The sequence below is a fragment of the Musa acuminata genome, chromosome BXJ2-4 (genome assembly GCF_036884655.1).
Source record: "Musa acuminata AAA Group cultivar baxijiao chromosome BXJ2-4, Cavendish_Baxijiao_AAA, whole genome shotgun sequence".
Lineage (NCBI taxonomy): Eukaryota > Viridiplantae > Streptophyta > Magnoliopsida > Zingiberales > Musaceae > Musa > Musa acuminata.
Window position 1 is genome coordinate 40207455 of NC_088341.1, and position 141143 is coordinate 40348597.

The following is a 141143-nucleotide window of genomic DNA, read 5'->3' on the forward strand; positions in this document are numbered from 1 at the left end:
CGCCCAGCTAACTTCCCGGCCGCCTTCTCTTTGGTTGGACTCGGACGACTTCAAAGCGTCGGTTTCGTATCGAAGCCTTCCGCTTGGGTACAACCACCAAACGAGCCACATATGTCATGTCTGGTCTTTGTTTTCCATGATCAACGGAGTTGGTAGCAGAGTTGTTCTTGTTTTCCTTTTAGCTATCAACATTTTTTGAATATATGTATTATAATTTAGTTGATTTTTTTTTCTAAGATGTTAACTATCTTTCTCATAAATACTTTGTGAGTTTGCTGAATCTAATATGGGGATGACACGATGTGAAGAACTATCGACACCTCGTAATTGATCGATACCTTATCATCATATGAATGACGTTTCATTGTCATTCAAAGACACGACGACTATAACTATACAAAGTCGATTACATGCGAAGTTGATCTAATCAAACGTAATCTTTTAGTCATGACCTTAAATGATACGTTGAAGACTCGTAGAACTTAGTTTTGGCGGAATGTGCAAGAAATTCAACGCCAGCCAATCTGATGAGAGAATTTTCTTAGAACTTGTGATTAGTTATGAGTAAATGTTCACATCATTAATGTACAATCTGGATCAATCATTGCGAATACAATAAAATAGACTCATCTTGATCGGCTGTTTCCACCCAAACCATGGTGTTCTGGTCCAATTAAATATGACCAGATAGCTATTTAGGCTTCACTTGATGAGTTAAGAAATCTTTAGGTAGGATTAGGTTTGTGTCGATCTTGATGAGTTAAGGAGCTAATGAGCTAATGTAGGAAGGCATTTAGGGAACACCATTGTCAAACTATTTGGGCAGGTTGGACTACAAAGCATGTGTTGGAGCAGAATTGGGGTCTTATTGTTGACTGGAATTCGAGTCTAAGAGAGAATTAGGATCAAATTTTAGGCATTTGTCGGACTCGAGTGTGAATTGGACTCGTATTTTCTTTGCTTGTAATATATAGATGTTGAAATGTGGAAGTGATATGTTAGGCCAACGTAGACTTACCACATAACAGGCTTGATAGGGAAATATGTTGATGATTGACTTAGAATACTTAATCAGTTGGATTTGGTTTCGGTCTGATTGTGTTAGGAACCTACAAATTCATTTAAAGTGTTTTGTGGTGTTCGATGTGATACCAACCTATATTAAAACTAACGTTGAGCAAAGTTGATCTTTCTAGGTGGGCTCCTAATGATAAGAAGGATATAGAGATGTCGATTGTGTCTACAAGTATTAGGATATGTATCTAATGGGGTGGGAATAAGGGAAATAAATGGATATACGTTAGAAGATGAAGCTTGTATGAATATGGGATAGGGACGGATAGAGCGCTCTTCACCTCGTCGTCCCTGTACTAAGACATTAGACCTGAACGCCTAGCCAACCTAATCAAAATTAGATTGGCTTGAGCCTAAGTTGAGTTGATTGTAAGATAATTATAAGTTATTTAATTCGATTGAACTAAATTAAATAATATCAATATTCAGTAATACCCTCCTCCCTCACAAACTACATATCGGGGGAATTGATTCAATATTTAACCATTGTTATTATTTATAAATTTTGATAGTATTTTTTTTTTCTAAAATTGAATAGATTGATTAGGAGAGTACGGAGAACTCACAAGTTTTCCTCTTTTGGTTTGTATATATATGAGGAATAAGGTAAGAATAAGAGATGACATGGAGACGGAAATGGAGGAAGCACTCTATATCTTGTTGGCATCCGTGGGAGGATCAGACTTTAATAGTTACTAGGAAAAATATTTCGTATAGTAGATATATTATCTAAATAGTTTTTTATTTGACAAACGCTAATGTGATTGGATCGACGATTGAAGACCTTTTTCTTAGTGAATATTATCAATACTATATTGAGTGGAATCACAGCCAAAAAGAATTATCGACTAACTCATTGGATTCCTTAAGATTCATCCCTTTCATATCATTTTTTTTATAGTTTAGCTTCATTAAGGAGCAAAAAAGTCCCTTTTTGGCATAAGAACAAAATGAAATATGAGTGATCGTGATTATCATTAAAGTGACAACGATCCGATGAAACAAGGTAGGGGTGCTACTTAGCAGCCTTAGGATCCTCCTACATGAAATGAGAAAGTAAGATAAGAAATTGACCTTTAAAGATGTCCCCTTTAGAGAAGAATGCTTCCATCCAAGTTGTTGGATAGATTATGTATTTGTTATTTTATTTTATTAGAGTTGGATTCTAATCATCTCATATATCAAGCCCACCTACGTCCATTTGTTAAAATGTCATAAGTGGAGTATCGAATTTGGGAGGAATTTTAAATATATATTCTCAATAACTATATCGATGATGACGTACTCAATAAAAGTTCCTCCGATACTTAAGTGAATATCCAAAGAAAACATATTCAAACGATAAAAGAGTCAAATGTAAGAAAAATGAGTTATGTATATAGTAGCATACATGAGTATTTTTATAGTGAATTTTTGAAACTCATAAGAGGATATATGGTGAGTTAACGAGAAAAAGTCATATAAAATAATTGTTGAACATATATTAAGTTCGACTAATCATGCATCCGAGTAATTATTGAGCTAGACATGACCTAGTCATCATTGTATTAATGGTAGTATGGCTCACTTTCGAGTTTTATCGATATGTTATTTTTATTTTTATTACAGCAACAATTAAGCTGATGTCAAATCAGATGGAGTACAAACAAATTTTGTAATTTTATCCATACTATGAAATATGTCATATATTGGATTAGTTTTGAGCTAAGCTATAGCAATTATTTGATCCAACAATCGTAGATGACTTTGACATGTTCTAAGCACATAAAAGGCTACAATGCTATCTACGATTGTAGATGATAAATATAAGGTCATCTTTGATGGTGTAACGAAGTGTTATAATCGATCATTAAAGGTTCCACATGTTCAGCTGTTAGTGAAGATGGTTTGTGATTTGCTTGTGCCTTCAAGTCAACATTTACGTGTTGCATATGGGGTCACAGAGTTAGGCTTTGAATCATCTCATCCATCAAAAGAGGAAGAAGAATGCAAGTTGATTACTGTAAGAGGCAAAGTGATCCTCATGTCAATTGGCTATTATGTCGCTTAGTATGTTGCTGAGGACATTGTCGAAAATGGTCCCTCGTAAATAATATCTAATATATTATTTTTATTTTAGCATACGAAAGAGAACAACAAAATTGTAGTCAATGATGTTTACCCAACTCTATCAAAAGAATAAAAGACAGAGAGAGAGAGAGAGAGAGAGAGGATTTAAATCGAATACTATATAGAATTTCAATTAATAGTCGGATGATAGTAAGATGACAGAGATTAATCACAAACGACATATATGAGTTGTCCGATTTTAGAGGGCTTTTTAGAGGGATAAATAACTTGTTTTGCATTAAGTGCAGGCTATCGATTAATGGCATGTCTCAAAGCCCAATTGGCCCAATTATCTAATCGATTTATTTTGCTCCCAAATGAGTAAGGATCAATTTTGCAGAGACTTGATCAGTGTTGAATGCAATTTAGTCTTCTCAATAGGTTTGAGAGAGATATAAGCATCAACAGTAGAAAAATTTCCATACACAAGTGCCCATACGACATAAGACTACAAAGCATGCGACGAACAAACCCTAGACACTTTGTCGTGATGAAAGTTTGTATGATATTTGCTCGTCACCGATCAATATTCTTTCTATACAAGTCGAAACTATGAAAAGATTGACCATTTGTGAACATGTCCGTGACATTTGGTATGTTCATGTTTTGCATAATATGTAGAGGGATGGTCAAAGGTTTAATAGTCCTATTCTACTGGGGTTTGATGGTCGCTTTAGGCTTGTAAATAAAGATAGTGTCACGTGAACACTTGTGAGAGATTTTCGGTCTGTAGTAAATCATTTTAACTTTTTTTTGTATAACTGTTTAGAATTTGTACAGTCTGTTTGTAATTTGCATTGTCTATGAAGTGTTTTCGAAAATATTTGTTTGTGGATCCTGAGTTAGGCATTTCTCTAACTCGTTTTCTCTTTTGTAGATCCTAATGAATTATGGGAGGTTGACCTTTGAAGACGAACACGCAAGGGTGCCGCACGACTTAGCCTAAATCAGCTAAGTCCATGACAATCGCAAGGATATTTTAGTAGATATTATAGTTAAACTAATAACTGTCACTCACTCCATCCTTCTCTCTCATCATTGGTGTCGTTAAATAAATTGTTTCAGCTCATGGCTTGCATGTCACTTAATATAATCCACAAACGCATCGCCACTGATCTCCCTGTCTGCTTGTCTTCCTCCATGGCTTCCCTCGAGCAAATCATTCACCTCATCCATGTGATACCGCAACGTATAATAATGGTACGATTCCTGCATTCAACTTCACACGACTGATCCGATGGAGGAATGTGCTGCTGCTTCTGTGTCTACGTATCTTCATCCATGTAGCAATACTAAAGGTAATGGGATCAGGAAACCCTAGATCGATTTGAAGAAGATGAAGGAAGAAGAAACCAGTAGAGTCTCGCATGGCATGGCTTCCCTTCCCCACGAAGCAAACTACGAGACCTGTATCCCTACTTTCTCAGTAAAACGATGAACCACGATGTATCACCCGTCCGACGAAATGCTGCTAAGGAGGTGGGTTTCCACATGGTAGACTCGTGCATCAAAACCATGCTTCCGGTGGTCAAACTGGATCCGGCAAAGCTTGTGGTTGAAGGCAAGACGCTCTCTCTCTCTCTCACACACATATACATGTATATATTAGTTTCTTCAAGAAGGATCTGCAACGCCATGTGGGAGATGTCTGCAGGTTGATTTCTCATGTGCGTCGCCCAAGTGTTGGACGAGACCATGTTCGCTCAAGTGCGTGCTGCCTGCCGGTAATTAAAGCTTGATGAGTTTGACTCACAGTAGAGATTCTGTCGGCGCCACTCGCATGTGACGACCTACGTACGGTGTTCATGAACTGAGATGAGACGTACCAGTCGTTCTTCCCTGGACTGAGTTCTTGTGATTGAATGAACTCTCTCTCACAAAAAGAAAGAAGAAGAAGAAGAAGAAGAAGAAGAAGAAATATGTCTATGCCTTTTCTTAGTTTCGAAAATTTGCTCATATGATGACGATCTCTAACTCTTCCATATAATTCCCAGCCATATCTGTCTTTTATCGTGTCGCTCTCTTTGTTGTCTTCGGAGTGCAATCAATCACTGCAATTGGATTGCAAACCGACTTTGCTATTACGTGGATTTCCGACGACCGGTTGTTGTCGGAGACAAGACTTGCCCATATAATTAATTTCTGTCATGTTCCTCGTTTCTTTATTTCCTTTTCCCATCAATTTCAATGTGGAAAAGAAAGTGTCGAATTGATGCTCACTTCGAAATTGACATGAGTTATTTTTTATATTGTTTTCATGTTTCCCATATGTATGAAAAATAATCGTAAATGATCGTAGGATCTCGAACATCCGATTGATTTTTAAGAAACAAAAAATTAAATAAAATAATAACTAACCTTAATTATTATAATTTGATATTTTTTATAAATAATTTAATAAAAAAAATTCTAAGTTATAAACAAAATATTTGAATAAAATTTTATATTTGATCGATATCTATATGATTCAATCATTGATCGGATCCCTGACTAGATTACCACATGTCCAACCTTAATTTACTGAATATTTTTCTATCACAAATCAATCATATTATATGAGCTGTTCCCTATCATAATATTTTGTTATATTTTTTGGAAAAAAAAAATAATCACTGTTTATGACAAGACAAATGTGGTGTAAGATAGGAGAGATATTGACACGTCATCTTCCGACCTGAGGACAAGTAAACACTTGTGTGGTGAGAATGTGATTCATATATGTTTTGTTTTCCGTGAAGACGACTTGCACTGCCATTTCAGCCAAACGCACGTCATCGTTACTGTTACGTTACAGATCACATCATCGTCATCATCATCGAGCCACGTATTAATCGACCCATACTGCACGCTTTCCGATGTGACTTAGAGAGGGAGGGATGTCAAACCAGCAGTCTGATGAAGGCATATTCCGATGACTGCATCAAGTGATGCTTTAGGCGATAATAGCAATACTAATACTAATAATAATGACGATAGTTCAGGGGAACGTGGCAGCCGGGTGGCTCGCCTCCAAAGGCAGCCGCGTGTCCACAGTGGCGCAATGGCGACGAGAGAGAGAGAGAGAGAGAGGAACGTTTGGGCACATCAACTGCGGCATCCCACGTCGACTTCCACCTGTCCTTGGAGATTCGGGTTCCGCACACCGCCACCGATTCGTAAGTGGGAGTATCTTTTCGTCTCGGCATGCCGACGGAAGTGACCGCTCCGCGGTAGCGTGTGGGACCCGAGCGCGTCACGAGCGAGGCTTAGGCCACCGTGCCCCGGGTCCCGCACGGGGGCCCACGTATGCGACAAATGACGAAGCTCGGTTGGCAATAGGTTTTTCCGCGCGTCTCCTTTCGATTTTTACGTTGACCGTCGAAATTTTGACCGTGGAAGCCCCCTCTCTCGCTCTCTCTCCCCGACGGTGATTAAATGCTGCTGTGCTGCAATTAGCAGCGGCAGACCTGCTCGAGTCCTTCCATTGGACGAGTGCGGGCGGTGTTAATGGTGGGGGTGTGCGTCAGACTGAGAAGACCTTATTTTTGGTTCTACTCCCAAAAGAGACCTGGACAGGGCGTCGTCGCACGGAAAGGACGAAGAAGTCCATTAAAGTAGCAAAGCTATGAAGAGGAATGGAGCGGTTGGACGGCGAGCAGAGAGGAGACAGAAAAGAACGGTTGCCTTTCTTTCTTCCTTTTTTCTTTATTTTATTTTATTTTTTCAAGTACAAAAGATCAATTATATTAATTTGTAAAGTTTTATGCATGTATCCGTATAGTTTTATTCTTTGAAAGTTTATGAACTCGAAAAAAAATTATTTAAGAATAAAAATAATCTTATAGGCTTATGAGTCCTTGACTAAATATTTTTATCAGCGCTCTTTCCCATATAAGAGCTAAGGGCTCAAGGCCCTTCTTTTAACGCTAATATGATAAATTTATTTGGCCGATTCGTCGTTAGTGATAGAAATGAAATAGAAAGAAGAAGATTGTATTGACGAAGCTTTATTGAAGAAAAAGAAACTTTAGTATCACTACTGCTACAGCTGCTGCGACGGAGAGGGTTGCTACGGTAAAGACGGCGACAACGACACTTCTCACTCGAGCGAGATGCGAAAACGAGGAGAAGAGATCGTTGGTCGGGGAGCAGTTGTGAGGTTGCGTCGGCTCTGCCTTTACATGAAGAGACAGAGGAAGGGCGACAATAAAGAATGACGCCGACGCAGGGAAGAGAAGAAAGCGCGATGTGATGGCCCTTGTTCAGCTTCGAAGGAGGCCAACGCAACTATCCTGAAGGACGTCCGTGAAAAACACTACACTACTTTGAGATGGAGTCACGGTCCACGAGGCAGTAGGAGAAGGAGCCGAGATTCGATGGAGTCCAGTAGGGAGATGGGTCGAGATGTTTAGAAGTGGCTTTTACGACGAGAGCGTGAGAGCTCATGAAAATTTATTCACTTTGAGTAATAGGCATACCCGTATGATTTTATCCTATTAAAACTAAAGAACTTCAAAATGTATCTTTCAAAATAAGAATGACCCAACCATTGATTCTCCTATTTCTTAATCAATATTGACTAAATATCTTATCGATTAAAAAACTATCAACTAAACTGAATTGCCACCCAGCACATTGGGATATTAGTGAATCATGATCAAATTTTACAAAATCAATCGGTAAATCTTTTACTTTATCAAGAATTAAACGACGAGATAAGTGATTCGAAAGAATTCCAAAAGAGAAGAGAGTTAGATATTACTTGTGCCAGGGGAAATAGTCATGGGAGAAGGCTTTCCTTGCGGATCAAATGGACGAGAAGCAGGGGGTATTTGTTCTCACCATCAATGCTAATGCTAGCAGGAGTCGTCGAAGGATCGAAGGGACTCGCCTTTGCTATTGGAACATGGGCGGGCAACTAGAGCAACGGGGGCCATCGACGAGCGTCCGTCAACCTTCGCCCCGTTATTCACCTCCGTTTATAGTGAAATCGATGTAGGAGAAGGATGTTCGATCGCCGGTCAGAAGATAAAAAAAGTTATTAACAAATAGAAGAACAGCGAGATTATCCTAATCGTTCGATTTTCTCCGACCGTCGCCCTCCTCACTCGTCCGTGTCTTTACGGCCCAATTATATGTGGGGGAATTGGAGTTGATCTACGAAGAAGAAGGGTTGCTTAAGGACAGATTGGAGAGGGAAAGTTTGCGGGGGGCGAGGTGGCGTCTGATAGATAGATGCACTGTTGACTTTGAGATCCAAACTCGTCTCGATGCAGGAGCAATTGTTACCGTCCGCAGTGATGCCGAGCGCTTTTCTTATCGTTCTTTTGGGGAGCTGTGTTTGACGCAGCAGATACAAGTAGCTTTCCGGGATCCAGTAACGCCTACTGCCTTTTTTACTCTGCAACGACAGTGCCTTCCTTAAGTGCAAATCTTCGTAGGTCCCTCAGCTACCATCTCCAGGTCTTGTCAGTCGAGGAAAGGAAAGAGATTGGAGTGGTTTGGCTCCGGAGGGTGAGACGGGTGGCGGTGTGGTGATTGAGATCGTTGGTGTTGATACCGGGAACTTTGTTTTATTTGATCTCCCGTTGCTTCTACTGCTGCTGTTTCTTTCTCATGGAGAACGGCAGTCGATGACGACGGTGATGATGAGGTGCTTGTGAGTGATAAATAGGCTTCGGAGAGAGGAAGCAAGGAAGCTGTGAGCGGAGGAAGGAAGCGATGGGAACAGGAGGGTGGAGGAGAGCCTTCTGCACGTCGGTCCGTCGAGATACGGATGCTGCTGCGACGGGGACGAGGGTGGAAGCGGGGGAGAAGCATCAGCGCAGCCCCAGGAGCTGCGCAAAGCTGAGCTTCTTCTCCGGCGGCGGCGGCAGCAACCCCTCGACGCCGAGGCTGGCGCTGGCGGAGGCGGCCCCGGGCCTCCGGTGCCGCACCAAGTCGAAGACTCCAGACAACAAGACGGTGCAATGCGACGCGGCCACATCTTCCGTCCCCACCGCCACCACTCCGAGGAGTCGGAGCCCCGCTCTGTTTCATCGGCAGGCCTTCTCCGCGCCTTCGTCTCCGAGAACAGCCTCCAGATTCGCCCTCTTCAAGCACCTCTCCCGGGTATGGAAAAGCTTGCACCTTTACCTTTGATTCCCGTTATTTCGTTTCTTTTCATCTCTTTCTTTTTAATTTGGTCAATGTTTCCTCCTCTCGATGGCTGGATCTCGTGAGAGAGTCGTAGCTTTTGGCCGTGGTGCGGCGCTTTGATTGCAGAATGATGGAGGAATGGACCGAACTCCCTCTCCATCTTTTCCAATCATTTCAGCTGCTTTTTTTGTCTTTTTTTTCTCAGCCTTTTGTTATGATCGAAGCATGTGAAGTACTCTTATTGTTGTCGTCGTCGTCGAAGGCTACTGTTTGTTCTCATTCTGGTGGTGGTGGAACTGCAGAGCCGGTGCAGGATATGTTCGCTGTGCCTGAAGGCGAGCCAGGAGACGCCAGTCTTCACGGCGGAGTGTTCCCACGCCTTCCACTTTTCCTGTATTGCCGCCCACGTCAGGAGCCACGCCAGCCTCGCCTGCCCCGTCTGCTCCGCCTCCTGGCGCCACGCGCCCTTTCTCTCCGCGCTCCGCCGCCGAGAAGACGATGCACCCGAGCCAGGGGCGGCGGGAGAGACGGAGAACTGGAACCCGAATAGGAGAACTACCAACGGCGGCAGCCGGAACACCAGCAAAGGCGGGGAACGACAGCTGGGGGAGAACAGATTGGCTGCCGCCGCCGCCGCCGCCGTTGTTGCTGCTAAGGTCTATGACGACGACGAGCCGCTGCTGATTGTGTCGAAGCCCAACCAGGGAGGGGTGATGCGATTCAATCCTATACCAGAAGCAGCCAACGAGGACAAGGATGACGAAGACGGCGAGGACGAGGAGACGGAGGACGTGGAACGAGACGACGAGTTTTATGGGCTCCTAGCGACCCCTCGCGCCCGATCTGCCAGCCGCACTGACGGAGGAGTCCGTCGTCGGCCGACATCGAGGTCCAGGGCTGGTGGCGGCCTTGTGAGCGTGATGCCGCAGGCGGCCCTGCTCTCGGAAGGGCGGAGGCACCGAAGCTACGTGGTGGTTCTTAAGGTAAAAGCGCCACCGATAGGATCCTTCGCCCCTCTCCGCGCCCCGATTGATCTGGTGACAGTGCTGAACGTGAGCCAAGGCATGACAGGGGAGAAGCTCCGGATGCTGAAGCGCGCAATGCGGCTGGTGGTTTTCTCTTTGGGCCCCGGGGACCGGCTCTCCATAGTGGCCTTCTCGGCAGCCGCAGGTGCTAAGAGGCTCCTCCCTCTACGACGGATGTCGAGGCAAGGCCAGCGGGCTGCCCGCCAGGTGGTGGAAAGGCTCGTCGTGGTGGGCGGTGGCGCCGCCGCGAGAGGCGCCAGCGTCAGCGACGCCCTCCGGAAGGCCACCAAAGTCCTCGAAGACCGCAGGGAGCGCAACCCGGTGGGCACCATCATGCTCCTATCCGACTCCAGGCAGCAGCAACCGGAACAAGAGAAGAAGGGGAGCAACCATCATGATTACAAACCCCTTCGCTCGCCGCGTGGTACCGGCGGTGGCCATATCGGGCTTCATCCTCTAGCAACGACGACCGCCGCCACTCGCTTCGCGCATCTGGAGATCCCCATCCAAGATGCTGGATTTGGAGACGGTGGAGCAGAACGACCGCCACAGAAACAGGGTCAGGTGCCATCAGAAGACGCGTTCATCAAGTGCGTGGGCGGCCTCGTGTCCGTGGTCATGCAGGACGTCCGCCTCCAACTTGTCTTCCCGTCCGGCGAATTTTCTGCCGTGCACCCGTGTGGAGGCGGCGGTGGTGGCTGCGACGTGGCCCTCCGAGGAGGGAATTCTGTCATCCGGTTGGGTGACCTCTATGCAGAGGAGGAGAGGGAGCTGCTTGTGGAGCTGAGGTTGCCGGTGGCGCCGCTCGGCGGACACGGCGGGCACCACCGCTTGTCAGTGAAGTGCAACTACAAGGATCCAGCCACCCAAGATCTCGCGTTCAGCGCGGAGCAGATCCTTCTCTTGCCGCCCCTCCTCCAGCACCACTCCGAGCTCGGCCGTTCTGCCTCGTCCTCCGCCAGCCCGACCACTTCCCTGCGCCTCCGGAACATCTTCGTCTCGACCCGCGCGGTGGCGGAGTCGCGGCGCCTCGCCGACCTCTCGGATTACGCCACGGCCCGACACCTCCTCTCCTCCGCTCGCGCGTTGATTCTGCAGTCCGCTTCCGATAGCCGCCAGGACCACCACCTCGTCCAGAACCTTGACGCGGAGCTCGCCGCCCTCCAGCGGCGGCGGTACCAGGCGCAACACCGGCTTCATCATGATCAGCTGCAGGAAGAGGTCCTCTCGCCATCCGGGATGAGACGCCGGCGGCGGGAAGCTCCGGCGGAGGTGCGAGGGGAGCCTCTGACGCCCACTTCGGCTTGGCGCGCCGCCGAGCAGCTGGCCAAGGTGGCCAGCACGCGGAAAAGCCTGAACCGGGGCGGCGATCTACATGGGTTCGAGAACGCCCGGTTCTAAGTGAAGACCGACCCAAACCCTATAAATAATCCATTCTCCTTTCTTTTATTGTAGACATTATTATTCTCAAAACAATGAACATTCTCATCATACATACATACATCCACCAATTGAGTTAGGCGACATTAAATCATCCAAAAATTATAGCTTGCGATTTTGTCCAATTTGTGCAATATTAAGGATCCTATCAAAGCCATTCATCCCACCTAAACTTTTAATCTCAACCACCAATTTGCTTTATAAAATCAACTTTATAATATACATATGTATAGTATATATACATATGGAAGCAGCATATAGGTTTGAGAACAATCATAAGCTCAAATGCTACATAACCAGTAATAAAAACAAACTCACAAGAGAGTGGCTTATTAATTTGTTTTACCAAAGTATTAAATGTGTAAGTGCTAAATATGGTTTTACACATGTTATTAATGGTGGTATTTCCATCAATGTTTAGTAAACTTGCATTAATGTTCTAAAGGACAATTGGCTTTGATAGTCATATTCAGTTGAAATATATATATATATATATATATATATATATATATATATATATATATATATAATTTGAGAAAACATGAAAAGGTATAATCTATGGATTGAAAGTGATCAAATGACGAATTAAACCTTTTACTCTGTGTGGACGGGAGGGACATGATATGGTATTTGTCATATAGGCAGGGATATATACGTAAAGAAGTCCCATTTCGACTTCAAGTCCGCCGTCGCTTCCCTCTTCCCCTCTCACACGACAAATCCCTCATCCGCTGTTGCCGCCTCTGCTTCGATGCCGAATCCTCCCCTCCCTCTGCTTCGCTCTTTTGCGCCGGTCTCCTACCACCACCTCGATGGCGGAGCAGATGAGAGGAGGAGGAGGAGTTACTGCCGCCTCGATGATGTCCTCTTCTGCTGATGGCTGCGACTAGAACGACCTCTGGTTCGTCTTCTCTTTTGGCCATGCGGCATTGGTGGTTGGAGTAAAGGACTCGCCAGCCATGGCGGCTAGGCCTACGATCCTACGTGTGGCCCATGGGAGTGGACTCCTGTCCGCCCTCTCCAAGTGCAATCCCGCCATGGGCAGCAGAGCAGATCACACTACCTCCCTTATGTTAGAAGAGGAGGAGGAGGCGTAAAGCACAAACCTGTAAGGCCTGGAATGTCGGTATCCAATTCTCTTATACTTCAAGTCAGAAAGAGACCACCACCATTGCCGCCACCTTCTCTTCTACTCTTGGAAGCCAAGCCAGGTTCTTGCTCTTGGGAACACACAGGAACCCCTCTCGATGGATTTTTCCTGCAAAGCAACCTCCTGCCTCCTCTCTTGGTTTATATTGGATCGCTAAGCTCCCATGGTTTAACACATAGCTTGTAGCTTGATTCGCAGATCAAATTTCTTGCTGAGGTGAATGGGGAGAACATTGGGCTTCTTCTCGATTTTGGTGCTGCTCATCTTGATAATAAGTGCCAGTTCCAGTGATGACCAGAGATTCACGACTGACAAGATTCACTCCTGGTTTAATGGAGATGGAGAACAAGAGCAAGAAAGAGCCGGAGGGCTCAGCGACGAAGCAGATTCGATTCTGATGCTGGAAAGGGGAGGGGTGGCGCGCGTCCCTGTGAATGTCCATAGCTTTGGTGCAGTTGGCGATGGTGTAGCAGACGACACCATGGTACAGCTACAGCTGCCAGTTCTCCACATTTTTATTTTAGATTTCCTTCTTTCATTAATATCTTTCACTTGAAAGTCCAATCTGATGATTACATATGGAAATCTTGGACTTATAATATGTTAGGGATAGAATTGAGCCTATGCCAAGCTTACTCATATCTAGCAATATTTCTTAGTTTACATCACTTTTGCGCATCCTTTTTTGTCATTAATGTAATATGATATTTATCCTCCTTATTAGAAGCTCTCACCAATTCGGGATCTTTTACTATCTAAATTGATTCTTTAAATTGTTTATCCTCTTTTTTCACATAAATTTGGCACAATTATTTCTGATACATGATCCAGGTGAACACTGTGATGGAAAACTGTGAAAATCCCTTGAATTTTCTAGATATTTGTAGTACATACACTAGTTTGGAGATTGATCTGTAATGCAAAGTACTAGATTCTTGTAGATATACCTCTGATATGATATGTCACAGATCAGCCAAAGTCTGATAGATTTGGTCCACCCAGTTTGCATCTCTATGTGATTATGGTTTTCATTATGTTAAAAATTGGTAGTGACAATGGTGATCCCCCTTGATAGAAAGCTTAGCTCCATCCTTCGGAAAACCAACTAGGAGGGCCCCCATACGGCTCCAGTATCACATTTATTTGGTGCTTATGTTAGTTCTGATACCTTGTAGCTAATTTCTTATTTACATCCAAAATGTCTTGTAGGCGTTCCGAAATGCTTGGTATAAGGCATGCTCTTTGAAGAATGCAGTTCTTCTAGTGCCTGAGCGGCATCGTTATAAGGTTAATGCCACTAACTTCAGAGGGCCCTGTCAACGGCACCTAATTGTCCAGGTACTATTTCTGTTTCTTGGCATCTTATGTAATGCATTATACAGTGCTATAACAAGTATGAATTAACAAGGCCTAGAAATTGTAGGAATCCTCAAAAGCACCTGTGTATGCTGCTTCTTTCCTTACAATTATAGTACAAATGTATAAATACAGTTATGAAGCTCAATTGCCTTAAAACATTCATGAATTACAAGGATACCCTTCCATTTTGGAATTGGTCAGGTGAAAGGGACAATAGTAGCACCGGATGACCCAAAGGATTGGGATCCCAAGTACCCAAGTATGTGGCTATCTTTCTCAAACCTAAACGGGGTCAGGTTCCAGGGTGGTGGGGTAATTGATGGTTCCGGTAGCAAATGGTGGGCTGCTTCCTGCAAGATCGATAGAACCAATGTAAGAAATAACTCACATCTTTTTTTGCCTTTTGTTAGCTATGCTTTATGCTCCAATCTCACATTTTTGTTTCACTTATATGCAGCCATGCAAAGAGGCACCAACGGTAAGATTCTTATGCACTGCTTTTTCTAGTGCTATCATCTGGATTGGATGTTAGGTGGACATGTGGAACATTTTCTGTCATTTTAGCCTTTCTTATGGTCCAAGGTCTCATGGATTGAGAGTTTTTGAGTAGAGACTTGTCAGATATTTTGGTCTTTTAATTTATAACTTAATCTGGTACATAATGCACTGCTATCTTTAAGTTAGATCCCTTCTGGGGATATATCATTGTTTTACTGAGGCAACCAAGAATAAGGAGGATTCCAAAAATAAACAGCTGGGCATGGCTAATTCATGATTTCGTTTTTGTAGAATAGGTGAGAAAAAATGTTGGGCATATCAATTTTCTGTGTCATGTTATGATCCAATATATGTCGAAAAATAAGGGGAAGAACAATTTGAGATGGATTGAATGAAAAACTATCTCTATGTATATATCACATATCTGAATATATGAAGATTAGTAGACATGTGGATATAAATCAGGTGCATGATGATCTTGTCAGTGTTTAGGATGGATATTGTATATAGTCGAGTGTAATGTTAATTTCAACACTTCCTTCTAAACAATAAATTCAAAGAATAAAATCATATTCTTAATCAGGTGCTTGTACCAACAAAAGTCTTAAACTTGCAGATTCTAATTGGAAAATTAATTTCTGAATGTTACTAAATAAAAAAATTTATCTAGAACCTCCTAATTTAGCAATACAAATTTATAACATTAGCACAAGAACCTGTTGGTTACACTGACTTATGTTTCAGGCACTTACAATTGATTCAAGCACCAAGATAAGAGTGAAAGGCCTCACTATCCAGTTCGCTCAGCAGATGCATTTCGTGATATATCGTTCAGATGTTGTACGAGTATCTGGAGTGCGCATATTGGCCCCAAAAGATAGCCCAAACACAGATGGCATTCACATTGGTGAGTCAACCGATGTTGCCATCCAGAATTGCCACATTGGAACAGGTACATCTGCTATCTGATACTTCTTTAAATGCTTGTCTGTGATGATTGTGTCATTTCAAAGTAGGAGGCATGCATGTGTTATGCAAGTACAACAATAATGGATATTAGTAGGAGTTACTCTTTATTCTTTTTAAAATCTTTGCATCATGATTGTGTAGGATTAACTAAAGAAATAAATTCTTGTTTAAATTTTACAAACAATTTGTATCACTCTTATGTGTCCTTATGCATAAGGCATGACAGCTTCAACCTAAGCTTAATCTCCCCAGTTGTCAATATCTACTGTATGAACATTGTTGAACTAAATGGGAAATCTAATTTTGGACATGAAAATTTGTCTTTCTTTCCCCAATTGCATATGCCTTTTTTGATGTATTTCTTGATATTAGATCTCAGATCATGGGTATAAGTGAAAACACTTTAACAATAAAGAAGTCATTTTTGTTGATTAAACAGGGGATGATTGTGTTTCAATTGTGAATGCTAGCTCAAATATCAAGATGAAGAAAATTATGTGTGGGCCAGGGCATGGAATCAGGTACCACCTAGTATTGTGTTCGAATTGTCTTGAAAAAAACCTTGAATGAAGATTGACCTGCTGATTAAGAGTGATGATGTGATTTCTCTCTGTGGTAATTTGGATGGTTAGTATAGGGAGCCTAGGAAAGGATAAGTCAACAGGCATTGTTACAGGTGTTGTCTTGGACACTGCAACAATCTCTGGCACTAAAAATGGTTTAAGAATCAAAACCTGGCAAGTAAGTATCCTGCAGTCATATGCTTGATATCTTATATGGCTTTGGTCTACGGAGAAAAGAAATGTCTTGCCTCATACTATCTACATGGATGATTGCCTAAAGTCTCAAATTGCTGAACAGGGTGGATCAGGATATGTTAAGTCAGTGCGCTTTGAGAATGTGAAGATGAATGATGTTGAGAACCCGATCATCATAGACCAGTTTTACTGTGATTCCCCAGCCACTTGCAAGAACCAAGTAAGGTCACTTAAGCTTAGTTCCTTTGTTCACATAATAAAAATGGTATAAAGATAAAAACATTGATGTTTAATGACATACCTGTCTTCCTCTGCTTTCTGCTTCAGTTCTCCAACCGAAGTTCAAATTTTCTAGCAGTTGTACCTTGCCATATAATCTGGAACTATATCTGTAACAACTAAGATCTAGCTGCAAGTAATGCTAGTAAACATGATTAGAATGCTTGGTTTCAAATTTGTAATTTTCCATTACAAAATAGTCATCCAATTATGTTATAGATGTACCTACACGGCATACAAAACTTTTGGTTTAGTGATATGGTCAATTTTGGTGATCAATCCAACTCGGTGAAATTTATTCTGACCCAACTTGTTTTTCGAGTTGTTGTATCACGACTCAAGGAAAATTGGACCAATTGTATCATGTATGACATATCTGCACCAAGGGTGCATTCAACCAAACTTCTTCGATGTTCGAGGTATTGCATGTAAGTTCGTTTCAAACATCAAAAACCCATAAGGAGTTCATAATTCATCTACTCATTTTGAAGAAAAAACCTTTAAAAAGATTATTTTGTATAGTGTCTGTTTTTCCACTGTCATGGCAATTTAGTATGAAATATTTTCTCTAGGTGTTATGTTGATATAACATGTCCACTGGATTCTTTGTCATCTTTGAAAGTTGACATGACATGTCCAGCAGACATTGACTGGAACTCTACGTGCCGAGTCCTGATTTATCGAAAATAATGAGGATATCACAACCTGGATGTCTTGGTAATCCCTAACTTGCCTTTGTAGTGTTGATAAACCAATTCGATTAGTAAGATTTTCAAGTGGTAACATCCTTATCATGGAATAGATTTTGTTTCTCTTTTTGTGAAAAATTCAACAAGAATATCTAGTAGAGATGACTACTTTGTTGAAAATGTCCTAGAAATTTGCTACCTTCTTGAAATTGTTAATATCACTAGCAAGCGGTTTTTCTTTTCCTTTTTCTTTTCAGACATCAGCAGTGAAGATAAGCCAAGTCATCTTCAGGAATATAAATGGCACCTCAAGAACTCCTCACGCAATGAAATTTGCATGCAGTGACACTGTACCATGCAGCAACATTGTCCTGAACAACATTAACCTCGAGACGGAAAACGGCACAGCTAAAACCTTCTGCAATTGTGCCATGGGATTCCACTACGGAATTGTGCAGCCTACGGCGGATTGCCTCAAGTCCTCCAGCTGTGGCGGAATCCAGGAAGATGCCCAAAGGCAAACTCATGATCCTACCCACACAGAGCTATGATTCCTCTCCTTAAAGAAGCCATCACAAACAAGTGATGGCAAAGTGCCAGAAGATAAGGCGAGTGCTCCTGGGGTTATTGAAGATGTGTTCATGTCTACTTTTCTAAGATGGATAATTTACTCGCATGGCTAAACTTGAATTGTTGAAAGTGAATACTATGTAGCTTTGTACCTATAGAACACTAAAAAATATTCTTTATGATCTTACAATAATCAATTTCTCTTGCTTTCAAATTGAAAGTTGATAAAAAAAAAAAAATCTATGTATAATGTTGATGACAGTATACCAACAAGAATGAAGCTTGATTTTTTATTTGTAATGGTTCGATAACAAGGACGAGATGAGATTTGATTCCCTGATATGATAATAGTTATAGTACCATCAAAGTTATTTTTTATTTCTAATCTTGTTCTAATATGATAACCTATTTGATTAAGATAAACTAGAAAATTTTGATTGTATGGTAAGGTAATGTCACAACTCTGAATCTTCAAATAACACCGACTCAGTTTACATGTAATGATCACAGTTGGCGACATTCTTTAATGCATCACAACAGATCATATCATCCTAAATACGTCCACATCTATTGTTCAACGCGATGATTAAACATCCAAATTATTGTCTTATTCGACGAATATTAGCGTGTGATTCCAGAAATATCTCCTCGCCCACTTGTCGAATTGTGGCCTAGAAGAAGACATCTGTGGTGGACACAGTCAACACTGCACAGTCATCATCCCATCAGCCACGTTTAGTTCCTTAACATAAGCGTCAGAACATGATTCCTACGAGACGGCAAGTCTTGCAGCTTACATTACCTGCACTTGTGCGGTTGTCGTAGAGCTTTCGGCATGGGCTGCGCTCCGACGAGCGCAGGCCCACCACCTGCCCGCAAACCTTCAGCTGCAAACCACGAGAAAATCGTCGTCCCAACCCACCAATCGATCACGTATTGACTCATCTCTGAGTCGGAGGTGGAAGGCAGAGAAAGCAATGGCGTGAACGTCTTCAACCTCTGCGCCTGCGTTAAGCAAATCGCACGTGTACAGCTCTCGTGACGTGACGAAGCCGTGCAGCCGCTGTTTCTTCTGGTGCCTTCGCAAGGTAGGGCGCTACAAAAATCTGCCGGGGAACACGGCCACGCGTCGCCAGATGTGCGGCAGCGGCTGGAGCTCCCTCGGCGCGGGTAGGGAATATAAAGCGGTCCCCCGGGCTTCCCACCTTCCCTCCCGTCCATGAGAGCGCATCGAGCGTGTTGGTCTGGTGCAAAGAGTGCTCTTCCATCAAGAAGAAGCAGTCCTCGGCTTTAAGATGACGGTGACTCCCGGGATCACGATCAGCGACGGGAATCTGGTGGTCTATGGGAAGACCATCCTTACCGACGTCCCGGACAACATCGTCCTCACTAGCGGCACCGGGGCCGGCCTCATGGCTGGGGCCTTCATCGGCGCCGCCACCTCCGACAGCAAGAGCCTCCACGTCTTCCCCATGGGCACCCTCCGGTAAGTCCCCGCTCCTCGGTTCCGCCTTTGTGTGTATTGTGATCGGTCGGAGATTAACGGCCGGCGTGGTGCGTCGACCGCCAGGGGGCTACGGTTCATGTGCTGCTTCCGTTTCAAGTTATGGTGGATGACGCAGCGGATGGGAACGTGCGGGCGGGACGTGCCGCTGGAGACGCAGTTCCTGCTGGTGGAGGGCAAGGAGGCGGAGGCGTCCACCGTCTACACCGTCTTCCTCCCGCTCCTGGACGGCTCGTTCCGTGCCGTCTTGCAGGGCAACGACAAGGACGAGATCGAGATATGCCTGGAGAGCGGTAAGCAAACAATCAAGAGACCGGCCAACTGTAGAAAGTGCAGATGCGGCGTTTGATGTTATTGCTGGCTCGTTTCCTGGTGCAGGAGACGAGGCGGTCGAAACAAAGCAGGGGATGCACATGGTCTACATGCACGCCGGCGCCAATCCCTTCGAGGTCATCAGCCAGGCGGTGAAGTACGTCGCACCTGTTAACTTCGTAGCTCAATAGGCTTCCTGATTCCTTTCTACTAACCAATTCGCTGTGGTAAATCCGCCGAACAGGGCGGTGGAGAAGCACCTGGAGACGTTCCACCACCGCGAGAAGAAAAAGGTAAACACCCTCGTTCACGTGACGGGAACCCTCTCTCGCGCGCTGTCTATGTCCGGAGATTTCTGCAAGCTTCTTCGCACTGATAGATGACGGTGATTGACGCAGTTGCCTTCCTTCGTGGACTGGTTCGGGTGGTGCACGTGGGACGCCTTCTACACAGACGTCACCGCCGAGGGTGTGGACCAAGGCTTGCGAAGGTGAAGACCTCTCTTTCTCCGCCGTAACTGCGGTGGCTCGTGAGAGCATCCGTCGATAACCTCTCGTCCCCCGTGATTTCGCAGCTTGTCCGCGGGCGGTGCTCCGCCGCGTTTCCTCATCGTAGACGACGGGTGGCAGCAGATCGGCAGCGAGGTCAGGGATCAGACGGCTGCCGTTGTCCAGGAAGGAGCACAGTACGCATCACGACCCTCAGTCCTCCTCGTTCGCGATGACCCCCGCGAGTGGTCCCTTCTTCCCGTCTCGTCAAGCTGCCTTGTGACTGGCAGCAGCGGCGGCGCCGCCAATCACAAGGCAGATGAGCGAGACGAGGAAGGCCATGAATTGAACTCTTGGTAGGATCTCCGTTTGGTGGTGGCGTGTTTAATGTGCGGTACTGTTGACCAGGTTCGCCAGCAGGCTGACGGGGATAAAGGAGAACGCCAAATTCCACCGCAAGCAGGGAGAGGGCGAGCGGCGCAGTGGGCTTAAGCTGGTAGTGGAGGAGGTCAAGAAACGCCGCGACGTGAAGTGAGTCTTTTACGCTCAAGCAAGTTGTTAAGAGAAACTAGTCAGTATTAATATATATATATTAACTCAAAATTATTGATAGATTATAAGTTAGACTATATATATATATATAATTCTATTTTTAGATATTTATTGATGATTATTTTTCTTCAATCTCTTTTCACACTTTAATATCTTTTAATATATTTTTTTATTTATGTATGATTATTTATCTCTCTCTTACTCGTAAAAATAGATGGTGTGATCAATTTTATTCGCTTGACTCTTATTATCTTTATGTTTTCTTTCATAATAAAATAATTATTTTAAAATTTTAACTAATACTTATTATTTTTCTAAATATCTCTAATGTTTTCTAAAATATTAATATATTATTATTTTTTTTCTCTATTCTTGTGTGACTTAATTGTAAGCCAAGCGAGTGACTGTTCTGATCCGAGCCAAGCTGTTGTTGCAGGTATGTGTACGTGTGGCATGCAATGGCCGGATACTGGGGCGGGGTGAAGCCGGCGGTGCAGGGGATGGAGCACTACGAGAGCGCGCTGGCGTACCCGGTGCAGTCGCCGGGGGTGATGGGCAACCAGCCGGACATTGTCATGGACAGCCTCTCCATCCATGGCCTCGGCCTCGTCCACCCCAAGAAGGTGTACAGCTTCTACAACGAGCTGCACGCCTACTTGGCCTCCTGCGGCATCGACGGCGTTAAGGTGGACGTGCAGAACATCATCGAGACGCTGGGCGCTGGCCACGGCGGCCGCGTCTCCCTCACCCGCGCCTACCACCAGGCCCTCGAGGCCTCAGTCGCCCGCAACTTCCCCGACAACGGCTGCATCTCCTGCATGTGCCATAACACCGACGGCCTCTACAGGCAATGAAGCCTCACCCTCTCCTCCTCTCCATCGACGATTCATGCTTTGCATACTAATCTGATGGTTTGACTGCGTCGGTGCAGCGCGAAGCAGACGGCGGTGGTGAGGGCGTCGGACGACTTCTACCCGAGAGACCCGGCGTCGCACACCATCCACATCTCCTTTGTGGCCTACAACACCCTGTTCCTGGGGGAGTTCATGCTGCCGGACTGGGATATGTTCCATGTAAGTGAGTACTCATTTCTCCCCTTAATCAAATCCTTACTTGAGCAACACAAGTTTGATGTGGCAACCTCCTCCTCTGAGCAGAGTCTCCATCCAGCAGCAGAGTACCACGCTGCTGCTCGAGCAATTGGTGGCTGTCCCATCTACGTTAGGTGAGCGACCGCGTTCACAGCTAAGTGGAACCTCACCGTACGATCCTTTCTTCTAAGCTTTGCTTGCACGTTGGCGCAGTGACAAACCGGGCCACCATAACTTCGAGCTACTGCGGAAGCTAGTGCTGCCGGATGGCTCCATCCTGCGCGCGCAGCTCCCGGGTCGCCCGACGCGCGACTGCCTCTTCTGCGACCCAGCTCGTGACGGCACCAGGTCGCCCATCGTCTGCCTTCCTTTACTCTGCGTTGTGATGCCGAGTTATAGAGCTAAGCCTCGGGATTCATGTCGTCCTTTCAGCTTGCTCAAGATATGGAACGTCAATAAGTGCTCCGGCGTGGTGGGGGTCTTCAACTGCCAAGGCGCCGGCTGGTGCAGGCATACCAAGAAGACTCGCGTGCACGACGCCGCCCTGGGTACACTCACGGGCACAGTCATTGCCACCGACGTCGACGCCATCGCCCAACTCGCCGGCCCGGATTGGAGCGGCCAAGCTGTCATCTATGCCTTCAAATCAGGTTTAATTACATAACTTGTTGATCGCTCTCTTCACCTGATACGTCGTCATAGATATGCTCATCATAATCTCTCTTCAGGAGAGCTGATTCGGCTACCCAAGGGAGCAACGCTGCCGGTGACTCTCAAAGTTCTCGAGTACGAGGTCTTCCATGTCTGCCCTGTCAAGGTATATAACTACTTTTCCTGACAATTCCTCGTTAGATCGGTGCATATCATGCGCAGAACATCACCCCGAGCATATCATTTGCGCCGATTGGCCTGCTAGATATGTTCAACACCGGCGGCGCGGTGGAGCAATTCGACGTGAGCGTGACGTCAAACCACGCCGCCGCTGGACAAGACGACGGCCACGTCCTCAGCGATCCGACGGCGACCCTGAGCACCAACAGACGGAGCACGGCCACTGTGGCACTTCGGGTGCGCGGCCGCGGGCGTTTCGGGGCGTACTCGTCACAGCGGCCACTCAGATGCACGCTTGATTCGTCGAACGTGGAGTTCAGCTACGACGAGGGGACTGGGCTTGTGACCATCAACTTCCCGGTGCCGGAGAAGGAGATGTACAAGTGGAGTCTGCAGATCCAAGTTTAGAGGCAAAGCAGCAAGATTTGAGGGTTGGGGAGTTGAAATGTGATGATGCGTAGATGACTACTAATGAGATGATTTGAGGTGGATGCAGCAACCTTCTAATAAACAGCTATCATCGCACGAAACGAGCTCTCTGCCATTGCTGACACATTTGAAGCTTCTTCTTCTCAATCAAATGATATCATGCTGAGGAGTTGACCTGTTGCTTTCAAACCGATTGCCTGAGATCAAATCTACAGACATTAAATTCTGTGCGACAAATAAAACAACAAACAGGATTACAAGCATCTTGAATTCACTTCCAACTGACAGAAAAATAACTTCTTTATACTTAAATTCATTTGCTTTATTTGCATTATAGAAATATTAAGTCATGCCTTTGTCATTTGTTTTAATAATTGAGGAATTGCTTGACAAAAGCCCAGAAGATCTACAAATAGTAACTCTATTGAAGTGCTAATCCCATAGAGCTAGGTTGATTGAAGTCGATCCAAGTCTCATGACACTATATATATATATATACATATATATATATATATATAGCACTATTACGGTCATGTCATGGTAATGTGGTACACATCTGGGGTGAGAAAGGACTATGATAAGTAAACTGGATACGGCTTATTTATGATGCTCTCTAAAATGAGACACTAAATGATTGCTACATAGTGTTTTGGACTTATTAATTGTCCATTACTCCTTGTATGCTCATAATGGATAGGATGAGAAAATTGGGAAGTAAATACTGCCGGACGGTGAATTGATTCATATTTAGAATAAAGTAAATAATAATTGTTGAGTGTATGTATGAATGTGGGGCCACCGCATCGTAATCCCATCACACCAAGCTCGAATCTCGACGCAAGGCGACGGTCTTATTTTCAAATCTGATTCGAACACCAACAGCCTCGTCATTCGTGCCACGGTTGATACCTGCTCTGATTCTTTACTGCTGACTCAGTCCCTTCACCGAGCTGCACACCCGATTCGAATAGCCGAATGCCCATAAGCTCATCAGGGCCGTCCATTTAATCCATCGCCTATCGAACCCTCCCGTGACATAGGATTCCCGTCACCGCCGAGTGACAAGGTTCGTTCACCTCTCTTGCTGTTCTTCGCACGTGAGTACAGTGGAAAGATTTCGAATCCAACGCGTCCTCCCACGCGTGGGGCGTACGCACGAGTATGGGCATTTTGGGATGTCCACCATGTGGTGAGCGCGTACGCGACGCTGTAGGAACTGCCAAAAGAAGAAAATAGTATGACAGTCACCCCCTCGAAGTTACTCGAGTCTCTTACGAGTCGTTGATTGGAGAAGATGGTAGTATGGATGCGGGACCCACCTGATGGCCCCGAAAGCCGTATGTAAAGGAAGTATCCTGTGGCGGCACAGAAGCGTCGGTGATTGCGGTCAATCCGCTTCCATCATATATAACGTCCGACATGTCTTGTTTCGTTTCGAGATGCACGTAATACGAAGACAAATCAGTGGTATATAACGGAGATAGGTATGTTTTATTATTTATAACGTATCACAGGAGATATCGGCTTGTGACACGTTACATCCATGCATCACACTTTACCCATTCTGCCCTTCCAACGGATACATCCACGGAGGAGACGAAGTGAGCGAGGTGATGCAGAGAGGGATCGGACGAAAGAGAAAGGAGAGGAGAGAGAGAGTGAGAGAGCGAAGAAGAGGAGTGTGGGTTCCTTTCGGGAGAGAGAGAAACAGGCGGAGGAGGAGGAGCGATAGGAGCAGATGGCGGCTCACGTTAGCGTGTGCCGCTGCCTGGTGGTGGTGCTGGCGCTTGTTGCCTGGTTATCGTGCGCCGCCGCGGAGGGAGGTGGCGGCTACAGGGCGGTGAGGCAGCGCCTGGAGGTGCGACGGCACCTGAAGCGGCTCAACAAGAAGCCGGTCAAGAGTATCAGGGTCTCTTTCTCGATTTAACGTCACATAATGCTTCCTTCTCGCTGGATTTTGCTTTCTGGTGTTCGGTGTGGTGACAACTGAAACATCATTTTCTTTCGTCCTTTCCCTAAAAGATTGCTTCTTCTCCACGGAAACCTTGTCGATAGAAGTATTCGGCTTGTTTCCGCATAATGCTGCGGTTGTTCCTATTCTTTTTCTTTTGCCGATTTCAGGATTGCTGTATTATTGTGTCGATCTCTCATCTTCGTTGTAGCATGATGATGAACTGGGCCAAAATGTTTCAATTTCGTTCTTCAATAGCTAAAAGAGGATTCTTTTTCTTCTATTGCTTTAAGAAATTCAAGATTTTGTGTAGATGTTACATGATGCAGCTTTCTTCGCCTCAGAAGGACATGCCATCAAGTTTTTATCTTGCATAAAATAAAGTTCTCTTTCCATCAAAAGTTTAGATTTTTACCTTCTTTTTTCCGTCTAAAGATTCTTTGGAATCGTTTATTCTACTTCAATCATTCAATTTCTTCCCCTTTTGATGTTTGGGGGGAAAATCACATAAATATGCAGAGTCCAGATGGAGATATCATCGATTGTGTGCATGTCTCTCACCAGCCTGCCTTTGATCACCCTTTCCTCAAAAACCACTCAATCCAGGTTCATCTCTTTCTTCCTCCTCACTTTGTTCTCTTCTTTTCAGATTCTCCACCTTTCTTTCTGTATTTTATCAAGCCCTTTTTGCTGATGTTTCCAGATGCGGCCAACCTACCACCCGGAAGGCTTGTTTGATGAGAACAAGGTTGCATCACAGAAGACGAAGACCCCCTCCACAGCTCAACTATGGCATCAGAACGGGAGGTGCCCTGAGGACACCATCCCCATCAGGAGGACAACCAGGGATGATGTGTTAAGGGCCAGCTCCGTCAAAAGATATGGGAGGAAGAAGCACAGAAGCATCCCATGCCCCTTGTCTGTTGACCCTGACCTTCTCAATGAGAGTGGCCATCAGGTATGGTGCAGAAAAGCAACAAAGAAACCATACTTTGGAGCAAAAGTTGCATCTTTTCTAGACTTGCTTTTGGTTCCTGGCTCATGGCTTTTGTTTCTTTTGGGTGTTTCTTGAGTAGCATGCGATTGCTTATGTAGAGGGAGATAGATATTATGGAGCAAAGGCCACCATAAATGTGTGGCGGCCAAAGATCCAACAACCCAATGAGTTCAGTCTCTCTCAGCTCTGGATATTGGGGGGCTCCTTTGGTGAGGATCTCAATAGCATCGAAGCAGGTTGGCAGGTATATTTCTGATCTGCTCCAGACAAACCTGCAATCTCTTTCCTCTCTGCTTTGGTACATTGAAAGAGCTTGTGCATGCATTAAGTCTTGCTTGCATGTAATAATCAGGTCAGCCCGGATCTCTATGGTGACAACAACACCAGGCTGTTTACTTATTGGACCGTAAGCTATACATTCTACCGCTTTATCATCATTTCTTTTCATTAATCATGTCATTCTTCGTTTTTCTTCTGTTGTTATAATTACAACTTTTGCTTAGAACTATTCTATCGCTGTGTCTACCATGTTAGAGATTCAAAACGATTCAGATGGTGTCATTTCATAGATGACATATTGCACAAAGGCTTTGTGAATTGTGTGTTCTTTATAGCTTCCATACGATGAAATTTCAGAGTGATGCATACCAAGCAACTGGCTGCTACAACCTACTGTGCTCGGGGTTCATTCAAGTCAACAATGAAGTTGCAATGGGTGCCAGCATCTCTCCGATCTCCGACTACGATGGTTCGCAGTATGATGTATCCATACTTGTTTGGAAGGTGCAACCAAGCCTCAATCTGCATTTGACAATTCTTATTCACTCCATTTTCTGCGGTAATTGGTATGGTTCGATTCGACGGAGCAGGATCCGAAGGAGGGGAACTGGTGGATGCAGTTCGGGAACGATTACGTCTTGGGTTACTGGCCTTCTTTCCTCTTCTCTTATTTGTCAGACAGTGCGAGCATGATAGAATGGGGAGGGGAGGTGGTGAACTCGGACGCAGACGGCGAGCACACCTCGACCGAGATGGGCAGTGGCCGTTTCCCGGAAGAAGGGTTCAGCAAGGCAAGCTACTTCAGGAACATTCAGGTGGTGGACGGGTCCAACAATCTAAGGGCACCCACAGGGGTTGGAGCCTTCACAGAGCAGTCAAACTGCTATGATGTGCAGAATGGAAACAATGGTGAATGGGGGCAGTACTTCTACTATGGAGGGCCTGGTAGAAACTCCAATTGTCCATAGAAACAAACCCTAATCGAATTCCCCCCTTCCTTCCCCCTTGTACCATTCTTCAGTCTGATCCCATCCTTAACTCGGAGGTTGTTTTGCCTGTTGTAACTCATCCTCTCCCATCCTTAACAAAGCTGGGGAGAGAGACAGAGGCTGTGTCTGTGTTTCTCTGTCATTTGCTCCATCTTGGAGTCGTTTGTTCGGCTTAAGGCTAAATGATTATAACCAGTGGATCTCGACATGGCTGATGGCACTGCAACTTCTTTAGGTAGACCTATTTGTTCTTACCCACTGCACGTTATAGATTCCCTGAGTTGGTCGGCAGCTTTTCCGAACAAGCTGATGGGCGATGAGCAGAGTGATTACGAAGGATCGGACGAGGCATGACACATGTGACAACACAGTAGGCTGTGGGTCTCTTTCAAGCTTGTGATCACTTTTGATATTGTTGTCAGACGATTTACTTTTTGAGTTGCCAGCTTCTTCTGTGTTCATGTGAGGTGGTAGTGGCGGTGGTGGTGGTGGAGCTGTCCCTGCTGTGTGACAAAATGTCTCTTCTACCACTATTTCTTTTACGGGGGGTGGTGGGATTTTGGAGGCATATATCCTACTGATAGCTATGCGAGAATGCAATGCTTCTTCAATGATCCATAGGGTGTGGGAGAAAGTTGGTGGAGGATCAAATCATGAGGTATTGTTATAAGGGGGTGTAAGAGAACACCAAATGAGAAATCTGAAAATTATATATATATATATATATATATATATTCTCAAAAATCATCCTATCATTTTCTTCTGTTTTTCTTTTCCCTTTAAGCTTGCAAAATCAATTAATTTTAGTTAATTGTAAATATTGCATCATTTGATCTTTCTCTCTTACAACTCTTATTTGTTCTGTCTTGCCCAAACGATCACCAACTCACTAGGAATACCACACCTTATCCCAGTTTACTACTCCCATATTTATGAGTGGCTGATGATTACAATGAATCTATTTATTTTTTATTTTATAAAAATCAAGATAAAAAATAATATTTGACGTTAATCGAAGTCTTAGCTAACATCTTTGAACTTTTAATTTTTAATAAATAAGTTTGGTAATATTTAAAGTCTAAAAATATTATATCTGATGATATGAAATATGTCGAATGAGATTTTGAATCCTTAATCTTTGATGAGTGTGATTTCAAATCCTTTATCTTTGATAAGTGGGTTTGATATATTGTCATAGATCAATATTTAGGTGATAAAAAAATAAATTTGAACATCTTAAATCAGTAATTAAGTTAATTATTATATCTGAGTGGAGGAGCAGATCATAATTCGAGGTGTGCATGCCACTGAGATGGGCTCCTCCTGTCTCTCTGATACCGGAGGAGAAGACCATCAAGTGGCATGAATAGTTAAAAGTTCTTAATCATTTCTCAATTTGTTTTGGACAAATTCCCTGCAAATGTTCGTCATTTTTCATTTTTTCTTTTTTTTTTCTAGTGGAGCATCCCATTTTTCCTTTTTCCATATTATATCCACTCTTTTTGCATCACACAAAATATCCTAAAAAATACAATTTTGTTTTCTTTCCTCCAATTGATTTGGTTTAATCCATTGGACCACTTGAAGATAATAATAATATGCTATTTTTAGGGTATTTTTGTCGTTTGTAAAAAATCCATGGAAAAATATTTGATGCATTTTATGAGAAAAATAACAATAAGGGGCTTTTTAGCATATCAATATAAATTGAAAACTAATAGTCTATTCTTTCATCTCGTTGCTTAAAACATAAGTTTGAATGAAAATAAAGATAAAATATGATTGAAAAGTTTATCTTATTAAATGTCATGCACCTTACAATATATTTTAAAGTGATATATGATAATGTGACATGTCTCTTTAAAATATGCAACCATACCATCTTAAATAATAAATAATTCATCCTCATCTTATCATCTATAGGATTTTATATTTAATTATTCATTAATAAATATTTTAATTAAATTTTCCTAATAACTTCACATATATCTCATTACAAAAAAATTCTACATCAATTTTGATCACCATTTCCAACCCATCAGAATCGGTCAAACGCTTCTGCAAATATATGCTGATGCCATTTCCCTTTCCATTTCCTCAACTTAATCCATCCTATTGTGAAGCCCAGCCAAAGCTTTCTGCAAGTTCTGATGGTTCACTACCGGTAGGTGGATGACAACAGCAGTCATCTATTACACCACACCAAATAAAGAAGAAGAAGAAGGAGAGAGAGAGAGAGAGAGAGAGAGAGAGAGAGAGAGAGGACAGCTGCAATGCGGGCCTTCCGTCCTTCTCCCACACACCCTGTCATCAACATGCGCCCATCATCTCCTCCTTTCATTCACATTCATTCCTTCATTTGACAGCTTCTTCCTTTCTAAGTCTGGCCTTCTCTGCACAGCCACGCAATAACCACAACCCCTTCTCTCCGACTATATAACCTCCCCCTCCACCTGAACCCATTCCCATCTCTCTCTCCCTCTCTCTAGGAATCTGTGGAGATCATCGTCACAGTTGATCTTTTCTTCTCTTCAACGACGATGGAGGCTGCTCTTAAGCTCAGGCTCTTCGCCCTGGCCATGGTGGTCGTCGTCGTGGCCTCTTCCTTGGTCGAGAAAGCCGCCGCTGCTGACGCACCCGCCCCCACCCCTACCTCCGGCGCCACTGCCACCGCCCTCGCCGCACCTGCTGCCGCCCTTGCCTCGTTCTCCGCCCTCCTCTTCGGATGCTTCCTCTACTAAGCCACAACGTCATTGTTTCGTCACCTTGTTTCCTTTCCTTTGTTGTGATTTCTTCATGTAGTCATTCTCTTCTGTCATGGTGTCTATGAAGAGAGAGGAAGAGAGAGGAATATGCATGCATCGACGTATGCATACGGCGGTGGTGGTGGTGGTGGTGGTGGATATGTAATCTTCTCTTGGTGTTCATTCATTTATGTTAATGTGATTCTTTCCCTCTTCTTTTGTCAGAAGTAAATGATCTATGCTACCATCTAAGCTTCTAAGCTTCTCAAAAAGGTTATGGCTGCAGAACAATTGCCGATCAAACGCCATTAATTGCGTTATGCTTTGTGCTTTGCCAAGAAGAGAGCAATCATCAGTTGAAGAAACTGGTGATCCCTTTGCTCATCATGGCTTGTAGTTGATTCATTCAATGCATGAAGACAACAATGAGTTGGCAATGCTGGCTCAACATGGCCTTGCTGTTCGCATGGCTTCTCAGGTTCCACAGGGTCCCATGCCATCAATTATAGCATGCATGTTGCTCCTCCTCCTCCTCCTCTATAATGAGTGCCCTCATTCAATGTTTGAGGTCGGTAGGAATTAGAACCTTTACCTTTTGTTGGTTTCATGTGGAACTACATGAAGAGTTGTAGTGATGGTTGAGTAAAAAGGAGGAAATATCACTTGTCAACCATATATACCATTCATTTATTTGCCAAATGTTCATTTCTAAAAGCTTAAAAACTTAGCTTATAAGTTCGTCGGGTCTCTCTACACTTAAGATAATTATTGGTGCTCACATCGCTCAGTACAACCATCGCTCATTCTAATTGGTAGTTGAGACTTTAACTTATATTGGCACCCTTTTAAAATATAATATGGTGTAAAAAAATATTAGGTTTTGATAAATATTAAAAATTAAGTTTTCAGTAATCTTAAGTATATACTTAAGCTATTAAGGAAAGGATCCAATTTATATTAATTTTTTTACACCCTCAATTGTCTACAAGCTGGATTTTTTAATAAAAAATAGAAAAAAAAAAATTATGTTAAATAATATACATGGCATTGATATTATTTATGCAATAATACACTAATAAATTCGGATGTCTCAACAGAGACCACAAGTTGGATTAGACTTGGCAAATAAAATTGAATAAAAATAAATGATGTGTAAAATAAAAATAAACGTATACATATATTGATGTCATGATCTGCCTATGGTATCATGATAAATATTTTAATTTAGTCACCATTAATCCTTAAATTATTAGGAAATGACTCATGAATATAATCAAATGAGTAGGTATTTAAAGTATATGCCTTTAGAATTTAAAATGATGATGTATACCACCAAGTATTTATTTTAAAGAGATATGCATGCATTTGAAAAGGAGTGAAATATTAATATGATTTTGAAACTTCTGGATTTCAGATATGAAAGAACACAACATATATTGTTCATAGCATGTACAACCAAAAACTTGATCTAAGTTTTAGTAAAAATTGATATTTCATGTAGGTGGGTATGTATAAAACCGTATAAAACCTCTCTCTCTCTCTCTCTCTCTCTCTCTCTCTCTCTCTCTCTCATACACAAGGGATTCAGTGTCACTGGCAAGTTGAGAAGGACAGGGAAGCTACTCTTCTCGCTATATGAAAATGACAATACTGCAATTATCAGCCTTCCTCTCTCATGGTCAGTATCAATACACATCTCTCATAACTGGCTCAGCAAAGATATCTTTCCCTCTTATTTTTCCTCATCGTTATTATTTTCCTTCTTGATTCTTTTTCTTGGTTGTTTGCATGGCATTTAGTCTTCCATGCCTGACCAGAGTGGATCTGTGGTCGACCTTTTCCTGACAATTTGGACCTTCAAATCAGCTCCTTTGTCAACATCACTACCTCCGATTTGCTCAAACAATTACAGAATAGGGTAATAAATTAGTGATGATTGAGTTGTTCTCTGTATCATAAAAAATTTCTCTGTTTCAGTTCCTGTGTGCAGAATAAGCGAAGCAGAGAGTGTGTGTCGACAGTGTGAGAGAGGGAAACATGAAACCAAGCTTTAGGCAACCACAGAAAGAAGCTGAAACGAGCACTGTGTTCGGCTGTAATTTGAAGAGCAAGTAGAATTATTGCCATGCAAGGCAGCTTTACAACGTGATCTTATGGCATGCATTTCCACAAACACATGTAATCTATAGCATTTATTGTCGAGAAGAGTGATCGATCAAGCACTTGCAATGTATCCTCCAAATGAGATGTGTGCCCTCGTCATGGGAGCTCCCCTCGCGGCTGACAGTGCCTGGTTTAGCCTTGCTGCCTGTTGCACAACCTCCTTCATTCTCTGCAATCACATCACACAAGAGGAACTTAGGATGGGATTAGATTATCTTAATTGATCGATGAGCAGTACCTTATCGTGGGTGTAGATCTTGAACTGGATCTTAGGTTTCTGATGCTGTCGGCAGCCAAGGATGAAGATGCAGATAGTAGCAGCAGCAGCTGCTGCTGCTGATGCTCCCATGGCGCAGAAGGCTCCAATACCTGTCGATCTCCAATTCCCCGGAGGAGGAAACCCGAAGCCTTTGATCTCGGATCCTGCATGATCCTTCTCTTCTCCCTCTTCCCTGACTTGCGATTCCACGTCTGGTGTGACGACGCCGATGTCTTTGAATCCTTTGGCTTCAGCATCATCATCATCTGAGTTATTCTCCATGGTTGGCTCTGAGTTCTGCTGCTGCTCCAAGAAAGATTGTGATGGGCAGATGAAGTAATTGGCATCAAGTGTGAGCTCCTTGAGCACCAAATCATTTTGACTGCCATGGCTGAAGTCCAGCAAGCTCTTGTCATCAGGGAGGAACTCCCAGTCATCGAGATCCCTCTCCAGGCAAGATTTCTCCATGTGATCAGAATTAGGGACGACCGTGCGTGTGTGTATGAGAGAGAGAGAGAAGAGAGAGAGAGAGAGGACTTATCCTTCCACCTGCCAAGACTTTTCCTATAAATCTAATTCCCAACTTTTGTTTGACGACTTGCAGAGGAGGAATGAGTTGTAATTCCTCGAACAGTTCTTGTGCATGATTGGGCTGTATGCCAGTCTCTGTCTTAGTCTCTCTCGCTCTCTCTGCTTCACACATTAATTCCAATATGCACAGTTAAGGTTTGGGTTCGTTCGACCGTCACGAGTTAGTTGCGGCACGGCGATTCGAAATGGGTGCGCCACATGAACCGGGCGACTCGGGCGTGCGCCTCAATTAAGTCAGGGATTGGGTTCCGTTGAGCTCGAAGTAGTTGATTGGGCTGAACCATTTCAGCCAACTAAATCCTTCCCCACGACGCGAACCGGAAAGGACGAACCCTTGCTGCCCCTCACCCGCGCGAACTGTCGCTGCCCGAGCCGCTCTCCTCCCTGTCGAGCAGCTGCTCACCCCTCCGGCGGTACCTCTCTCTCTCTCTCTCTCCCTACTTCCCTTCACTCTTCTCCCTTTTCCACCAGCAGCCGCCGCCCTCTCTGCCTCAGGCAGCCCTTTGGCGCCTCCGTTCTCTCTTCCCCAGCCGCCGCCGCCGCCGCCGCTCATCCTACTTCGCCTTTCACCAGAAGCACATCCCCGCCGAAGCCATTGTTGAGGCACTGATGCCTTTTTTCGCTGATGTGATGCCAATGGGTGCAAATGTCACTTTTATATGAAAATTAGGAAGATTTCGACACACTTCAAAATAAAACATGATGAAAATTCTAATTTTTTTTAATCCAAATATTTTAGTAGCCTTATAATATTTGTGACAATTTACTGTGAGGGAACGAAAATAAAAAAAAAAAAGATAATACGTTATTTTATTGTAATAGTTGGAAATTCGGCTTAGCTCAGATTATATTTCAATGGAAAACCTATTTTCTTAAAAGGAATTTTGATTTTTATGTCAAAGAAAGAAACCCTCTTTGGGGAATATAGGAATGCAAGCCCTAATTTCTATATTATATTTGCCAAATATGAAGCTTTTCCCATGAAATTTTAATCTTGCGTCGGAAATGATATTGTATTTGTCAATGCATGATGGAGTGGGGACAGAACTGGAATTTTACGTATAGGCTCCACTCTGGCTCAATGGGCCGGCCTTGAAATAAAAGCCCATGAAGTCAATGCTACGATTGGCCCACTACATACTCCTCTAGGGTTTCGCTTCCCTCCCCTGCGGTCGGCTTCGCTTCTGGATATCTCACCACGGGCGACAGCGCTGAGAGGGGTGTTTGGTTCCTTTTCCTCGAGCTCGTCTCGGTAGGTTGTGATCCTTCCCGATCACATTACTCTTCTTGGCTTCTCTTTGATTGGATGCTGCGATGTTTTTGAGTTTTGGCGATATGCAATCGTTCTTTCTTTCGCGTTTCTTGGTCTTTCATCGTCTTCATCAGATCAATTTGTACAGCAGATAATAAATACTTGCATTCCCGTCATTCTTTAAACATTTAGTTGTTTGCTTGCAACTTAGAAGTAGGTCATCTAATGCCATGCAGTACTAATGTCGAACTTGCCTTTGTGCGTGCGTGAGAGAGAGAGAGAGAGAGAGAGAGCAGTCCGCGTTGTAGGACACGAAGGCCACAAGAACATGTCAATATAAAACCCATTTGTCTGCTAAAGTCCACAGCCTAAAAGGGGAATCAGCCACCATAGCAGTTGGAAAAATGTACTGCTTTCATTAGATGGGGGTTGAACCTTAGACCTCCAGTGATGGATGAGAGATGCTATACCATTCAAGGATAAGAGATAGTGGAGAGGTTACTACTGTTGTTATGATTGTTATTTATTTTTAATACATAATGAAAAGAAAATTTTGTGAAACCAAATGGCTCAAGTTTGAGCCCAACAATCTATTCTATGTTTTCTTCACAATAATGCATTTGTTTTGCTCGTAGTGGCAGCCATAGTAAAGATTGAAGAATCAAGTTTGAGATCAACAATGCATTTCCTGCAAGATAACGGAATTGTATACCCATCAAAATTTTGTTGTAGAATCTTTTACAAGTTCCTCCAAGGAAAATTCTAACTTGGCTTTGTTCTAAAATGCATGTTTTTTTGTATAACTCAGTTTAATTGTCTATGATGGTTCACTTAACTATTAAGATTTTCTTGCTTCATATATGGTTCCTTATGTTATTTGCATGATGCAAAAAAATTGTAAGAAATATTGAAAAGGAATTGTTGATGCGCTGATGCATTTTTTTGCTGATGCGATGCTATTGGGATTGGGTGCAAATGTGGTTACCTGTGTCATTTTTTGTTCAATATGTCATGTTTATAGATCAGTCTTGTGATATGCAGGAATAAATTGGCTCCTGAGTTGCATACAAGATGAGATTAGAAAAGTGTTGGTTCTGTTCCTCAACCATTTATCCAGGACATGGAATTCAGTTTGTTCGAAATGATGCAAAGGTAAGGACATGTTTTCCGAATTAATTCATCTGGAAGACTTGTACCATTTGAAAATATGATTGTTACTCATATTTTCTTCAAAAGAAAGGTGTTATAATCTTAAATTGGGAGACTTGTACCATTTGAAAATATGATTGTTACTCATAGTACTACAAACTTGGTTGTTTGTGTGACTCTTGTGCTTTAAGCTCCTTCACTATTATCTGACAGACTTGTACTAATCCTTTATATGTCATAAATCTTAACCCTATTATGATATTATTTTAATTGCATGTTATTTCAGTTTGCTCTCTTCGTTCATCTATATCTAAATTGGTTATATCCATCTTTCATTATGCAGATGTTGTTTTGATCTACAAATCAATGTTCTATGCTTTCATGATGAAATCAAAATGGCCCTAAATGGTCCTAGATCATTACTTGGATTATGATTTCATATGATTGTAACAGATAAGTCTTTATTGTTGGTGAGAGAATGCCATAGATTTCAAGATTGAACTTGATTATTTTCTTTTATGTATGTACACACACACACACACACATATTTGTTAGATGTGATGTGTTCTCATTCTTTTTGTTCATTAAATTTTGATCTCTTGTTTCCTTTTGTTTTTTATATTTTCTGAATTGCTTGAACTTTAGAAAGCACAAGGAGAAAGGAACCCAATGATCCACAATTTGATTCATGATCTGATATAATCTTTGTTAGGTGCAATGCATTCATGAATCCTCTTAGTGATTCTTATCTGAAGTAAAGTAGTATTTTTCTTAGTTTTTATGATTTTTTTAGAATTCTAAATTATTTTCATAGATTCCACCGATCTGATTCATTAATCAGACTGATACTGATCGTTCTGCCATCGTAAGATCTCGATCCCTATTTTAAACGATGGGCTTCTTACAGAATTCTAGCATGCATTATGGTCTTTTTAGCTTACCAGCAGTCAACAAGATGCCATGGAAACAGGTGTAGTCCAGTGCTTATTGGATGAACATGCCTCATTCAGTTTTATGAAAATAGATGCTATACAAAGAATTTACTTTAAAACCCAGTCCAATGAAGCCATTATGTTCAGTTTCATCAAAATAGATGCTGTACCATATGTCAAGATGAGATTGGGGTTGATTTTGATCAGATCTGTGTTAAAGAAAAACTGATCTTGATGTCCCAACAGATTGACATAAGCCAATCCGTAAGTGCACGAGTTCCAATATGAAAACCTGATTCATTTGGTTTGATTTGGCTAGTCTTTCATGTTTTCCAATGTTTGGACTCATGACAGTAGTACAGTGGTGAAAAAAAACCCCATTGGAGGAGAATGAAATAGAACATGAAACTGTGAGCTCCTGTGTAGTGGGAGGAGATTTTATGATGAGATAATATCTAAACATTCTATGTTTTAGATGATCAGATTGCGTCATAAGTATAACCGATGGTTGTTGACTGGCATCTGATCCAATTATGAATTAGACAATCAGAATAGTTTAATTGGATTGTACTGATAAACAATCAGATTAAGATTTGTTCCAATAAACAGTTCAAATTTGTTGAGATAGCATCATATCTGATCCATTGAAAGACATCTTTTGGGGAACTATATGAAGTACAAGCTACATAGGAACTTAGAGCCAACATTCTTCATTTTGTATGCCAAGTTGTGCAGAATAGCTTAAGCCTATGGCTCCGCTGCTTCTGATGATTTATATTATCAAGGTTCAGTTATGTATACATACAGTTTGTATGTCAGCCATGGTTTGTGAAGTCTAATGCGCATGCAAACATTATTAGCCTATAATGTTGTTTGCTAGTTCCTATTGTCATCGATGAAAGTTCTTTTGCAGATATTCCGATTCTGCCGATCAAAATGCCATAAGAATTTCAAAATGAAGAGAAATCCTCGCAAGGTGAAATGGACAAAGGCGTATAGGCGATTACATGGGAAGGATATGACTCAGGTTAGAAATGCTAGTGTGATACTTTTTTCTGTGTTTCTTTGTTTAAGTTGATGAAATTGCATGACACGATGACTATCTAATGACTGCTATCCCTGTTAAGGACTCGACATTTGAGTTTGAAAGGAAGCGTAACAGGCCTGAAAGATATGATAGGAATGTCACAGAGATGACGCTGAAGGCTATAAAGAAGATTGACAAGATCAGAGTGACCAGGGAGGCTCAACACCACAAAATGAGGTTGGTTTCTGTTACGAGTGGTATCCCATTTTCTTCAATTTGCATTTTATATTCTGATATGCCATACTCATATATCTCACAGGATGAAGGGTAAGAAAGCAATCGAGCAAGAGGCGGCAATTAAGGAGTTGGAGAACAGTATTAATTTGGTCAAAGCACCTGCTGCCCTGCAACAAGGATCAGAAATTACTCTTCCAAAGATCAAAGTCAAGGTTTCTGAATCACAAGATGTGGGAGAGCGAATGGAAGAATAATGGTAATCTGGACATTCATCCATCCCCCAATTTAAAAGTGCCATATTTAAGTTATTGTTTTCTTTTGTGTGTGTTTGTACAGTTAATGAGTGGGTGGTTCCTTGGAACATTCTTCTACTGAAAGATGGATGGATGCTTTGCCATGGATGTAGCTGAAATAGTAGTTGGGAGAACAACATTTTGTGCTTATTTGTCTTGGTTGGTAATGGATGGTTTTCTTTTTTTTGTTTTAGTGGACACGTTATTCGATCACATTAACAGAAAGCTTCTGATGCTGCTCAAAAAGAACATGGAATGGTTGCAATCTTCGCATTTCGTGATTGATTGATATTACTAGTGTTGTTGTCATCGAGCGCTTCCCGCCCCGACGAGGTGAGGCGAGTGCCTCAGAATTGGTCCGAGAGGGCAAATTGAAGCAGGTGTGGTTTGGAGGATTGATTGATTGGGCTCACCCCATGCGTGCGAGCCCTATCCACATGTGGTGGCCCTTAGGCTCGTTGTTGCATATCCCTACCCTATTTCTCCTCCATCGTTGTCCTCTATCAAGCCTGCCTCCCAATAGTCTCACCCTCCTCCCCCCTCCTCTCGACTCGGTGCTTCTTCCGTCGACCAATTTGTGTGTGGAACGGATCTATTTGAAAAAGTATATATATATATATGTATGTATATATATATATATATATGTATATATATATATATATGTATATATATATATATATGTATATATATATATATGTATATATATGTATATGTATATATGTATATATATATATATATATATATAAATTTTTGCTCGAGCGAGAGCACCTAACGCCTATGCCTATAACGATCATAAGCACATGACTCGTGATGTAACTGACAGCATGTATCGCTGCTTTATTATCATCTGCTAAAAAGGTCTTGCAATCTTATTTCTTGAATTCATCTGCATTGCACATCAAACCTTGTAAGCTCAATTGTCAAAAGGTGAGTATCGTGATCTTACTCATGCATAATTGGATCCGTGGGATGTCAGTGTGTTTCACTTCACCACGGCGTCGTAATCAAATTGATATCATTCAAGCTAAGTCGGATAATTAACTCAGGTGTCATATTCTCTACTACCTACCCCCCACCCAGCACTCCTGGGAATCTATCTGATGAACGAGAGAGAACTGTTAATCGAACACTGTGTAAGAAGACTTTAGAAGCTTCCTATGGTAGGATAGGAGGAAGAAAGAAGCTTCACGAGGAAGGGATAACAATAATGTGGACTTCGTTTTGTGTTTTTATTCGAACCATAAACAACTTTAGGGACTTAATATCTAATGCCACACTTTTATTGTTCCTGTGGCAATCACAAGAACTCGAAACGGCCCAAAGTTGCAGTCACAAACAATTTAGTGAAGTCTAGTACAGGACAAATCTTTTGCGGCATCTATTGCCAGTTATCAAACAGGAGACCCTGTCGCTTGACACAGCTAAGAATCCACCAGTCGAAAGTTTTATGAGTCAGGAACTCTTAAGTCTATCATTTAACCCAACAATAAAAGTTTTTGTGGCATGAAATGGAAGTAGTGCAGAGTGACTAAAAATGATATCAGTGGTGTGTCATCTACAGAAGATTAGTGATACCAGGGATAGCATATTACCACAATAAGACTGTCTTTTGACACAAAGCTAAGAATCTACTAGTAAAAAGTAAGGCCTATGTTCTTCATGAATCAAATTCAAACAAAGTTTTACGAGTCAGGAAGAACTCATTAATGTCTATAACATTTGTCCCACAACAACAAAAGTATTTGTGGCTTGAAATAGCAGTGTAGTGCAGAGTGGCGAATACTGGTTGTATGTCAACTACAGAAGATCACTGATGCTAGGATAGCATATTACCATACCAGTTATGTACTCAATGCCCCTTCAGGTTTCGTTTAATGGAACCTCTGGTTTTGGAAGAGTCTGTGCGTGGCTGAGACCTCATCCTTCCTGAGTCATGTGGTCGCTCAGTTGATGGAAGCGCCCATCCTCTTGTGTGCTTTTGACTGCTGTTGTTACCACTCCCTACACGACCACACATGGATATAGAGTTAAACATCATTGGGTTAATATGGCAGAGCAATTAAGCCATGCAAAAACAAACTAAAAGATTATTAGGCTTTTCTGTTAGAAAAGAAACAGTCACAAAGAAAGGAGTCAATTTCAAAGGGTCAGTATGACTGATGCATTAATCAAGGTTGACAAAAGCAAAATCCTAAAAGGAATAAGTTGCTTGCAATCAAAGAGCCCACAAGTAGCAGTCGCCAACAAATGCATAGGCCACAGAAAATTGTTATAAATGCGGTTGTTTGGATTCTGCATATATAGTTGCTTTTTAACTAAAGAACACGAATGGCAACTGGTCTTCAAAGGCATAGAAGCAAGCAGAAATTGTGCAAACTGTAAAGGAGGTAAGAACCAACACAAGAGGTAATAATGAGTGAGAGGAGGGAAATATCAAAATACAAACTTTAACTTACCCTGAAAATGTGAAATGCAGTATTTTGAATTGTAAGTCCGTATGAGGGTTTAGTTTCATATGCACATGTTGCAAGTGACTTAGAGACGAGCAAATGCTTGCAAATGTATTAACTACCAGAAGAAAAACTTACAGACAATTCACTTGCAGGCAACCAAACACCCCGTAGTGAATGCTTAAAGTGAGAGGCTTAAAAAAGGCACACATAAGTGAAGCAAGGTGTACTTATTTTCAAGCATCAAAGAAAAAGGAAGAGCAATTCTAGAGTCCATGTATTCCAAAATCCAGTCGATGGTCAAGCAAGAAACAACTGGTGGATATTGATGGCCAGGCAAGCGGTAGCAATGGCTGCCACCATGCTCCTGCTTTTGCCAAGCAAGATGAGCAGCTTTTGCCTCCAAGCCAAGAAAGGAGCAGCCACTGCTTCAGTTGACCACTGCAGTTGCCAGCATGCCAAGTGACACTAATCTAGCATCCCGAAAGGTGTTAGGAAAAAGAAGAGAAATAGGAACAATTAATAAAAGATTTGCTCATCATTGTAACCCATCCACAGATTATCAACTGGCCACCTTTGGAACCAGCAGATCATGGATTGCCAATTATTTTCTCCTGATACTGAATTACGACCTTGTTGTTGTTGTTGTTATTGTACACAGGATACTGTCAATTTTGAAACAGGAATTGATGTATGGGTTCACAGATGGGTCAACCAGGGGCATTAAGTGTACAGTGGTTGCTTGATACTGTTATGAGTGTACAGTTGCAACGGCTTTGCCTAGATGCATTAGAAGAGGCTTTGGCTCACATTAAACTCACCCAAGTGCATAGGTTAGCCAAGCATATGCCTGATTTAACACAGGTATATCATGTTAATCCTGAACCAACTCAACAGACAGCGCCCTTGCTAAAACCTTTGCAGAACAAAGATTTCATTGTGAAGCCATTCAAATTCTAAGCATAAGAAAATCATTGTATTAGTCACAGTGATGAAAAAGATCATTTCATCAAATATTTTATTGACACTTCTTTTTGGTGTTTTGTATTGACAATCACCTACCAGTCGACCACCAAAACCATACTGTCGAATAATAGTGCATGCCGCCACCACCAATCCATTATCAAACAGAAGCTGAGTAGGATCTTACAACATACTGCATAGACTATTCTATAGACCACATCAGAGGCCATCATAACCCTTAAAAGCAACCGAATTTCAACTAAATTAAGTTCTTCCGTGAAAATATACAGGATAATATATTCTCTTAGGAAAATTTCCAAGTTCATCCTGGAAACAAATTAGAGGAACATTGGTATTCTCTTCATCCAGCTTTTGTGCATTTGAGTGCAGCATGCTATTATGATAATGAAGTAACTCATACTACAAGAGAAAGTATAAAATGTCATTGAGAACTAAAATTAAAAGAAAGGAGCAATGTTAAAACGTGCATCATCTGACATTTCACTCGTTCTTGAAAATTCTTCACTTGTACAAAAGTTTTTGCTGATTGACTAACCTAGTTCATCATGGAAACAAAGTAGAGAAGCCTTGGGTTTTTTTTTCCAATAGATTCTATGCAATTGAGTGCAGGAAAGCTACTGTGATACTGGAGTAACTCATATTTGGCCAATTGACATTGACTAGAGCAAGAACATTACAATTGAAAAGTATGGACAAATGTCATTGAACACATTACATACTAGTTTTCGAAGATCTTCACTAGTCCGTAGGTTTTATCTTATGTCTAATCTCTTAATTTACTACCTATCTAGAGCAGAACCAATATTCATCAAAATCCAATGGGATTTCAAATTTTACACTGCTCCACTAGCATTCCTTCCTATTTGGAACTCCCAATTAACGTGACCACATGCACATAGACATGGAAGTATGGTGCTGATATTATGTGAACAAGACTTAAGAGAAAAAGTTTAACGTTACAGTAAAACCGATCATAAGAAAGGAACTTCTCTACCCTCAGAATTAGACAATCTACAACAACCCCAATGCACCATGGGCATTGCTAAACTACCATGAAGATTAAAATTTTCTATGTAACATGCCCTAGCTAATTTAACAATCTCATCAAAAATTGAAAATACTATTTTAACAATGTTGCTTTCGTATAGGGCATGCCATTCTATTAGGGAGAGGTATACAGCTACACAAAGATGCATGACAAAAAACCTTTTTACAAATTATATTTTTAGAAAGAACGAAGATCAACCTAAACTAGTATGTCTTGATGCAACATAGTGACTTTTCATTTGAACTTCATTCAACTAGCCCCCTAGAATTTGTTGTCTCTTGTTAAACCTCTGCGTTTCATTTTTATTTTCCTTTTGTTCTTCCTCTTCCAGAACTACTATCAACTCCTCTTCATCACTTTATATGGTGTCTTCCTTGCACTTCTCCTCGACATAGGCTAATACTGCTATTGTTGTCTTCATCTATTTCTATTATAATTTTGACTATTATTGTGTTATCCATGATGTCAATAAAAAGTTAACTATATATCCAACACATTTAGAATGTTCTATCGAAACATAAAAGAAAGCCATATAACTAGAAACCCAAAGAGCTAAGGGATGATAGGGCAATGTAGCATATGAGGCTCTTACCGATCTGGGCCCAAGAGGATCACCCTTGCAAGCAAAGATGTTGTTTCTATAACTTAAAATATTGGGCACCAAGTCCTCGAAAGGTGCAATTTTACAATAGTGCTAAGGCTCATTAACGCATGGAGACAAACGGCTATTGCCCAATAATATCAGAGTATGGTAAATCCAATTGATGCAAATGACAAGCGCATGCCATGACAAACCAAAATCTCAAGGACTTGATCATCCAGAGGAATGGTTGGAGATATTGGACATCAGAATACTCCAGAACTATATTTTACTCAAGGGAGCCACTATGTGTTTAGAGGTTATGATCAGGCACAAAACATACATATATCATCATTGGTGGAGCCCTGCAACATGATGTGGAAGCCATGCGAAGAAATTGCAACATGACTTTCCTTCAAGGGAAAGGACCTACTTTGAGAACACATGCAGCAGTGTGAACTAGCTAATAAAAAGGGGCAAGGAAATGACAGTTAGCAGGACTCAACTAGCTAACAAGTGCATCGGATATTTTGTATTGAACACACATCAATACCAATGCAAAATTAACAAAAACTATCCAACAACAAGAACTTAATGGGAAGTAGTTCTTTATTATGAAATCCAACATAACACCTAGTACATAAACCAAGAAGAAGCCACAAAATTATATGTTAATATGCTCTCATATATTTATTTTCTCACTTCATGCAGGATATTAACCATAGTGCTCCATGAATAACAATATACAGAAGACCACAACATATTGTAACTGGCTACATAATCAAATGCAGAAAAATCATTCAATATAGTTCAGTCTTAAGTTAGTTAATCCGAAAAATAACTACTTACTTAAGTTCCGATCATCAAGCAAATCAAGTCCTGGCTTCCATCCAGGCAAGTGTTGTTTAGCATTCCCCTTCCAGTCTTCCTCGAAAACAGGCAGCTCATCTGATGGTTTAAAGCAAATTGCAGTTAAATGAAATAAACAAAGAATATAATCATCCTCTTAGCTGCAGCACAAAATTGTGCCAGACCTTCATTCAAATTATGTAATGTCTGCAGTGTGTCTACCCTCCCATCTGAATTTAGTTTTCTTGTTAGTGAGTGACCCTACAAAGACGATGAAAAGGGTGCCTTAAGTAATATAGCATATAAACTACATTTAACAAAAAATGATTCATTATAATCAAGTATCTCGAAAGTATATTTAATGTGAAAAATAATCTATGTTCATATGTACTTTGTCACGGATCCCTCGAGAAATCCTGTGAGTAGCTCTACCGGTAGTAGTATCGGCCTCCTTGTTCTCCTCCATAACAAACTGTCATAGTCAAGAAGGGAGGTAGTACTAATATAAATAATCAGAAGATCATTACAGTCATGCAATGTTCCAAACAAATTTACAAAAACAAAAAAAATAGTGCATTAGTTCACTAAGCCTGATTACTCACTCCATCACCACCCGTTCTCCTTGTAGTAGATGAAGTGTAATATGCTCCATTTGGACCACCATAAGTCACTGTTGAGCTCTGGAAAGTAATAGAGTGACTATGTGATTGCATCCTATCAGACTGGTTGAAGTTGTTCACATATTGCATACGCCTTCTCTTATTTGCTGCAAAAACCAAACCTTCTCAGGAATCTTGCACCGCTTAGAAATATTATCATTTTGAAGCCTACAACTACTATGAAAAAGGGAACCAACAGATAAGTATATACACCTTCAACTACTTCATCAGGATCCTGAACATATGGCTCTTTGCTTGTTCTAGAATGTTTTCTTGGGTTCTCTTTCTGCTCCTTGTCAGTCTCTTCTCCTCCATTATCATCATCAGACAGTTCCTGAATGATCGGACCCTTTGACTTATTGACATAAGGAGCCTGCTCCAAGAACCCAACTCTACTGGTCTCTCCAAAAAGGCTCCCTCGATCAGCAAACATGCTGGGACCAAACATGCTTGGTCGGAACATGCTAAGGCCCATCAAGCTTCCAAAAGGCTGCGTGAAGAAAGGGTCATCGAAGGGATCTCTCCCACCAAAAAAGCCAGAAATCAGACTCCCTGGTCTGCTGAGGCCACCAGATCCAGCAAATGGATCCCCAAAACCAAAGAAGTCACCCATACCGCCTCTGCCATTCTGCATATTCTCTGAACATAAATCTGAACACATGGGAAAAAACCGAGACTGTTCAAGAAAATGTAAATGTTACACTAAACAAAAGGAAAAACGCGATCGACGAGAGAAACGAAACAAAATCTTTTTTGTTTTCCCAACATATTGGTTGAATCGATTAAAACCATGACAGAACAAACCAACGTCATAAAAATCGAAAATGTCAATCCCAATAATTCGGCTTTATCCATTATCCATATGTGACAATTCTCCAAAATCCATTCTCAAAGCCCATTTATTCAGTTATCAAGCAGGCAGAATACCAACAAAACCAAGTGATACAAGAACACGTCAATAGGGAACCAACAGAAACGAGAAAAACGAAAAAAAAAAAAGGGGTTTTCAAAGATGATCAATAGATCAAAATACTACATTTTTCATACCGACTAAACGAAAACCAAAACACCAGCAACCAAATCCAAATAGACCGAACTCCTAACCCACATCGAATGGAAAGCCAAAGTATCCTAACAGCAGATCCGAATCGAGGGTATATAAGTCTCGATCAACACTTCCATGGGAACCCTAGAAATCGTTTGGGTACAAGATCCGAAAAAAGAAAAAAAAAAAAAAAGGAGAATGAAGAAAATTACGGAACCCGATAGATCGAATCGGAGCGACGTGGCCACCGGTGGAGGCCAACTCGATCGGCAAGCCTCGGAGATCGTAATCGAGCGCCCGATCGGTGGGAGACTCGGGAGCGATCGACGACGAAGACGAGAGGTTTCCGCGTCGTCTTATAACTGGCGCAGGAAGCAACGTAATGGAACCGACAGAATAAGAAAACAACAAAAATGCAAAAAAAAAAAAAAAAATTGATTATATTTATTATAGTATTACAAAGGGCGATTTTATTTTATTTTTTCAAAAAAATACTTTCTATTTTTTCTCAAATAGTATTCCTAATTTTTATAATATTTTTATTTAACTTATTTATAATTTTTTTAATAATATTATAATATTTTTATTTAGTTATTAAAAATATTAAAAATATATTATTTTTTATTAAATATATATCTCTTTAGTTGTGATTTTTAGACTTTAATTGATTTGATTGAGATTATGGATCTATTTATATCATCTATATTATTTTTGTTAAATACTGTAGTAGATCAAATCACTATAACAAGCTAAAATACTATAATTGATTGGAAAAGTATCATTAAGTTGGTGAGATGTATTTTGAATATTATTTAAAACAAGTGACACCATTTGAGAAAATTGAAAACAAGAGATATTTTTGGGAAAAAATTTTCTAGGAAATTACCCTATTATAAATGACCAATTTCTTATATTTTTAGTGAATAACACTCCTCATTACTAAAATGGGTATTGGGATCCATTGTTTATAAAATGATCAAAATTATTATTATAAAAAATCATTTGCTGCAAAGAGTTTTCAACTATTCTTATTCAAAAATACTATAATGGGGTAATGTCCAATTTTTTCTATTATCATCCTTTAACAACAAATAAACATATGTATTAAAGATTTTCCAAAGTAAATTCCTAACCATAGAATTAGGCAAAAAATTAAAAAATTAAAATATAACAAAACCTTTATAATTTTTATCCAAATATACTCAAGTTCTCGTTCAAATAACTTTTAATACCTCTAATTGAATAATGAAGTTGATACTTATATTAATTTTTAATATTTTTCAATGAACTTATTATCTTCGTTTCATAATCGAAGATATGGTAATCAATTTGATTTAGTACTAAATTGATCTAACCAATTCAATCTAATTAGATTTTCAATGAACGGTCTAAAACATTGACGTTGTAAGCTTAGTGGGAGTAATTTTATCATTTCGGGAAAAAAAAAAGGGTAAGACTCTCTTTAGGCGTCTGAAAATAGGATAAATTATTCGTGAAAAGCCCCCAATAGTTGAAGTTCTAAGTATATTTTGTACATACATAAGTACTAAATATTAATGCTAAATTATTAATGTTTTTTCTTAATATGCATAAGCTAAGTGTTCACTTAATATCCTAAGCAAAACGAGTGAAACAAGCAAAAAGGGAAAGCAAGAGCCAATTACACATTCACAATAATTTATTACCATTAATTTTTTTTAAAAAAAAATTATATGAAGTAATGTATTTGATGCTCACAAGTGAATTCATAGCTGAGATTTATCAATTGTGTAATAAATAAATTAATTAACTCATATGTCTCAATAGAGATATTACCATTAACTTATTGACATAACAAATAGCATCAAACTTTCTATGTTTTAATTGCAGCAGTACATTTCCATGCAAAAACATTTAATATAAGTTCTTGATATCTATTAAATTAGAAAATATAAATCAAAAGTACATATTGATAAGAAAGATTCGATAAAGGATAAAAATTAATACTTCCATCATGATAAAGACGGACACTATAAAAGAAAATACAAAAAATGTGAAACAGAAGCTTAGAGAAACTTAACGTAGATCAATCTTCATTTATCATATTCTTATGATAACACATGAGTATTATATATCATACTTATCATATTTGTAATTTATTATAAATTCTGACAATACTTAGGAGATTGGCGAGAGGCGAGATGGACCTCATAATTGAGTAAAAGTTATTACAGTAATTATTGATGAGATCACCTTACATTGTATATACTATTGCAATGGATTTTTGTTATTTTATCCTTTTATTATCAAAAATATTATTTTTATTTTATGTTTGATAATTAGTATATATAAATTAATTTTTTTAAAAATAATGATTATTTAATAATATTGGATTAAAAGATCATCACGAGAGAAATATTACATAATGGTTTATTTATGTTAGACACTGCTCCACATATTATAAATACCAAGAAAAAATGAGATAAAGTGAATAATGCATGACATTGTATGCTAGGTTACATCCACAAGGAAGGATTCAAAAGTTACTGAATGATGAATATTTAAATCAATTCGATTATGAGTCATGTACAACTTGTAAACATTATTTTTAAGAGCATTGAAAGAGTACTTTTGTTTTCTTTTGTATATTCATAATAAAATTTATATGTTTGGAATCTTAAAATTAAGTTCAAAATGCTCTTAACACTACTCAACAAACCTTGGGTTTCCTCCCTATTTAGGAATTTTATAATCAGCTTCACATATGATTCAATCTTCAAATTTATGATACTATAATCAAACACTCATTCTACCCATAATTTTGATTATAATGAATTCATATGTCAAGCAACTATGATAGCATGGAGAAACCTACAACCCATAAGCTTATAGAGATTTGTTTAGTCTCTCAGAACTCATCCCATACCTTCAACACTATTTTAGATATTGATAATAATATTTAATTTCATACTAATCGAGAAGTAAGAGAATCAATGATTTATAAGTTCACCGTATCATCCCTATATTTATATTTAAAGGTATTTTTTTTGACAAAATGGGCATGCTCAAAACAGATATTTAGTACCATCCATTTTTATGTTTGAACCTGATTATAAGTATTTGACAAATATCCTTCAAACTATTATAAAAGTTTCTAGTATGACATATATCTTATAGCTTTGCAAATACAAAAAAAAAAAAGAGTATTTTGCTCCATTAAAGGCTTCCTCATTTCGGATCTTTAAATGGGCCGGGTCTAAACACTTAGCCCAAGAAGGCTCTGTTAAATATGGCCCCCTCGGTCGTTGCCTATATAAACTGACAGACATTAGGGTTTCCTGTGCTTTCCCCGCGGCCGCCTTCGCTTCCGGAGATCTCAATAGAGAGGCGATCTTAGCAGGTTCGTAATCGAATGCTGAGATGCTTTCTTTTGGCCTTTTAGAAACTTCTAGGGTAATTAGCGACAATCAGTATTGCGTGATTCCTGCTGGTTACGATGATCCTGTGCCGCGGATGATTTTTGCGTCCAGCGAACGATTGTTAGGAAAATAAGATCTGAATATCGTGACATTTATGTTTCTTAAGATCGTAATATTTAGGTTTTGTAATGCTTGTTGATTGGGACCAGCGGCTATAGTGATGTGTCCTCAAGATGGTCGACGAGGAGAAGTAAAACATTAGTTTTAACTTTCTTTGCTAGCTAATCCCTCATCCTCCATATATATTAGGTGTGCAAATCGATAAAAAAACCCTATCTTTTTGTCTTCTTAAAGATGCAGTTTACTAGTTGTATCAAGTTTGAGACCAACTATCTATTCTATATTTTCTTAACTTCAGAAAGGGATGAGGAATCGAGGTTGAGACCAACAATTTATTTCCTTCAAGATAAAGGAATTGTGGTGATCATCAAAAGATTTTTGTAGAATCTTTTTATATGCTTCTCCAAGTAATAAAATAGAACTTGGATGAGTACTAGAATGTCCATGTTTCATATATCTTGGTTTAACTCTATTCACAATGGTTCACTTCTTGGTGTATAATCCGTGAAGTATGTCATCCTCCATATATGGTACCTTATGTTACTTGACACACAAAAGTCTTAAGAAATTTTTATGTAGAATTGTTGATCTAGTGCTGTTTTTCTTTTTGCTAGTATGATGCTGTTGGGTGCAAATTGGATTATCTGTGTCCCATTTATTTTCGCAATCATCCAATTCATTCTTGTTTTTATGTTTTTGAATGTTCTTCATCTTAAGTTTTGCATACCTTCTCTTTGTATCTTATAAAATTTAAATGTTGAGGCTAATTTTTGGTACAATCTTGTTTTCTGAAATTGATGTGGTTGATGAAAATATAATTTGTAGAGAAAAATGCTGCTTTCCCTCTAATGCAGAGTTGCTATTAGCCATATGATATCACCATTGATCTCACAGCCCATTTATTTGCTTTCTCAATGGGACATTGTGCCATAATCAGTTTGCAACACCAATTCCAGTGGCATTTTGCTCACTGTGTCTCTTTGCCTTTAATCTGGTTTTAATTGTCAAGCTGTTCTTCTGGTTTATGTTTATTTTTTTTGACAAGTTGATTTATGCTGAGCACTTGATCTGATGCAGTCTATTTAACTTGTTTGATCAGCATGGATACTCAAGCTAAACTTGCAGTTGTGGTGAAAGTGATGGGCCGAACTGGATCTAGAGGTCAGGTAACCCAGGTCAGGGTTAAATTTTTGGATGACCAAAACCGGCTGATCATGAGGAACGTGAAAGGCCCTGTGAGGGAAGGTGACATCCTCACCCTTCTTGAGTCTGAAAGGGAGGCTAGGAGATTACGGTGATGACTTTCATGTCAATGTTGCCTACATTAGTAGGGTAACTCTATTAAGCTACAGATTTGTCCTTCTCTGCCATGGTCTTTCTGGTTCTATGGCATTAGTTTGTATTACTTAGTCGCTTTATTATGAGCTGTATCGAGTCACTTTATTATGAGCTGTATCGAGCCAAGAAACTGTTTTTTTCTCTAGTGAGTCATTTAACTCTCAATGTTTTAACATTTTTTATGCTCATGTCAGTTCTCTCTCTCTCTCTCTCTCTCTCTCTCTCTCTCTCTGTTGCTCTGCTTTTCTATTAAAGATGTTTTTGACTTGCTGCACGTTGTGCATTGATGGCAAGTTCTATGTAGATGAGTTAAACATGAACTTCGCATCATGAAGCGCTCATGATGTCTACTGATGCTTATCTGTGGCTTCAGTGGTTGTGTTAAAAAATTATGATTATAGGATGAGGATTTAAATCCTCAATTAAATTGTTGGATCGTCGGTTCTTATTGTTTTTATCAATTAATTGATATAAAGAAAAAAAAGTTTGAAGTGTTGTTTAGAATTCATTTGTGTTTCATTTTTCTTCAGTTAGTTTGGAATCGAATTAAAATTCAAATCGTAATTCTTGATTGTTGATTTTTTTTTTTGTGTTGTATTGTGATTGTCGATTTTTTTTCGGTTTGAATGGAACTGTGATGTCGGAATTAACGTACATCACATGGTAGTTAAACAATATTAACTATTTTAAATCACCAAGGCACGTTAATGACATGAAATAGATCATCATATCATTAATCTCGTCACTACTAAATAATAAACAAAGCATTGAGTAGGACACACGCGTCAAAGCCTATAATATTAATCTCATTAGAAACATTTATCATTTCTAAATTTCTGTTCGATGTAGTATCAAATAGAAACATTAGAACTATAAATAAATGCATTGTCACCAAAGTTTTCCATGTTTGATATCAGATGCTCTCGTCACAACCAACCATTTGTTCTACCAATTTGACCTCTACACCACAGATGTCAAAGATATTTATAAATATGTTATCCATAAATTCCGAAAACTTTAACAGTCAAAAAGGAACTTTATTTATTAAATTGTAATATCCTCTCACACGTGTAAGTTCGATTGGTATATAAAATTAAACTATATGTATGGGACAAACTAATTAAAAGGAAAATATTTTACATAAATTATATATAGGCCTATACAAGATTTATTTCATAATTCACTGTGATATTATGGTAATATTTTTGAATTGGATACTACAAATCCCAATAGCTACTTTGAACAGTTAAAATGTATCATTAAATTAGTTACGCAGTTCAAGATTCATATACCCACTTTTATCTCACACAGTAATCAGCACATCTGCGGCGGGACCCATTAGGGGTCCACTGACGGCTTCTCACGTTGAGGGTCCAAGCTGTTCCCAACCATAAGATTCCCGCACCGCCACCTCTTATCAAATAGCGGTTCACCTCCACCGTGTGGATGGCAGAGTAGGCATTCGTCGGTGAGCTCCGACTCTCCCCTATGGCTCTTCTCTCCTCCTCCTCCTCACATCGAACCTATCTGGCTTCTTCCTGCCCTCAATTCTATGCTGCCACCTCCCACGCCGACTCCATCGGCTTCCGACATCGCTCGCGCCTCCCTACTAGACCGAGACCCCCAATCTCCTTCCTTCGGGCCTCCTCCCCGACACACTCTCTCTTAGGCGCCATTCCTCGCAGCCATGGCCGACCTCGCGGAAGATCCCCGCGTTTCTTTGTCTCGGTATGTTCTGCACGTGCATCTCCCTGAAATTGCTCGATTTTGAATTGCCCAAATTCGATTCTTGCACATGTGACGCACATCGGTTTGCTAGTGCGGATAATTATCAGGAAATGCATATTTAGTTCTTGATGTTCTGCTGCGTTCAAAATCATCTTTTTCAGTTTTTATATGATTTGAATGCGTTAAGAAAATTGGATTGATCGGTTTTAAGGGAATTGAGATGACCAAGAGTATGACCTTCAATTTCATTGCTTAAAGATACATGGTTTCTGGAACTTAAATGTCATTTTCTCACAAGAAGTTCCTTTCTAGGGAATATAAGTCTGAGACTCGCTATTTCACAGGAATAGAAGAGTAGGCTAATCTTGTATTTGTTTTGATTTTCATTTCCAAATGTCGTAGTATGCTCGTGAAAAGAATTAAGACCTTGAATACTCTTGCTTCTCATGTTTTCGTGTCTTGTTTCATCATCAAAGTGTGAAGCAGCAAACATACTGTTTGGGAACTTTCTGCCAAAACCTAAATCCTTGCTTTTAATGATGCTTACTAGTTTCTTCTTGATCTTTATTTAACCAATTCTCAAAGAAAAATGTTCATATCATGCATAAAACTTCTGTTTACTTTCAGTAAGCCTTCTATTCTTTTTCAAAATTTGTTGAATTTTATAGATTTCTGTTATGTTCTAAATTCTACAAACTAAAACATTGTTCGAGCCTCTCATTCATTTCAATCTTTCATCTAATAAAAGAATTTGTCACATGTTTTTGGCTGTTTTCCTAAATCATTAGATATCATCACTCAACTACTTTAAGGTTTCATATTATTGCATAATTTGCTTGAATCTGTTGTCCTTGTCTTGATTATTCAATTATAAATACATCAAAAGTATAATATAGACTTAACATTCATCTTAGTGAAACATTTTTTTAAAGAAAAAGTTCCATCAGCTGAAATTGCCAATTCTCAGATCTCATGCTTCTAGGCTATCATGGTAATATTAAGGGTATGATCAAGCATCTTGTGATGTTGCCATAGTGCTTTAAAGTTCCTTATCACTTACCACATCTTAATGTCAACTATGAAGAAGGGTATGGTTCAGAGTTCATTTTTTCGTTTTTGTTTGCTTGTTTATACTGGTGCATTCTCATGCACAATTTCATATCTATACCCAATATACCCAACATACCTATAAGTTGACCTGGCGTAATCCAGTACAAGCAATGCAGTCTCATGCTGTACTAGTTGGCCACCACCACAGGCTGGAAAATTGATCGAAGAGAGCATCATAAAGATTTCAAGTTTACTTTTTGTGCTATCTGTTAAATACTTATCCTCTCTCCATTTAATATTTTATTGCCTTGTGAACCAAGTGTTTGTTTCTTGCAATCACTTTCAGTGCCTTGCTTGAACCTTCTGATTTATATCTAGATCTCACATTTAGATATACTTCCGCTGTCTGACCTTGTTAGAGTGTTCAAATTTCCTAAAGGTTGTCTAAGTGGGTCCAATTTGAATATATTACAAGATACTTGGTTTGTCATCAAGTTAATTACCTGGTTTTTGAAATATGTATATTCAGTAGTGTTGTAATTAACTATTGTATTTAATTAGCTCAGTGAATTACAAGAGTGTGATCTTTATTGAGGGAATGAATTCTGCAAGAATTTGATTAAGGTAATCTAACATAGTACTCCCTGTGCCTATTTCAAGAAAAAGGTTGGGTTGTTGATTTCTTAACACAATTGCAAAATTTGGTGGAAACATGAGTTGGTTGGGTTCTAATTTTGGAACGGCTATTTTCTGATTATCCCTGTTTTCAGAATACAGAATTTGTTCTGAAAGGCTAAGTCAATAGTTGCTAGTGGTTGGTTTTGGAAAGTCAATGTTTGGCATGCAACATACTGAAAGGACAAAGTTGAAGCTTAGCCAGACCTACAAAAGTCACCATTACTTGTAAAGAAATTACAAACTATGATAAAAAAACAGGTGTCCTGATAAATTCATATTAAAAGACTACTTATTGGTGAAAACCTAATAGTTCTGATAAGTTTGCATCAGAACAAGTTATAGATGTTAACATGTATGCAACAGTTAAAAATACAATGAAATTCATTTATCTGCAATCTTATTGTTAACATGTATGCCCTACTGGTCTGTCGTGAACTAGAAATACACGTTGTCAAAATCCAATCTGCATAAATTTGTTCAAATAAAGATGCTGAGGACCTAGTGGAAACCAAAATTGAACTGCAATCTTTTGACATTACAATTTAAGGGCCAAATCAAAATTGAAAATCAAACCAAATTAGATTTGGAACCTGTGTTTGAGACCAAGCCAACAATTTTTTGTGTTGTTACACTTTGAAGGCCAAGTTGAAATTGAATCCAATTAGAGGTTTCAGCCTCTCTGATGTGATTTTAGCCAATACATATATGTGCAAAACAGCAACAAGGTAATGTATAGCATGCGCAAACAATGTAATTCGTGATTAATTTGTAGGTACAACTAGTGCAGCTTTGTGAACTGACAGAAATGTCATGATTCATATCCATAACCTTTTATTAGTTTATTTTCAATAAATGAGGTTTTATTACTGAGATTCACTTCTGTTTAATATGGCCTTTTATGCATAATTTCTCTGTTTAGATATAAAGATTCAATACTTCTTTGGAACTATAACTATGATGCCAAATTTGCGAGATGATGACATTATATAATCATTGTGATAATGCTCTAATATTTGGAAGTATCTTACAAATTTTAGCTGCAACACCTTGTGTACAAGACTAACAATTATATAGTGTTCTACAATGCATGGTTGTTTGCAATATGAATTGGTTTAACTTGAGGCAATTGGGAAGAACTGCCTAGTATACATCCTTTGAAGTTCTAGACTCTTAGCTTATTCTTCATTGCACCTTCCAATAACCATGTTTGTGACCTTTTCTCTTGATAGGATCGAAAATAATTTGACGTCTCTGCGACATCTATTATGAATCATGTTCTGCCTTGTCAACAACATCAAAGTGAAAGAAATTAAAGAGTAATTTTTCAGTCACAAGTTTGTTTTCATCCTTGAAAAACATATCAGTCAAAACTTAATGACCTCTTAGTATCTTTTTTTAATTTTCTCCTACTCATGTTTGTTTTCTCATGATTTGTGAAAGATATAAATATAACATACAAAGGTATAGTTATCTTTTCTACATAAACAAATAACTGAATTAACTTCACATGCTAGGCAGGCATGTTCTAAAGCTGATGCTGCTGGTTCCAGTACATTAACAACAAAATTGTCAGAATTCAGAAATTCATGTTGGAGATTTTTAAGGCCTCATACTATTCGTGGGACTGCATTGGGTTCCATGTAAGAACTTCAGAATTTATTGTATAAAGATAGTGAACGAATTGTTCAAACTTTGATATCAATCTTGAGTTTAGTTCTCTATAGTTCTAACTCTCTGCTGTTTCTCATCTGTGCTTTGTTTTTCTGTTTCTTTTTTATTAATGACAGAGCTTTAGTTGCAAAAGCTTTGATGGAGAATCCAAATCTTATAAACTGGTGGTTGACATTCAAGGCATTTTATGGACTTGCAGCTCTTATTTGTGGCAATGGTTATATAGTGGGCATTAATCAGATTTATGATATTGGAATTGACAAGTATGATAAACTCTGCTTGCAACTTACCAAATCTGTTATATGTATGATTTTGTTTACTTAAAGATTTTACCTCTATGCACATGACATATCTCATACTCCTATTAATCTGATTGCATGACCATCTGTTTCCTTATCCTTTTTCCTACTCATCTTTGGTAACTTGTGTTTCTGGAATTTTGCAGGGTGAACAAGCCATATTTGCCTATAGCTGCAGGAGACCTTTCAGTTCAGTCTGCATGGATTTTAGTGTTGTTATTTGCAGCAGCTGGCCTTCTGATTGTTGCATGGAATTTTGGGCCATTCATTACTTCCCTTTATTGTCTAGGACTTTTTCTAGGCACTATATATTCTGTTCCTCCATTTAGATTAAAGAGATTTCCAGTTGTGGCATTTCTTATCATTGCCACGGTATGCTTGGCTTTCTTTTCTCTTGATTTTTGCAAAATTAGAGGCTTCTACTTGTTCCTTGTGCATATTTTGATATAAAACTGATCAAACAGTTAATCCTTATGATACTGAAGTATCTACTATCTAGTTCTGTGTGGCTGCATGAATGCAATTTATCTAAGAATTGGTTAGCAGCTAGGCTGATTTGTAATTCATGTAGACGGTATAGGTTACCCACAACATGGAACAATATGTGCACTAACCACAATTTTCATGGATAATAAATGTCAAACATTTATTATACCTATAACCTATAGGAGAAGTTTATTTTTATGCAATTAATACACCCATAAATCTTATCTAAGAATACTTCTAAATCTTCTTAGATATAATAGCTTCATGACTTCCTCAAACCATGGTTCGCTTTATCGGTCCGTACCGATGTACTGATTAATTGTCGGTATAGTACATATTGAGCTGTACCAAACCATACCGAATGTATCAACACATGATACATGGGGTTGTACCGATGTACCGCCCATACCGGTCTCCTATCAGATTGGTACGTATAGGCCGTATCGAACAGTACACCACGGTACGACAAACCTTGCCCCAAACCATATAATACTTTGAATTAAGACTTGGTATACTCAAGTTTTTAACTTATGACATTTCGAAACATAAGGAATAATGATGATAAATATCATCATTAATTATTCCAAACTTAACCTTGAAAGACCCAACTGAATCTCATCCTACATCAATTATGTTAATGCTGGTCTCACTAACTTACATGGTCTTCTTGATCAAGTAGTAATTTGCATTAGTGCATATAGGGTTGACAATATATTCACACTAAGTTTGCAAAATGCTGATCTTTTTTCTGGGTCACTCATGTTGGGGATTGCTCGACAACCAACTTTTGTCAATAGGAAAAGACAGATGATGATTGTTGTTTTCCTTTTGTTAGTGAAATGTATTTTTTTAAACATTATTGTTTCTGCATATTCAAATACTGATTTATACTTATTTAGCAATCTGATAAGGACCATGGTCCGATACTAATCAATGTTTTATTATTGTCTTTTTGGATAATATTGAATGGCATGGGTTGGTATGCCTCCTGAGGCCTGCTATACTGGTATTGCATCTGATCGATAGATTACTATTAAGTCTAAAACCGATACCAAACAAAGACTTAAATTCTTGTTTGTTTGTATTATCCTTCTTGGTGTTTTAGATGGTTTATATCATCTTTATTCAATTGGTTTTTTGCAGTAATGCTTTTTCACTTTTTTTTTTTTGAGCTGCTATTTTTATTTGAATTCCTTATATTCTCCTTGTACATTCTCAGTTACTTGATTATACCAAAGCTTATAAGCAATATGCTTATATTCCAAATTACATATTATGATGGCTAGAGATTGGCTTATATTTGTTGGATAAGGTATCTCTCAATCACTAACTTTTTTCAATGGAAGCAAATTGCAGAAATTAATTTCGGGTAATGAGTCTATGACAAATGGTTCAAGCCTGGCTTAAGCTGGTCCATATACCAGACTGCTCTTGGACTGTTATTTACCACGTATACTGTACTGGTCCAAGCATTAACACATTCAATGGGAGCAATATTGTATATCATTTTTGTATAACTTTCCATTCAATATGTGAAATTAATACAAATTAGATGTTGTTCTGTTTTATGAAATAGTAATCAAGATCACATTCATAATTTCTCAAGCTGTATTCACACATACTCAGCCTTTTGGTGGATATCAGATCATAATTATTTGAATTCTCATTTCTTTTCTTTATTTTTATGGACATAGTTTGTTCTACTGATTATCTTGTCTTTTTTTATGACTACAATTCCATAGGTACGTGGCTTTCTTCTGAATTTTGGTGTATATTATGCTACTAGAGCTGCCTTGGGACTTTCTTTCAAATGGAGGTAAAGAATCTTTTGATATTAATCAATAAAATTTGTTACTGGAAGCCATATGCATACAATAATTTGTAACTGTAAACTAAAATATGTTTGTTTGAGCAAACATGTAAATGTTGTTTCTGCATCTCATTGCAGACACATGCAGAGATGATGGTGATGTTTAATCCCATATAACATCTTTCTATCTGCAGTGCACCTGTCACTTTCATCACAGCCTTCGTGACACTATTCGCTTTGGTCATTGCTATAACAAAAGATCTTCCAGATGTTGAGGGAGACCGCAAGTGAGTAATGGACTGCCCTCCAAATTTGTATGTATGATACAAATGTCCTTCACATTTTTCTCAAGCTTGGGTGCACTTGATACACCTGACTGCATATTAATTTGTCTTTCCAAGCACAAAAAAAACCATGAAATCTCCCCTGTACCAGGAAGCCAAACTATTGCATTGTCTTATATGTGATTAATGAAGATATTAGTAGATTTAGACATGTATAAAATATCAGTCAAAATGGGTTGGGTCCTCCAGGCATTTCATCTTTGTCTCTAGAAAGTCAAAGCTTATCACTCTCCACATTCAGGTTCTAACCCGTATTTTAAGGCCTAGTCCAATGCTTTCAAAGCAAAGGCTTCTGTCATAAGCACAATGTATTCGATAAATCTCTTGCATGATGCACATGTTAACCTGTATGCATCTATTCTTCTTGCATCACACCTGTGCATAGTTAATCAATTTATGCACAAAATACTTGGATCTTATGGTTCATCCCAACCTAAAAGTCAAGTTTCTGTAAACGAACCTCAGATGGTAGATGGCTACATGAGAAGGAGATTGAATTTTGTTAATGAAAACATTTGTGTTGTCTCTGAGGTTTTTCTCAGGAAATGTTCCTTGTCTTTTTCATTTGCTCCCTGCTTATGATACTATCTAGAAGTCTTTCTCAGGAAATCAGGTTCAATTTGAAATCTTTTTTTCACTGTTATTTTGTTAGCTTTACTTTTTCCTTCTTTTATTTGTCCTCCTTTATTTCCATTTTGTTGTTAACACAATTTAATCAGATTTAGAGACAGAACTAGTCTGCCCTGTCTGCCATGGGCCTTATTCTTTAGTCGTAGTAGGCAAATTTTATTAATCCATTCCCTCATCTTCAATTTACTGTTTCAATCTAGGGTCTAAATTTCCTATTATCTGGATCTAGCAGAATAGGCATGCTCATGTTCTTCCTCTTTATGTCTGCACTGGTCATCGTGCTTCGGGGATATTCTAGATTGTCATTTAGCATATTATTGTATGCAGAAAGTTTTAACCCATATAACTTATATCTTATCCAGCTAACTGGCTTCTATGTTGGCAAGGACTGCTTCTTGCTTAAATCAACATTAGTTTAACATTGGGCACTGTTTGATTATCTTCCATAAACCATAATGATCTAGAGCTTTGCTCAGTATGTTAAACTGTGTTGTCCTTGAAGTCATATATGATGCTGCTGTTTCCCCTTTAAACTTTTCTGACTCTACCGTTGTTCTTTGGAGATGAGATAAACATTCACGCAAACAAATTGTGATTATAATTGTAAATATACTGACACTTGGATCATGTATTGGTTCTACCATTGAAACATTATTCGTTACCTTTAAGTAATACTTGGTATTTGACCCAAGTATTCATTTTTTTTGGCGAGAAATAAGTATAGCCTGTCAACCTGAGTACAAGCACTTGCACAGGGTAATAATACGTTGACTCAGAGTTTGGTCATTACATGGTTCACATCCAATTTAGAGTATGGCAGTTGGTTAATTAATTTGAAGTGCAAATCAATTGGTCTTTAGTCAATCTTGAGAGACGCATTGGTATAAGAATATTTTACAGTATGTCACAGCATGAATGTTGTGGGTATTGCCCTTCCCATGTAGAGTTAAAAAATACTTGTACATGTCATACGTATCAAGTATTTCTTCCTTGGCTCACATATGCAATTCTCCTTTAGATTTCAGATCTCAACCTTGGCAACAAAGCTTGGTGTCAGGAACATTGCATTCCTTGGTTCAGGTCTCCTATTAGCAAATTACCTTGGTGCTATTCTTGTCGCAATTTATATGCCTGAGGTGAACACATTATCCAAAATCCTTTTTGCAAGTCTTGGTTCCTTCTTAAACTCAGTGCTTCATTATTTCTAATGTTTGTCCACCTCTTTGTTATATGGTTTCGAAACTGGCTTATGTCATTGTAACTGTTGTTGGCAAAAATGAAAGATCTGTCTACTTTTCATTCAGCTTTTGGTTGTATTAACCGAGTGCTTCAGTGCAAGCAGCCATGATCTTTTTGCCTTTTTTCTGAATTATTGTGCATTTTCTTTCTCTTGAAAGCTGCCTTTTGCTTTACAGGTTTTTAGACGCAGCATAATGGTGCCAGCACATGCTCTGTTAGCACTGGGATTAATTTTCCAGGTTATATCATATCTAATTTCCCCGTGTTTATATTGCACCTTATTCCTTGCCCCTCGTGATTAACTGAGAACTCCATTTATGTTGATAATTCATTTAGAAACTCGCCTTAAGAAGTTCTTGCTGAAACATGGCAAACAACTTCTTGATGATTGGACATTTTTTTAGTAACTTCTTATACAATAATATATTGTTTTGTTGATGCTTCTTACTGTACTATATCAGATTGGACATTTTGTGAATCTTTAAGAGATAGGCATAGAGCTTGCCACACATTACATTTTTTGCTATAATTATTTAAAGTTAAATTGAATTAAACCTATAGATGATACTTAAATGTTGTCATATAGGTCAAATGATCTAAGCAAGGTTCCAAATACCAGACTTACCATCTTGTATGGTCTGGTACTTAATTGTCTAATAGAGGATGAACAGGTGGGCTGGCCAATTTCACCCATTCTGGCTCAAAATAGAGGTTTTTTATTTTTTAATTTTATTTTATACAGTTGAAGACAGTTGTTGGCTGCCAACATATAGTAAAAGAATATAATATAAAATATAGCTGAGAAGGCTATTGGAAAACACTATTCAGATAAGATTGTTTGGACACCGCCACCACTCTCTCTCTCTCTTCTCCTGACTGTAACCACCTCCTCCATCATTGCTGCCTTGGCATCCACCTTCTCCCATTGCCACTGCTGCCTCCTCCTTGCATCATTGTTGCTGCTGCCTCCTCCAACAGTATACAAAATCATCTCTTCCACTTCCTTCCCGTCTTTCTCCTCCTATGCTCACTCCTATCTCTTCCACTTCCTCCCCCTCTTTCTCCTCCTATGCTCACTTCTATCTCTTATCTCCACTCCTCCGCCTCCCCTTTTCTCGTTCTTTTTCTTTGGTGCATGCCATTTAGCACAGGGCATACCAGGTGTCAGCATGCTTCACATGCTGATTGCCAGATCAGTACAAGTATCAGACCAAAATTTGAAACCTTGGGTCTGGGCATTCACATGAAATATATTCAAGCTGAATGTATACAGAATGTCACATAAAAAATATAGTTCCTTTTTTAAGAAAGCAGCTTCTGCAAGTAGTTAACAGTAAAGTGAAAAATTAGTTGGAGCATACATAAAATTGGAACTTTACTGAGTGCATGTTGGGTTGCTCCCTGATTGCAACATTTTGTATCTACTCCGCATGTATGATTCTTTGAGAAAAGGTTGGATAAGATGGACATAAATTAAATTAAGGCACTGTTTTAGAAATGATTTGTTGCATGGGCGTCCCAGTTTGGTGGCTATTAAGTGAAGGTTCTCATGTTGATCATTAGGAAAAACTTAAATGGCCAGCTAGGAAATAAGTCAACATCAGGGGGGAGTTCTCATGAGGCTATGGATATAGGGGAAGAAAATGAACCATGTAAGTTTAGTCCTTATGAGTTTTACTGGCAGTTGAGGATTTTACATGTTGGTTATGCACTTATGCTAACCTTGTTGGTTGATGCTTGAAGCTTTTAACACACTAGCACAGTACGGCATTGGTCATGCTAATGTGCAATTTGCTAATGTTGGCTGGCACTCCTTTGTTAGCACACACTGGATTAGGACCTTACAAGCATGAGGGTACATCCTGGAACAAAATGTTATTTTGCTACTATGTATTCCTATGGAGATAAATGCTTGATTGCAAATAAATTGTATAGTTACACATTGTACGAGGGATTTGCTAGGTCCAATCTTGAGGCCTACTATTTATCTAGGATTAATCAAACTTGTCCAAAATTATTCATGGCAGCCAAAATCTACCTCAGACTCAACCAGAAGCTATTGGAACTCAATCAAACCTCTGCCATTGACAAAGTTCATCTGATGTCAGTATAGTTCCACCGGTTTCAGTTAGTTACTGGTTTGCTCGGTTCCAGGATTTTAGCTAGTTACCAGTCTGGTTGGTTTCAGTAAGTTCTAACTGGTTTATTGCTATTATTCATTCATTTTGAGATCTAATAGCTGATTTTGATCCTGACTTGACGTAGCCAATTTATGCTGATTTCTGGTTATCAAGATTGATTTTAATTGTCATGGTTGAACTTAGCTCATTTTTAGCTTCGGAGAACCCAATTTTTTGATTGCAGAATTTGATTTGGCTGGTTTGTCAATCATAATTCCATAACCTTAGCACATCTGACTTAATAATATCCTGCCAATTCATATACATGTATTTTAATCTTATATTTTTTTATGTATACAAAATAAAAGATAGTGTAAAATACAAGGTTCACCGTACCGTACCATACCGGCGTTTCGACCCGGGCTTGGTACGATATGGTACCGGTGTACTGGGCGGTACATCAGGGTGTACTGAACAATTTTATATTTTTCCATACTGTAGCAGTGCTATAGTATAATACTGTAGCACTGTAGCGGTATCGGGCGGTCCGCGTACCGGTAACCTGTCGGACCGGTACGTACTGCCCGGTACGGGTGGTACGCTTCGGTACGGCAGACCTTGGTAAAATATTTGCTTTTTTTTTCTTTGAATTTGAAGATGGAGTTGGCTCTCTATCTTTTTTTTGTCTTTTGTTTGTCTCTTTATTTTAGAGGATATCCCTTGTATTCTTAATATTAAGCTGTCTTCCTTATATGATTAGCTTTATAATCTTCTTATGCATTAAGTTGAGGGTACATGTGATTTTCAGGCATGGATTTTGGAACAAGCAAAATACACCAAGGTATGAATTATCACTGTATACTGTCCGTTAGTTTCTTAGATAAACTCTACTCACAGTTTTCTTTATCAAAACCTCAAGAGATTGGTGATACTTTTTGCTGTAACATTGGGATAGGTTTTAAATTGAGATGTAGAAAAGCAAATAGATGACTGGTGAAGAATATTGCTGAGAGCACAGCATCCTTCTCAAGAATAGTGTAACCTCTTAAATTCTTGCCTTTAAATCCAAACAATCTAATGTGCAGAGAAATTCATACAAATCCCTATCTTGGTACATTATATACATTAAATCATTTACAGTCATGAGAAGCTAGTTAAAGTTTACAATCATCGCTCTTAAATCATTGTTGATTTGAGCAAAATAAATTTAGTCTTGGTGAAAAAAAATTTTAGTCATCAATTAGATAGTGCTATTACAAGAAAAACAATTGAAACTAGGTGAGACATGGCTGTGCCTATGCCAAAACCAATTTCTTGCTTAGACCTGATTAATCTCATATCACCGGGATGTTTCCTTGTGATGCTTTTAAATAATTTTCAGTCATCACTTGTTGATTGGGTGATAACAAGTGACTCAACCAGTTTAAGCTATAAAAAGAATTTGTTTGTCATTATTTAATGATATTTATTTTATCCTTCTTTTTCCTTGCAGGAGGCAATATCACAGTTCTATCGGTTTATCTGGAATCTTTTCTACACCGAATATATCATTTTTCCCCTTATATAGCAAAACTTAGAATTTTCTATTGCTTGTATCTCTGAATCCTTTTCGCTTATCCTTCTATTTCTTGGTCAAGAGAAAATTTGTAGGGATAAGTGTCGTAGAAGAGATTGCCCTCTTGAGATGCATGCATAGGGGAGTACACACAGTGGGGAGTGTCAGTTTTGTTCCTGAAACTGAGACTGATCCAAGGGCATGTATTTTACATGTTTTATGCAATTATTTTATTAGGTTAATTACTCAGTATTTTATGTGTGAAAATTGAGGATAAACAGCTATGTAGTTTTCTCATTGACCAATGATAATTTATTTTGAATGAATTATTCTTCCACAGACGTCAACTACTTTTTGCAGTGTGATACTGCTTTGTGCTGTGGGTGTTGTTTGTTGATGAACATTTCAGTAGATGGGAACCTTATTACAATATTATTTTGTAAAATTGCATATATATAATTCATATTTATCACAAAGTTATGTTTTTTGTGTGTGTGTGTGTGTATATATATATATATATATATATATATATATATATATATATATATATATATATATGTATGTATGTATGTATGTATGTATGTATGTATGTATATATTTATTCCAAACTCGATTTATAGATATTTTAATCTAAATTAAATCAGCAAAATAAACATGGAAATAGCAAAAGAAAAAAAGAACACTGAATAAATGTCATTTCTAAATATCGAGGGGAGTCTCTCTCGTCAACGCTCGATCTCATGCTCTATCCATCTAAATCTGGCATCTCAGCCGTCCATCCATCCGAAAGGCTTGATAACATTCATCACGGTGATGAGCACGAAGCAACGGTGAGCAGAGACGATCATGTCTTCCACTTCGACTGGCAGCCTTCCGCCCGGCGCTGGCGGAGGCGGAGGAGGGATCGGCGGCGGCGTAGGGGGTGTGGGAGTACGGGGCTGGCTGTCGGCCACGTCGGTGTCGTCGTCTGGGAAGAGGATCAAGAAGGAGATGCTGGAGCTCAATGCCGATCCGCCTGCCGACTGCTCCGCCGGCCCCAAGGGCGACAACCTCTACCACTGGGTCTCCACCATAATCGGCCCCCAAGGTCTAGCTAAACTCTTCCTCTCTTTATCATGTTCATCACCACCATAAACCCTTACGCTCTCATCATCTTGTTCTAATTGCTTCTTAGAGATGCAGATAATTTGTGTTCTCTGAATTTACGGTTAGCAATGGTTTCTTGATTTAAGCTGACCTAAAAATTGCTGCAAGAAGGGGGCTGTTGTTTGCACTTGCAGCCCCTCTAGTTTCATTCATGATTAATGAGAACATTCTCATAAGCAGGCGCTTAATAAGACTTTTTCTTAAGGTAATGGTTTCTCGGGGCATATGCCCCTTGCTGCTTGAGATTTGGGGTGATTAATTCCTGCCCCTTGTTGTTTTGGTTGGACCTTGGAAAGTGAACATTCTTGTAACATGTACACTTGATATATTAAGGGATATGCTTGTCATGAACAACGTTTCATGTGTTTCTCCACCAAACGGAAAGAGGGAGAGAAAAGGGGAGGACGAGAAAAGGTGGAGAAGAGGAGGAGGAAGATGATTTTTTCCTTTCTCATATTAGTATTTAAGCATCTTTCCTAGATTCTGTTAAGAACATGGTCTTACCAAAACTAGTCAGGGGCTACCCCAACAGTCGAATAGCCTTTGTGCACCTATAAATATATTTATTGGAGTTCCAAGGTGTAATCTTTCCCATTTGTTGCTTCAACTCAGTCTGGCGACCTCACTCATTTAAGCATCCACATGTACCACATTGGACTCTCATGCCCTTTTCTTCTTGCGATTTTCATCATGTAGGCTCTTTTCCATAATGATCTCACTTCCTACTGTCTAGCAACTTGATCAGCAACTTCAAGATGGTCTAGATATTATGTGATCATTTGACTCGTTAGTCACACTCTATCCTCCAGTTTTAGTATAGCGACTTTTAGTTTGGAACTATCAAGATTTTTAGTTTGGCCATGAACAGAACTGATCTAAACATGAACTTTAACCCATTATACCTAATATGCTCTAACCACTTTTCTACTTACATATATGCTTAAGGGGCTTTTAGTAAGGTTTTTAAGTTTTTATAATTGCTGCCATGAATCGAATATGTCATAGCTAGGATGCATGTCATATCTATCCTGCAATATTGGGAAAATATTCTACAGCTCACGGCAAACATAGTTTCTAAGAGTCCTGGTTGGTATGGTGATTCCATGGGGATTTCCTTTGATATATGAGAATCTCAGTCAAACACTCTTCTCTCCCATTTCAATTGGGTAGCTCAAAAATTCCAAACAGTTGAAAGGACTTGTAAATTTCAGATAGACATAAAATATACATGAAATCTCCTACGAAACATAAAATGTAGACTGAAATTTAAAAAATCTCAACTTGGGATTTCAAAATTGTAGGCATACACAAAATGGAATATTCTTGTTGGAACTTGGATTCCCATTATGGTAGTAGTCCTAGGATTTCTAATCCCTGTACTAAAAGATATCATGTGTTGATTCTTTTCATCATTAATGAGCTGTATTATATGTTCTCTTCAAAGATTACATATATATTTTCACCACGAAGTTTAATCCTCAATGCCTACTAGATATGTTTTTTTATCTATCAATATTTAGAATAGATTTTCATACGAATGATACGTACCTAAAGGATCCATTTGCCTGGAACCCTTGGTGGTGACCAACTTCTGTTATTATTTCAGGAACCCCATATGAAGATGGCATATTTTTTCTTGACATTGTCTTTCCATGTGACTATCCATTCAAACCCCCTAAGGTATGTGAAATTGGACTAAATAAAAAGACATCAAATTGTTGTGCTTTTGTTAGTTTATGCTTAATCTTATTATACTAGACTTTCTAGCTACAACATTGTATTATTTTCATTCAATCATATTGCATCATCATTAAGATTCCTCATTTCCTTATACTTTTTATATGCATTGTTTCTTAACTGTCCAACATTATATTAATGTCCTCACCTGTTAGTGATAATTTTATATTGGCAAAGGTCAATTTACTTGCCCTATGATATGATAGACGTTGTCTTTCCCAATATCTTCCTCAGTTCAACCAAATACGTTCAAAAAAGGAGATTGCATTGTGTTTTCCTCATTTGTTAATTTTGTGGTGATCTGGCTGAGTATTTAACAATGGGTGTGAAAATCATTTCTGTATCCAAATATGCACTCAAAATATAGAAAAGGAATGAAGGTTGCTGAAGAATGTCCACAAATAGTCACTTGTGTTATTCTATCAGTTTTCCTGCTATTGGAAAGCGAATCGAAAGCTTTGGAGAAATGAGTAAATTGAATAGGCCAAAGATGATGTACGTCTAAGCGCAACTTCTTTAATTAGGTTTTAAAAAAAAAAGCTTTATTTGCCAGTATCACGATGGGAATACCATGCCTCTTCATTCTTGCAACCTATTGTAGATAGTGTATCCAAGTATCGCCACTTGGGCACAAGTATTCTTTATTCTATTTTTTTTTCTCATTTTTGTTTGTTTGAAGCATACGCTTAAAAGGGTGCTATGTCATTATTTGCAGAGATCCATTCAAATCTAACATAAATTAGTGAGCACCCTTATACAGTCAGCTTCATATGCCTAGGTCCATTGGTTCATGCATCTTCCCCTTGTCATGTTTTGTGCTTGACATTTTCTTGTACCTCATTAGTAAGACCAACCTAAGGAGGTTATCTAGTAACCACGATTGAGAAAAATAATTGAGAAGATATTATGAATATTTCTACATCAAATGTATGCTAGGATTCCATTGGTATATTGAATAGGTGAATCTGTGGAGAGATGGTTAATACTCATAAAATAAATTGCACTTTCTACCTCTATTTATGTGTTAATTAAGTAGAAAATAAAGTAAAATCAGACATTGTTTGACAACTACATTGCTTAGATGATTGACACCCCAGTTTAGTCCTACATTGGAAATAGAAGGATAAATGTAATTGTACATAGGGATAGGGGTAGATGAGTCTACTAGTATTAGCTTGGGTTTAAATAATTTGGATTATGTGGCTTTAAGCTCACTAAGTTAATACATTAGTCTGTTCATCAGAACTTGGTGATAGGCATGACAAGGAATCTAAATAGGAAAGAGCTATCCGTGGACGAGGCTTAAGGCACATCCCAACATGCAGCCACCAAGCTACCCCATAGGGTTTGTATCTAGATGAGTTGGGCTTTAGGCACTTGGGATTGATTATGGACTATGAGTCAATCAAGTCAAGCTTTTAAGTGAGGAAGGATTCAGTCCACATTGGAAGTAGGAGGATAAATGTGATTGTATCTAGATGAGCCTACTTTACAAAATTTTGGATTAAGTATCTTGACCCACCTGGTTTAAAACCGATTTGGGTAATTAATCAGTTTGTTGGTCGTGACAATAATAATAAAACAGGTCATTGTAGTTAGAGTAGGAGAAGGAGGAGACGAGGAGGAGGTGATCAAGAAGAAAAGGAGAGGAGAGAAGTAGGAGGAGGAGAATCTCAGGAGTCAGGACAATCACCACCCTGTATCTCATGTGGACCATCCCAAATTAGGTGGTCCATGTGCTGGTTCAGGTTTGAACCACTATATACCAATAAACTTTGACATAGTTTTGTCGGTATTCATTAAAAAAAGGTTGTGGTTGAGACCACTGTCTTTAATGAAATCAAAATTCTTATGTCAATATCAACAAAAAAGTTGTGGTTGGAACCATGGCCTTCATTGAAATTAGAACTCTTATATCCATATTGAGGCAGAAACTAAGCTTTGTACTGTGCTAATGAAGTCTTAAGTGTGCAATAGCTGGATTATATCCTGGTGCCATACTAACACTGGGGCCTTGCAAATTTGGCAATTTATTCATTTAAGCATGTAAAGTGAGTAGATTGTAGTATAATTATATGCAAACTAGTACTCAGAAATCTGATTTAACTTCATTTGTTTAGTTGATGAAATGGATAACTCTAGATCCATATGTTGATCTCTTAAGTAGTCTCCAATTTGAAATAATGATCTGGCTGACCTATGAAACAGCATCAATCATACACTTTTAAGCATGACCCAATGGCTGATGGAAAAGTCTCTCAGCATCTATACAATTCCATCCCAATGAAACTAAAAAATAAAAATGAAAGATTCACAAGAACAGAATTGATCATTCACTAGCAAGCATCACTACATAAAACTAGCATATTAAAAAACTTAGGTGGCATGGAAATTCTTTTTGAAAGGGATGATTAGGGGTTCTCATAACACTTCTTTTTATTTTAAAGGCAAGAGAGATTAAGGAAGGGGGCTGAGGGCTCTTTTATGTTTTATAGGTAATTTTGTTTTTCTCTCTTCCTTCATGAAATATGCAAATAGAGAACTTAGTGGAGAATATTGCCCCACTCTAAAGTAAATGATCAAGGGAAGATGATAACACAGATACCCTCACTTTCTACCCTTGATGCATCTTGCTGCCATTTGGCAGAAGCTCACAGGAGTGACTAGAGCCAACAGCTGCAGCAGTGGCCCCTTCGTAAGCCTACTGCTGCCAGTAGTGGTGCGGCTTACTGCTTCCTGCAGTGATGCAACGACCCCTCACAGGTTTATTGAGACTAGCAGCAGCCCCTCACAGGTTGTTGTGGCCAGCAACAGCAGTAGCCAAGGGAAGGGAGGACGGTGAATTGAAGAAGACAAGGGTGAGGAGGAGAGAGAAGAAAATGGAGGAAATAGAAGTGGGGAAATAAGGTGAGGGTATTTCATTAAATTGATAGTCTACTGATAACATTAGTATCAAACAAATATGCATGCATTTAATATTTGGTCAGATATAAGTTTATATATTGCAATTTTCCTTTTAATTGTAGCTTCATTGTGCCTCAGCTTCTTTACCCTCTTTGTCTTCGTGTTTGTAGTCTTTTCATACTGCTCAAAAAAACTGTAATGTTCTCATACAAGGGAAATTGATGCCAATCACAACCAATGTGTGTTGTGCACCACACATGTTATACAAAATATATATAGTAATAGCCTCAAAACAGCATTTGATATTCCTTAAAATTGGTCTCTTCAATTGTATTCGAGATTTCTGTAATGCTTCATTGGCGCAAGAAATAGATGTAATAAACTGCTTGAGAATCCTGTCACATGCCATTTTGGTTTTTTGTTTCTGTTTTCTATGACAATTTTGGAATGTTAAATGGACAGATATATTGCGTTTGACATATCTTATATCGAAACCTTTAAATGGTATATATATTGCAAAACAGGTAAATACTAGAAAAGTTCTATCGTAATATATCTTGTAGTTTGATCGAGGGTGGCCGAAACTGCTTGTGAGCCATTTGGCTTCAGGTAACATTTAAAACTCGGATTTACCACTGCAATCTATCTGATGATCGAGGGTGGCCGTAATCTATCTGATGAATCACACTCATGATCAATTTGGCTTCAGGTAACATTTAAAACTCGGATTTACCACTGCAATGTTGATTCGGCTGGCAATCTGAACCTAGACATCTTGAAGGATGGGTGGAGTCCAGCCATGACAATCTCGAAGGTTTTACTCGCCATCAGATCAATCATCACAAATCCGGTTCCCTGTACGTCATACGTCATTTGTTTGCTAGTTCATCAAGGGCTTAGTTGGAAACGGCATGATATATCAGCATCTTTTCATCATTTCTGTTCCTTGTTCTCCGCTTTCTTCCCCACAGCAGATAACCCAGAGATCACCGGCATTACGCAGCTATACTTGACGGACAGAGCTAAACATGATGAGATTGCAGCAGAGTGGACTAGACGTTTCGCCAGATAAGAACATGAGCTCAATATGATGTGATGGTATCATGTAAATAGTAACTATACGTTGAGTTTCGTAGAAGGTTGGTTGTATATATAGAGATTACAACCCACACAAGAAACCAGTTTGTAGAGACACTTGTATGTAGTATTAATTTGGTGCCCACAACACGTGAAGAATTTATCGAATTGGAATCCTACATGTCTCACTTGTAATTCCATGTAAATGGAGACAAATGAGTCGTTTCATTGATTTTTTTTACCGGTTTCAGATGGTATGCAACAATCTAACTTTCTTCGAACAGTTCATGTGATAGGTGAGATTCAACGACGACAAAAGAAAGATTCATGTATCCCACTTTACTTCAAACGTTACATCTTTGTTGTATTATAATCCATATTCATCAGTTCATGTATCATACACACTATATGCACAAGAACATAGTTCAAATGTGCCATACACCAAAAAAAACACGAATAATGTGATAAAAATAAAAAAAATAATAAAAGACGTGCGACCTGCCAAATTGAGTTGATGCTTGATTATTTCACTTCCAAATCCTTTTACCTCCAAAGCGGTGGCAAAGAAACCACCTACATGGCATTGAAAGAAGTTGGTCGAGCGAACTTGGGGCCGAGCTTTAGTGAAAGCATACAGGTTTAGGCAAAAGAGTCCACTCTGATTCATGGTCAACTGGGGTTGCTACTGCCCAGAATGCTCACTTCAAAACGACTAATAAATAAACTATGGCTGAAATGAATCAAGTTGGCAAACAAACCGATCTTAGAGCAGCAAACACTAATATAGAGAAGTCTTAAGTTGAACAAATCGAGAAAGATCCAACTGAATCTATCCATTCGCTAAAAACAACACTTGGGCGTAAATTCCCTCTCCTCCATAAGCGGAGAAAAAGCAAACGAAAGAATAACCAGAAAAAAAACAAAGGACAAAAGGAAAGACAGTCCATCAGAAACGATACATGCTGCTGCCGAAGCTGAACCATAGGCCTCACCGCCTCCAACGAACCCTGTTACAGTTGAATGACGTGAGACGTACAGCTTTCAACATCATTATACATCTATTCCTTCCAAACCAACGGAACTCAGGCAGCTTGGAGTAAAAACTGATCCTAGGATTGGAAATGTCCACAACCACAGCCCCACTTTTGGCGAGAAGCACTTGCTGTGAAAAAGCCATGAACCTAGCCCTCACATTCGCTGACTCACAGAAAGTAATCGGGAGTTCTGCGAGTCACATCCGGCTCTCCTCTTCTGGGGGCTGGCTCAAACTGCAACAGAAACACCAATCAACAAGAGGTCAATCCTAAATAGTTTCCATCCACAAAGACAGCCGGAGTTGCCAGAAGAAATACAAGGTTTTGATTGAATTGTTAGAACTTCACAAAAGCAAAGAACCATGCTGCACTGATATGGGAAACATGCACATGAAATAGAACTCACCCTGCAGACACCTGCTTGGTGGTGCATGTCAGGTGTAGGAAGTTTCGCCTAAACACAACTCTAAATTTAACATTTTCCCAAAAGACGTTATTGGAAATCATCATGGGACCTTACATAAGCCTAAGCCCACAACTAGGATTTGATTAATAGTGCTCACTGTCTGACCAGGCACAAAGGCAACTAAAGACTTTCTTTTACAAAGCTTAGTAACCCATTCGGTTCTACGTTATGGATCCTTGATTCACCTACATGCCCATTCCGGCACAATATTGATACGAGTAACCATTAAATATCAAATACATACAAAGTAAACATGTACAAACATACACATACACAAGCATTTTGTCACACAATACATAAATATATATATAGAGAGAGAAAGATCTACCTGGATGAAAGTATGCCCCTTGCAGTCATCAACTTCCAAGATGGAGGCCATATTCCCACACCGGTAGCAATAATTTGGAGCACTAAATATAGTAACTACCTTTTGGTCCTGTTTTAGGCAATTGAATTATCAATTCAGTCATTGAACTTCCAAGAAGTCAATGCAAAAACAACATAATAAAAAAATTAGTTACATGTCCCCAGTTGTATCCTTCCATGACTAATTGATGTGCTCTGGCTATCAGCTTAAGGTTATTGGTATGGTTGAACTGCTCTGATATATCCTGAAAATACAATTACCTGAAGCTGCTTAATGCAAAGACAGGACATTGCAACCACAAGGAAAGAAAAGGTCTTGCATTATACTTGGCCAAAGGTATATCCTGCACCCCGAGGAGAAATACCCCAACCACATCTGTCATCAGGATCAGACCATAAAAGGTCACACATAGGCCCCTCATGTGGAACCTCTTGAACACGATCAAAGTTACGGATGTTATCAAGAGTTTCAATAGATGGAGACAATCCACCATGAAGGCAAAATATTTCCGATTCAACCTACGCAGACAGTGAAAAAAGATATTCAAGTCAGTCAATTTCATGAGTAATGACTCGACGATCAAGAAATCATCACCAGCTAATATGCATCGAGGCATAAATACTCGGACCATACAGGGAAAACTCAGATACTCATGAAAATCATTGCACACATTCACATTATAAAATCAACCCTTATGCAGACTGATTTTCTGCAATGGAGAACTAATGGAACTCCTAGCATCAACAAGAAAACCAACATGAATTTAATTGATAAAACACCTTGTATCAGTAACTTGAGGTAAATTAACCATCATAACAGAAGAAAAAATGACATACAAAACAGTATATATACGTCCATCCACTAACTAGGCATAAAGGTTGATCTAAATGTTAAAAAAATCAATACTTGTGATAATTTATCTTAGTTGGCATTAAATGTTCAGAACAATTTCAACAAAAAGATTAAAACAAGCTTCCAACCCATATCAACCATTTCTTAGGAAGCACTTTCCAACACACAAAGCTGCGACAAATCCACATGTTGACATCATATACAAAGAAGTCATTGGAACATGTTGATTAAATACAGTTTTTTCCAACACCAGGAATAAATCATAAAAAAAAAAGGGTTCTAGTATTAGCTTAGAGTTGTTGCACATCCAAATCAAACCGAAAATTTAGCAGAAAACTGCATGATAGTGGCATCCAGAATAAATATCCATTGCCAGGAGCTAATAGGAATAGTTCAAGTACAAACCAGTGCTGTCAAGGGGAAGTAATCAAACAAATCTGTAAAGATCTTCCATACATTTGCATTACCATATCTGCAATTAAATAATGCAGGAAAATATTGTAAGGAACAGATAGTTAATACAATTACATGTAAAAACCAGAACAGGATTAAATTGATTTCTCCTGATTTAGAAGTACATTAAGGTTGCAGATCAAGATGCATCATGGTTCTACTTCGAGAAAACAGAACTCGCAAAGATTCCATGACAATGATGAATTTGGTACTAAAATCACCATATACAAGTTGCATACAGATAGATGCTCCACTAGCTTGACTATGATTGGATCAATGAGACCTTAACCATACTAACCCCTTCTAAAGCAACTCTACTCTTGCCTTAAAACTGGGGGGTGTTATAGTTGTATATCCATTCCCACAATTAATGACCAATTTGCTATGTTATATTCATTGGTCCAACAACAGTTTATATGACTGACATATCTAATTATTGTCATTACACTAAACGAAGTCCCATAAATTATAGCATATAAACTGGTCAGTGGTGAAAATGCCAACAGCATCAAGAGTTGGCATCTGGAAACTATTGATGCACTTACAAAACTTTTAATGTGTTCCTGCACCACGCTCTTGCTCTAAAAGTCCTCAAGCCTATGGCTTCACAGCAGCACTATCTGCACGTGCTGACACTTACTACAGAACAAGTATCAACAAATAAGTATAGCAGAATGCAAACAGCATAGCCCCGTATCAGGCCTAGCAGTTATCAGTTAATATAGTTTACTTGTCTCCTAGGCAAAGCAATTCTCAATTCTTCAGTCAACAATCTTCAGTCATTACTCCTAAGGGAAAACAACCAATTCTGGGACACAGCATGAAGCACCTGTGACCTATACTGAGCTTAAAGATGTCATGGAAGTATTGATAAACCTGGTGACATATACTGTGCTTGTAGAACAAGAATATAACTACATGACTGCACTTTGCAGTAAACTACTAAAATATAATTATAATTATAATTGGCCCATTTAAAAGTTTATAAAATTGTTTTTGAAGGAAAAATGTTAGGAAATATGGTACTGCATATCACGCACATACCATGTTGAAGAGATATCAACCTTGCACGATAATAACATCAATCATAACAGCTGCAGTAAATAGCATTACTCTAACAGCTGGAAATTGTGTATTTCCATAAATGCACAATATAAAGACTAAAAAGAATAAAAATGCCTCCGTCATCAGAAGAACTCTGTTATTTTAATCCTTGTTCTCCATCAGTATAGTACCACATGGAAGAAACTAAAAACATGTCACACAGAAGGAGGCAGTATCATTTTTCATACAATGGCATGCATTTAGAGTGAATGGAACTAGACCAAAAAAATGTTGACTACAGTTCACTTGTATCTACTCTTTATAAATTACAGATAAAAACAAGGATCATTTATCAATAATAAAAATCAGTCTTTTGAATCTTTTAAAAGAAACCATTTGTTTAAATAGGTCCAGGCATGCACTGAGCAGAGTAAATCTAGCATGTTCCTACCATAGGACCACTAGATACAGCTGGACGGTTGGTTGGTGACTGGTCTACAGACCAATAGGGTGATTCCTAAACATGGAGCTTTGTTCCCCATGGAATTGCAGGACTCCCCCCAAACCCAGCTGGTGTTGAAGAACTTTTATTCAAATTCCAAACGATGGAGAAGCTGACGTCTGGCTTGCTCAAATATATAGGTTGTGGAGCTAATGCTAATGTCGGGTAGGACAATTGGTTATTTGATGCTCTTATTGCTTTAAAACCTACTTTTCTAAATGTGAATGCTAGTTGGCACATATTCATGTAGCTGATCTCCTTTAAGATGGCTCTTGGGCTTATCATTTAGTCCTGTGGCAATGAGTAGGATTATTGATGTCAAGGTTCTAGATCTTGCTCTGGTACCAAACCAGGCCACACATACCATGTGTTGGCAAATCCTAATCTGACAAGCATGGCTCGAACTGGAAGAAGAGAATGCAGATAAGGAAGAGGAGCAGAAGGCGGTGCAAGAAGACAACGCCAAGGAAGGAGAGAAGAGGTGGCATGCGTATCTTAAGGAGGAGAGGACGTGGTAGGATCAGTGATTTAAAAAACGCTAGGCACCAAAAAGCGCCAAGGTCCAAAAACGCCTGAGGCGCTAGGCGCTCGCCCAAGCGCTCGCCCGAGCGAAGCGAGACGCTAAAATATAAAAATATATAATATAATTAATAAATATAATTATTTAAAATTTTAAATTAAAATATGCTATTAAATTAAGAAAATCTATTAACAGTATTGAAAATTAATAATTTCAAATAAACCTAACAATATTAACAGTATACAGTATATTGTTAACAATATACTGTATACTATTAACAGAAGGAGAAGAAGGAAGTGTAAGGGGGTGCTGAGCCTACTGATTGAGAAAAGAGGAAGCGGCAGCGACAGCGGAGTGTAAGGAGGCAGCGGCAGTGACGAGCGACAACAACGGCAGCGACGAGCGGCGACAACGGCAACGACGACAGCGGCAGCGGCGACAGCTGCAGCAACAGCGGCGAGCAGCGGGAGCGGGAGCAAGAGCAGGAGCGGCGAGCAGCGGGAGGCGTGAGCGGCGACAACGGCAGCGTTTGTGAGCAGCGATAGTGGCGACAGCAGCGACAGCGGCGAGCAGCGGGATCAAGAGCAGCAGCGACGTGGGTTAGGGTTCGGTTGTCACTTATAGCAATTTTAGTTGGTTCGATTGAACCAACTAACCATCGGAGACCGAACCAGGACCGAACCAGAGCTAAAATCCTGGTTCGGTCGCCTTGGTTAACCCAGGCGCTCGCCCGAAGCACCTAGCGCCTGGGCTCGGTCGCCTTGGTTAACCCAGGCGCTCACCCGAAGCGCGTCGCCTGGGAGATTAGCGAGGCGCTCGGGCCTCGCCTCGCCTCGCCCGAGCACCTTGGCGAGCGCCTTTTTAAATCGCTAGGTAGGATGACAGGATATGGAGGAGAAAATGGCAACAAGAAGACAAGGAGGGGAAGGCAAGTACCAGCAATAGTATGATACCATAGTGCACACCCAGAGCAACCCTCAATCATTTATCTGAAGAAGCACAATAATATCTGAACTTGTGTTTGTTTCTGTGTTTGACATGGTCAAAACCAAAGCTTATTTCAGGTCCCAAAAAGAATTAAAAGTTGCAGCAACTTGACTCTCGGATGTCAAATTAAAATACAACTCTCAAGTTATTGAGAGAAATAGAGGCACAGGGCAGAACTACATATAACTGTCAGCCTAATTGTTGCCTTTTACAATAGATAGAAACTTGTCACTTGTAATGTCAGATCACCAAATTCCTATGCAGCACTTGTACATTTTCCTTCCTGTTATAAGACTCAAAAATGATTATCTTATTGTTTCCAGATAGAAGCCCAAGAAAAACAATGCCACTAGATTGACACTCATCAAACTGAATCATGCCACTTGGATATCATTGCATTGCCTTACGCTTCTCAGAAGATACTGCTTAGGGTACATACATACTGCAGAATTCCCCAGAGATGTCTTGGTCTGACTGCAGTGCATCAATATGCTTGTTAAAGTGATACAGATATGCCAAGTCAAGTATAATGCCATCTTACATGACCACAGACTGCTGTTCAAGACAGCAACAAATGATGATGATATGACAGCAAAAGTCTTTTTCTACAACCTAAAGCTCCATCAGCAGATAAACACATTTTCTAAGATCATTACATGAGACCAACAATAGCAATATCTACTAAATAGCGTACAGACCCATATTCTAATGCAAGGGAACTACTACCCAAACAAACATTAAAAATTGATTCAAAAAGGTCAATCCATTTTGATGTCGAAAATAGAACAAACACATACACTAGTTATATTGAAAAAACTACATTTTCCATATGCGCATTCTTCACATATAAACATGTTTAAACTTTAAACTATGAATTCTGGTACAGAGTTACCGAAAGGAAAAAAAATTGTATCGATGATCCTGATAAAAGTGAGCAAAAAATAGTGTATTAGTTAGGAAGATGAACAATTGGTTCCACAAAAGGTGAGAACTTACTTTCTTAAGCATTCATCATAAAATCCATAAACTTGTGTAATCTGCAATGTGATGCAATAGTATTTAGTTTAGATCTATAAGGAAAAAAAATTAAGACAAAAAAAAAAGATATGCTGATATATCTAATCTCCAGTGCAGTCAATTTGATTTGGTTCATTACAAAAAAAAATATCAAGCTACAAAAATATAGACCCAATAATGTCAGCAAAAATAAGAAAGAAATGACATGTACCTGACGACTCTCATGATTTCCTCTAAGAATAGTGATTCGCTGAGGATATCGTACCTTGAGGGCCACCAAAAGCTGGTCATACCAATCAACAACATGTTATATACAAGGATGTAAAGTTACATAAACAAATAAACAGAATGTTCTAACAGAAGCAAAGATGTGCATCCCAACTAGAAAATTTTATTCATTTGAGTTCAATACTTAGAAACATGGCACACTGTAACATTCAACTCAGATGGCATAAAATGAATATAGCTTATCAGAGAACTTTGAAGATAAAATTCAAATTTCTGGGATTCTATCCTCATGAAAAACTTAGCTTATACCATGGTCCCAGCACAAGGTCAACCATATGTTCAAGAGCAAGGTCAGAAGATAAATTGCCTCGAACCACAAATTTCTAGAACTTCACAAGAAAACAATATCTTGTTTCAATATGATATTACCATTTAACTTTGCCAGCCACACCATTCAAGGTTAAAAACAAAGTGGCAAACATAGAGCAATTCAAGTACATAAATGCATGTACAGACACAAAAGTAACGCCACAGAGAGGTACCATTGATCACCATGTCATGCAAATCGATGATTAGGATTATATAGAGTAGCATGTAGATATACCTGAAGCGAAGCAACTAAATGATGTATATTAGGAATGCCTGTAATGGAACAATGGCATCATCAAACATGAACATTTATTCCATGTTGGGACACGTACCAGTATTAAAAAAAGAAGAAAATCAACCTAAAAATTAATAGATCTCTACAACACTAGCATCCACCTATTTCAAGTCAATAGCATTAAAGTTTTTTTAACATGTTTTCTACATGCTAAACAACATAAGTTAGACATAGCTGTCCCACACAATAAAAGAAACAACAAGTGATGCCTTTGATCAAATACTAAACTTGGAAGTGGCAACAGGTATATCACAACATTCAGTAGTTCCTATGAGGCACGTATTTTGACACTACATAGCATACATGCACAACAGAAATAGAACACTTGCAGCATCTACAATATTGCATGGAGAGTAGATTGTAAAAACCTTCTAAAGCTAATAAGGAATGCAAAAAACTTGTATTTCCGAAGTAACTGAATTGAATAAGAAGTTTCTATGCCATCTAATGATGCACATCATGAACTACTTATCATCTTCTGTTTGTATTTTAAAAAGTCTTTGCACACGTATATACATATATGGACATGAATCTCTTTGTATATTGTAAAAAATATCTATATTATGTTTACTCTTTTGACCATTAAAACTTTGGTTTTTTGTCAAAGGATGGGTAAAATCTGCACACAGCTTGAATTTTAAAACCTTGGTCCTGATCAAAGTCCTGTACTTGACTGACATCTAAGCAAAATAATCACAAATGTCCCTATCAACCATAAGACATACTTCCAACAAGAGCAAATAAATTTATAACCATATCATCAGCATCAATATCCTGAAATAGATGGGAAGACAACCAACAAATAACAAGAGGACTTAATATTAACTTGAAAAATCAATAAAGAAACTGATTAAACTATTTCAAAGTGAAACAAAACAAGAGATATTTTTTCTTTACTACTCATAACCGTATATCAACAGCTCACTTAAGAAATACCATTAAACCATCAGTTATATCAACCCATAAAAAATTTAAGTTTTTTTATCTTCTTAAATAAAGACCAAATGAGAGTGCCTCTTTACAAATTCATGAGAAAGAATAGTAAAGTCTAATATTATAAAGTTTTAACCTCCTAAGACAAGCAATACATTTTTTTAATTAGACTCCAGGTTACCAGTATATTTGTCATGTATATGCACAACTATATTAATAATATGAGCATAATGAACTGATAATAAGTATATGATAAATTAATGTTGACTCAGGACTATTTTGATTACAAGATATAGAACCATTTCATCAGCATGTACTATATTAAAATGTAGGCCTTCATATCTTAACAGACTAAAAAGTCTGTTGACTTACAATTGAGAAGTTCATAACTACTTGATATAACCATGGGTTGTTAGTAATATAATTTCCTTTACACTAAGTTGTATTTCCTAAGTTAATACTCTATAGTTTCTAATTTATAACACTCCTGAAGTGCCTCTTAAGCTGCAATTTCAGCCAAATGTTGAGCACACAATTTGCAATTATCTGGAACACAGCATACCCCATCCTCTTGTCAGTACATTGCTCGAATATTATCATTGACACAGTATTGAAGCATATGCTTTGCTATACATACCTTATTTCAGCCCATAACAGAATTTTTGGAGTTAGAAAATAATCCATGATATTTCAATACCTGAAATAACATTTGTATATTATCGATTTCTAGTTAAATCCACTATATTGCAATTGAGATCCCATCTCCTTTGACTCAAAAATAATTACAGCCCATAGCTACAACATCCCATGAAGCTAATTCCAGCTTCAACTCCCTTCATCCTCCACTGAAGAACACCTCATCATTTACAAGGAGCATTGGCAGTGACACTAACAAGAGACCAAAAAGGTCCGAGGTTCCTTCTTGCCCTATAAACACACAAGGAAGATGCTGATGATCTGTTTGGGAGAAAAAGAAAATGTTAACATTCACGAGCGCACCAACAATATCTAACTGATCACTTCTTACAAACAAAATATTGTTTCATATTTTGTGAAATATTTACATTTAACAAATGTAATACCATGTTTTTAGTTCACAAATTAATGCTACAAAGTCCTAATTAATGCCCTGAAGTCAATTTGATATTCATCCATGAACACTGTGCACCCATTTGTTTTTTTAATGTATTGAGAACCTCTCACTACAGTATGTATACTCCTAGTGATTGTTAATCATAAAATAACTATTAGAAAGTTAATTGCCATTCACAGAATAACAATTAGAAAGCTCTTAGTACCATGATGAATGCTACAAAGTCAAGACAAGTAATACTATAAATCAATATAAAGAACATAAATCAACTTGACCCTCTATTATCTCCAGAAGAACTATTGAGAAAATAATCAAAATTCTAGAAACTGACATTGATCAATTAATCTTTCATGTCACTGTAGCATGAATCCTGTGCAATGCATAGGTTGACAGCTAGTTTGAAAAAACTTTATGAACGCGGTCATCTATATATCCAATGCATAATTGGAACAAAGGAAATTTTATGTAATGAGATATTTCAAGAAAAACCACATGGAAAGTTATGGGTAGTAGCACAAGGTAGTTGAAAATTTGTTTACCACTCCATGTCAATAGCTACATACTATACTGACATGGAAGTGACACATGAAATAGGTAAAATTTTTCTTTTTACAACTTGATGAACATGTTCATACTTTCGCCCGATCAACTTGCTTGGCTAAGATAAAGGACATAAGTTCAATAAACTTGCCTTATGCTGGGCTCATGGTTTTAATCAAGGCAAGGTGTCTAAATCAAACCATGTCACGACCCTCAAATAGTCACTGACTCTGTATTCCTTTTGGTCAGAGGAGGTTGAGACTTTGAAATAGTCCAACTAAACAAGGTATTTTCTCATTTTTCTCTCCTTTTCTTTCTTTCTCCTAGTTGCTTTTCTTTACACTTTATTATCCTCAGACATACCCATGCCAACATGGCTATTCTACATACCATACCAACAGCAGTGCCTAGTGCTAGCAGCCAAAGGCATTTCAATGGACGGGAGATCCTTGATAATACCTACTTTTAACTTGCAATTAAAGCTAACAATATCTCCACATGTGCAATGTACATGGAAATGTAGCGGAAATCATTTCTTTAGTGTTCTTGTTTACAATTCACAGAATATATCTTACCGAGACGAATGCTTAGGATTATATCTACCAATGACAATGACCTTAAGTGCCTAATCCTGAATATATGAATTATGAAGGTTTTCACATTATATCTAGAAATGCATCTATGACATAACCAACAAAAATCCAAAGCATGGTTTCTCCGACCAAGGACCAGTACCATACAATATAGCTCAGTAACGGTCAATAGTCTTATTTTATGAGATCAAGTGATACATGGTAGTATACCATCCGGTGTTTAGATACCATACTGATCCAACAACTTATCAAAATCAAGATTGAACCTGTATTTAAAACCTTGCTCCAAAGTTTTATTGAAGACAGAAGTCAAGCAAATTTTACTTCTTTGCTACAGGAAGCAACATGTATCAGAGGCATAAATGCCAAAGAACTTACAGAAGGCAACCAAGAACACTTGCTGACAAGCAAAGCACATATATGTAAGCATGCATCATATAAGTGTATGCTTACAAGCATTCTCCATGATTACAAACAAAAATTGCTTTTGATAAAACAACGTATCCAACATCTTAATAAAATCAGAACTGGTTGTCTATGCTAGGTTTGAAAGAAAAAGCTTCCTGCCCTGGAAGCAGTGTAGTCATGCATTCTAATAAGAAAATGGCACAATTTTTGTCTATTAAAGTCAGTACCCCAGATATGTAATGAATTCAAATATTACTTGCAATAACAGCATAACAAATAGTATAGTCTATAGTTGACAGCAAAATAAGAAAGGAGAAATTTTCTTACCGTAACAGTTTCAACAGAATAGTATCCACGATCTACATAATCGCCCATAAATAAGTAATTTGTATCTGGACACTATCAACAATAGAAAGGTATCATCAATCCCACAGCTAGATTTAGAAGCACAACTTGTACTATCTATCCAGATACCTAAATCACATAGTTTCATCATATTTAAAAATAATAGAAGTACATACAAGCAGAGCAGCTAACAAAATGTAGTACCTTCCCTCCAATTCGAAACAGTTCTGCAAGATCATGAAATTGCCCATGAATGTCACCACATATCGTCACAGGACTCTTCACGGGCTGCAATGAAGTAAATTACGTCCGTTAACCTGGCCCAAAAATTATTCATCTATTTCATCAGTGTAAGAATGGGAAGATGCACCTATTTATAGATCAGAAGCTACCAGAAACAAAAGCAATCACATGAAAAGCAAAACTTAAAGGCATACAAGTTGATGATCGAGAGGAAATCACTATCGAGCATGTCTGATGGGTTCAAATCGCATGCTTGAAAATAACATTCATAATTGAATTATAACAGAGATCTGCTAGCAGCAGTTGACTGCCCTCACAAATCTTTTCATTGATCAGGGCTACTTATAGGTTTGCAACCTTGTGCAGTACCTATGAGACAACAGATTGAATGTAGGCCTCCCAAAATGTACTAAAGGCAAGCAAATGTTTCCTCCATATAATTAGATGATGGTTCAATGAAACTAGGGAACTTGTTTCTTACAAAAGTCTACAATGTTTATTTTTATTTCTAGTTAGGTTGAAGCGTAATGAAAAAAATGATAAATTTAATTCCAAGACTTCTTCCAATAAAATATAGGGTAAGTCTTAGTGGACCACATTCAAAAATTCAAGTCACAAAAAAACTTATTTTCTTGTAATGTTAAGCTTATGAACAAAGACCTTTCCCAAATCCCATATTGGCGGGATCCGCATGTGCTAGACCACCAGTTTACTTCTTCAAAGTAGATGAACAAGACATTCAACAAAATAAGGTTATATGTATCACAAAACCAAATAATATTATGGTAGCCAGTGTCTAGCAAACATTATAAAGAAACCAAATCATAACAGCAAAAGTACCCAATGTGACAGGAAATAAAAATAATCACAGATTAAAGAAGAATAACGCAAGGACTCCCATTAATATAGGCAAGAAATGCCTAATTATTAGCTCCAAATAAGTTAAGAGAACTTTGAACCGAAAGATCTTAAAATCAACTTATTTTAGCAGATAATTGTGAAAAACAAGGCAGCCAAAATATTTGAAGCTAAAATCAGGATTATGAACTTGAAAGCATCTGAAAGGAAAAAAAAAAAGTGGAAAATTTAGAGCTGCCATTTTCTAAAATATTAAATGATGAAGCATTTGAACACACTAAAAGTACATTTCTTTCATAAAGGGACGTAATAAAGGAACAAAAAGGCTAATTTAAATTCTTTGACCCTTAACCATAATTCATCAGCATTCAGCAAGCTAAAAAATCAGATACTTTTACTGTCATAACAACTGAACAGACCCGAACCGTATCTTAAGAAGCTATCATGAAAGTTGAAGGTCCTGCCACCGCCAGCCAACAGGCAAAGTGCTCAGACTCCTTTTATCCAGAAATTTATAGAAACAAGAAATCCTGTGATCAATATAAAATTGGTCAATAAGTATGTCTTACCTGAACATTGCTTTCTTCCATCAATACCTCTTTGGCCTTCTCACACAAAACCCTAACCTATATGACAATATTATTATTAGATCTCGAGACAAAGTTCATGATCAAAACCACAATTCTACCAATAACTCATAAAAAAATGCAGAAGTCATAATCAGATGTGTAATGTACAAAACTGAAACAAATTTGTCTTACATATTTATGCAATTATTCTTAAGTGTTAGCCACAAGGGACAATAATAGATACAAGAAATTTGCTTCCACAACAGACAAAATAGACAATTAGAAATGCATATAACAAATTTAAGAAAAAACTTTCTTATGGCTATTGCAAGCCAGGGACCACAATTTTGATGTATTTACATGCACATCTAAAGTGCAGGGAGCAGGAAGAAGTTCAGTGAACTAGGAAAACAGTCCATCCTGTAATCTTAAAATATTTTGGGATGTAAAAAACAGCATGACTTCTGAAGGGTCACAATCAAGAAGGTAAGGGAAGACAAAAGAAAAAGGAAAAGGAAAATAAACTTGGTTCTCAATTTAGACAAGTTCCTGCCAGACTCAAGCAGTTGATCAAAAGTTTGGAAGATGCAAAAAAATCAACACATTGATGGTCTAGAACATAAAAGTTGATGCTTAGTTTTTTGTAGAAAGATTGATCTAATCTTACCTATCTTTGCTAATCCATGGGTCATCACAAAACTAAGGCAAGTGTCTTAGCCATCACCACCCACGTCCGCATTTCAGGTTCATGCAAGAGATGCCAACTCTCGATAATCCTTGAGTAACCAATGCAGCAAGAATGCCATCTTTTCTTTATTTCCAATTAATAATTTGAAATTACATATAAGAATTAGCATGCTCATTTATCTGTAGCCTTATACAGGTGTGCCCATCTATTGCATATAGGCATGAGTTCTCTATCTGTAGATATATGTTTCTTCCAATTCATTAGTATGCATTTCCTTTTACAAAACCTCATTCTGAACAGTTTTCTATCTTTAAAAACATTATTAAAGCCAAAAAACCTTATCAATCAGAGTCCTTATTGCATGAATTATGACAATGAACGAAGCACTATAAATTATGTGAGACATAAACCAATTAACTCGATATCATTTCTCACATTTAACAATCTTAAATTTCCTTATACCTTGCAACTGAACAACAAAATAATAACTGAATAAAATACATTATCCCAACAGATCAACCATATGTCTCTCGTATAAATCGTTAGGCGTGTACAAAGGAAAAATAACTTTGATCAGATCCAGCATAGGTAACCAAATGTCCACAGAGAAAAGGCCTAAATTCCTCGGAAATACTACCTATTTCTTTGCAAAACTAGTATTCCTAGATCGTACACTAAGTCCCTAAATTTCTAACAGAAAACACATCAACCGACCCTGATCCGTCGAGATCCACGGGGATTCGACTACCATAACCAGGATCAAACAGCAACCGCCCATAAAATAAGCGTTTAAACACAATCGTACAGCGATCGGATACGTCGAGAAAGAACAACCTCCTGCTCGGAGAGCGGCTTGCACTGCATGAGCTGCTCGATCTGCTCGTCGAGGTTCCCATGGCGGGTGGGCGCCGGCAACGCGTTTGCGCTCATCTTCCTCTCCTCTGCAGCCCGCGGGACGCCACGGGACGCGAAAAAAACCCTAACCCTAGATTTCTTGGTCGCCTCCCGGTTCCAAGGCCCTCCCTTTCCCTCCTTTCCCTTACAGAAATCTTTCCTTCCCTCGAAGGCGAGAAATGGCGGAAGAGCCAAAAAGAAAAAGTAGGGGAAGAAGAGTGAATTAAAAGAGGAGGAAATCAATCGATCCTTCGTCCATTTAATCGTGTCGGGGAGAGGGTTGGAGAACTAAAACTGTGTTCCCCGAATTGTCAAGGGATTAGCTGTATGGGCCTCAAGCAGCATTAGAGTTATGTTATGCGGTGGCAAAATTTCAGTGGTGATTCTTAAACGTCCGTCGAGTGCGTCTTGTCTTTGGATGGTTAAATTATCGCGTAGGCTGCTCGGAAGGACATTGCTGAAGAGCTGCGCATGGCGATATTTACAGTTTTGCCATCAGTGGAATGTACGCTTGATGATCTACTACAGCTTCTCCTCTTACAGTCATCTCACCTGAATTAATTAGACATTAAGATCAAAATTGTTAGAATATGTGGCCTTTTATTGAATAAGATATATAATAGAATTGGGTTCCGTTGCGATATTTTAGCCAAGACTAAGTCCACTACGGAACGATTCGATCTTCTGAGATCTCATCTCATCGTAGACCCTTTGCTCTCGCCTATAAACGGACCTATAAACGGACAGGATCTCTACTCTCCGTTGAGGAATTCAGTTATTCTCCTCGACTCTCTCCCCAAAAGCCCTCTCCCCAAATCCATCAATCTGTGTGATCCTGTGAAAGGATAGGAAGAGAGGAGAAAGTCTCCCCAAATCCATCAATCTGTGTGATCCTGTGAAAGGATAGGAAGAGAGGAGAAAGGGTCTACTCTTCGCACTCCCTGTAGATTCCGCAGCGCGATCGGATTAAAGACGGAAGACGGAGCCTGCAGCAATCTTGGATCACGGTGTGCTAAGCAGATCAAACAAGATCTCTGAACGGATGGCATCAAAAGGTACGCATCGTATAATTAGATCTATGTATTGAATTTCAATCCTGGCATATAAGTTAATTCCGCATAATTGATTTAGCATAATTACAGATTTTTATGCTCACAATTGGTATCAGAGCCAGGTTTTTGAAATCATGCATTAGATCTGTAAATTAATTTACGATGCATAATTACCTTTATCTTCCAAGAACTGCTAAGCAGTAATGGTCACCGTCGACCTCGCTGCAAATCTGCGGTTACGCAAAGTAGCGTACGCATTACAGAACTCGTCCCATATGCGGACATTATAGAACCTCGTCCGTGCGACGGCATCACAGAACAGAACTCCGTCCGTGCGACGGCATCACTGAACTCCGTCCGTGCGACGGCATCACTGAACTCCGTCCGTGCGACGGCATCACTGAACTCCGTCCGTGCGACGGCATCACAGAACAGAACTCCGTCCGTGCGACGGCATCACAGAACCCCGGTCGCACACGGCCAGAATCCGTCCATGCGACGGTCGGCCGCACGCAGGCAGACAGCCCAGGTGGCGGCCATGCGTGAGTTGGCCGTGCACAGGCGGCGGCCGCGTGCTGGCAGCAGCCACCCGCGGGTAGGAACCGCCGCAGCGGCACCGGCCGCGTATGAGCAGCAGCAGCCCCGCGGCGTCAGCGCCGTGACGGCAGTGGCCGCGCACAGGCTAGATCTACCGCTGGCAGCCGCGCACAGGCGGTCGCTGGCAGCCGCGCACAGCGGCCAGGCCGCAGGCAGCAGCGGCAGCGCCGCTCGCGCAGGCGGCGGCGACGATGGCAGATTAGGGTTTTGGCTATGTTCTGTCAACATATTTACGGTTTTACCCTCGGGTCTAATTTCTGCCAAATTACAGTTCTGCCATTCGCATATTTTCGATTTATATCTTATCAAATATTTTCGTTTTTTTTTTATCATTATGAAATTGAGAAATTTAGGTTAAATTCTCAATTATAAAATTGATAAATATCATTTATTATAATTATGATTAATTTTAATCATGATTATATTTTTTTATTATTTGATTGGATTTAATTTTGTTAAAAAAAACTATAAATTATGGTTTATTTTATGGTTTTCTCATATGAATTATTCATTATATATGTGGTAAATAAAATTAAAATCCAATTATTGTTTTTGGAATTTTCATTTATTTATTCACATGTATATGCTTGAAATTATCATATGAGTTTTATTAATGTTCAATAATTATTATGGTTATTTATTATTGAACTGTTTTGTATTATTGTTCAATAATTATTATGATTATTTATTATTGAACTGTTTTGCATTAAATTTCAATAATTATTATTGTTATTTATTATTGAATTGCTTTGCATTAATGTTCAGTAATTGTTATGGTTATTTATTATTGAACTGCTTTTACATAAATGTTCAATAATTATTATTGTTATTTTATTATTGAACTGCTTAGCAAAATTAAAGAAATATTGATGAATATTATTTGTAATTTATTTCCTTAAGTTTTATCTGACTAGTAGCTGCCAAAGTGGCCTAGGATGATAGACTTTTGTGATATGAATTACAATAAAAGTTTTATCATTTATAGGACATTTTTATTTTATATCATGGCATTAGTCTTGTAGCCACCAAAGTGACATGGACTAATGACTTATAAAATAATATTAAAGAATTAGTCCTAAATGATATTAAAGAAATAATATTCATAATGGCACATATAATTATGAGATTTAGATAATCCTAAAGGAGAATCTAATTCAAATAATTATATGATGGGTAGGATGATACTATTTTAGATATCCTTGCAGTTTAGGGTTGTATACCCAAAGGTAACAATACCTATTCCTCAAGGATGGTATCAGTCCTCCAAAAATATTCTTGAGTGAACACTAGATATGTCAATATTTCACCCAAAGGTGTAATATAGATGATATCAATAGTTCATCAATTTTTGACAAACTCAAAGCATTAATGTTGTTATATATCTTTTTGCAGTGGTACTTCCGCATATACATTCATATGCTTCAAGTGTCCCTGTACTTTCTGGATCAAATTATTCAGAATGGTTAGAGCATGTGCAATTTACACTGGGTGTGTTAGATCTTGATCTAGCATTACTTGTTGAAAAGCCTGCAGACTTGACTGATGAAAGTACTGCAGAACAAGTTAATGAAATGAAGGCTTGGGAAAGATCTGATAGGCTTAGTTTAATGTTCATAAGAATGACAATTGCAAATAACATAAAGACTTCATTACCGATTGTAACTAGCGCAAAGGAATATTTAAAGGTTATTGAAGACAGATTTAAATCTGCTGATAAGTCATTGGCTGGCACATTGATGAAAGAACTGACTACAGCTCAGTATGATGGTACTCGAGGAATTCAGGATCATATCCTCAATATGGCTGACAAAGCTGCAAAACTTAAAACATTAGGCATGAATGTTGATGAATCTTTCCTCGTGCAATTTATTCTTAATTCTCTTCCTTCTCAGTTTGGCCCATTCAAGATTCACTACAATACAAATAAGGATAAGTGGGACTTGAATGAGTTGACTAGCATGTGTGTTCAGGAAGAATTGAGATTAAGGCAGGAAAATTCATATAATGTCATGACGACTACTCAAGGAGGTGGTAACAAGAAAAGAAAGTTGAAGCATCATCCATCAAAGAGATTTGCTAAGTCTGGAAATGTTAAACAGACTAATGAAAAGAAAGCCTTTACTGTAAAGTGCTTCTTTTGTGGCAAGAAAGGACATGTGAAGAAGGATTGCATTAAACGCAAGACTTGGTTCGAAAAGAAAGGTATTAACTCGACCTTTGTATGTTTCGAATCAAACATTACAGAAGTTCCTTCTAACACTTGGTGGATAGATTCCGGTGCTTCAACTCATGTTACAAATAACATGTAGGGATTCCTTTCAATTCGGAAACCAAAAGAACATGAAAGATTCATCATTATGGGAAATCGTCTTAAAGCGAAAGTGATATCAATGGGAACTTATCGTCTACGCTTAGAGACGGGTCACTTGATGGATCTTGTTGACACATGTTATGTCCCTACAATTTCTAGAAATTTGATTTCTCTTTCTAGAATTGATGAGTTGGGATATTGTATTTCTTTTGGTAGTGGTAAACTCAGCATATTTTACGATTCAATTAAAGTTGGTTCTGGAATTCTGTGTGATGGTTTGTACAGAATTAATTTGGATCTTGAGTTTGCAAAGACACTAATGACCCTGCAATCAAATGTTGGATTGAAACGTAGTTTCAATAATGAAAGATCTTCCATATTGTGGCATAGACGATTGGGACATATCTCCAAGGAAAGAATTGAAAGATTAGTGAAGGATAATATTTTGGAACATTTAGACTTCACTGATTTTGATATTTGTATAGATTGCATTAAGGGAAAGCAAACTAAACAAATAAAGAAAAATGCCACAAGAAGCAAAGAACTCCTTGAGATTATTCATACTGATATCTGCGGACCACTCCACATTCCTTGTTTTAGTGGAGAAAAATATTTCATCACATTTATAGATGATCTGTCCAGATATGGCAAAGTTTATCTAATACATGAAAAGTCTCAAGCCGTTGATACTCTTGAAGTATACATAAATGAGGTTGAGAGACAATTAGATAGAAAAGTTAAAATTGTCAGATCTGACAGAGGTGGTGAATTTTATGGCAGATATGATGGATCTAGTCAGAATATTGGTCCTTTTGCTAGATTCCTAGAACAACGGGGTATTTGTGCTCAATATGCATTACCAGGTGTGCCACAGCAGAACGGTGTTGCTGAAAGGCGAAATCGTACTCTGATGGATATGGTTAGGAGCATGATGAGTTATTCCTCTGTACCTGAGTCGATGTGGGGTGAAGCTCTTAGGACAGCTATGTACATCTTGAACAGGGTTCCTAGCAAGTCAGTTTCATCGACTCCATTTGAGTTATGGACTGGTAGGAAGCCTAGTCTGAGACATTTACATATTTGGGGATGTCCTGCAGAGATAAGAGTATTCAATCCACATGAAAAGAAATTGGAGCCAAGAACTATTTCAGGATATTTTATTGGTTATCCAGAAAAATCCAAGGGATACAGATTTTATTGCCCTAATCATAGTATGAGAATAGTAGAATCTGGTAATGCAAAATTCCTAGAAAATGGCGAAATCAGTGGGAGTGAAAAATCTCGAAGGATTAATTTTGATATTGAGGAGATTCAGGTTAATTCTCCCATATCATCTCCTGTCCGAGAGATTGTTGTTCCTCAAATCAATGAGAGTATTGATGAGAGTGAACAACAAAATAACATCCAAGAACTCTCACATGATGTTGATGTCGCCGCTGATGATCTTGTAGAACAATCACAATTGGCAGATTTGAGAAGATCTCAAAGGAAAAGGAAACATGCCATTTCTGATGATTATGTTGTATATCTACAAGAATCAGATTATGATATAGGAATAAAAAGAGACCCCTTATCGTTTTCACAAGCCATAGAAAGTAACGATTCTGAAAAATGGTATGATGCAATGAAAGAAGAGTTAAAATCAATGGTACAGAATGATGTCTGGGATCTCGTTGAATTGCCCAATGATTGTAAAAGAGTCGGTTGTAAATGGGTCTTTAAGACAAAACGTGACTCAACGGGCAATATCGAACGATATAAAGCCAGACTTGTGGCCAAAGGTTTTTCTCAGAAGGAAGGCATCGACTATAATGAGACTTTTTCTCCTGTTTCTAAAAAGGACTCATTGAGAATCGTTATGGCATTAGTAGCTCATTATGATCTTGAGTTGCATCAGATGGATGTGAAAACAGCATTTCTGAATGGGGATCTGGATGAGGAAATCTATATGGAACAACCTGAAGGATTCATAGAAAAGGAAAAAGAAAGTTGGGCTTGTAAACTTAAGAAATCCATTTATGGCCTTAAACAAGCTTCCAGACAATGGTATATAAAGTTTCATAATACCATTACTTCCTTCGGATTTAAGGAAAACACTGTTGATCAGTGTATATACCTGAAGGTAAGTGGGAGCAAGTTTATTATATTGGTCTTATATGTGGATGATATTTTACTTGCCAGCAGTGATCTTGGTTTATTGCACGAAACCAAAATATTTCTCAACAAGAACTTTAAGATGGTTGATATGAATGAGGCATCCTACGTCATTGGCATTGAGATATTCAGGGATAGATCTCAAGGATTATTAGGATTGTCTCAGAAAGGATATATTGATCGTATCTCGGAGAGATTTAATATGCAGCTTTGCTCAACCAATGATATGCCTATTACTAAAGGTGAAAAATTCAGTTAAAACCAGTGCCCAAGAAATGACTTAGAAAAGAATCAAATGAAGAATATTCCTTATGGATGCGCAGTTGGAAGTCTACTATATGCTCAAACCTGTACAAGACCAGATATCAGTTTTGCAGTTGCAATGCTGGGAAGATATCAAAGCAACCCAGGAATGGAACATTGGAAAGCTGCAAAGAAAGTAATGAGATATCTACAAGGGACAAAAGATTATATGCTCACATACAGGAGATCTGATCAGCTTGAAGTAACTGGATATTCAGATGCTGATTTTGTAAATTGCCTCGACAGCAGGAAGTCCACTTCAGGATTTGTATTTATGTTAGCTGGTGGGGCAATTTCTTGGAAAAGTGCAAAGCAATCGCTTATTGCATCATCAACAATGGAAGCTGAATTTGTGGCATGCTTTGAGGCCACAAATCAAGCTTTATGGCTGCGAAATTTTATCTCAGGACTTGGTGTGGTCGACTCAATTGCCAAGCCGCTGAAGATATTTTGTGATAACACCGCAGCAGTTTTCTTCTCTAAGAATGGCAAGTACTCTAGTGGTTCCAAGCACATTGAGTTAAAGTACTTGGTGGTTAGAGAAAGAGTCCAGAAACAGCAAGTGTCTATTGAGAACTTGAGCACCACTATGATGATTGCTGATCCATTGACAAAAGCCTTACAGTGCAAAATATTCAAATAACATGTTCTTAGAATGGGGCTTGTGAGCAAGTCATAAAGGATACGGTGATGCATGTTTATGTGGATGCTATTATTGACATTTTTAATAAAAGTTATCTGTTTCTGCTATCCTGTTTACATTTATGTTTATGCATATTATGGTTGAATGTAAGAACAGGATTGTCTTGACAAGACAAATTACAGGGGTCATTATGGACTATGTTAGGAAAGACTAACAATGTTGTGGTACATAGAGGGGAGTATGACATTGATGAAATACAACCGCTATGACTCGCATTGATAGTTGGACTTAATATAGTATTATTGTATTTATTGGACTTATTGGCTTATTTTTAAAAACATGGCCATGTATAAAATGTTTTTTTTTCAAAATTTTTGGAATCCAATTAGGTAAAATTGTTTTCAAACAAATTTTGTTTTGTTTGTTTTGATTTTGTATCTCTTTTATATCTTATCAATTAATGGGCCAAGTGGGAGAATGTTAGAATATGTGGCCTTTTATTGAATAAGATATATAATAGAATTGGGTTCCGTTGCGATATTTTAGCCAAGACTAAGTCCACTACGGAACGATTCGTCGGAGATATCCTTGATGGGAGGAAATCTTCTGAGATCTCATCTCATTGTAGACCCTCTGCTCTCGCCTATAAACGGACAGGATCTCTAGTGGTTGAGGGGTGGTTAGTGTGTTAGAGCGTCGCACCTCTCCGTTGAGGAATTCAGTTATTCTCCTCGACTCTCTCCCCAAAAGCCCTCTCCCCAAATCCATCAATCTGTGTGATCCTGTGAAAGGATAGGAAGAGAGGAGAAAGGGTCTACTCTTCGCACTCCCTGTAGATTCCGCAGCGCGATCGGATTAAAGACGGAAGACGGAGCCTGCAGCAATCTTGGATCACGGTGTGCTAAGCAGATCAAACAAGATCTCTGAACGGATGGCATCAAAAGGTACGCATCGTATAATTAGATCTATGTATTGAATTTCAATCCTAGCATATAGGTTAATTCCGCATAATTGATTTAGCATAATTACAGATTTTTATGCTCACAAAAATTGCATCAGTATGAGAGATTGTTCTTTTTGTTAACAATGAACGGTAAGATCATGAAATGCTTAGATTCATGGATGTTTCTACTATAAAAAAAGTTATTTCGTTTATCATCCATGAACAAATATGTGGTGATTGAATGGTAGGATGCTGATACATGTTAACAAAATAGTTAAGTATAAAATATCAATAATGTGCAACAAACTTAGTCATCAGATTTGGTGTATTTTGCTCTTTTTATTCATCGGTAGATTTGACCTAATTTTGTCCTTTATTTGACATCCATGAACAAACTAGTTCTTAAATAGGGCAAAGATATATTCTCTACTCTTATCTATAAAACTTACACCAGCGTTTGTATCTGATGATGTCAAACGATGCGAGTATCATTGTGCTCTCATTTTATCCATTTTATATTGGTCAAAACAGATAGTCTCAAAAGTGGATTCCTTTACAAGTAAACGAGCGGCTCAAAGAGAAAATGTCTTGTAGTAGTTAGGGTTAACTACATATTACCCTAGTTAGTTACCTTTAGTGTTTCGATCTCTATACCTTAAAAAGTTATATTGACATCTCTATAGTTATGAAAATGAAATATCTAGATTTATTTGTACTAATGATATCAGTTTTACTAATGGGTAAAAAAATAATTTTAACATTCGACGACGGATGATAGCATCGCGAGCGTCAACGCCAATGCAGTTGCCTAGCTGCCTCTAATGACAATAAGGTATGCTCTCACCACGATATCACATGCCTCCACAAGGAGTGCATCGCTCACCCCTCGCCGATGTAGATGGTGATTGCTGCTCCCCATTCCCCGCTCTTCTACCATCTTATTCTCTTAGGAGCAGTACCTTGAAATTCTCAAATCCCTCCCCCACCCATTTGCAGCTAACGATGCCTCTGCACACCCCTTCCTCCCCCCCTCTCCCCCGGTTTGCTCCCACTTAAAACTCTCCACCAAACACAAGAAGTACTCCATCGCCACCCCCGACCCATTCATGGTCGTGTTCGACCTCTACTCCAATAGCCTCCCATACGATGACGATGACATGGACGAGCTCTGGTTAGTGCTCGATGCCACGCCACATAGGGTGTAAATTAAAATCCATTGATTTCTTTCTTCCTCCATCTCCAATGCATTCATGAGAAATTGATGTTGGAAAAAATAAAAATAATGATCTATTATTGTTCTTCACCGTGTAATTAACGAATCATCTCATCGTTGTTCATTCTACAGCTCACTCAACTACCTGCTAGGAAATAGTGATTATGGTTGACCGCATCCACCCCGTGCAATCGAAACCTACCAGCAGACTGATACCGGACCCTTCGAAGAGCCCTCGCTTCTTCGCATCCTCCCCAAACCCATGCAACAATCGGGGAGGTACGTGGTCCAAGTGCCTAGGGACTTGGTCCTCTACGTCCCGTCGAAGGGCAACACTAGTTGCGCAAAGGCTTACTTTCACACGATAGACATCGTGCCATAGAGGGTGGTGTATGTTATCAACCCAATTATTTCAATGGCCTCCCGCACGATGGACACCACCCTCTTTGGCATGACATCGAGCACTAACCGAAGCTCATCCACGTCATCATCGTCATGCGGGAGGCCAATGGAGTAGAGGGCAAGTGTCGTCGTAAATGGGTCAGGGGAGGGCGGCAGAATGCTTCTTGTGCATGGTGGAGAGTTCTAAGTGAGAGCGGATTCGGGGAGGGAGGGGGTGGACAAAGGCATCCTCAACCACAGCAGGGTGAGAGAGGGATTTGGGAATTCTAGGACGCTATTCCCAGGAGAATGAGATAGCGAATGAGTGAGGGGATGGAGAGCGACCACCACCATACGCATTAGCGCAGCTTTGGTGACGATGAGGTCAACGATGTGCTCCTTATGGAGGCAGGTGGCGTCGTAGTGAGAGCGAACCTTATCATTGTAGAGGCGGTCAGGCAATTGTGTTAGCGTTGACACTAGTGACAATGATGTCCATTACCACTAACGTTGTCCACCATCGAATGTTCAAATTATCTTTTTATTTTTTATTTTTATTTTTTTGATAAAATTGACTAACAAAATTATCTTTTTACTTTTTATTTTTATGATTTCATTAATAAAATCAACAATATTAGTATAAATAGATCGGTTACTTTCGTAATTATAAGAATATTAATATAAATTTTAAAATATAAGTATCGAAAAATTAAAAATAAGTACCGAAATAATATGCAATTAACTCCAGTAGTCAGCCCCTCGTGTTACGGTGAGTCCGCATCCATGAACGAGTCGTTAGGGTTCCTTTTCGCGGCTCTCCTCGCCCGGTTCCTTTCCTCCGTTTCTGCCTTCCCTCCCGCAACGCTTTTACCCATCCCGTTCCAGGCTTTCTACTGTCTCTCCTCCACCCAGTTCCTTTCCTCAGTTTTACTGTCTCCGTTTCTCTCTTTCTAAATCTCTCCAGGTATCTGTGTCCCTACCCTTTGCTTTGGTCGCCGAAATATATTGGGTTTTGGTGCTTTTCCTCAGCACATCTGTCTTCCATTGTGTTTTTTCTGTTTGGATCATCTAGGGTTAGGAATATATGATCTAAGGTGGTTGGTAGGTCGAGACTGTTTCCTGAGTTATGCGAACTTCATGGGCTGATTCCGTTGCGAACGCCGAGAGCTCGGCGTGTGCGATCGGTGCTTCTGTAAGCATAAGCAACACTGGCAACACCAACGCCACTGCTGCTGTGGTCATTGGCGCCCCTCGCCCTGTTCGCGCTGCCTACGTCCTTCCAACGGTGTGCAGTCTTCCAAACTCCCAGCGCCAGCCCCTGTCTATGGTCCTTCTGCAGCCAAATTACCATCTGGGCCTAGAGCGCCTTCTGGAGGAGACCGATGGGGTGGTGACTCTACTCGAGATGCAGGACGCCCTGGCTTTGCTGGCGGCCGGGGTGGAGGAGGTGGTTGGGGCTCAAGGATCGTTGGGTGGGATCGGAGGAAGCGTGAGAAGAACCCTTTCGCAGATGATGAAGAAACCACTGAAGTCGCGTTTGATGGTCAGGAGACTACTGGCATAAATTTTAATCCATATGAAGGCATACCTATGGTGGTGAACGGTGAGACTGTGACTCCGCCGGTGAGCACATTTGCTGAGATTGATTTGGGGGATGAAAACACACCTGTGGAGGTGAGCCATGTTATTCCCATCTTGCTAGCTGGACGAGACCTGATGGTCTGTGCTCAGACTGGGTCAGGAAAGGCAGCAGCTTTCTGCTTTCCAAATTATTAGTGGGATCATAAGGGGACCACCTTCACAGTGGCAGCGGGGCTCGAGGGCAGTGTATCCTCCTGCGCTTATCTTGTCACCTACCCGTGAGCTCTCGGTTCAAGTATGCATTCTTTTTTTTCTTGAACCTTGTTTGGAATGTGTTAACAGTTTATTTAGTTAACGATTGTTACAGAATTTGTTTTTTGGGTATGAGATTACTTATTGCATTATTAATAATTGATCTTTTCATTTAACTTTTTTCCTCGGATCAATTGATTTCAGAAGTTTTTACAGTTATTATGGATATTATTTCAATCGCAATTGGTATCTTCCTATAAGGGTGTGTTTGTTTGCATGTCTACATAATACTGTTTTCTTTTGAGAAATTTCTTTCTGATTTTTATCCGATAGGAAAACTATAAAAAATCATGCAAATTGTTTCTCATATTTTGAGGACAGGTTAACCTTTCTTTCAGATTCTTTATTTGAAAAATGAGAATAAATCATCTCCAATTTCCAAGAAAAAAGAAAAAAAAAAGTTGCCCTGCATTCGAAACACGATAAAGTAAAGACATCTTCATTTTATTTGCTTATGGTCTAAGCAACTTACTTTGATTTTTCATGATAGAGTTTTCACTAGAAAATTTTAGTCACTATCAATGCTCATCTTAAGCTCAGATAAAAAAAGTGAAGGATTGCATTACGTCACTAACAATCAAAGCAAAATAATATCAGATCTTATTAATAGTCTTCATTAGAAAATTTCTTTTCTTCTTTTTCTTACAAATAAATAGATTATAGAAAAGGGAGCCAAAATATACATGTAATGCTATATTTTATTTCTTTGGATAGTCCAGATGTTGATAATTTACAAGATAGAACCACTTTCCTAAAGTCTGACTGCCCAGTCGCAAAAATGATCCTGAAGTTGTTGAAGCACAAGAAGAAGAGCAAAAGGCAATTGATCAAAAGAGAAGTTGGTAAACTTTTGCATTATTAATTTGGATTATCTGTTAGGTCTTTTTAACATCCATCATCCATCTAAAAAGTCTTAGTCAAAAAATTTAAAACCTTGATCAACTTCTTGTACTTCTTTATCTGTTGTTCTCTACCATTTATTATTGCATTAATTTCTTCAAAATAAATTAGTGATACTGTATATGAGCTTTATATGTAGATTTCCTTGTATGCCTCTAATATAACTTATTCTGTGTTGGTTTCTGTTATTGACATCTTAGATACATGAGGAGGCTAGAAAGTTCTCCTACCAGACTGGTGGATCCCCAATCAATTAGCAGGTTCTTCTTTTCTCATTTTTAGTTCATTTGACTTTGAATCCCCTATTCCTAACGAATGCCTTTTGTGGAAGCCCGTTGTTTTTTCTGTGTTATTTTATGCAAAGTTTAGTAATTCTAAATGATATGTTTTCTATAATTTTCATGTCCCCATCTAAATGTTGAAGAAATTTAATACATTAAGATACTATATTTTTTTGTAGGTCAGCTATTTTTGAATATATATATATATATATATATATATATATATATATATATATATATATATATATATATAACTAATTTGTTGGGAGATAGATTTTAGTTGTCTGGGGTAATAGTTGGGAATAGATTTTTATTGTCTAAGGTGATTATAGGCAAATATAACAAAAATGACAAGATGTTTACATTGTCTTCCTTTCCTTCTGGATTTTAAATAATCATATTATATTTGATTACACATATAAAAAAAAAGAAGATAAGCATTCACAAAGGCTTTAACTCTTTTATCATGTCTTAATACTATGTCAGTCTTAATACCAATTCCCACAACTTAGTCTAATGGGATACTGTTAATTTTGTTGAGCTATCTATCGTGTAAGTTTATCCTAGTACAAAATGCATAAGCTCAAAGTAACATTAAGACATTCATTATCCTTTATAAGTTTATCTTGATCTTTATCTACTATTACTATTAATGTTGAACTTAATCTAGATGTTATAAACTTCTTGTTAAAGCTTTTAAATAAGAACAATCCAAATTATTAGATTTTCTTTTTTTCCTCGACTATGTCTTGGAGCTCGTGCTCTTCAAATCATGGTGCTACTCGGAATTTTCACTTGCCCATCACATTGCGATTTTCACTTGCTGATCTTTGCAACTGTCTTCAACGCTTGCTACTACCGTTGGAAGCATGCAACATTCCACGTGACACTCTTATTTTGCCATGCAATAATTTCTAATTGGACTGAAAACACTATTTATATCCTTTTTCCAGTCAGTTTACCATGATGAAAATTTTGGGGGTGATAAGAATTTTTTTTCCTTGTAGACACTAGTTGCGAAGGAGGATATAAACAATTGGATTGATCGGAGATTGTCACTGCCAGTTTGTGAGTGCACTACACAGCATGCTGCATGAATTCCACTATAGGAGCAACAGTGGAAAACAATGACAAATGGTTACCTCAGGAAGTGTGCCATGTTGCACGGCACAAAAAACCCATCGTGTAGTGATTTGAGGAGCACGAATCCCCAGGTAAAAAGTAATGACAATCTGATAATTTAGTTGTTTCCTATTTAAACCTCTAACAATCACTTTAAAGACATAAATTACCAAAAATAACTTTTAGCAAAATAAGTGTTGCAGTTGGTATATTTATTGTGCACTCAATTAGGTGTTTTTTAAAAGAATCTTATTTAGTAAAACAAATATTCATCTTAAATGAATAAAAGAAATTAATTTTAAATTATTATTTTTTATCCAGACTTCAACAATTCACATGCCACTGCTGTTATTGACTTATTAGATGAATCAATTGCTCGCAGGCCTGTGTACTCATTCCCCTCCTGTTATTGACTTATTACATGGTGCCTATATTTACAAAGGCCTATGTCTTTGTAAATATACCCTGGATAGTAGAATTTATAGATTCTTTATAGTAAGCTCTGAAATTTCTGAAATGACACCTTGATTGAATCTAAATATGCATGATTCTTTAAAAATATCTTTCTTTTTAAATTGTCCAGTGACTTCTCAAATGATTCTTCTTCATTTATTCTGACCCTTTATAACCCATTATTCAAACTGAACCCACTTTTTAATTTTGTCTTAGTCCTTGATGCGGTTGAGTCTGATTGGTCAAGCACTTATCTGACAACAATTCCATGTGTGGGTACCATAGTTTAGCAAGAAAATATGGCCAACAACAGATTTGCTGTAAAATCTACAAGCATCATCATCTGATAAAATCAAACTGTAGGTGGAACTACTACTCGGCTAATTTGTATGGCAACTTCTAACTCTGGATTGCCAGTTCATATTGTGATGTGCATTTGTTAGTGATTCATGTCAACCTTAAATTTGTGGTGGATGAGATAATTGTTCTGCCTTCTATATTAGTTACAATTTTAAGCAATATAATTAATTGAGTAAAGTAATTTTCTTTTCTCAACTGAAAAATGCTGCTTCTCCTTTTAAGAGTCATACGTCAATCATTTGTTTTTTAAAATAGTTCTTGTAACAGTATCGTTATATTATTCTGTTGCTTGTGACATTGACAGGAACGGGAACGAGCACTCAGATCCTTCAAGAGTCGTGCTACTCCAATTCTAGTTGGTGGTCATAGTTTTGGTAGTGATTCCTCCATCGGCAGCGGTGGAGATGGCGATTATTGACTTTGATATTAAATGTTCGATCAAACCGACTTATAACTTCATTTGGTCCAAACTACTACTCAAAATGGTTAAATCGAAGTTATCGTATATAATACACTCATCAGATCCTTACAAGTTAATTTTAATCTTTGTCCACTTGCAATGTGAATTATAATTTTGATAGTATTGCATACATGAAAGTGTTAAGATAGTTATCTTGTCCCTGTTCTTTAACCTGTGTTATACCCTATTTTTTGAGAGCGTCAATTAATTATTAACATAGCCAACTGCAATGATTCGGGCAGCCTCATTTTCAGTCCATTTGTTTTAGTTTCCATTCTTCTAGGGTTTAGGTTGGTGGTTATAGAATATTCAATGAGACTTAGAGGATCTTTTTGGGTTGTTTGTTTGGTTTAAATGGTGGGGAAGTAGATGGGTGATATGTTTCTCATTTTTATGCAAACCATTTGGGTCCTAAATCTTTGACATACTCAAGCAGTTGTTGGGCAGAGGGGAAAAGGTGGCTTGCATGCTAAGTCCTTGTTAGAACTGATTATGGAATATGAACAAAATGATGAATTGATTGTACTTTTAGTTTGTCAATCTAATGAACCATAATGATTCTAATAAGCTGCAGTCTTGCCTATTTGTCTCCTGTGTGCTTATCAAAAGAATAATACTATAATTGAGATTTTTTAGGGATAAATTAGTAGTGTGTTGCATGTTTGAATTGGTATCATGCGCACAAACTATTATCTGATGATAGGGTTCTTACGAGGTCTGTAATGTTATCTTACCCCAAGATTGTTTATAGGATGGAGACATATATGCTGCATGACTTATCCTATTAGATTTATAATTCTTTGCTTGATTAAATGGTACGTACTTTTTTTTATTTATCCATACGCATCATCAATGAGTCCTCTAATCTAACTTAAAAAATATTAAGGTAATAATGACATTCGAGTCTTTCTCTTATATTCATTCATAAAATTTATTTTAAAAAAAATTCTCTCAATTTATTAACCTAATATATTCATCCCTATATCCACATATAGCCAATATTCCAATTTATTACAATTATAACCATGATAGGAGTATTTTAGATGCTATTTGCCTGATTGGCATGACAACCCACCGCGTTCACATCGAGGTGCAAACCGTATACGTCGCTGCTAATAATATCCACAGCTCCACGCCATCTCCACAAATCCATAACAACCAACGTCTTCCCTCTTCTACTATTAGAACATGACAACACTTCAAAGGATATGATTCGAGAAGCAACCCCCATCTTGTGCTCCCTAAAGACTGCGCAAACATCTCTCTACTTCCCCCATCGATCGAGCCAAACGGGAAAAGAATAGAACGATGACGACGACGACGGACATGTCGAAGCTCCAGCGATCGGCGATGTCGTTCCGAAGACAAGGGTCATCGGGTCGGATATGGAATGACCCGATGCGTGGAGTGGAGCTCAACGGCGCGGCCGTGCCGGTGCCTGAGCCCGTGACTTCGATCCCCGAGCTCAAGGCCGATGCCGCGGTGGCCGTCCCGCCTCAGGTTCCACCGGTGAAGAAGAAAAAGCGGTGGCGCCCCTGGTCGGTGGGTTTCTGTCTCTGCGCGAGACCCACTCCCGCCAACGCATAGAACGTGTTTGATGAAATGACATGGTGTTGCCGTAGCCAGTGCTCGGCGACCAGACCACTCCTGCGCTCCGTTAGGTTCATCCTTCTCGGTAAACGTTATTTTGAGTTTAGTTTGACCAATGTTGTAGATGGAAATGGGAACGAAAAGCTTAAGAGGAATAGAAGGGATTACATCATACATTTATACCACATGATGCATAATTTTGCAGCAACATATTGACTCTTTGTGATGACTTTTTTTTCTGTATAATTTTATATAAATTTCATTTTATGTCACATTAAAAAAATTCAAAAATTTCTTGTAAATAACTCAACCATGGAGGTGTTTTGTTTTAGTTATTTATATAGTATAATTATTTCCTTACCATGGAATTGCTTATCATGTGTGGTAATAACCAACTTTGTTTTAGGTATAAAATAAGCATATATATACCTTTTAAAATTTGTAAGATTAAAACATGGTTGTTTTCTAAGAATTATTCATCTCATTAATATATCATTATTCATCTCGTCTAAATCTCTTTTCAACATTGTTCATCTATCTTCTTTTAGCTTTTTTTTTTTATGAAACTAATCTAAGCCAAACCTAATTAGGCTCGAGTTTGGTTTTCAAACTTTACAAGAAACTTATATCGATAAACTTTATCGTAGATCAAGTCTCCTATAATGTTTCTACTACTATTATCTTTTTGAATTTATTTTAGCTCAAATGCTTGATGAAGGTAAGTGTTTTTTTATTCCTCTTCTTTAGTTCTTTGAACTCATCAGAGAGAATTTTCTTTTTCAACTATATTCTTTAAAATTTTTATCGGCAATCTCGTAAACATCGTAGGCTAGACTTGAAGATGATATTCACGTTAATGCTTTAGTACTTATAAAAGTGAAGGATGAATTTATGATTCAATCATGTTGCTAGTAGCGATGACAATGATCATGTCTCTAATCACCTCTCGTCAGCATATCTTAGTCTCCCTTGCTTCTCTTATTGATTGTATCTTGAATTTGGTTTAGGTATCAAATTTAGATTTTAAATTTTATTTTTGATAACATGTAAAAATCAAATAGGTTTATGGTGAGACACGAGAGAAAAAAAAGAGTATGTACAAGAAAGAAGAGGTAATTGAATGAAAAAGGAACAAAAAAAAATTTTACTTACTCAAGATGATGAGTAGATTCTTTTGTTAAATTGATAATAATGTTCATGATCACGATCTTTAACTATGAGCTCTATGGCGATTAATGTCGAAATTAGTAGATGAGAGCAATACCAAAAAGGTTGAAGCAACTCTCCATTTAAACCAAAATTAACATTAGAAAAGTTATTGTAGGGGGAAGGAGGCTATGATTGCAAGGGAATAAATTTAGAGAACACACGATAAAATGCATTCTATATTTACGAAGAAAATAATATTTTATTTATATGAAAAAAAGAAAATACAAGAAAAAAAAACCCTTCTAAGTTAGCTCAAATCCAAATATAGAATCTCTTTGTGTGCATAGTCACATAAATCTAAAGCCCTGAAGAATTTTTTTCTTGCTTGGGCCACTCTAGGTTTACTAGAATAATCTCATGAGTATCATCATTATCACATATCAAACAGGATATTTATAGAGCCACCAATCCTTAATTTTGATGTATTCCTATTTTCAAGTAAAAATCTTTTCATATTTGAATTCCTTATACTACAAATCATTTTCAGTTGTAAAATAAAAAAAAATAATTACTGATCCTAAAAATAAAATAAAGATAATTAAATTATGAAGAGAGAACCAAACTAAGTTGTTGACCCCATCCACCACCATATCAGATTATTGAGAAAAGGACTTTGAACCCAATTTGTCTCTCAAGAAAACAAGGATTGAGACATCTGATACAAAAATTACTCCTTTTCTAGCGTTGGATAAAAAGAAAATTCATCAGCATATGAACCAATTTAATATATTAGCACTGACTAATATTTTTAAAATACATTTATAGTGGTTAAAAATATATATTGTCTTATTATATACACACACACAAAGTGATACATATTAATCAGAATCCAAACATTTTTAGATAATCAATGCAACTTTACTAAGTTGCATGAAGAAACCTTATGATTTGTACCGACAAAAAAAATTAGAGTCGATGAAGAGAGTCACTTTATTTTTCAAATGATCAAATTGTTCTCTTATAAAATAAAAAAAAAGTTATTTTTTAGTTGAGGCGCAATTGGGTCCAACCGGTTTCCAATCAAACCGGAACAACAGGTTATCATATTTCCAAATGGAATTATAGTGTTTCGATTCAGTAAAAAATCTATTAAAAAACACTGTATATTGTTAGTATTTATTGGCACTCTTCCATCATAAATTAATACAAATATTACAAAGTCTTTCAAAATATGTATCTATAAATTTAAATCTTAATGGGAAAAATTAAAAAAAAATTTAAATATATTTAAAATTCTTAATTTCCATTAAGACAGCTCAAACTCTCTTATAAACTCCTTTTTCAAATCTTAGAAGTTATAGTAGAGTTAATAACCAAGATTATGAGAATTTTAACTACACAAGGCTTAGTTGTAATAATTTTTAATCGTCATAATATTTTGGTTTAGTATTAAAAAATTATAATTGGGTAATGTTGCCACCCATATTTAAGGTTAAGTGATAAAAAGTGAAATTTTGTTACCATTTATTTTATAATATGTCAATACCTCTTTAGTTTTTATCCAAAACCACCCAAACTTTATATAAATCATTTTATAAAATCTCAAGACCTTGAGACCTACAAGAAAGTTGTTAATTTAGGTTGTGGGAATTTGTATATAACTCAATTATAGTGTCTTTTAATGGAGCCTTAAAGCATTGGTTTAGTAACCAGGAACATTTCAAATCTATTAAAAATATTATAATTGGTTAATGTCTCATTCATTTTTATTATTGTATTTTATAATAAATAAACCCAAATATTATAGGATTTTTTTAAACTGAATTTAAGGTTGATTGGAAAAAAAATCACAATTTATCATTTTTATTTTGAAATACAGCAAAATAATTTTAATTTTTGTCTAAAATCATTAAATAAATTCTCAAGTTGTTTTATGAAACCTCAAAATGTATAATAAAATCGAGAATTAATGTTGGTGAGAATTTGAACTAATTATAGTCCAATTACTATATATTTGAATAAACTTACCATATTTTTAAAAATAAATATATTTTTATTAAATTTATGATATATATGATGCTTATCATGTAGACTTGAATTTAAGAATTATTACTTCTACAATAATGTATTTACTTTTCCTTGAGACATAACAGTCAACTCATATTTTAGCGTAAAATCTATTAAGGTTAGTTTTGGATTGTCTGAGTTGGACGTCTACTCATATTCAATCTTTTTTTTTTTTTGAGTCAATCAGAGGAAAATCTATCGAGCTAGATATCTAATCCCTACAAAACTAAGTATACTCCTCCGATGCTCAAATCAGTATTGAAGTCATGGAAGCTAGACTAATCAGACAAGTTGAGTTTATTAATTTTTTATACGTTAAGCAAACCTATGGGACTCCCTTTTATAATGGATGCGTAGGGTGTTAGATAATTAGTTAGTAGAAACTGATTGTAACCACCTTTATTGACTTTCGACGATTGTGTATTTTTGTTAGATTGATTAGAACTGTACTATTTTTCACTAGATATGTGTCAATCACCTACTCGTACGTGTGATAATGAAGTCACATCCCAACGATGTTAAGGTGTCAACCAACTCATATATGTTATAACACTTGAATTAAAATATTAAAATTTTATGAAAAAACTTTTTCATGGGACAATATCTTACTTTTTTACTTATATTTATAATAAATAAATAAATATTATGTGATATTTTAAATACATAGACCTAAAATTAAGATTAAGTATAAAAATGAATATTTATTATCCTTTATTTTAAAATAATTTAAAAACTTAAATTAATCATTTTATGAAACCTCAAAAATGTATAATAAACTAAATATTTAAGCTTGGTAGGAATTTACTAACTGAAACATTATTATGATTTTTTAATAGACATAACACTCTTTATTATTAAACTAAAACACTGTAACTTCATTCAATAAATATTATAATCGATTTGATAACATAGACACTTTAACTCCATTAAAAATACTGCAAATGGTTCAATCCAAGAATAAGGGGGTTTGGTTGAAAACTAATACATCTCAAATGGGTTTTTATACAATTCTCTCGTATATTATGGAAATACGAGTAACAATCCAGAAAAGATACGATGCTGCTCATTTTGAACTTAATGATTTCCTTATTTGCCTCCCTATATTTAAGTTTGAATGTATGTTTTTTCTTTTGGATATCTTTGAAAAATTCTCACTAAGTATTTCAATCTTCAAAAATTCTCATAGTATCCCTTTGTTGTGTGAAAAGAATGAACCTAGCTTTGACACTATCTCTCTTTTCTTTGCCCTATTGAAACTATAGATACCTTTGTGAACCCCTATCGAAGCCATGTTACCTTTGCACGAGAAAGGAGAGAACGTGATGATGACGACCCTCACCATCATTGTTTATGGCTCTCATATATATAAGAGGGTATGACAAGAGTCTATGGAGGTGATGACTCTCGTTGTCCACACTTATTCCTTGCGTGTAAGAAAGGGTCCGATAAGATTATTGTCATTGTTATTTATTGCACAACAACAAAGACGACGAGTCTCACGAGGGTTAGAGGAGGTAATGATAGATCTTATGAGGTAGAGGAGAGAGAAGACAATGTAGATTAGAGGCAAGTTCGGGTCAAGAGCAAAATGATCATTTAGAAAAAGGATAATTTGTGAGAATTTTTGAAAGTGGATAAGTTGTATTAGAATTTCACAAAAATAAGTTTTTTTTTAATTCATCCTATTTCTTTTAGATTAAAAATAAGTAAATATATCATATTAATTAATCTCTTAGATGGTGTCCATATAATAACATCGAAACTTAAATTAATATAAATATTTTTCAAATATTAATATAAACATAAAATGATGTTCTTTTTGAAGTTAATTATTTTCTTATTTGCCTCTATATATTTAAGTTTTAACAAATATATCTTTTGGAATTAAAAATTTATAAATACATTGTTTTGATTAGTCTTTGTGGATGACGTTAGTATAATAACATCAAAACTCAAACCAGTATAAATATTTTTAACTATTAAAAAAAATAAAGAATAAAATAATTGACAAAAGTAATATTTTCCAACTTTTACCACTTGCCAAATGATATATTTTTTTACATCTTAATTATATGTGTGATTATGGTATATTAGACACACTTATCAAAAGTTGAAGGATCAAAATTTAACTTGATATATTTTTATATTTACAACATTAATATGATTGTGGTGCAATAGACTCGCTTGCCAAAGGACTAAGTGTTTAAATCCTAATTTGATATATCTTTTAATTTAAAGTATTAATTTGGTAATGATATATTAGATCCATTTATCAAAGATTGAAATATAAAGTTTTATCTGATATATTTTCATGCATAAAACACTGTTTTAACAGATCCACTTAGTAATTGATGATTTATTGATTTATTTAAACTGTCGATTCTCATTCTCATTTTTGATAATTCAGTTATAAAAAAATTTAATTTTTTAAAATTGAAATAATAATCATGATTTTCACAAAAACATAACATCTATGAAAGATTTAAACATCTAAAGGAATGTATATGTGAAATCAAAATATTTACAGGGATATATATAAATTATTAAAATTTAGATGAATAAATATTCTAATTTGAAACTTTTGAAGGATAAATATGTAAAACGATTGACTTTTAATTTTATATATATATATATATATATATATATATATATATATATATATATATATATTCCATGCGCTCAATAAACTATAATTAATTACTATTAATCATTGTTAGCATTAGTTCAATTTGAATAAGAAGAATATAATAATATATATATATATATATATTAAAAGTATATATATTTTTTGTTATTCTCGATTTTTTTTTTGTCCTTCGCTTTATATTGTTTTGCCTCTTGCTATTACTCATTCGGTAAACAGCGGAGAGGAAACGAAGAGAGACGATGGCGGCGATCTCTCTCTACCGCGGCAACCTCCACCGGGTCCCCGACGTCCCGCGGAGGTGGCCGCTGCCGCCGCCTGCCATCTCCCTCTGCCAGTTTAAGATCCTCATCCGCAAGCGGTCCGAGGCCCTTTCTCGCCTCTCTGCCGCCCCCGTTGCCGCCACAACCCTAGATGTCAAGGTTGAGGGGAAATCGAAGGAGGAAGTCAAGGGAGACGACGATGGAGCCAAGATTGGCCTCTCTGTACGGGAGTATTCTTCTGTTCTCGATCCCGAACCCTCGAATTCCCAGCCGAAGTGCAAGGAAGAGACGAGGGATCATGAGGCGTTTCGAGAGTCCGAGGTCGGTGCTTCCGCTTCAGATGCTCCGGCCGGTGCGCCTTCCACCCGGGAGGAGGAGGAGGTTCGTGATTCGAAAATTGGTGAAGCCGGCATAGTCGATGGAAAGTTTGAGGTAAGAGGTGCGCTTGTAGTTGATTCTTTTATTTCTGTGTTCCATGAAACCTCATGGATTATGTTGCTGATGCTACCGAGTCCATGTTTTGCTAGTTAATCAATTTTCCATTTCTTTCATTTACCCAATAATCTTCTGCTGTAAAGAGATGGTGGACTAGTAGATTAGGGCAATCACAGTAGAGAATGGAGCAAAAACTACATGACTAACCGAATTTGTGTTTATCTGTAAATAAGAGAAGATATACAGAGATTGTGTTTCTTAGAAATTTATTGAGAAGAGGCTAAGCAATGGTAAATATCAAAATAATTGGAAAATGAAAGGAACCACATATCAGATGAAAGAAATTGTGTTTATCTGTAAATAAGAGAAGATATACAGAGATCAAATTGGTGTCTGGGAAAAATTGCTGCAATTCAAAGCTATTTAACATTTCATAGATTATTGAGGACTTCCTTCTTCGAGCTCAGGGTATTAGAGAAGGAACTGAACAAAAACTTGTTAAGATTCCTTTCACAAGAATATACAAGATAAAGCATCTTTTGCTCCAATTGACATCTCTTGTATAGTTTAGTCCAGGCTTTGTTTCACAACAATAACAACGATAAGGCTTTAATTTCTGATTTTGTTTGGTCCAGTCTAACTGATTCCTTAACAATCTAACTTGTTTGGTTTTCTGGAGCTAGGCTTGCTTCTCATATTTTGGAAGCTTACGGTTTTTACAAATATGATCAGGGTGGAATTGAACTATAAACTCTGTTGAAGCTGGTCCCCATTGGGGTGATTCTGAGTAAAGTTCAGAGAGGGTAGTTATATAACTTTTCTCAAGGGGGTATTGTGAGGAAATGAAGTTTAATTGCTATTTGGATATTTTTGGGGGAATAGTATAATTTAATTGCTTGGGGTAGTTATATAACGTGATGTTTGGGTCAAAGTCTATCTGCCTGGAAGATAATGATGGTTTGTTGACCCTCAAAATTGTATTGCTAGCAACCTTACCTTTTGTAGGAGGAGAGGCCTATGTGGTTTTGGATCATATATCTAGAGCATGGATTGGTCATTTTGTGGCTCATGATAAACCGAATTTGGTAGCCATATTTACTTTCTATGAAGAGATTGATATGGCAGCAAATATGGACACTCTGATATTGAACTTATTTAAGTTCAATTTTAGTATGATTTAGGTGGTGATGGAGGTGGCTTATGTGCTGTCATTTTTGGAGTGATAGATTAGATTATTAGTCATTGAGAGAAGGTACTATTGACATGTTTTCAGATGGATAAGCTAGCAATGGAATTGCTTCTATAGTTTCTTTTCAGCTTGACAATGGATTTGCTTTTGAAAAGTCTTGGGCAAGTAAGGTAACCAATGAATACTATTGCTTCCTTTTTCTTGCAGCTCCGAGTTACTACTTAGGTCATTATAATGGTATTAGTTTCATGGGTGACTTAGGAACACCTAGCAATGGCTGTTAGATTAACAATGTGCCAATTGTGAGGTTTTAGTATGGGTAGACATCATAAAATTCTATTTATTCTACCACCATTCAGTTCTGATAATTCGACCTTTCTGGCAGGAATGTCATAGCTTTAGGGAAGAAGGTATATTAGAATTTGTATTTATCACGTGCAGTTTCTTCCTCTGATGTGCATAAAAGTCTATAATGTTTAAATGGATCCAAAGATCACACAAAGTAATTTGTGGTTTTCACTTTAAATACGGTTCTTGGTTTTTTAATGTTTTCATCAATTATTCTCCCAAATTTTACCTGCCTGTGCTTATCATGTATTTCATCCTGCGATGGATGTGCTCTAAGATACTTAAGTAGAATCAAAGAACACAATTAGTAACCTGCGGCTTGTACTTTGAATAATGCCCTTGATTGTGTCAGACTTCAATCAATTCTTCTTCCATATTTGAATTTTTCTATGGCTTCTTGGAATAACATTTCAATCTTCTTAACAGTCTTAGATAATTTTTACTCAGTTGATGTCTATTTTTATGACACTCGGGACTTCATTGACCTAACTGTTATATCCATCATTCTTGTATCTCTGAGAATTGTATGAATGCCAGACTTTAGAGTCCACTGTCTTTAGCTCATATACTGCTTTGTTTTATTAATTTGGCACTGCCTCCTAGGTGAGAAACAAATCTGATGTTGTTAGTGACAAGGAGGAAAGAAAACGAGACTTGGAGAAGAAGTTGCATGTCTTGAATGAGAAGAAACACAATCTCGTCCAAATGTTGAAGCAGGTAAGCTTCATTTTCAATACGTTTACCCATTTCATTTAGTATGGTTATTTCCAATGCTATAGCTTGGTTTTATGGGATTGTTAAGAAAATCTCAAAATATCAACTAACAATATAAGTTGGATTCAAGCATGGCAGTGTTTTCTGATTTGTATGTTTATGCAATAGTTTGTTGAAATGATTGTACTGATAACGAAACTAGAGAAATGATGATACATCAATTAGTTCTTGAAATTTTTTCTTAAGTTTCAGTATAGGAGAGGCAACAAAGTGTTTTTCTTTCTGAAATCTGTAGATTCCATTGTCCAACAGATCTTAAATGCCGAAGAAGAAATAAAAAGGCGGAGCATGCAGTCACCTGTTTTACATCCTTCTATTCCCCAAAAAGCAGAGATGACACTGGAAATGGGTTCTGTGAAGCAGGTCCCCAAGCTTACTGTAGAGGTTAATTTTGGTAGTGATTCAGGTGGGGAATCAGATGCTGCAGCTAAGAACAACAGTCATGTAAGACAGTTGCATCACACCCATAGTACATCTCCATCTGCAGCATCTTTAACAAGGACAACATTTGGCTCTTTCCAGCATAACACAGTAAGTGGTTTTGTTAAAACAAAAGGCTAATCAATTTTATTTTATGCTCCTTACGATGGAAAATATTTTTATTCCTGTTAAGAACTTTCCCTAAGTCTTAATTTGCTATGCTTAAATTGTACTTTTAGTTATCTGAACTGATGTTATATTAGCCGGTTGCATTTTTAATGAAAGTTAATCTTTCACTTATTTGATGATTACTGTATAATTTGGGACTTATCTCATACATCTTGTGATCTTTAACAAGGACAACATTTGGCTCTTTCCAGCATAACACAGTAAGTGGTTTTGTTAAAACAAAAGGCTAATCAATTTTATTTTATGCTCCTTACGATGGAAAATATTTTTATTCCTGTTAAGAACTTTCCCTAAGTCTTAATTTGCTATGCTTAAATTGTACTTTTAGTTATCTGAACTGATGTTATATTAGCCGGTTGCATTTTTAATGAAAGTTAATCTTTCACTTATTTGATGATTACTGTATAATTTGGGACTTATCTCATACATCTTGTGATTTTCTGAAAAGTCTGTTATGGCAAAACAAATCATTTTAAAAAGTAAGTTAGCATGCTGTTGCTGAATTTTTTGTTTAATATTTCTGGCATATTTTATTGGTTCTCTATGATCCTTCATTAAATGTTGGCTAATGGTTTTAAACTAACAGAATTGACTTGATCACACTGTCATCGTTAGTACAATGCATTTCCATGCATTCCTGCTTGGATTTTCTAGGTTTTCACGTGGTACTTTATTGAGAGGATGAACATGTTTCGATGGTCTTAGTGATCTATACCATTCTTGATTTAGCTCAGGTGTTCATAGTTCACTTTATTAATTCACAGAAAAGTGATGAGAGGAGGGTAGGGGATTAGAATCCACTTTTGACATGTGTTTATTGGGGAACCTTACCTTATGGCAAGGTGCTGGGTATCATAGATTGTATGAGTTCTAACTTGACCTGCATCCATGTATCACTGAAGGAGGGACTTTCTTGTGATTAAAATCAGGTCAATTTTGGTAATTGTGATTGAGCTTTTATAGTTGAGCATAAGTAGATCTTGGTGTTTGTGACTGGACTTCTACTGCTGACATGGGTCAGTCATGATGCTTACAACTGGACTCTTCTCTTGGCAAAGATGTGGGGGTTGAGCGAGGAGAACAAAGGACCCGCTTTTTGGGTGTTTAATCTAATATCAGGTGTGATTGGAAATGAGTCTAGGGTGATTACACCCATTCGGTTTTAGAATGACTGATAGTTGTCTAAAGTTTGATGAATCATGATAACTGCATAGATTGAAGCCAGCTGATCTGTTTTATGGCAAACCATGTTACACAAAGTATATAGTGTTACATTTAAAATTGAACTATGGAAGGTGATATATATATATATATATATATATATATATATATATATATATATATATATATATATATATATATATATATATAGTTTGGTTCTTTCTGTAGGATAATGAACAACCCAGTTTAGTTTTAATAATTTGAAGCTATCTTGAATTTTTACATGAATCACATATACCTATTGTGAAATGTAACAACTAAAAATTGTCACTGCATGACATGAGGGAGTGCTGAAAGTATTTACTATGCCATTTCTATGGGCATGCACTTTCTAATGGCCAACATAAACACAATGTTGACCTGGCAATTCGACACATGGCCTGCTGACTTCATGGTTGCTCAACACTTGTTGGCCCCTCTCGGTTAGCGTGACAATCCTCCTACTAAGGATGAAAGTCATTGTGTGGAGAAAAGCAGAATAGAATTGTGTTGCAATTGATATTGACTAAATTTATAACGGATATATTGCGTAAACACCCCCAAGGTCAAAAAGCTTGATTTAAAAGTTGGTCATCTCAAAAGGTTGTATTCACCTAATACAGAAGTATCAGACAAAGTGTCTGGTAGTCTACATAAACACACAACAAGCTTTTAAGTTTCTGCCCTTAATAATTTTCGCTGTATGGATAACACAATATCTAGATGTTGCTTTCCTGCTGAAGCCGGTAAAAAGAGACTTTAAAAAAAGATCCAAGTTATCAGAGTTCCTTCTTCGTGTCTTAAATTGCTGTTTTTGTTTTCACACCCTTTATGTTTGGAAGACGCCACCTTTTTGTCTCATGTTATATAATGTTTTAATCTGCTGTACAATATTTCTAAACCTATATGTCAAAAAAGTGAATTCAGTACATTCATATAATGTTTATGAGTTGACATTCTGTTCTTTGAAATGTATATCAAGTCAAAAGCAAGGTGTTTACATGGAGGACAAACGATAAATACTAAAGGCATTGGAGTTTCCATCTTCGCGTCTTTAAGACGATGTTTTTGTCTTCACACACTTTATGCTTGGAAAACTCTGCCTTTTATGTGATCTGATGTTATGTTCTAGCGTACAATACTCCCAAACCTATATGTCAAAGAAGTATAAAATTAGTCCTTTCGGATAATGTTATTGTCTAATGTTATTCTTTGAAATGTATACCAAGTCAAAAGCAAGGTATACATGGGCATTCTCCACATTATGGAATTGGCCTGAAACTTAGGGCTTTCTCAGAACAATTGGCCTTTATATATTATCGATCATTGATCATTGTTTTATGAGTTACACCTTTAACATCGTTTGATCGTTAATTAAGCTGCAGCATTTCTAACAGTTATGGAATCTAATGCTTAGCAGGGTCTTCAAAATATTAGAGCTAGCATGACAGCCACTGGCTATGGGCCAACTACTCCGAATTCATCGGCAGGTGGTGCCATGGTTAGTCCATCACGCTTTGCTCCTGTAGGACATCAGAGCCAGACGCCGAACCTCACTCCTGTGGCATTGCCTGTCAACCATTTTATTGCTTCTTCGCCATCACCAGCAGCATCTGGAGGTGCTTCCGCTGTCTTCATGGATCCTTGTCTGACCAGCTCCTCATGAAACACATGCAGTGTGCACGGTTTATCAGCTACAATGATGTGGTGCAACACTCACACTCGTCGTGCTTAGGGCTTCGTTTCCCTATCAAGTGGATGTGGTTTACTGCACATTCGTAGTGGTATCATCTGCAGTAGGGTTTGATGGCCCCTTCTATGTTCAGATCACAAGTAGCATCCATTCTTGGTCTTACTGTGGAGTGAACTGAGCCGATAGCATCTGTTGGTGTTCCTGATCCAGTAAGTGGGCTTAATCAGGGTTGGAAACTCCTCCTTGTAAGCATTGGTTGTGAACTGTTGGACTGTGAATCCCAAAAGCTGTAGGGTCTTTTGCTGAATCTCATGATTGGAATGAAGTATTGACGCAGCATCACTGGACGTGCATTATTACTACCTTAAGCTGCCCACATCTGACATAACCATGGTTTTAAAAAGGTATTGGATTGATCGATGGAACCCGAAGAATTGAAAATTGAAGAAGATCGAACTATTTAAAGGATTTAAATAGTTCTAATTTTTATTGTCAAAATTAATAATATTTGAAGTTATTCAAAATTTTTATTATAAGGATGAAAAAAAAGGGAAAGGCTTAATATATACAATCTTACCTTTATAAGCAGAAAAATCATTTCCATCATTTAAATGTTGGTCTTAAGTACCACAATAGCCTTTTCATGATTCTTCCAAGTGTCATGTCTCGTATCAAATTATGCCACATTAGTTAGATAATACAAAGCTGAGAAATTACTACCTTTGACTGATCATTTACGGGTAGAAAGGCTGTTAGTAAATAACAATAAACAACTAAAATATAACCATTCGAATAATCAAATTCATAGTTACATCGGTTCTTCTTAGAAGGTCTTGATTATGGAACAACAGACTACTCGTTCGCCACACAGCAATTTCTTAAGAGAAGAACTTATAGAGAGACTCCAATAGACATACCATCAACTAGTCTCTAGCTTTATCCATATATCATGGCCAGCATGCTTACTTCTCTCACGAGTTCTTAGAGCTGCACAATAGAAAATACACAAACCAAATCAGGTTAATTGCAACCAAGCTAGTACATCCCGACCCATAAACTAAATATGTATCTCGACTTGTCTAAGCCCATAACACACAAACTAGCCAAATTAGAGAAACCTTTCATGTTATCTAAAAGTTTCTTGAGAACCTGAAAACAAACAAAGAAATAAATGCAAAAAAAAATCGATCTGGAATTTATATCAAGAACTAAGAGCAGCGTTACCTCATAAGTGATCTCATGGTATGGTGCATAACCTATTTTGATATCACCGTTGCCAAAGGAACAACCTTAGCCCAGGATAACCGTTAGTTCATCAGCTTCCTTCTCTCTTTTCTTGCTTTGAAGGAAATCTTATGTCTAATCAATAACTGGGGAATTTGATTTAAAACTTGTTCCCTAGTTGTTAGATGACCCAACAATATGCAGGCATACAATTAGGAATAGCATTTTCATCATTTTCTTAAGGAACTATACAAAAACAAAAGCTTTGCTCTCACTGATAACATCATAATTTACTACCCATAATAAAAAACATGCCGAGTGAAAGAAGGACAAGCAGATCAGGCTGATAGCTGAAGCAGCAGTAAGAGATCTCAAATACTAGAAAGAAAAAAGAACTCTCGAGTCACAGAGAACATAATTTACAGAATGAAACAATTCAAATGCATCTTGCACAAACCAATTTCACTCGACAAGAATGAGTTACAAGTGATACGGTCATCATTTAAACTTATATAGTGTGGATAGATATGAGTCTGCAATCTGAAATTACATAGCAAAGAGGAGACAAACTGCAGAGGAGAATGCTTTGGCAGATATTGTTAGAAGGAATAGCATATATATAGACGAGTGAAGATTCCAAAGTTAAAGAACAGGATCAACCAACTCCGTAGATCTGCTCATGAAAGACAAGAACATGAAACTTGAGAAGGCAGTGAGGAAGGACTTTTTCATGGTTGGGCAACCATCCTTGAGACCATGGAGTGAGAGTTGAAAGGAATCCAGGAAAACATGCCACTTAACTTAAATTAGCTCCAAAGCTTTCCATGAAAAGCAGCATATAAATACATGTTTTTTTTTCTACCACATATAAATTACATGTGTGAGGTGTTATTCTATAAGCTTAGATGGTGTGATCCAGACAATATGCTGATAAAATAGCATCATGCTGAGAGAATACAGGGGTATTCTATCAATGAAAAGGCTATATATGTCAACAAACAGAAAACGAAGCTGGTCAATGTTTAGATTAGAATTAATCACGAACACTTTTGGAGAATGTAGGTAATCTCAACCAACCGAAATGTCATAACAGTGAAGATAATCTTGAAAAGAGTACAATACCTTCAGGCTTTCCATTCATTGGCATACTGGTTTTTCTCTCACATTACTCCATCAAAGTTGAGGTGCGAAAATGCTCTGAAATCGACAATAAGCATTGTTAAATCACTTTAATAACAGCTCACCCAGCATTGTGTAGGCTCAGATACACTTTCATGAAAAAAGGAATCATAGTTTTTATTTTTTTTTGCTGCAAGGAGAAAAGGTCAACTTATGCTAAGAATCTCAGTAAAACATACAATATTTTTACTCCCATACCGTAAGGATGGCCAACTCTCTTCTAAAAATTAGTTATGTAAATGTAAGCAAGCATTGAATTAGTGCCCCAAAATGATTTTTTTTCTTCTTTCAATCCAAGAACAATGACTGCCAGAAACAACAAAAATTATGTTCAAAATTGAGGGACAAAGAGAAAAATAGGAGTTAAGTTCTAAAGCAATTACGCGCAGACATACACAACAACACAAAAGTGCATTACCTCGAACATGGAACGGGCGACCTCCTTGGCGCGGCCGAGCAGCGAGAGGCTGCCCCTGCAAGAGTGCACGGTCTGGAACTGGTCGATCCGGAGCTTGAGGGAGATCCAACTGCCTTCGAAGTAGATGAAGTCGGAGGAGGAGGGGTCGAGCCTGATGGTGTCGACGTTGAACCAGACGAGGTAGCGGCGGATCTGGACGCCCTGGACCTCCTCGATGGCGCCGTACTTGACGACGCCCGACACGCGGGGCTCGTAGTACACCACGTACTCGAAGTCGACGTAACAGGCGCCGTAGAGTTTGGTGACGAACCGGCCGCCGGAGGCGAGGGAGAAGGACTTGACGGTGTCCGGGAGGATGCCTGGCGGCAGGCCGTACTCCGAGAGGAGGTCGTAAACGGTAGTGCCGTTCGACAACGAGGCAGGGGACCCTGCGCCGGAAGCGGGGGAGAGCAGAAAGAGGAGAGGGACGAGGAGGAGGAGGAAGAAGGAGGGCGCGTTGGGAAAGGAGAACATGGCGAGTTTGTTGGTGAGGTAGCGACACCGCTTGCTGTGGAGCGATGGAAGATGAGATATAAGTGGCGGTCATCAGATCGGTCCGACACCGAACCGGAAGCCTTGGCGTCGGTTCAGCGAACCTACTTGACCGAACCGTATTGTTAAATAATATTTGCAAAAAATAAAAATAAAATATATCTTATACGAAAAATATATAATATGTAAATGATTTTTTTATCTATTTTGGAATCAATTATTCATGGATTTTTTTATATCAACATCAAGTTCTGTACAAAGCAATTAGATATTTATTATAGTGTATAAAGAAGTCTCTATCTCTCCTGGCATATTCTAATTACATTATTTTTCTCAGCATATGCATATATCATCTTAACTTATTTTTATCATTTTGTTTCCTATCAAAAATATCCTTTTTTATTTTTTTAATAATTTTTACGTACATCTCAATATTCTCATTTTAACGATAAATTTTATTTTGTTTGATACTTCTTTTAATATATTTTTTTCTCGTTCAACCTTGTAATTATAGTGACTTATTGTCCTTAAAAATTTTAATTTCTTCGATAATACATAAATAGTTGGGATTTATATTTTAATCTTTTTATAACACAAATTCGAGTCTTATAAGTATGACATAAACAAATAAATGAGTGTGAGGAGAAACAAGACAAGACGGAGAATCAAACATAGAGAAGAAAAGACAAGAACATGATGCAAATAGCAATTGTCGTACTCATGCACACATTGTCAAATTATTTGGATCAAACACCAACATTTAATGGTGAGATGAAACGCCCTTTTTATTACTATTTAAACTTGTTAATATCATCAAATTTATTATTATTATATTTTTATTATTTAAAAGTGAGTTTGAGAAATACTTCTCCCCATCAAAATATGAGACTTCCATATTTGTTCTCACAAAATTATATATATCATAATATTTATTTTTTAAAAAACCTATCCGATAATTAATTTTAGTCCTTTATTTTTAGCACATACGTAATAATGAAAAGAATTATTATATTAGCACTAATCTTAAATTCCATGAGTATTATCTTCAGAAAAAAAGTTTTCTTATTTGTCCTTTGTTATTTATTACATTATTATGCACTTAACCTTTTCCACAATTCATCTTAATCTTTTTTAGGTATATTCCAAAAAGTTTCTTATTTGTATTTATGATTCATTAGATTATTAGTGCTATGTACACGATTTATATTCATTTTATAATAAATCATAATAAATAATTTTATAATTTATAATGCCTTAGCAATGTATATTTTAATTCCTATCCCTGTTCAAAAATTAGCATTAATAATTTACAAAAAAAACTCATGATAAATTCTTATTTCTTTGATTATTTTTCAATTGGTTTCAATTCCATCAATCTGATTCGATTAATTTTGTCTGACATGTTCTTTATCATCCCTATGGCCATGGCATCCGACAGACAGGTCAATTCAAGAACATGGCTTTCTCAGTGACAAGGCCATAAAGATGCATTAATAATAGAGTACGAATGAAACTTAATGCAACAACTAATGGACAAACTCGTGCAGTGCAAAGGAGAAGGCATGATTGAAGAGTGCGACATGAAGTTGATGACCAAATGGTGACAGATCACGAGCTGAGTGACTGACCCACAGACTGCAATGCCTTTGGATTTTGTGTTGATTACAAGTACTTGGCTCTCGCAGACAACAGCACAAGGAAATAATAGCTTTAAAGAAAAGCATTCGATTCCGTGCAATGAATAAGATACAATACAACACGAGACATCAGATAAGGAAGGAATGCTCGATGAAATAAACACTAGCGCATAAAGATGAATCACTCCTTATCAGTTGTGAACGAGTTGTTCTAAGAAAATTATTCTATCAGAAGAGTGATGTTTATTATGTTACTTACGAACACTACGGAAGCAAAATAGAATGAGCAGACTTGAGCAATCATGCTACATCCTCTCCAAAGCAGCAGGGCTGATCGGAAACACACCGTTTGATGAAACAAGAGCATCGACTGGAACATCTGTTTCGGTCATTGGTATCAACTCATCCTCCACAATTTGCACCGTGTATGCAAGTGCGACTGCAAGGAGCCAAATATAGATCCAAAAAATTAGAATACTGGCCTTAATGGGTATTTGAGATCCCATAACATGCAATAACTACAAAATATATTTTCAGTATGTTATGTTACAGTTCCATGTAACTAAACATCCACTGCCAATCAACCGGTATTAAGCATGGCACCGATAAGCTGTAATATGTAAATGTTTTATGTGTAAGCACTTTACCAAACTGTCAGACAACTTGTGAATCTCATCGGGAATTGAATTACACATTAGTACAAAAGGAAGAATATACAGAAAGTGATGTACCTCGCAGTGGCTGTTTCCAGTTTTGCTGATTGGCAAGCTCCTCATATTTCCGCAGGAAGACATCATAGTAGCTTGTACGCACAGAACAGAATTCAGATAAGTCAAAATGAGAATAACAATATATAAAAAGATATCTGCAGTTTATATGTTCTTGCAGATATGGGGTTTTGTACATTGTTATGATTTGAGATACGGATTTTGCGTTGAGGGTTGTGAATTATCTAACATGAAAAAAGATATGGCAGGACGGAGACTAAAGTTCACAGAAGGTAATAGAAAAAGGGGGTTGTTTGAGAATATGGTTGAATTTAATCTTAGATTATAACAGGATCCTGAACCTGAACTATAGGTCTTTCAATAAAAATTTGATTATTAGAAACAATCACAAAATTGTAGGTTGGCAAGTGCAATTTCACTGAAGCAAGCAATAACAAAGCAGAATTTTGATCGAGAGGTATCATCCTTCTAATAAACAAAAATGATGTCTACTATTTAGTATTGCTAACTAGTTACTGCATGAAGGCATTGTAAAATTTATGCGAGACAAAACATTTCACTGACATACTGCTCTAACAAGTGTATGAAGCACAAACTCCTACCAACTTCCAAAACTGGCCAAAAACAAATGTGCAAGACATGATATAGAGACTAAGAATAGGACCAAAACCGGTCTTATTCACTTATAAGTAGGCATGCAGAACCACAGGCATCATTTGGAGCACAGGGCTTCTTCCTCATCTAGGTTGTGCCAAAGGAGGGACCATGTGGCATCCTTCGAGCTCCATGGCATGTCTCCACTTATCTCCAATGCAGAGCATGAGTGTATGTTTATTTAATTTTTTTTTAAGATAAATTTTAGGGTTTTCTTTGTTCCTATGGGCACACTTTTTATGCTAGCCAATATGACATGGCATGAACCATTTTGTTGACAGCTGGCTGGTATACCCTGTGTCAATGGGGCTTGAATCCGTGTACCTAATTAGTATCACTTAATTTGTAGTTCCATAAAGACAAGATTTTTAGACATCAAAAATAAAAGAATGATTTTACAGAATTGTCCACAACATTCCATTTTGAAATTTTGATCTCTCAAACTTTCCAGCACCTCTAATCTCTTGCATACACACTAATTTTAAGAGCTGAGTTTCCCCAGCATGCTGCGCTTGAAATAGAAAAAAATAACTAAAACATTCGGCCAAGCATGTAAAGCAAGTTAAGTTACTGGTTTTGCTCATGTTGAGAGTTAATTGATATTGAATTGAATAAGTACATTGTAATGAAGAAATCAAACATTTAAGCCTTACCCTCCACCACGACCTAGACGTCTTCCATGCCTATCAAATGCAAGTCCTGCAAATCATACGAAAGGAGACAAAAATTCAAAGACATATTGCAGTTACAGAACATGAATTAAACAGATTTACCAGGTAAAAGTAATAGGTCAACTGGATGACTTGCCAGCAGAACTGAAAAGGGAAGTCAAAGACATGTAGTCAGATACTTATAGCAAATCTGAAATTTGTGTATTGCACATCATTTAAATTTGAAAACACAATTAAACATCAATTGAACACACTTAGTTTCTAATTTCCCTGTACTAAATTATGAGTACTTATAAAAGCAAAAAAAAAAAAGTGACTACATTTCTTCTTTAAGCATGTTCTTGTTGGTTGGAGTCAATCCTTAATGGACATAAAGGGTGATGAGATTCAAGTTTAAGGTAAATCCCAATGTTACTCATAATCACAAAGATCTAACGTGTGTGACAATTATTTAAGAGCAAAAAAAGTCGGCCAATATCATTGTAGAGAACTCGGCCAATATATCAGAGTTATTCTTCAAGCAGATCAAAAAACAGGTTGGAGAACATAGAACATTACTTTTGGAACAATTGCAGTAAGCAAATGAGATATCGATCTGTTATGTAAACCTAAATACATATATAAAGCACGCATCATAGCATGCCAGTGCAAGACAAGGTATCTGCACACACTGCCTGAAATTGTGACATGCACCATCAGAAGATCAGGGACAAGCATTGGCTGATAACTTGCAACATATCAATTTGTCATGTCATCGCATGTTAAGGCTCAGTACATACCATCAAGGCAGCAATCGAACTCTTTCCAGTCTAAACCATTCACAGGACAAAAAACAGTCCATATATGCAAATTTATCAAAGGGAAGTCAGTAATGGTGCTACTTTCTGTAGCATTATCTTGTTCAAAAGCCAAGATGGATGATAATTGAATTTTTCACACTAAGAAAACCCCTATCAGGCTTTCTGCATACACTGAAAATTATTAGGCATGGATGATCTTCAAAAGGCAGTAGCATAGAGAAAAATTGGCAAATGTCAAACTGACAGTCATGACATTCCACTAGATAAGTAATTAGAAAGGAAAAACCAATGTATCTAAACTACAAATATGGACTGATACTTAGCATGCAAACCCATATACTGATGTGATGCACTTTCCAAATTATGTCAAGTTAACACATTAATTCTTCTATAGACTTAAAATGGAACACGAACATCTAGCTTATAATATATAATGTGCAAAGTAATATTTCATTTCAAATCCAATCGTTAAAGATAATCATTGTCAAGGTAGCATAGAATAGGAATAAGAACAGTAAGCATACATGTGTAAAGTTTACTATAGAAAAGAAGAACAAGTTCACAAAATTATAAAGTTTACCATCTTCACGTTCACTCTGATCAGAATCGACAGGAGATGGTTCCAATATATTCATTGAATTTGCTACTAAGTCCTCAATAGTTGAGATTCTGAGCATCCTCATATGGCTATTCTTATCCTCCACCCTTGGAACATAGAGTTTTTTCATTACCTGCAAGCCATGTTCTTGACTTGAAAATGAACAGTAAGCATACATGTGTACACCCCTACATGATAAAAAAACTAACAGTTTCTCCAATCAAGAATGACAATATTCACTTGAGCATCAATTTCTGACAATATTTTACCATCTTCAAAATATGATTTTATGTGATATGATTCCTTTACCACATAAAATAAACTGTCACAATTCCCAAAACATGCATCAACACATCAAATTCTGACCAATATCATTGTGGTAACTTATGAGAAACTAGCATTAACACTCTTTATATGAGTGTAGAGATTGAAGTAATCATCATGGATGGCACTCCAAGCAGCATGTAGAACAGGCTTAGTTTAAGAAAATTGTCATTTGGCTGTTACAGTCACATAGCATTCAATCCCCTTTTTGTTTTCGAAATTTTAGTAATCATGATTAACAATAGTAGTGGTTGGCAGGGAGAAGAGAACTCAGCTCAGGGAAACAGCTAAAAACATCAGAAATTCATTCTAGACATTTTACATATATATCTTTTGCAAATATAACAATAATATTTGTAAAAGATCGCTTAAAAATAATTTGACTGATGCTTAATATATATCAATATTGATGCTTTTGGGGTTTTTCCTACCAGTATATTCTAAATCATGCCAATTTATCACACTTGGACCAGCACCCAATTCTGCTTTTGGCAACTTAGGTTCCAATATCTAAAATACACAAAAAAAAAAGTTTCACAAATCGCACTTGAATATGGACCACATAATTAGTAATTTTTTTCTGCATAAGCACTAGATGCTAGAACCAAGAACATAAGATCATGACATAGAGCAACCTTAGCAAGTGATCACATTGCTGCAAAAAATTGCAAGGAATTTCATAATAGAAATGATCATTTTAAACTGCCAGGATTTATTCATCTAGTCAAAGTTAAAAACTAGTAAGTTGTTGTTAACTGAATAAACATCAAGAATAAAGAAACCAAAAATTAAAATAATACGTTATTAATATTAAATGACAGAAAAGGTGATCAAGCAATATACCAGCACCTGAGTTCTTCAGTACGTCTGCTATGATTCTTGATGTATCAACTTCCCGTAGTGACTTGCAACTTATATAAGCACATAATCCTTTGCAAGATTTGAACCAAGATGAATTGAGCACAAAATTTTGAATTTCCACATCTGAACCAGAAAATCCAAGAAATAAACAGGAGGAAAATTCTGAAAGGAAAATATGTGAAAGGAGAATTTGGATTTGCAGAATCTAACATTAAGCATGTAATGAGTTATATAACTTCCAGAGAGGTAGCTGACAAAAAGATTAGGACACCACTAAATAAGATTCCACAGTGGACAAAAGGGCAAATCACTAGTAGAAACTGATCACTTGCTGAAACAAAAGATGAAGAAGTCCGTAGAGAAGAGAGAAGTCTAGATCATGGCTTTTGTAAACAAATGATGAAAACTCATCACTTTCTGGTATTATTTCCCAGAAATGAAATTCAAACCTGGTATATGATGCGCTAGTTGATGTAAGCATGTGTCACATAAGCATCTGAATCATAGCACAATATATATGATCCAAAACAAATAAAAAACAGAAAAGATTAAAGCTGACTTTCTTCATGCAAAAAGGTTGAGATGTTCTCTATTAAAATATTGGATAAAATATGGATTCTCAACTATAGTAGTAAGGACCAAACAGGAAACTCTGGTGCAACCGGAAAAACCAAGAACCAGAAATCAGTTTGTGACTTTGTTCACGGTCTTTTAATTGCATGAAGTCATAGAACTGGGATACACTGCTTAACCTAGGTGATTTTTTAGTTGAACCAGATGAATTGGGCTGGTTGATATGCAAGGTTTCTTCTTACAAAAAAGAAAAGGAAGAAGCGATGAGAAGAGGAAAGACAAAGGAAGACGAGGAGGAAGAGGGAGGGGGAGCATTTGTTGGCTGAGAAATGAAAAAAAAAAAGAAGAAGAAGAAACTGGAGGCGGAAAGTAGAAGGGAGAGAGGAGTAAAGGATAAAAGGGAGGAAGGAGGGGGAGAAAATAAAAATTATAATAATAAGGCAGGAAAAGAGAGAGAGAGAGAGAACAAAAAATAAGCACTATTTAATTATATATTACAGCAATAAATGATAAAGGTGGAAAAATATATAATTTATATGTTATACAAATGTAAATATTAATTTATATTTTTTTTTATTAAACTTGTAGTCCAATAGATTGACCCACCATTTGACCAATGGCCTGAGGACCAAATTGATAATAACTACATTCTCAACCCATACACCACAGCTTGTAGTGTACGAATTTTGATGCAATTGGAACTAAATACAAGCATAAACTATATGGTATTTTATCTTAATACAAGCTATACCAACCTGATGGTTCTTTTGTGTACATGATATAAACCATGAATAAGACTAAATGGTACTTAAAATCCACCATAGCAAGACTCGTGTCATCATAACTAATGTGTAAATTGGCTGAAAACAACTATCAAATACAAATTTTCAATATATGCCACAGATCTAGTAGCTATACGATTCAACATCATCATACACTCATTCTATTCTGATGTGCAACTGAATCCTTTGAGTTCTTGGGTTTGAAATTTGAATTGTAATCATGTTAGAGCTGACTATAGTCCAATACAACATCGGTACCAATTACATAAAAACACAAAACTGTACTACAAGTTCAAAGTATTTAATACCACTGGCCACGATTTTAGAACTAATCATTATATGTGTCATGTATAGAAAAACAATGGATAATTTGGTAACAAAAACACAGGCAATGGGACAGTTAGATTAGTGTAAATGCCTTTTATAGAAGCAAAAATACAAACAATTAGCGGTCGTGATGCAAACCACCAAAACATAGGCAACAAACCAACAACCACCGGAAGCAAACATCATTGCATGAAGATCTAAAGATGATTTCAAGATCCTGATGCAAGGAAAGGAGAAATGCTAATAAATTATAAGCTCAGAGCAGGAGGAGACAAAAAAGGTGACCTTCTTGGGCTCGCTGAGCGGGTGAGAATTCCTTGAGCGCTTTCCGGATCCGGGACCGGAGGGCGCGCTTCTGCTGCAACGCGGCAGTGTCGGACATGACGACTGCGGAGGGGGGAGTGGCCGAGCCGGCGGCGCAGCGGACGGGGACGGCGATGGAGGGGAGGAAGGCACGGTGAGTGGGGTGGTGGTGGTGGCAGTGGGTCATCAAGAAATAGGCCGCCTTACACAGTACGCCGCCGCGATGTCCGCTCATCAGACTTCCCTTCCGCCACGTGAGCGCAGGGGCGTCGATGGTGCGCGCATCGGGTCATTCGCAGAAGGCTTAACGGGGTCCGACATTTGAAACGTTCGGCCCAGTCCAAGCCGGCTCAATCAGCCCACTTCATCTTGTTGGAAAGCAATTCATGTGTTACTTACTATATATCCGGCCCAATATATATATATATATATATATATATATAAAGCATGTATTTATAATTTGTGACCCTATGAGAAGGTTGGAAAGCTTTAAAAGCTAAACAGGATTTCTAATTGAAATTTTTTTAGTGAGAATCAAGTGGAAAGAAAAGGTTGAGTGGATGACAAAGGTTTTTGTCAAAAGAAAGGGGATTGAATTTATTGAATTTTCCCAACCAATTGTAAAATTTTCCTCATGTGGAATGTTCTTAATCCTATTACATGTTTTAGATCTTGTATTGGCAACCAAATTATAATTACATGCTTCTAGTTATGAGGCTGACAACCTTGTTGTAAATGGGTTTCTTAGCCTTGAGGAAGAGAACTTACTCTTTCAGTAGAGATTGCTTATTTTTCCTTAGCCTCTTGCACTCCTTCAAACAAGTTAAATCAGAACATACAACAAACATGTTTCGAACATGCATGCATCATTATTACTCAAGCAACAATCAGAAAACATGATATAAAACCTTTTAGGACAAGTGCAGTAGAATGATTCTTTGGATGAAATCATTGTTGGAAGCTTCTAAGCGATAGAGTTATAATCTTGACTTTTGACTTTGGTTGGAAAACTTGGAACACTTGAAGGATACCCCATACCCAGTGTATTTAATCCCCAACATTACCAGAAACATTGAACAGCTGTTGTAGGATTCACATGTCTCAGAAAGCATTCAAATCTTGCATAGCTTTCTCTTTCATCTTTTCTATCAATGAAATGTGTTTAATATTTCTAAGCTGTACTCTCTGCAGTTGCATCCTGTGTTCATTAAACCATGACTATTGTTTCTTTAGGTAAGAAAGCAGACATGATGTTGCTTGTTTCCAAGTGGTTTGAATGACATTATGCACCATAAATATTCCAGTGTTGGATATATGCTGAAGATTTGACCAATCCATTAACACTAATGACCAGTTGATTTTTCTTTGAATTGACAGTGTTCTTCTGCAGATGACAAAGACTGGCCATAATGTATCAGGAAGTATCACCAGGACTTGACTTGGTACATGTTACTGATAAAGACAGTTAAATAGGTATAAACAAATTAGGAGTAGCAGTATTTTACTGGATGTATATTACTTGTATTAACAGGTCATAACTCAGTTTATTTGTTGCTTAATTATGAATTTTCTCTAAACATAGTATACTTTATTTAAACCTGAACACAGCTCCAAAGAAGATGTTCTAGAAGATGGAGAGACAAGTTTTGGATCTATAAGATATGATTCAAACATCTCTTTCTTACTTTGACTAGCTATTGCAATAGGTCATTCCATGTGTGTTGAAGAAGATTTGACCTGGTCAAACTAATTGTGGAAACAAAAGAAGGTTGGACAGATTGCAATGATTGTTTCTTCTTGTTGATTGGTATAAATTGGAAGGTGGTTGTGGGTGGAGACCTCAAGGATTGGAATGAGCATGAAGGCTTAAAATCGAAGAGGTTATGGCTCCTTTGTCGCAGGAAAGGTGACACCTGTCTTGCCTCAACATAGCAAAGCAGGTATCACCTTCTGCGACAAAAGAACCTCGTTGATCTCTTCTCCAGTGGGCCTGATGGTTCTTAGTCCAACTTCATCTCCGACATGTAAGTTCTACTGACAACAATTCCCTTATCTTTTACATTCTGCTAAACCTTTTCCAGATCAAAGAACTTTAATCTAGTTCATACTACTATTTTTTTCTTTGTCTATACTTGAAGGACCAAGTACAGAGCATTGAGAATTTGAAACACTAGATTCTTCATTTGGTGTGTTCTATATAGTTTGATAGATTTGGAGAAGAAAAAGAGGAAAAACAAAGACAAACTAAATCCAGTCACAAGATGATTTACAAGAACACAACAGAAGAACTGTAACAAAATTATGAGGAAATAAAAAAGCAGAGTTAATCTTTATATTGTTTGTTTGAAGCAGTCAATGATTCGGAATCTGAGCAGATTGTAATGGTCTTAGTTGAACAAAGCAGCTTTTAGTTGACTCATGCGACCCAAAAATGCTATAACAAAACAAAGACTGGTGAGAGTTATTGATGCTGTTTAGAACATTTAGAGGAAAGCTCAGATGCTTCCGCTACCAAGTAAAACCTCCAAGATCAGATTATCCTCCCTTTTTTTTGTTCTAGATAACATAACAAGAACAAAGGCTACATGCATCATTGTTCTTTTGCAGACCACATCTTCCGCATGGACAGATCACCACAACCTCATCGAGTGGTGGACTTTTCCACGTTGCCTTGGCTTTTATTTCCATGATTCCACAACTATTCTTCTTTTGATTTGACAGGTAAAGTCCACTAAATCGTATAAACAAGTGGATGCTGAAACACGCAAATGATCGAAAGAGTTAGCAGCATAGCTGTAACTATGAACTGGTCAAACAGTATGCAGAGATTGAGAAGAGGACGAGATTCGACATCTGGCGGACTCGAGCCAAAGGAAAGAGAATAATGCATCAATGGGAATCTGCGGATCTACTCATTACATATGATCTCCTCAGGAGTCCGTTTCACACCTTCACTCTGTTTCTTGGCATATAAAAGCCCTGAATCGTACAAAGTAGTGGATGATAAAAGAAAGCAAATAATACAAAAAAATTCAGAATCATAATTGCGGACGAAGTCAACTGTCGTTGACTAATGTGAACGCATGCATGCTGCACCGGGTCAAGGATCGGTCAGCACGGCCCACCGATCGGAGTTCGATTTCAGAAATGACTAGGTCGGGCCATTCACACTGGGAGGTGGTCAAAGAGAGTGCAGGGATTGAGAGGAAGATGAGAGCCTCTGCGGCTATAAGAGTCGGCCAAGTGGAGGAGGAAGGAGCAACAAGTAGGAGTTGGGTTTCCATGTCCAGGAGAGATGACACCGACTTCGTCCTCATCAAGTTGGTGGTGTCTTCTCTCTCCGGCTTCATCCCCATGAAGTTGGTGTCATCCCTTCTGGACGCGGAACCTCTAACTCAGCATTCCTAATTCATTTCCATTGGGGAGCTTTATCATCTCTTCGTTTTAAGGTGTTTGATCTCTGTTTTGCAGGTTGGCTACATCTGATCGTGCAGTCTATATGGACAGTTCCGAGTTCAACCTCATGTACTTCCTCAAGAGATGTCTGTGTGTGTGTGTGTGTGTGTGTGAGAGAGAGAGAGAGAGATAGAGAGAGAGAGAGAGAGATGCACAAGGACTAAGCCAAGATACAAAGCGAGTGGTGGTGGCTTGATTGAGGGCGAAGCTCCACCTTCCCCAACCATGAGGACTAATATCATGGACCTCTCTCAGTCAGAATCACAAGGAAGAAATACTCAAATTTTCTCAAATTTTTTCATGATTTTAAATTGATATTTGGACAGTTCCTAACCATCTCATTATTTTTTTAGTTATTTCAAATGGTTTAGTGATTGGTTTAAATTTTGTCAATATTAAAAGAATAATTTGAGAAAGTATTAAGTTTTTCTTAGGGAGTAATTTGTTTGTTTTTTCTCCAATTAAAGCCTTTCTTTTTTTCCAACTTATGATCTCCCTTGTGCTCCTTTTTCCTTATCAGAGTTTTACACATGTAACTTCAATATTTTCCTACAACCCCACCACAATAGAATGAAGGTCCTATAATACTCCAAATGGATCTGAGTTGCATGACATGAATCCAGGTTTTTGAAATAAGAATCATAAATTTCTCAATATTGCAGCATGATTCCAGACAACAAACCCTCTCTGTTTCAACATTTCTTGACCACCCCATGAGCTGCTTGCATTAGCTTTTCAGGATTAAATTCTATCATTTGACCATCTTTAGTTGGTGACCTTTGTGAGTTATCTAATGGTACTAAAGCCAAATTCATTTTTTTTATCAATCACTAATTCCATGTGCAGATGGAATAAAAGAAGATTATTGTTGTTGTGATCCAAATTGTCTGCTGGTTACTGGAACTGTGATTCCCAGGTTATACCTATGATTGTAAGCCAGCTTAGAATTATAGGTGGTCCTCAGCAATGATTTAATGTACTGAGGAGGTAGGGAAATGGCACAAGTTCTTTGAGACTGTACCACTTGCTCACCAATCTATAAAATTATATGCAGGTTAAACTTGGTGAGAAGGAGGGCTTCACAGTTTTCGATCCATGATGCTTTTGATCTGCCTTTGCTCCTTAGCCATCTCAATATCCTGCAAGAAAAGATGCAACAGAAAAGCGAAGAAGAAAAGGAAGCCATGCCAAAGCTTCTTTTTCTTCTTTTTGCCCTTTTTCTAGCATTGGATTACTCTATTGTTCATGAGATGATTACTACTGGAGTGGAGTACATATGTTCTCATGCATGTCTTAAGCAACTTTAAAGGGGTCTTAGACTGACTTTATATTCCTTGGTGAGCACAAAGCTGTACTACCAAAGTGAGTGACAGAGAGACTTGAAAGAAAAGTAAAAGTTGGCATTAAAAACAAACCCAAAAGCTCTTTAGTTGTTAGGACTGCTGCTTACAAGGACCCAAGGAACAAGAAAACCAAGCTGTCACCTTAATTGAGTGCATTTGTTACATTGCTCCCATTCAATGCACATCTTTTTTTCATGCTCTCTCTCTCTCTCTCTCTCTCTACCTCTGACACTGAGAACAAGGAAGTCAGTAATAAAGTAACTGCGAGAGGTTTTTCCCATCTTTGTCAAGCTTGGACTCTTCATACATCCCACCACTTTCAATTACTCACAAAGAAAGCACGTTGGCGAAAGCAAGAATGTTATGACAGGGTTCCATGCCTCATATAACACCTGTAATCCATCTTCCAAACAGAGGAAGCTTCCATGCCTCTGGTCCTCATTCTCTACCTGGAGGCCTTGCTGATTTCCCAGCTCTCCTGGAAAGCAAATGCAACGAACGGTGGTTAGACACAGTGCAAACATGGCAGCACAGTGGAGGCAATTCTTGGACTCAGGTGACCCCCATCAACCATCACCAATTTGATTTTGTATTGACTGGGTGTGAGCTGAGTATTTTCCTGACTGGTACCCACTAAGTTCATGCTGCATGATGTGTGACATCTGCACGCAGGAGCTAATCATTTTCTACTTGTCTGTTCAATCATGACACACCAATGAGCACAGCTTGTTGTGTATGTACACTTAACACTTCAGACCTCTACATGTGTGCCATGTCTCTGTTTTTCTTTTCTTTTTCTTCTTCTTTTGAGCTTACTACTTTTCTCAAACTGAACTTACTTCATCATCTCAGTATACCACGATTGCTGCAAATTCTACGGTTTTGGCTTAAATTGCAAACTAAATCCTAATCTTGTTTCAGAAATGTGTCCCACTGTTTACACCTAGAAAATCCTAAGTGCAAACAATATGGCAAGTTCCAGAGTGCAGTAATTTGATGGACTAAATACTCGATTATTCATGGAGTGCACATGAGGAATGCAGTTTTAATGGACAAAAACAAGAGAGTCATGGTGTCCAATCCCTTTGTTTCTAATGAACAGGCTGTTGGCAACATTAATTGAGAACTCTGGAACTAGTGAAATAGCCAAAGAATTTGCAGTTCGGTTTCCTACACAAAAACACTAAGCATGTATAACTAGTTTCACTTGTACATCTTTAGATTCACTGGATAGGTTGTAAAAGAAAGAGTTAGATCTCAGAGAGTCAAATCTGAAGGTGCTGCAATGATTCATAGCACCTGATAGAACTTTATGGACAAGAACATATAGAGTAAAAGAACCAAAAAAGTCATATTTAGGTCTAAATAACATGAACTATTCCATTAAGCTACAAGAAGATGCAGGGAAGGAGATGGATATCAGAGATGAGGAATCTGAAGCATATGAGAGACTAGCACAAGTACCTGTTGTGAATGGGATCAGGCCCATTAGGCACTCTTCTCTTGCTACTGAGGAAAGGATCCAAATCCATGCCACTCAGGTGTTTAGCCATTGATGAAGGCACAGTTAAAGCAGCCACTGGTGGTTCAATTCTTGGTGTTGCACCATGGCTTGCCATGAAGACCAAAAGACTGATGCAGAACAAGCATGCCAGGCCACTGAACAAGTCCCTCGTGGACCTACCAGACCTGCACATCCTTCTCTTCTTTTCTTCCTTATTCTTCTCCTCTCAAGTCCCTCTCTCTTACCCTTCCTTTGTGTCTCCGCCCCACAATGGAAGAAGATGCATGGGATCCAAACAAATGGAAGAGTAAGGTAATGAAGAGTTTTGAATCTGTTCTTGTATCCTTGGAATTTGGAGGTGATTCTGTAGTGCTCTTGTGGGACCATGAACGGGAGTGTAAGTGTTGGATTTGAACTCCCTGGCTGTGGGACCGGACGGGCCCACCCCACCCTCTCTGCCTTGCTTTGGGTTGTGCACTTTGACACATGCACATCTCCTGCACAAGTACTTGCCTCAGTTTGGTTAAGGCATTCCTCACCAAAGTCTACTTCTCCTTGTCTGATTACTTTGTGCTATATTCTAAGGGCTCTTTTTCAGGTTATCACATTGTCAAAAGTTGCTTTCTCTCTCTCTCCTCCTTGCACCAAGTTATCCATTGATTTGTTGGTGTGAGAAGAGGCCTCAATCTAAATGCAAGATCAAGTGATTTGGTGAACTGATCATGTGCATGACATGCATGGAAGAGAGTGAAATCTTCCACAGTTCATCCTATCCATCAGAAACATTGTGTTGGCTCCAAACTTGGACACGGTTTACTCCTGTATTCACAAGTACCAAGAACATTTCTTTGTTGGGTAAGATCTGTATCAACTGTAGAGTCTACCTTGTAAAATTGGAAGTGATCTGACAGAGAGACAATTAGTTTAAGGATGGCCTGTGAGATGACAGAACCCAAGCTGTCCTTCCTTCCTGTTCACCTTGCAGAGACAAGTTGGCTAACAAAGAGACAACTAGTTGAGGATGGTGTATCAGATGACAAAACACAATGTGTCCTTGATGCAGCAACATTTCCTGACAAGGAATAAAAATGTTCTAGCTGCAGTAACCAAGTGAACTAAATCCTGGAAGCTACCATCCAAATGTGACCAGAAAACATGATATGGATGCATTAGGTTCTGGCAGTTCCAAGTTAAGGATCTGCATTACCACAAGATGAGTGGTTCTGTGTACAGACTCTCTGCAACCCAGACAGATTGTTTAGACTTGACATATGCTGCATGCTGCATGCTGCTTTCCCCATAACCAGACTTGACAGTCCAAGCCACAATCAAGGCTTTTCTTGAGAATTGATTAGATTAGGTGTAGGACTCTCTATACATATCCTAACTGTATGAAATAAAAATAAAAATAAAAACACAAAAGAGCAAGAATCTGTGTATTCAAACAAGGACATCATATGAACCAAAACAAAATAATATTAGTAGATCCATTGAATCGTCATACATATATGATTGCATTCATCCTTCCACTTCTGATGTGAGATTAAATTAAATGTCAAAATTTTTAAAGATTTCCAAGTTGTTAATTGTAGACCTCAATGCAAACCAGTTAAAGAAGGAAGATTTATATACTGCTCGAGCCACTTATAGAGAAACACAACTAAATGATGCTCAGTAAAATACAAAATGGAAACCCAAAGACATTTTTGAATTGCATTCATGACCTAATGATAAAGGACAACAAAGCTACTTTAGAATTACGTTCAGGCCATACATGCATATATCAAACATAAGGCATCAATCCATTCATCAGATGGACAAGATTATAGAACAGTAGTACTTTTTTCGTATGGGAGACGGCTAACCCACAAAATCGTAAACAAACGATCTGTTTATGTAAGAAGTAAATGAAATTTCTAAACTGAAAAGCACTTAGAAGGGGCGATAATAGTGGAAGTATGACAGTTTATATCAGCATTTGAAGCCATGGCAAATGGACAAGATTATGATGAGGATCAGTGCAATGATAATGCCCAAGACAATCAGCTTTATCTTCATATTCTGCATCCACATCTTCCTCCTCATCTTTGTCCCTTGCTGCCTGAAATCTTGTGCCTGAAGCCCGAACCATTAGAAACTACTTACAACTATGATTCTAGCATGTTAGCATGCCAAATTGAGACCATGCACAAATAGAAATACTCCAGTGCATGAACAGATGCCAATTCTATCGGACAATATCGATGCACCAAGTACCGAAAGAGACCTAGGGATGAGTTTTCCTACCTGAGAACGAAGGTTTTCTGTTTTGTCAACAAGCAGCTCGATTTTCTCCCCACGTTCAAGAACCTAAAGCAACAAGTTTAATTATTACCTCCAACTGTATAGGCACCAGCCAGCATGGAATAATAAGAAAATAATATCTCGATAAAAGAGTAAAAAAGAGAACCTTCTCGATGTTTTCCATCATAACCCCTTTGACTTCTGAAACCTGAGCTTTCACCTTGGCCAGCTTGCTTATCTCCTCAGGGTGGTCCACACAGTATTGCATGTGCTCCTTAAGCTTAGACCTTGACTTTCAGCAAAAACCTTGGTTACTGAGTAATTTTGCAGAAGCAATTGTAAAATTATTCTTAAAATTTTAATAGTCCTGAAAAATAGAAATACCCAAACTCTCGGTTGAGGCTGTTGGCCCTGGCTGTTGCAGCTTTACCTCCTCCGTATCTTTTGTTAAAATCCTCCTTGATCCTATCTAGGAAGGCAATGGGAATTTGCCTGCCAACAGACTCGACAGCAACAACACAGTATGCTGCAACATTCATGGCTTACTTCAGCACATTAGAATGAGACTAAAAAGTTCTCGGACATTCAATATAACCCTACTGTCATGGATCCTATGACCATATGTCGAGACTTAGGACATCAATTGAAACCCATAACAGAACTCTTATAAATCCCTATAACATCAATAAAAAATAGTGACAAAAATATACTCAGATATAATGAAAAACATAAAATATATGTGTATTAATACCAGGATCAAGTAGAGAGTCTTAGTCAACCCTCGCCTTTCCTAACCCAACAAGGAGACTCCAGAACAGAGATTCTTCTAATTCTGTTCCAACTAGAACTTAGCTACCCATCACCTTGCAAAGCAGACTGGACCTCTTTTAATTTTCGAATTTATAAAGGAATCCTCCTCTTATGAAGGTTTCAATATTCCAAGCTGGATCAGGCTCATATCAAGTTAGACTAGACCCCTTTAGGTGCATATCAAGTTGGATCAATCTGCTTATCCAACACATTGTACAGCCGCAACATGCTACACAAGGCTAAATCAAATTTTATTCGCCCCTATTAGAGACTTTTGATGGTTGGAAAGGCTGATCTATGGTCAAATATGTTGAATCTCGTATTTTGATGATGAAACTACTTGATATATGTTTATGATTTAATCTGCGTTTTGAGTGACGCAGGATGCCTCGATCAAGATGAGACAATTAAAGCAGGAAAATCATGTTGTGCCGGAGGAATATGTCAGAAGATTGGACGTCGGGCCGGTGGATCGGTCGACGTATCGACAGAAGGCTTCGGGCCGTGGACTCGGGCATCGGGCCAAGAAGAGCGGGTATTGTGCCAAGGATATCGGAGTTGCGGAGTCAACAGGCCGATTGGGCAATAGGCTGCAGGAAAGGACGATGCGCCGAAGAATCGGACGAAGCGTCGAGGGACCAATGACATGCCGGACAACTTGGTTAATTGCTTAGGATTAATTGTCTCGATCGAAGTTTTGCTTTAAGTGTGCAGGATTAACTACGATGAAAGATAGACAAGCAGCAGGAGTTGCGCCGGAGTCAAGTTCATGATCACGTTGGGAGTTCGAGAGTTCGACGGAAGTTCGGACGGTCGTCGGAGGTTCTGCGAGAACAGATCCGAGAAGTCTAGAAGCTTGCCAAGCGAAGCTCGTCGGAACTTGCCAAGTGGATCTTCGCAAAGTCCAGGATTTGCCGGAAGTCCGCAGGAGCATCACCGAGGGTTCATCGGATGATCGACGGAAGTTCGCCGGAAACTCGCCGGAAGGAGCGATTGACGCACCGAAGCAAAGCTGCAGAAGTTGTCTTAGATTTAATCGTAGTTAGCACGTTGATTAAGTTGGAAAATGGGAGGTGATCCCATTGGCTTAATCTTGGGGCAATTGGGCCCCTAAAAGACTGAAATTGGGCCGAATGGAATGAACCATTCGGACCCTGATTGCACCAGGAGGTGCAACCGCCTAGGCCAGGAGGTGGCACCGCCTGGGCTAGGCTTTCCAGCGAGACTGGGCGGTGCAACCTCCCCAGCCGGGAGGTGGCACCGCCTGAGCTCAGTCTTCGAGCTAGACTGGGCGGTGCAACCTCCCTGACAGAGAGGTGGCACCGCCTGAGCTCAGTCTTCGAGCTAGACTGGGCGGTGCAACCTCCCTGACAGAGAGGTGGCACCGCCTGAGCTCGGTCTTCGAGCTCTGCCAGGCGGTGCAACCTCTCCAGTCAAGAGGTGCAACCGCCTGATCCCGGAATTCCGGGATTTGATCGTTTTGAGCTCGAAATTTGAATTGGGTTGGGGCCTATAAATACCCCACCCATTCAGCACTGAAAAGATACAGACCTACACCGAAATCTTGATCTTTTCTGTGATTCTAAGAGCTCAAAAGTGTTGTAAAGCCTTTAAGTCTCCTCCTTCTGTTCTTCAAGTTTTCAGTTGTAAAGTGAGGAGAGAAAGGTCTATAAAGGTTGTCTCCTGAGCCTGTCAAAAGGAGAGAAACTGTAAAAGGGCAGTTTGGCCTTCGCCTATTGAAGGAAGGCCCCTAGTTGACGTCGGTGACCTCGTCGGTGGAGGAAGCCAAAAGTGGAGTAGGTCAAGACTGACCGAACCACTCTAAATCTCTGGTTTGCGTTTATTTTTGAGCACGTTATCATTACTGCAAACCTCCTTCATTACTACTGCTCTCTGCGCTTTCACGAACAAGTTCTAAGTGCTGTTCTTCCGAATCTGCATTCAGACGTAAATTCGAGTTTTTCGTGCTTTACAGTTTACGTTTACGTTTGATTCTGCAGAACTGTCTTCTGTGCTTTTACGAACAAGTTTCTTTGCAGTTTACACTTACATTTTGATTCTATTGATAACTGCAAACTGTCCTCTACAATTTTACGAACGAGTTTCAACATTTAGACGTAAATCGGCTTTCCTCTCACAATCATCAGATCTCAGTTCACGTTCACGTCTTGATTTCAACTGCATACTGCCTTCTGCGAGTATACAAACGAGTTTCAAAGTTTAGACGTAAATCTGCGTCTAGACGTAAAACTGCGTTTAGACGTAAATCTGCATTTAGACGTAAATCTGCGTTTAGACGTAAAACTGCGTTTAGACGTAAATCTGCGTTTAGACGTAAAACTGCGTTTAGACGTAAATCTGAGTTTAGACGTAAATCTGCGTTTAGACGTAAAACTGCGTTTAGACGTAAATCTGCGTTTAGACGTAAAACTGCGTTTAGACGTAAATCTGAGTTTAGACGTAAACTGCGCTTAGACGCAAACTGTGTTTAGACGCAAACTACGCTTAGACGCAAACTGTGTTTAGACGCAAACTGCGCTTAGACGCAATCTGCGCTTAGACGCAAACTGCACTTAGATACAAACTGAGAATTAGCTTTTGCATCATAATAGTTTTTATTGAACGAACGCAGCTTTTGGTTTTTAATCGCTGTAAGATTTCCGCTGCACTAATTCACCCCCCCCTCTTAGTGCTCTCGATCCTAACAATTGGTATCAGAGCGGGGTATTTCTCATTTCGGATTTACACCCGAGAGAAATGGCTCTTCAAGAGGGCTTTTCGATCTTTCGTCCACCGTTCTTTAACGGATTGGACTACACTTATTGGAAAACTCGAATGAGAGTTTTCTTGATTTCTCTAAATCTGGATTTATGGAATATCGTTGAAAACGGTTTTCAACTTCCCTCTAAACCGATGAACGAATGGTCGGATTTAGAGAAGAAGTATTTTTCTTTAAACGCAAAGGCTATGAATGCCTTATTTTGTGCTTTGGACAAAAATGAGTTCAATCGGGTTTCTTTGTGTGAAACGGCTTTCGATATTTGGCGCGCTCTTGAAATCACGCACGAGGGAACTAGTAGAGTCAAAGACTCGAAAGTTAATATTTTACTGCATGATTTCGAGCTTTTTCATATGAAACCAAGCGAAACCGTTGTTGACATGTACACCCGTTTTACGGATGTCGTCAATGGTTTAAAATCACTTGGTAAAAGCTTTTCGGATTTTGAACTCGTTAACAAAGTTTTGCGCTCACTTTCTAAAACTTGGGATTCAAAAGTAACTGCTATTCAAGAAGCTAAAAACCTAAACAACTTACCACTTGAAGAACTAATTGGTTCATTGATGACATATGAAATGGTGCACAATGCACATGATGAACATGTTGAACACAATCACCTTCCAAAGAATAGGAAGGATTTGGAACTCTGGACAAATGAATGCCACTTGAGCGATGACTCAAGTGATGAGGACAATGATGAACAAAACAACCTTCCAAAGAACAGGAAGGATTTGGGACATAGAACATTTGAAGACCACTCGAGCATAAGCTCAAGTGATGGTGAACTTAAACTACAAATGAAACGAAAATTAAAAAGCAAAAAGAATCGAACTACTTGCTTTAAACGTAAGAAGAAGAACAAAAATTGGGATGAATCGAGCTCCTCCGAAGAAGAAAAAGTCAACAAAAGCAAGGCGGCAAACTACGCCTTAACAGCCTACAATGATGAGGTAATCGAAATCCCCCTAATTTATTTTGAAATTACTTGATGCTTTCATGATGTATTAGTTTAGAATTAATTTTCTTAAAAATTACATGTTAAAAAAAAAATGATTATGCTTGTAATTTTGAAAATGAAAATGAAAATTGCATGTCTTATGTTAATGCAAGATAGAAATCTAATGATTGTACACCTAGTGAGATTAAATCTTATTTATGTGCTTGAGAAGCAAGAATGTATATTTTGATGATTTTCATATTGCTTTTCAGTGACGATACATGGCTTTTGTCTGGAAGGCTTGATATTTTTCATTGTCTTTGTTTGTTAAATATGATATATGATTTTGACATAAGAATAAAGATTTGAGCATGCTATTATAAAGTCAATCATATAAATTAAAACTAAAGAAGTTTTAGGCATTTATAAGAATCATTCAAAATGATGTTCAATGAAACCTTGCTTAATGTTGCAATGAAAATATTAAAGTTTTGATACTATGATTTGACGATTTTATGCATGAGATTTTAAAGTTATACATGATGATTTTTGTGATTGATGGTTTTATGATCCTAAACGTTGATGCATGTTTTCATTTGACATAAATGAAAAGGCATGCTAACATGAAATCGATCACTTAAGATGAAACACTTAAAAAAAAAGGGGGAGAAATATATGAATTGATATGTTTACTATCACTAATGTTGATATGGTTGATGCTAAAAATGTTTACTAACGATGATATGGTTGCTATCACTGATGCTATGATAAGGCTATACTTGCATCACCAAGAAATATATGATTGCTATAATTGCTATATGCCCTGTACCAAGATATCAAACAAAAATTTGCATCATACGAGTTCATATCTTACCATGTGATGCAATGCTATACTTGCTAAAATATTCGAAATGTGTACATCATGCCCTGTATCAAGATATCAAACAAAATCTTGCTTCACAATTTTACGCATTGATATCTTACCATATGATGAAATGCTACAATTGATGAACACTTGAAATGTAATCCTCTATCTTATTGATT

The 141143-nt window shown here is 38.1% G+C and overlaps 14 protein-coding genes, 1 long non-coding RNA gene and 1 pseudogene across 33 annotated transcripts; 10 read left to right on the forward strand and 6 right to left on the reverse strand.

Annotated features, from left to right (window-relative positions):
* The first annotated feature begins 8328 nt into the window (after positions 1–8328).
* LOC135610863 (E3 ubiquitin-protein ligase WAV3-like) lies at positions 8329–11832 on the forward strand. The gene is made up of 2 exons (XM_065105851.1): positions 8329–9273; positions 9603–11832. Exons 1-2 carry the CDS (start codon positions 8884–8886, stop codon positions 11724–11726), a joined length of 2514 nt encoding a protein of 837 aa, XP_064961923.1. The 5' UTR covers positions 8329–8883; the 3' UTR covers positions 11727–11832.
* Positions 11833–12997: 1165 nt separating this feature from the next.
* Positions 12998–18147, forward strand: LOC135609203 (probable polygalacturonase At1g80170). Its single transcript, XM_065102302.1, has 9 exons — positions 12998–13399; positions 14125–14253; positions 14476–14646; positions 14732–14752; positions 15517–15724; positions 16181–16262; positions 16374–16482; positions 16603–16719; positions 17725–18147. Exons 1-9 carry the CDS (start codon positions 13136–13138, stop codon positions 18016–18018), a joined length of 1395 nt encoding a protein of 464 aa, XP_064958374.1. The 5' UTR covers positions 12998–13135; the 3' UTR covers positions 18019–18147.
* A 529-nt stretch (positions 18148–18676) lies between these two features.
* Positions 18677–23410, forward strand: LOC135584972 (probable galactinol--sucrose galactosyltransferase 2). Of its 2 annotated transcripts, none has more exons than XM_065105852.1 (14): positions 18677–19523; positions 19608–19834; positions 19920–20010; positions 20098–20146; positions 20252–20343; positions 20428–20538; positions 20750–20872; positions 21330–21740; positions 21825–21966; positions 22051–22118; positions 22198–22332; positions 22417–22634; positions 22713–22801; positions 22858–23410. In XM_065105852.1, exons 1-14 carry the CDS (start codon positions 19333–19335, stop codon positions 23221–23223), a joined length of 2313 nt encoding a protein of 770 aa, XP_064961924.1. In that variant the 5' UTR covers positions 18677–19332; the 3' UTR covers positions 23224–23410. The 2 variants fall into 2 exon arrangements, with proteins under 2 accessions (XP_064961924.1, XP_064961925.1); XM_065105853.1 differs by having other exon boundaries at positions 18818–19523; positions 22901–23079.
* Positions 23411–24854: 1444 nt separating this feature from the next.
* LOC135610864 (protein neprosin-like) lies at positions 24855–27655 on the forward strand. The gene is made up of 7 exons (XM_065105854.1): positions 24855–25153; positions 25715–25801; positions 25899–26153; positions 26272–26436; positions 26545–26598; positions 26829–26975; positions 27062–27655. Exons 1-7 carry the CDS (start codon positions 24983–24985, stop codon positions 27437–27439), a joined length of 1257 nt encoding a protein of 418 aa, XP_064961926.1. The 5' UTR covers positions 24855–24982; the 3' UTR covers positions 27440–27655.
* Positions 27656–32271: 4616 nt separating this feature from the next.
* On the reverse strand, positions 32272–33244 carry LOC135610865 (uncharacterized). Of its 2 annotated transcripts, none has more exons than XM_065105855.1 (2): positions 32606–33244; positions 32272–32561 (listed from the first exon to the last, which is right to left on the reverse strand). In XM_065105855.1, the coding sequence occupies exons 1-2, from the start codon at positions 33092–33094 to the stop codon at positions 32397–32399; spliced, it is 654 nt and encodes a 217-aa protein (XP_064961927.1). In that variant the 5' UTR covers positions 33095–33244; the 3' UTR covers positions 32272–32396. The 2 variants fall into 2 exon arrangements, with proteins under 2 accessions (XP_064961927.1, XP_064961928.1); XM_065105856.1 differs by having other exon boundaries at positions 32272–32536; positions 32606–33236.
* Positions 33245–34324: 1080 nt separating this feature from the next.
* LOC103983017 (probable ribosome biogenesis protein RLP24) lies at positions 34325–38374 on the forward strand. Of its 2 annotated transcripts, none has more exons than XM_009400147.3 (6): positions 34325–34469; positions 35511–35621; positions 37464–37577; positions 37678–37814; positions 37897–38070; positions 38151–38374. In XM_009400147.3, exons 2-5 carry the CDS (start codon positions 35541–35543, stop codon positions 38066–38068), a joined length of 504 nt encoding a protein of 167 aa, XP_009398422.2. In that variant the 5' UTR covers positions 34325–34469; positions 35511–35540; the 3' UTR covers positions 38069–38070; positions 38151–38374. The 2 variants fall into 2 exon arrangements, with proteins under 2 accessions (XP_009398422.2, XP_064961929.1); XM_065105857.1 differs by having other exon boundaries at positions 34329–34473.
* Positions 38375–39736: 1362 nt separating this feature from the next.
* LOC135584980 (uncharacterized) lies at positions 39737–46098 on the reverse strand. Of its 2 annotated transcripts, none has more exons than XM_065105858.1 (7): positions 45940–46098; positions 44891–45328; positions 44621–44784; positions 44410–44490; positions 44204–44279; positions 44019–44117; positions 39737–40108 (listed from the first exon to the last, which is right to left on the reverse strand). In XM_065105858.1, exons 2-7 carry the CDS (start codon positions 45309–45311, stop codon positions 39957–39959), a joined length of 993 nt encoding a protein of 330 aa, XP_064961930.1. In that variant the 5' UTR covers positions 45312–45328; positions 45940–46098; the 3' UTR covers positions 39737–39956. The 2 variants fall into 2 exon arrangements, with proteins under 2 accessions (XP_064961930.1, XP_064961931.1); XM_065105859.1 differs by having other exon boundaries at positions 45935–46088.
* A 2885-nt stretch (positions 46099–48983) lies between these two features.
* LOC135610867 (small ribosomal subunit protein eS28) lies at positions 48984–50779 on the forward strand. 2 transcript variants are annotated; one of them, XM_065105861.1, is made up of 2 exons: positions 48984–49101; positions 50340–50779. In XM_065105861.1, the coding sequence occupies exon 2, from the start codon at positions 50341–50343 to the stop codon at positions 50536–50538; it is 198 nt and encodes a 65-aa protein (XP_064961933.1). In that variant the 5' UTR covers positions 48984–49101; position 50340; the 3' UTR covers positions 50539–50779. The 2 variants fall into 2 exon arrangements, with proteins under 2 accessions (XP_064961933.1, XP_064961934.1); XM_065105862.1 differs by having other exon boundaries at positions 49041–49101; positions 50318–50779.
* Positions 50780–51995: 1216 nt separating this feature from the next.
* On the forward strand, positions 51996–64529 carry LOC103983014 (probable homogentisate phytyltransferase 2, chloroplastic). 6 transcript variants are annotated; one of them, XM_065105863.1, is made up of 11 exons: positions 52197–52306; positions 55264–55350; positions 55549–55674; positions 55822–55968; positions 56151–56376; positions 58233–58306; positions 58495–58587; positions 60293–60410; positions 60690–60752; positions 63442–63474; positions 64126–64529. In XM_065105863.1, exons 2-11 carry the CDS (start codon positions 55307–55309, stop codon positions 64198–64200), a joined length of 999 nt encoding a protein of 332 aa, XP_064961935.1. In that variant the 5' UTR covers positions 52197–52306; positions 55264–55306; the 3' UTR covers positions 64201–64529. The 6 variants fall into 6 exon arrangements, 5 of the variants coding, with proteins under 5 accessions (XP_009398415.2, XP_009398419.2, XP_009398418.2 ...); XM_009400140.3 differs by lacking the exon at positions 55264–55350 and having other exon boundaries at positions 51996–52306; positions 55553–55674; XM_009400142.3 differs by lacking the exon at positions 55264–55350 and having other exon boundaries at positions 52128–52306.
* A 362-nt stretch (positions 64530–64891) lies between these two features.
* Positions 64892–71284, forward strand: LOC135610868 (constitutive photomorphogenesis protein 10-like). Of its 5 annotated transcripts, none has more exons than XM_065105869.1 (4): positions 64909–65275; positions 66941–67014; positions 70685–70832; positions 70979–71284. In XM_065105869.1, exons 1-4 carry the CDS (start codon positions 65035–65037, stop codon positions 70999–71001), a joined length of 486 nt encoding a protein of 161 aa, XP_064961941.1. In that variant the 5' UTR covers positions 64909–65034; the 3' UTR covers positions 71002–71284. The 5 variants fall into 5 exon arrangements, with proteins under 5 accessions (XP_064961940.1, XP_064961937.1, XP_064961941.1 ...); XM_065105866.1 differs by having other exon boundaries at positions 64914–65275; positions 70947–71284; XM_065105867.1 differs by having other exon boundaries at positions 64914–65275; positions 70950–71284.
* Positions 71285–71815: 531 nt separating this feature from the next.
* On the reverse strand, positions 71816–86653 carry LOC103983011 (serine/threonine-protein phosphatase PP2A-2 catalytic subunit). Its single transcript, XM_009400135.3, has 11 exons — positions 86291–86653; positions 84769–84825; positions 83303–83386; positions 83081–83152; positions 78506–78577; positions 78274–78314; positions 74177–74243; positions 73246–73437; positions 73074–73163; positions 72881–72988; positions 71816–72320 (listed from the first exon to the last, which is right to left on the reverse strand). Exons 1-11 carry the CDS (start codon positions 86384–86386, stop codon positions 72255–72257), a joined length of 945 nt encoding a protein of 314 aa, XP_009398410.1. The 5' UTR covers positions 86387–86653; the 3' UTR covers positions 71816–72254.
* Positions 86654–96742: 10089 nt separating this feature from the next.
* On the forward strand, positions 96743–101528 carry LOC135610869 (uncharacterized). 2 transcript variants are annotated; one of them, XR_010486355.1, is made up of 5 exons: positions 96743–97823; positions 98555–98682; positions 98941–99000; positions 100029–100235; positions 101261–101528. It is a non-coding gene; the product is annotated as an uncharacterized LOC135610869 (long non-coding RNA). The 2 variants fall into 2 exon arrangements; XR_010486356.1 differs by having other exon boundaries at positions 98560–98682.
* Positions 101529–109069: 7541 nt separating this feature from the next.
* Positions 109070–115684, forward strand: LOC135610870 (uncharacterized). Its single transcript, XM_065105870.1, has 4 exons — positions 109070–109561; positions 111705–111818; positions 112128–112406; positions 115105–115684. The coding sequence occupies exons 1-4, from the start codon at positions 109109–109111 to the stop codon at positions 115348–115350; spliced, it is 1092 nt and encodes a 363-aa protein (XP_064961942.1). The 5' UTR covers positions 109070–109108; the 3' UTR covers positions 115351–115684.
* A 453-nt stretch (positions 115685–116137) lies between these two features.
* LOC135610871 (uncharacterized) lies at positions 116138–118753 on the reverse strand. Of its 2 annotated transcripts, XR_010486357.1 has the most exons (3): positions 118199–118752; positions 117724–117798; positions 116138–116364 (listed from the first exon to the last, which is right to left on the reverse strand). XR_010486357.1 is itself a non-coding variant. In XM_065105872.1 (2 exons), the coding sequence occupies exons 1-2, from the start codon at positions 118709–118711 to the stop codon at positions 118069–118071; spliced, it is 531 nt and encodes a 176-aa protein (XP_064961944.1). In that variant the 5' UTR covers positions 118712–118753; the 3' UTR covers positions 117724–118068. The 2 variants fall into 2 exon arrangements, 1 of the variants encoding a protein (XP_064961944.1); XM_065105872.1 differs by lacking the exon at positions 116138–116364 and having other exon boundaries at positions 117724–118086; positions 118199–118753.
* A 1662-nt stretch (positions 118754–120415) lies between these two features.
* Positions 120416–127267, reverse strand: LOC103983010 (5-formyltetrahydrofolate cyclo-ligase, mitochondrial). 3 transcript variants are annotated; one of them, XM_009400134.3, is made up of 7 exons: positions 126970–127267; positions 124991–125125; positions 123800–123964; positions 122522–122563; positions 122402–122447; positions 121098–121168; positions 120416–120805 (listed from the first exon to the last, which is right to left on the reverse strand). In XM_009400134.3, the coding sequence occupies exons 1-7, from the start codon at positions 127220–127222 to the stop codon at positions 120672–120674; spliced, it is 846 nt and encodes a 281-aa protein (XP_009398409.2). In that variant the 5' UTR covers positions 127223–127267; the 3' UTR covers positions 120416–120671. The 3 variants fall into 3 exon arrangements, with proteins under 3 accessions (XP_009398409.2, XP_064961945.1, XP_009398408.2); XM_065105873.1 differs by having other exon boundaries at positions 123800–123950; positions 124989–125125; XM_009400133.3 differs by having other exon boundaries at positions 124985–125125.
* A 7712-nt stretch (positions 127268–134979) lies between these two features.
* The window catches only part of LOC135610872 (putative vesicle-associated membrane protein 726), a 12370-nt pseudogene continuing 6206 nt past the window's right edge, over positions 134980–141143 (reverse strand).

Bases quoted from the DNA above. Each gene is read 5' to 3' on its own strand.
- LOC135610863 (XM_065105851.1), top strand. From the start codon at position 8,884: ATGGGAACAGGAGGGTGGAGGAGAGCCTTCTGCACGTCGGTCCGTCGA. The intron at 9,274-9,602 runs GTATGGAAAAGC...GTGGAACTGCAG, and splicing joins TCTTCAAGCACCTCTCCCGG to AGCCGGTGCAGGATATGTTC.
- LOC135609203 (XM_065102302.1), top strand. From the start codon at position 13,136: ATGGGGAGAACATTGGGCTTCTTCTCGATTTTGGTGCTGCTCATCTTG. The intron at 13,400-14,124 runs GTACAGCTACAG...AATGTCTTGTAG, and splicing joins GTGTAGCAGACGACACCATG to GCGTTCCGAAATGCTTGGTA. The intron at 14,753-15,516 runs GTAAGATTCTTA...CTTATGTTTCAG, and splicing joins CATGCAAAGAGGCACCAACG to GCACTTACAATTGATTCAAG.
- LOC135584972 (XM_065105852.1), top strand. From the start codon at position 19,333: ATGACGGTGACTCCCGGGATCACGATCAGCGACGGGAATCTGGTGGTC. The intron at 20,147-20,251 runs GTAAACACCCTC...TGATTGACGCAG, and splicing joins ACCACCGCGAGAAGAAAAAG to TTGCCTTCCTTCGTGGACTG. The intron at 21,741-21,824 runs GCAATGAAGCCT...GCGTCGGTGCAG, and splicing joins AACACCGACGGCCTCTACAG to CGCGAAGCAGACGGCGGTGG.
- LOC135610864 (XM_065105854.1), top strand. From the start codon at position 24,983: ATGGCGGCTCACGTTAGCGTGTGCCGCTGCCTGGTGGTGGTGCTGGCG. The intron at 25,802-25,898 runs GTTCATCTCTTT...TGATGTTTCCAG, and splicing joins TCAAAAACCACTCAATCCAG to ATGCGGCCAACCTACCACCC. The intron at 26,437-26,544 runs GTATATTTCTGA...TGTAATAATCAG, and splicing joins GCATCGAAGCAGGTTGGCAG to GTCAGCCCGGATCTCTATGG.
- LOC135610865 (XM_065105855.1), bottom strand. From the start codon at position 33,094: ATGGAGAAATCTTGCCTGGAGAGGGATCTCGATGACTGGGAGTTCCTC. The intron at 32,562-32,605 runs GTACTGCTCATC...TCCCATCCTAAG, and splicing joins AGATCTACACCCACGATAAG to TTCCTCTTGTGTGATGTGAT.
- LOC103983017 (XM_009400147.3), top strand. From the start codon at position 35,541: ATGAGATTAGAAAAGTGTTGGTTCTGTTCCTCAACCATTTATCCAGGA. The intron at 35,622-37,463 runs GTAAGGACATGT...GTTCTTTTGCAG, and splicing joins TTGTTCGAAATGATGCAAAG to ATATTCCGATTCTGCCGATC. The intron at 37,815-37,896 runs GTTGGTTTCTGT...TATATCTCACAG, and splicing joins GCTCAACACCACAAAATGAG to GATGAAGGGTAAGAAAGCAA.
- LOC135584980 (XM_065105858.1), bottom strand. From the start codon at position 45,311: ATGCAGAATGGCAGAGGCGGTATGGGTGACTTCTTTGGTTTTGGGGAT. The intron at 44,280-44,409 runs GTACATATGAAC...TCGTCTTTGTAG, and splicing joins CTCGAGGGATCCGTGACAAA to GGTCACTCACTAACAAGAAA. The intron at 40,109-44,018 runs GTAAGTAGTTAT...GTGGTCGTGTAG, and splicing joins GCTTGATGATCGGAACTTAA to GGAGTGGTAACAACAGCAGT.
- LOC135610867 (XM_065105861.1), top strand. From the start codon at position 50,341: ATGGATACTCAAGCTAAACTTGCAGTTGTGGTGAAAGTGATGGGCCGA.
- LOC103983014 (XM_009400140.3), top strand. From the start codon at position 52,067: ATGGCTCTTCTCTCCTCCTCCTCCTCACATCGAACCTATCTGGCTTCT. The intron at 56,377-58,232 runs GTATGCTTGGCT...ACAATTCCATAG, and splicing joins CATTTCTTATCATTGCCACG to GTACGTGGCTTTCTTCTGAA. The intron at 60,411-60,689 runs GTGAACACATTA...TTTGCTTTACAG, and splicing joins TCGCAATTTATATGCCTGAG to GTTTTTAGACGCAGCATAAT.
- LOC135610868 (XM_065105865.1), top strand. From the start codon at position 65,035: ATGTCTTCCACTTCGACTGGCAGCCTTCCGCCCGGCGCTGGCGGAGGC. The intron at 65,276-66,940 runs GTCTAGCTAAAC...TTATTATTTCAG, and splicing joins CACCATAATCGGCCCCCAAG to GAACCCCATATGAAGATGGC. The intron at 67,015-70,684 runs GTATGTGAAATT...ATTTGGCTTCAG, and splicing joins ATCCATTCAAACCCCCTAAG to GTAACATTTAAAACTCGGAT.
- LOC103983011 (XM_009400135.3), bottom strand. From the start codon at position 86,386: ATGAGCGCAAACGCGTTGCCGGCGCCCACCCGCCATGGGAACCTCGAC. The intron at 83,153-83,302 runs GTACTACATTTT...TATTGTTGATAG, and splicing joins TGTTTCGAATTGGAGGGAAG to TGTCCAGATACAAATTACTT. The intron at 78,315-78,505 runs GTACATGTCATT...ATCACATTGCAG, and splicing joins GAAATCATGAGAGTCGTCAG to ATTACACAAGTTTATGGATT.
- LOC135610870 (XM_065105870.1), top strand. From the start codon at position 109,109: ATGGCGGCGATCTCTCTCTACCGCGGCAACCTCCACCGGGTCCCCGAC. The intron at 111,819-112,127 runs GTAAGCTTCATT...ATTGTCCAACAG, and splicing joins TCGTCCAAATGTTGAAGCAG to ATCTTAAATGCCGAAGAAGA. The intron at 112,407-115,104 runs GTAAGTGGTTTT...AATGCTTAGCAG, and splicing joins GCTCTTTCCAGCATAACACA to GGTCTTCAAAATATTAGAGC.
- LOC135610871 (XM_065105872.1), bottom strand. From the start codon at position 118,711: ATGTTCTCCTTTCCCAACGCGCCCTCCTTCTTCCTCCTCCTCCTCGTC.
- LOC103983010 (XM_009400133.3), bottom strand. From the start codon at position 127,222: ATGAGCGGACATCGCGGCGGCGTACTGTGTAAGGCGGCCTATTTCTTG. The intron at 125,126-126,969 runs GTCACCTTTTTT...TTTCTGGTTCAG, and splicing joins CGCTCAGCGAGCCCAAGAAG to ATGTGGAAATTCAAAATTTT. The intron at 123,965-124,984 runs GTATATTGCTTG...TTTCAAGTCAAG, and splicing joins ACTGAAGAACTCAGGTGCTG to AACATGGCTTGCAGGTAATG.